Source organism: Plectrocnemia conspersa, unplaced genomic scaffold (genome assembly GCF_051122295.1).
Source record: "Plectrocnemia conspersa isolate PC_06_02 unplaced genomic scaffold, ASM5112229v1 ptg000006l, whole genome shotgun sequence".
NCBI lineage: Eukaryota > Metazoa > Arthropoda > Insecta > Trichoptera > Polycentropodidae > Plectrocnemia > Plectrocnemia conspersa.
The window spans coordinates 4,529,220-4,649,190 of NW_028277170.1; the positions used below are offsets into that span (position 1 = coordinate 4,529,220).

General features: G+C 30.8%; 2 protein-coding genes and 2 long non-coding RNA genes across 15 annotated transcripts; 2 read left to right on the forward strand and 2 right to left on the reverse strand.

The window, feature by feature from the left end:
* The first annotated feature begins 22,527 nt into the window (after positions 1 to 22,527).
* Fer2 (basic helix-loop-helix domain-containing Fer2) lies at positions 22,528 to 39,685 on the forward strand. 8 transcript variants are annotated; one of them, XM_088187480.1, is made up of 7 exons: positions 22,566 to 22,631; positions 22,706 to 22,822; positions 28,845 to 28,954; positions 31,856 to 32,018; positions 33,419 to 33,539; positions 39,184 to 39,274; positions 39,373 to 39,685. In XM_088187480.1, exons 2-7 carry the CDS (start codon positions 22,770 to 22,772, stop codon positions 39,489 to 39,491), a joined length of 657 nt encoding a protein of 218 aa, XP_088043606.1. In that variant the 5' UTR covers positions 22,566 to 22,631; positions 22,706 to 22,769; the 3' UTR covers positions 39,492 to 39,685. The 8 variants fall into 8 exon arrangements, with proteins under 8 accessions (XP_088043599.1, XP_088043601.1, XP_088043602.1 ...); XM_088187474.1 differs by having other exon boundaries at positions 22,576 to 22,631; positions 31,820 to 32,033; XM_088187473.1 differs by having other exon boundaries at positions 22,528 to 22,822; positions 31,820 to 32,033.
* LOC148234072 (uncharacterized) lies at positions 32,881 to 50,639 on the reverse strand. Its single transcript, XR_015809887.1, has 4 exons — positions 50,541 to 50,639; positions 36,646 to 36,793; positions 35,890 to 36,087; positions 32,881 to 35,173 (listed from the first exon to the last, which is right to left on the reverse strand). It is a non-coding gene; the product is annotated as an uncharacterized LOC148234072 (long non-coding RNA).
* Positions 50,640 to 59,474: 8,835 nt separating this feature from the next.
* LOC148234073 (uncharacterized) lies at positions 59,475 to 73,658 on the forward strand. 3 transcript variants are annotated; one of them, XR_015810085.1, is made up of 5 exons: positions 59,490 to 59,576; positions 68,636 to 68,766; positions 71,321 to 71,524; positions 72,580 to 72,684; positions 72,780 to 73,481. It is a non-coding gene; the product is annotated as an uncharacterized LOC148234073 (long non-coding RNA). The 3 variants fall into 3 exon arrangements; XR_015810083.1 differs by lacking the exon at positions 72,580 to 72,684 and having other exon boundaries at positions 59,475 to 59,576; positions 72,780 to 73,658; XR_015810084.1 differs by lacking the exons at positions 68,636 to 68,766; positions 72,580 to 72,684 and having other exon boundaries at positions 59,492 to 59,576.
* A 5,000-nt stretch (positions 73,659 to 78,658) lies between these two features.
* On the reverse strand, positions 78,659 to 106,779 carry Unr (cold shock domain-containing Unr). Of its 3 annotated transcripts, none has more exons than XM_088187870.1 (18): positions 106,689 to 106,779; positions 88,582 to 89,293; positions 87,784 to 87,962; positions 87,532 to 87,711; positions 87,262 to 87,455; positions 86,990 to 87,197; positions 86,733 to 86,918; positions 86,388 to 86,672; positions 86,024 to 86,329; positions 85,165 to 85,340; positions 84,719 to 84,936; positions 84,433 to 84,609; positions 84,185 to 84,356; positions 83,948 to 84,111; positions 81,586 to 81,687; positions 81,347 to 81,518; positions 80,344 to 80,504; positions 78,659 to 80,118 (listed from the first exon to the last, which is right to left on the reverse strand). In XM_088187870.1, coding segments are annotated over exons 2-18 (2,970 nt in total). In that variant the 5' UTR covers positions 88,670 to 89,293; positions 106,689 to 106,779; the 3' UTR covers positions 78,659 to 80,116. The 3 variants fall into 3 exon arrangements, with proteins under 3 accessions (XP_088043996.1, XP_088043997.1, XP_088043998.1); XM_088187871.1 differs by having other exon boundaries at positions 88,582 to 89,296; positions 106,689 to 106,777; XM_088187872.1 differs by lacking the exons at positions 88,582 to 89,293; positions 106,689 to 106,779 and adding an exon at positions 88,130 to 88,363 and having other exon boundaries at positions 87,784 to 88,091.
* Between the last annotated feature and the right edge of the window lie 13,192 nt (positions 106,780 to 119,971).

The following is a 119,971-nucleotide window of genomic DNA, read 5'->3' on the forward strand; positions in this document are numbered from 1 at the left end:
AGTACAGATAATTTTTTTGATCATGAAAGTAATAATACGACAGAAGAAGCAGTGAGCAAAGAAAGTAAACAACGATCTTCTCGGCAATCGTCTACGTCAAATAGCGACGAATATAGCATACACATCTTTTTAGAACATGAAAGTAATGGTACGACAGAAGAAGTAGAAAACAAAGAAAGAGAGCAACGATCTTCTCAGCAATCGTCTACGTCAAATAGCGACGAAAACAGTATACACATATATTTAGATCATGAAAGTAATTGTATGACAGAAGAAGCAGTAAGCAATGAAAGTAAACAAAGATCTTCATGGAAATCGTCTACGTCAAATAACTATGAAAACAGTACAGATAATTATTTTGATCATGAAAGTAATAATACGACAGAAGAAGCAGTGAGCAAAGGAAGTAAACAACTATCTTCTCGGCAATCGTCTACGTCAAATAGCGTCGAATATAGCATACACATATTTTTAGAACATGAAAGTAATGGTACGACAGAAGTAGTAGAAAACAAAGAAAGTGAGCAACGATCTTCTTGGCAATCGTTTATGTCAAATAATGATGAAAACAGTGTACACAAATTTTTAGATCCTGAAAGTAATGGTACGCCAGAAAAAGAAGCAAGCAAAGAAAATAAACGATGATCTTCTTGCCAATCGTTTACATCAAATTACGTTTTACAAATTTCGTCTTCGTATGAAGATATCGATTCGACAGAAAAATCTTCAAACGACAAAGATAATTAACTCTTGATGTGCAACATCTATTTTTGGATCTTACTTTAATATCTGACGATGGAAAAAAATTACGGCACTATAAGCTTTGAGCTACTCGAGTCAAGATTTAAGTTCGTCCTCGATAAAAAAATATTATTACGTTTGAAGAAGCTTCAACGATTTTTCAGGCTGTGATATTTTATGGAAAAATACATATTTACTTGTTTAACAATAAAAATGCATTTAAAGTAAATGTTTAGGTTAATTACTATAAGTATTTCTTTCTAATTGCGACTACATAATTTTTATAATTTATGTTTGTACATAATTTATGTTTGTATATAATTTAAATATGTAAAAAATTTTAACTGTGTTATTACATTTATTTATATTGTACAAAATAAAAACTAAAGTTATTTACAATTTTTTTATGAAATTTTATTTAAAGCATGATACTTATACCCTATTTTATTTATAAGTATAGTCATAATAAATTATTTCAATTTTACAATAATAATTAAGCCTTTTACTGAATACTACAAATAAATAATTATTCCTTTTACTGAATGTTAATTTATATAATAATATTTCTAGGACAATTCGCAAAAATAAAACTATAACGGTTTTCCCATATGTAATAAAAAACACCTTCGTGCATTAATTATAAACCTTTTTTTATATTTTCTGTTTATGTTATATATTATATATGTATATGCTTAGTTAAAATGTGTTGATGTGAAAATTACCTATAAAGTAATTAAATTAATAAAATTAAAATAACACTTTTCGATATTTCCATCGATGAGTCACCATTTATCTATTTTAATCTAGTAGCGGTTTTGTGTGGAGCACGTGATTCTTGCAAAAATATTACATTCAATATGTTCAAACATTCCTTACGCTCATATTTCTTAAAAATATCCTTTACATTTCCATAAAATAATTTAAAAAATAAAATACTTGCTAATTTATTATATCAATTAACTATTAAATTATTTAAAACAAACTAATTTTAATAGTGTTTTACATCTCTTCGTACTATTATTTTTTTCTTGATTTTATTAACCATAAATCATAAAATTAATTATTACTTGAAAAATATTGAATTATTGCATTCTTTCAGTTTATCTATCACGCCTAATGTGTTTATAACAAGTTTGGGGGAAATGGGTATATAGCTACAACATAGGGTGCTTATTAACCTAGGATCAGCCCTGTTTATGTCTTTCTTTAAGCTTTATTTAAATGGTAATTATTAGTAATATTACGATTTTCGCGATAAATAAATATTCGCATCGATCCATACTATATAAAACACAATTCCCATAAAATAAATATAAAAACATATTAAAATAATAAAAATATATTTTTTAATAATTGCCGATGTTAACCTTAATAAAGTTGTTTTGTCAAACTGAAGAGTTCGTTCAAATAAAAATTCAATGCGTATTTGCATTATAATAATCACTTTTATTAAAACATTAGTAAAAATTAATTATAAATACATATTTAATAATCACTAAATTCGATCACCAAGACATTAAAATTGGTAGAAATAGTCTTAGCATGAACGTGTCTAAATCTGACGTTGAACGTTCGTTCAGGTCGTTGAATCGCATTAAACACATATGAGAAATTTGATTTCCTATGATGTACTAAATGCCCTTGCTGCACTATCAATCCACAAAGTGTATAAAATAAATCAAATTAAAAATGAAAATTATATTAAAAAAATATTCAATTGTAAATTTTTATATAAAACGATTAATACAACATAATAATTAATTTTGCAAAAATACTTTTATGTACATTGAATTATAATTATTAAAAATATTACGATTTTCGCGATAAATAAATATTCGCATCAATCCATACTATATAAAACATAATTCCCATTATAAAAATAAAAACATATTAAAATAATAAAAATACATTTTTTAATAATTGCTAATGTTACCCTAAATAAAGTTGTTTTGTCAAACTGAAGAGTTCGTTCAAATCAAAATTTAATGCCTATTTATATTATAATAATCACTAATATTAAAACATTAGTAAAAATGAATGATAAATATTTAATAATCACTAAATTCGATCACCAAGACATAAAATAAATTAAAAAACAATTGTGTATATATGGGATTAGAGCCCAGGGTATACGTGCACCACTCGTCAGGTGCTCGGGAGCAAAATTACTATAACGCAATATATGATTCTCTTATTTGGTAAGAACGTCGGGTCGGTACGGTGGAAAAGTGGACTGAGACGTCGAGCCATATGAATTGCAGACGTCCAGACGCTCGTAATGAATTCTCGATGTAGGATGATCTCCGATCCTGCTCGGCCGACCTTTTTTTTTTAATAGTTATTTTTTTTTTATATAAAACGATTAATGCAACATAATAATTAATTTTGCAAAAATACTTTAATGTACATTGAATGGTAATTATTACGATTTTCGCAATAAATAAATATTCGCATCGATCCATACTATCTAAAACATAATTCCCATTATAAAAATAAAAACATATTAAAATAATAAAAATATATTTTTTAATAATTGCCATACCTTAATAAAGTTGTTTAGTCAAACTGAAGAGTTCGTTCAAATGAAAATTCAATGCGTATTTGCATTATAATAATCACTATTTTTAAAACATTAGTAAAAATTAATGATACATATTTAATAATCACTAAATTCGATCACCAAGACGTAAAAGAAATTAAAAAACAGTTTTGTATGTATGGGATTAGAACCCAAGTTATACGCGCATCAATAGTCAGGTGTTCGGGAGCAAAATTGCTATAACGCTATATATGAATTTCTTATTTTGCATGAACCTCAGGTCGGCGTGGTGGCGTAGTGGCTAGTGCATCTTATGAATTCCCGGTGCTTAGTCACTCGTTATGAATTCTCGATGTAGGATGATCCCGATCCTGCTCGGCCGACCTTTTTTTTTAATTGTTATTTTTTTTATATAAAACGATTAATGCAACATGATAATTAATTTTTCAAAAATACTTTTATATTCAATACATATTACTGGTTTATAACGATTGTGTTTTATTTATTAATTATCGGCTAGACGGGACTTGGCTATACTCTTAAAATCCTTTTTATAAACACAATAACAGTGAAAGACGATCTCGGGGATAATCTCGAACTCTCCACCCAGTGTAAAAATACAGGAAGGTATTTTTAATTTAAACATTGGTTCGAAACTATGCTATTTTTCTCGTCCTTAATAAATTTTAATTAGAGAAATAAATAACGTAAAAAAGTAAGGAGGTCAAAAACATTATGTAATATGAATAATAATTAAAAAAAATAAAAAAATAAAAATAAAATATAGTCATTTACATTTTATATAGGTCTTATTTGGTACGTCATGCAAGGCTAGTACGGTTGCCTATATGGCTAATGCGGCGCATGAATTTCGCTGTAACGCTTATCGAGTCATCGATCATGAATCACGACTTGAAGGGGTAGGACTTAGTGAGAGGGTTCTACTCTTGCTGGCCTTTTTTTATTTTAAATAAGTTTTTTTTAATAAAATACAATATTCTGTACAAGCAATATGTACCAAAATTATCTTTTTAAATTTTAAAGGATGGTTCTTAATATATATGCTGTAACCCTAAAGCGGTTTAAAGATTATTAGTGACACTTAAATTATTAAAATTACTTTGAATACCCTTGCCTGTAAGATGGATTATTCTATCCTTTTATGAATCTAGAAACATATTTATACTTACAATTTTCTAAATCAAATTTAGAAAAAAACTAAATGTTTTATTTTAGCACCTGTTTAGGTAATAATTATATTTTGAATTCTTAAACAATGAATCATATGTTTTGCAACAGAACACGGCGTAAATATTTGGCTGCAATTGAAAAAAAGAATGTTTCCATTAGCTTTTTAAATTCCCGTTACTATACACACTGAAGAGAAAATTTCCAGCAGTTATTCAGTCACATTCATATTTTGTGTTGCTTTTTCATTGCAAGATTTTCACCCATGTTAGCTGCAATTTCATTGATTCTCCCTGAAACATAATTGCTTGGCAGTGACATATTTAAAATTGTCTTCTTGAAAATGTGTATCTGTATATAGATACATTAAAAGTTTATTTATATGTTCCGAGGTAACGAAACTGGCTTTTATGTCTTTAATGTTTTTTTAATATAGATTCTTGTTTCTAAAAAATCAGATTTCAAATCTATAAATTTGTCTTTATGAAAAATGGAAGTCACCTATCATTCCGCACTGTACTTATAAACATCAAATGTTATTATAAAAGCATGTTTTAAGTTAAAGGGAAACACTTCCGTTTTAACATGACTAGTAACTACTGAGTGCATTTCCTATATGTATGTATAGGCACGTTTTTGCTTATCTAAACATTTGTTTAATTAGTTGCAGCTTTGCTTTCAGATATTGCGGTAGTTTTATTCAATAAATTGCGCAGAAGTTCACTTTGAAGCTATTTCATTTATGTATTTATCGAGTCTAGCTTCTGTTTATTTATTATATGATTCCATATTTCGCAATTATATCCAATCCTCTCTTTTGCATAAACACTTGCATTCAGTTTAACTTTAGTGATAATCGTAAGTGGTTGTGATATTATTTCAAAGATTCGCAAAACCAACGATAACGATAAAATCCATAAAAAAATCATAAACATGTAAGTACAAACATCGATAATATATACCTATGTATATATTAGGCTTTCTTTATAATAGTCAAAGTTGATTCGTAAATATGGAACTCTTGAAATATTAGTCAAAGTAAAACGTGGAAGTAAAGCTTATTGCGAAATTATTATAATCAGCAAAACGTTTGCTATTTACGGCGAAATGCATGATTTGTTTGGTTGCTCCTATTGTGACACAATGTGATTTTTTTGTATGATAGTGAGAAAATTTGTGTGCTGACTATTGTCACTGTATTGAATAGATATAAATGCTGTTAAATCATAAATTTTGTTCATTGTTTAAACTGTATTGCAAAATTGTTTTAAACACTACAACAAATTCCTCAATTTCACTTTCAGTCTATACTTTTATTTGTGTAGTATATACTAAACAGAGTTGTAATAAAATACATCTACAGGCAATTTATGTAAGTAATAAATTATATTAGTAACTTAAAACATGTTTAATAATTAATTCAATGATTTTTAAAATAGTGTATTATTTACCAGCGTTAAAAAACCGCTCTTACAAACAAAGCGATTTAGCGTTGACTTGTTTTCTTCGCTTGATTCGAGCGGAACCCGTACAACTTGTTTCCAAGCCTTCCCAATATTTTGTGTGTGTTTATGCACTGTTGAATCGAGCTGGTTGAGTTTCTCGGTAGTTTGAGTAGGATTTGCTTCCATTTCTGCAGCCAAGACAGCATCGTATATTTTTGCTGTTCTCCCACATCCATTACCATTCTTGATATAGTATTTTTTCAAACATCTAATGAATATTTAATAAATATCTAACTTTTCACCTACCACTTCACAAATGCTTTAGTGGCCGAAAATTCTGCTATCGTAAATTATATTATTAACCCAAATATAAATTAATACATACTACTGTAAAATCTTTCATTAAAAAATAATTGGAATTACCTAATATATAATAATATTATCTTACTTTATTAAAAGTAATAATTTTGAAAAATAATTGTCTTAAATAAATATTATGAGTAGTCAAAAACTTGTTTATATTAATATTATTATTATTATTAAATACTAATATTGTCTCTATGTATTTACAGTTTTACTCCTCTTAATGCGCTTATCAGAAAGTTAGGCAAGTAAGTGTCTAAAGTGCCATTAAGATGTCTCAATTTAAGAACCTCTCAAATCAAGATCAGACCCCAACATCAGAAGATGAAGACAGTATGCAACGGGCATGTCAAAAATATCATGCATTTGGATCGTCGATTAAGCAGTTGGCCATGCAGCCTATAAATCAAAATCACTATGCTGCAAACATTCTCGTTTCAAGCATAAGTGAAGAAGAACTAACAGATGTATCTACATTGGTTGCGGACGATGAATACTCAACATCGGATGAGTGCTATGAAGAAGCTACAACTTCCTTCTATTCATATCTTCCCACGGATGTTCCATTGATGATTAAAATAGAACCGTATATAGATGATTGTTTGCAAAGTCAAAATTCAAACGACAATCTGTTGGTGAGCGACGAGGATTTACATCTTGGAGCAAGTACTGTTTTTAAAGCTAACGTAAAAATCACCATTGGAATCGTTTTGCCCTCTGGCCAAATGTCGATTATGTGCATCACTTTGAACAAAGAAGCATCCGTCCGAAATGTATTGAAGAAATTGCGCATTCCTGGATCTGAGAGTAAGAATGTTATTTTTGTTACTGTCAAACAAGACGGTTTGGACTATCTTCTGTTTGTTGGATCGATTTTGGAATGCCAACATTTGATGCAAAATAACAATCGTATTGTTTAAAATGAGTCAAGTAACAGACAAATTGTGATAACATTAACCATAACTTAGAATTTTTCTACTTGTTATTGTAATACAAATATATAAATAAAATTAAGTATAAACAGATATATTTTGGTTAATAACTTTTTGGACTGATTAAGTTTTTCATTAAAATATAAATAAAAATTGTTATTAAGGATATCAAAAATATATTGAAATAAAACTAGTATAAATACAAAAATTGTGGTAGTAAATAATAATTATTATTTGTATTTATTACTTATTTTTACTATATAAATTTTATTTTATTGCGTTTTTCTATTATGTAAATATTAAAAAAAAATTATAAATTAATGCAAATATATTTTTCTCAGTGTATAACACATATTTTAAAAATAAACTAAAAATTGTAATCAAATACGTGTTTTTCTTAAAACTCTAGTTTAACATTTTGATAGTTTAATGCAAGGTCGCCGCATAAGGATGGCATATAGAGGGGGCGCCGTGAAACAAAAAGTTTGATAAATATAATTGTCAGTCAGAGAAAGGTATGAAGTGGTCGGATGGAGATAACCAGGATTCAAACTGGACAGATGCCGGTGACGGCAATAGGTATATGGTTCATCCCAGGTATGACTCATATGAATTTCGTCATCTTATATATAATTGTTCTAAGGCGCTTCAGCTTCCGCTTCCGGACGAGCATTACTTAAAAAGAAACATTTTCCGTTCAGTTCTCTACTTTGTAAATCGTATCGCTTTGTATGTGTATAAAATAATACGCATAAACAAAGGAAATATATTTAATTGTAATAATAATTAAATAAAAATTTAATTTGCTCCGATTGATTTTCGAACAGCCGGTAATACATTCTGTTGTTTCGACCAATGAAAAATAAGCATTCAAATATAAAATAAGATGGCCGACAGTAACGTGGCAACAGTTTCAAATAATTATTATTTATTGATAAAATTTTGCTTCGCGACAATAATTTTCATTAATTCGTCATGTGCGTTGTTCGATTTGACTGAATATAAATAATCGGGTTGCAAATTAACTAGATGTGTTATAACTATGAATATTAAATTTATACAAATTGTGTTGAGGATTAGAAGAATTGATTAAAATAGATAAACAATCTTCGTAATGAAATCTTCAAATTTTGAATTCCCGTCAATGGGTTTCGAGGCCGAAAAGTGAGTTTTTCTTTTTATTATATAATACATAAACATTATCATTGCTTCCGATTTAATGCACATATACGTTAGATTACACATACACGTTTTAAACGTGAACATGTAATATATTCTTAGTATGTATGAAGATTGAGGTTAATGTCGATCAAACTGAGGTTAATGTCGGATGTTATCTCATAGACAATTTTTTCATTATTACTAGCATTGTATAACCCCAATGCTACATCACTTTAAAGCATTTTCAATTAACGCTTTATAAGAAAAATGCTGTGATTATTTTGTAATTGTTTACTGTCATCTGGCGAGCACTTGCCAGATGACAATAAACAATTTCCTCTTTCTTTATTTTTTTTTATTTTTCTTTTTCATATCTATATATGATTGTTAATTGATTAAAAACATAAATTTTAAGAAAATTTCTAATGATAATTTAGCTCTAACGGCACCCCGACAAAGCCGCGCAGGACAATCCCTCGCCGACTAAGCCGCACCGTCATAGCCGCGCAAAGTCAAAACAAAATTCATTTTATAACATGGTTTTTATTTATTAATAATTACAAATATATATATATAGGAAAAGGGAGGCGTCTCGCTACCGCTCGCGCCAACTTTCAATGTAGAACCAAACAACCTAACATTTTTTTAATGATATTGTATTGATTTATTTTCATTTCGGTATATTTTGTAACTGTCCAGTATCATCCAATCTATGACTAACTGTTCAAAAAGCGAATCACTAGTGATAGAGCTGCCCACAAAACAAAATAATTAGAATTAAAAAAATCATTTTCTTTAATTTTATTCAATTTTATAATTTTGATTTGCGCGGCAATGTCGGCGCGGCTTTATCGTCGGGGTTGTATTGCGCGGGATTGTTCGATACTTGTGACTTGTCATCACCGAATCTTTGGAAATTGAGTACAGTAAACATAATATTACTGTTCGCTTTCTATTTGAGAGATTCAAAGATAATAATTGGTTCATTTTTTTATCTGAAACATCTCTAGAAAGACCTCATTTATTTGATTGAATTGCTTCTCTGTTTTATGGTCAATAAACGGAGACACACACATGGATATTTTTTATTGAAATTTTTATAAGGATTAAATATTGCTTTTTTAATCTTTGTTAGGTCACTAGACACAGCATTTGATTATTGCGCATACGAAAATTCAGTTCATAAATGATCAATATACACATATGTATATCTATATTTAAGAATATATATATATATATTTATGTATATGTATGTGTATAAAAAATAATGTTGATATCTCAGATGTCAATATGATTTTAATTTAAAAATATCATGATTATTGTAAAGCAATAATTATGCTTTCGTATTTTTAGATAATTTTGAGAATTCTTAGTAATCTATTAGTCACCATGATTAAGGGGCAAAGATAGCTTCTAAGAAGTGGCATTTAATAGCTTTGAATATAATAGATCTAAATTTATTGAAAAAGCCGAAAATAATATTTTTAAGTCTAGTGGTCTGTATTTTGGAATATAATAAATAGGATTGCCAACAGTCCCAAATTGATCTGGATTGTCGTGAAATCGCCATCCATGATCCCGTTTGAGCGTCAAATTGTCCCGAAATTTAATAGAAAAAAAAAAGAAAATGTCCGAGTTGACATTTTTTATTTTTCAGCTGTCCCTATTTAGAGTTTCATAATTATGGTAGTCCCGGAATTGTCTCAAGAACAGTTAACAACCCTAATGGTACATAAGGCGGCTAGTTCTAAGAAGCGGCAATTTCATGGCTAAATACATATGTGTATATAGCATAGTATATAAACAAGCACGATAGATCAGTGGTACAGTCAGTGACTAATATTTGTAAGAGCTATGTGGACAACAAAATAACTAAGCTGTAATATTACTTTATTATAACTTACAGACTGATTTCAGTCTGGTGTACTCTTTGTAACGCATAATTATTATTTATTAAGAATAGACCAATGATCGAATCGTTGTGTTAAAAATCTTGCCGCACAGTGTACATGTTCTTGAAGTGTCAAAGCAGATTTTTTTGGGTGGCAATTTAATCGGGAGCAAAAGGGCGCATTATGTTAGCGCACCCCTCGATTTGTGCAGCTGTGCCGCGTGCCGCGGTCGCCAGGGCACGCGGCGCCTGCGCCCTCCAAGGGGGCGCCCTGCAGAGGCACGCTTTTCCTTTGTGCTCAAGACGCAAATCTGTTGCCCAACAATTAGATACCGACCGTAAAATGTGGACGCGCCACACACACACACACACGATAAATTATTTATTCTGCTTTCGACATGTTTAAACGACGTCAAAGCAATGCCGCGGACACTGTTATAGCCCCTAAGTTCAATCACACATGTGCGCACACTTCAGCAAAGAGTTCATAGTAGTATACATTGATTATAAACATTAAAAAAATTTGACGTTTCGATTACCGATGTTGGGGTCATCGTCTTGAGCGTAACTGGACCTTATCTCAGCCGCTGCAGACTTTTGAGCTGCGTCGTCTTTGATTCGATCTTGTGATTTGTTATTTTTCTTGTTTATTTGGTTGTTTATTTGTTACTAAGGGAACCAAAAGTGCATTCATTATCAAATTGATATGTTTAAATATATTTACATTTGTGTGAATTTTGTTAAAATCTAATTTAGTAATGGTATTTAAAATATTTTCGCGTCGTTTTTTTATTGAGTACTATTTTAATTTTAATTACTTCTCGATATTTTTCATAATTATGATTTTAATTTTGCATTAAGTTTTGTTTGTATCAAAATTTATGTGGTGATTTTTATTGAATGATGATTTTTCATCAAAGCATGTTTTATTTTTCTTTGTGAAATCCTACGGTTTATATAATTTTGTAACAATTCCAATGTAAATTTAATCACAATTCCACAATAAATTTGGTTTTCTCCTTTATCGATTCGTATTTAATTTAAGACCCTTATTGGAAATTATTTGCCCTATATTTAATGAAATCCCTAAAACATATTGTATATGTGAAATTCAATTAAATTTTTCTTTTATATCTACTTTATTATTATTATTTTTATTTTTTTTGCTAATATTAGTGAAGTCATTTAATTTTAACGGTTCTTTGACATTTTTAAATTCCTTAACTTTATGTTCTGTATCCGAAAATTTGTCTGCTCTATGAAATATGGAGGCTGGTATAGAGTTTAGTTGTGAAGGATGATGATGAGACTTAACGCGATTTGTATATGTTTTTTTCCTATAAATAGTCCAGTCAAATAAGGGTTTAACCTCGGAATGAAAGATAACAAGCTGAAATTTTGCACAGACCTTTTTTTGGCGTTCTAAATATATGGTGAAAAGTCTCAAAAGATATCGTGTCTGCTAATCAAGATATTAAAGGTCAAAAGTCATAAAAATCGTTTTTTTTGCAAATATCTCGCCTCTTTTGCGTCGCATGTCATTAAATGTTTAACAAAACTTATAGAAAATAAAATTTTCTACAAGTTTGTTTTAATTTATTTCTTCGTATGGTTAATGGTTTTCGAGATATAGCGCGGGGAGTGGGAAGCGCGCATCCGTTTATAGGATAACGCTATGTAAACTACGGAGCCAGAGTTACCTGTACATTCTTCCACAGTTTCGTAGAAAACATCGCAAATTGTTATCTGCTGAATGAACCCATCTAAAGCATTATAACTTTCAATCTCCATATCTTCAAAAATCATCATCGAAAATGCAAAAAGTAATACGTATGGCCTCTGATACTTCTTGCAAAAGCGGGACCATCCAACATTTTGTCGACAGAATTCGATGCATACATTGTACTGAGAGCTTCCTTGATTCCGCTTCCATTCATTATATACCCTATGCATCCAATAAAAGACATAAGCATATGAAAGCCTCCTAGTTTCACAACTACTCTGGACAAGTCTGAGCTAGCATCTGAAGCTGCTACGATTTCACGTGCTTTTATGTACAACGGATGATCAAAAGTTATTAAGCATGTTCTTTGTTCATGTTTCTTGGCAGTGTTTATAGCACACTGTAATGTAGTGTAAATTGTGTCCATATTACTCACAGGATGATGAATAAAAGTAAGAAACAGAAGTCGAGAAGTTACAAAGTTCTCATTGTTTTTTGTAAGTTGTTCAATAAATCCATTCCACCCTGGCAACGGTGAGATATTTTTCCACTTTCCGTACTTCCACAACAAATCAACTACATTAAATATTTGTTCGGTTAGTTCTTCTACATCATTAAAATTTTGAACTTGAATCTCTTGCTCAATCCGGGTACGACATGATTTTCATACACTAGAAGGGGTATATGTGATAGTGCTGCTAACTCCTTTGAATTTGGTTTTGTTGTAAATTTCTTTATGCGGTCATCAGATATAACTTCAGATTTTGGAATTATTATTTTTATCATTCCCATTATATGAACAGTATTATAGCCATCAGGAGTATAAATATTTTTCTGCATTATCTGCTGCATACTGTACTAAGGCACTTGACTATGATGGTTGATTACGAGGCTGTGGGTGATAAACAGCTGAAATTTAACATTTTACAGTATCACTATATGAAGCGAAAAAACCTAAACTTGACAAAACATCCAAAAGTCTTTTTGGATGTTTGGCCTATCTGTATTTTTTCTATGAAAAAATACAGATAGGCCTATTAATAACTGCGAAGAAAAGGACCGTTTTCGTATGGAAGTCATTATAGCTGTGTATTTCGTTTTAAAATGCCCCGTCTTTCCTTTTCTGTTCTTTATAATAACTTCTTGCAGAAAATGTAATAAAGTTTTCGGAATTTCTTCATTAATATTTTACTCGGGGGCGGATAGGACTTGGTCTCAACAACAGAAGATCGAATATCTTCTCTAATAATCGCCGCAGCAGCTTCCACTACGCGCAAGTGTTCTTCTTCCGAAGTGCCTTTTTTATTTTCATACCAAGCTATGGATAAAACTTAAGCTTGAGCATCGCGAAAAGAAAAAATAGGGAATGATCCAATCTTCGTTATAACTATAATATCAGTTAAATATTTTTCTCTTAATTTGGAAATGATCTTCTTATCATCCGGTACATACTCCGTAAGGACATCTCTCAACTCTTTCAATTTTTCACAAATTTCTTGTCGAGCAATATTTCATTTTTAATTCCTAATAAAACAATGAAGAAAGTAATAAAATTATGATTCAAACGACTTGCCGAGACCACTTTTTTCACGATTGTTTACTTTTTCAAAGCTTATACCAAGTTAAGCAGGTAGAAATACTCGCTGGATTCTATAAACGGATGTATGCCTTCCACTCTTCGCGCTATATCTCAAAAACGGTTAATGATACAAAACAAATATTGTAACTAAACTTGTAGATAATTTTATGCTTTACAAGTTTTGTAAAGCATCTAATGACGTGCAACGCATAAAACGCGAGATATTTGCAAAAAAAACAAATTTTGTGACCTTTGACCTTTGATATCTTGATTAGCAGACACGATATTTTATGAGACTTTTCACCCTGTCCTTAGAACATCAAAACGAAGGTCTGTGCAAAATTTCAGCTTGGTATCTTTCATTCCAAGGTTTAGCCTTTATTTCGCCTTATTATACTGGACTGGACTATAAACCGTGTGTCCAAAAGTATCAATAGGTCTAAAAATGGTAGAGATTTATTTTGTTCAATTTCCATAGAAAATTCTAGTTTTTCATGTTGCTTATTTAAAAGATTTACGAAAACGTTTAATTTATCATATCTATGTAACCATATTATAAATATGTTGTCTTCTTAAATTTATGATTATTTAATGCTCTGGTTTCGAAATCTTGACAATGGTGATATTATGAGTGCTTTTTCAATTTCTTTGTAAAATTGCTTAATGTAAATGAAATATGTTAAATTAAAACAGTAGTTGTTAATAAGATCTAACATATGCTTAGGAAGTTTCTTTTATCAAAAAAACTGTTTCTGGTATTTGAATATTTGTAAATAGTGAAGTTATGTCAAAACTGACGCAAAGAACTTTATCTGATATTCTGTTATTTTTTAAGAATTTTACCATATGATTTCATTTCTTTGTGTAAAAGTTTTTTGTATGTCTAATTTTTAGGTAGTCAACTCCGTCTACAATAGGTTCGTTAGTCTATGAATTATGCATATTTTGTCTATGAATATTCGGTAATCCATAGAATCTAGGGATTGTGAATAGTTTTTGACGTGGAATGATTTCGTATTTGACTTATTGAAACAAATAAGTTTTTTAGTTTTGATTTCTAGATATGGGTAAAGTAAAGTTTTTTTATAAACCTTGTCATTTAGAATCAAGATAGATGGAGTTACATTTATAATACTTTTCTAATTCTTTGATAATTTCTAATTGGAGATTTTGCAATTTTAATAATTTTGCTAACGTCTTGTCGAATAGTTTATTTTATGACGCTTAAGTTTGTATAGCTTCTACGTTACTAATCATAATATATGCTACATATCATAAGCGAGTCTTTTCCAAAGCTAGGCATTAATTTTAATTTTGTAAATATCTGCTAAAACCATTATGCCTACATGTTAAAATAAATAAATACGTAAACGCTTGTAGGAGTAGGATAATAATAAATATTTTAGAAAAAGAGATCGAAAAAATATGATATGGCAAAGCGGTAATTGGGGGGAAATTATTTTTATTGATTAAAAGGGTGGTTTCATATTGAGTTACAAACAGGTGAAAAAAATTGAATGAACTCAATCCTTTTGTATTAATTATAAAAGAGTAGTCACAATAGGACATGATAGAGTATAACATCAACGAATAAAATGGCGTGTCAAACGCATATTTTATTTGTTTATAATATAAATATATTTTGCATTTAGATTTATTTATTATGTTTGCTGAAATAAATAATCCAAATTAGCATACAAATCAATTAAGCGTGCTTGTCAACGGAACCAATTCAACAAGTCATAACGGTTAAATTTTAACGCCAATAGTTAAGCGCTAACCGATTGGGGTAAACTACGACCCTCGACGCTCGAGTTTCGCCTCGTGGGAATAAAGGCTTCCCTTTTTTGCTCGGCGGGCACGTGGCCAGTGTGTGTATTAGCCCTTTTATTAGCGACAAATTGTTTACAAAGATCACAAGCCACTTTAAAAAATCACACACTACACACAATCTATCGATTTGCGAAAGGGGAGCAGTAACATATTACCTAGAAACAAATTAATTTAAAGTGCAAAATTAATTATTTATTTGTTGTAAATTTCACCAATAAATTATCATTTATTTTTGAACAAAATTATGCCGTTGCAGTTGGAACTCTTTATTATTTTTGACGTGAATTTTTGTCTTCTGAGAAGTGATAATTATTTTTGACCAAAATTCGGTTTAAAAATTCTTTGATAAGCCCCTTCATATTAGAAGTGCATAGTAATATCGGTAAGGATAGCTATCATATTTTTAAAACATAGTGTAATATCGAAATACAGACAAACTGTGAGATGCTATGTCTGTCTGTACTTATGATGAGAGATGAGTTGGCTTAGTTTGTATTTTAGACTTTTTGGTAAGGTTTGGGTATGAACAGTAAATGGACGTTTCGCAACTGTCAAATTAAATTTTATAGCCATTTTAAATTCAATTAAATTATATTTTCACTAGAAATATTGGTGAAAATTTATTTGAACTTAATTAGTGAAAATATAACTTTATCAAAAAATACACATTCACTCTAAAATATATTCATCGGATATAAATAAAAAATGATACTTATGTAAAAATATAAATATATTACTGCATATTGCAAAGTTGAAATCATATAATTTTACTAGCACCTATCAGATAATTTATATTTTCACTGGTAAAAATATTTTCCGATATGATTTTACTGAAATGACATATTTTAAAAAATATTTGCGGTCCAGGTTCGAGACTGATTTTTTTAGGAATTATTTATTTATTTTGCTGCATTAAATCTAGTTTTCAAATTACTGATGAAACAATTTATAAACACATTAAATTTGTATAAATCAGCTGGTGCTGTTGCTGATTTTTTGTTATTTCTCTACTTATTCCTTAGGTATTCGATCTGAGTTTTCAGATCAAATATCTAAATTTACTGCTACTAATTCACATTCGTTAAAAAAATTCTCTCATGTCTAATATTTTTTAAGCGTTTAAAAATCAATAAAGGCAATTATAATTTGCAAACAAATTTTAACACTAACCGAGTCGTGGCAAAAAAACTATAATCTGTCCCTTTGAATAATAATATTTATTGTGAAGTGGGTGCTTTTGAAGGCAATGTTCCGCTCCTTTTATTTCTTGTATAATATGTATAAAAAAGGGCTAAAGGAACTCGAAATACATCAATATTTCGTTGACGCGCACGCTTAATTGCTTTGTTTGCTTATTTGGATTATTAATTTATTAAAGAAACATAATAAATAAATATAAATGCGTTTGATACACCATTTTAATCGTCGAGTTTAAACTTTATGATGTACTATAGTGACTACTCTTTTATAATTAATACAACTGAAGTATAGTTCAGATTCATTATTTGAGGTCCGTTTTTAATTTTTTTATAAATATATTCTTGCTATGATATTTTACAGAGTTGGATTTTTTATTTCTGCAACCAGGACAGACATCATTGTTCATCTTAGATAGCTAATCCATTTTTTGTGATTTACGTTTGAAAAGGATTAAATCATCTACCACTTCACAAACGTTTTTAGTGGCCGTAACTGTCGATTTTTTTAGTATAAATTCATATAATATGCAATTTGAATAAATCGTTTACTTTGTAAAAATTCTGCCATTTTAAATTTTGGGGTTCAATTTTTTTTAAACATCTTACATCGGAGTATGTGAGTTCAGATGATTAATATATACAATTATCTAATATACAATATATACAATCTCGGGATTGCGTTTTATAGTTAACATTGTATCAATCATTAGGTTTTTAGTTAATATTTTATTACTAAATTAGTTTGATTTGATGGCTAGTTTTTTAAGTAACGTACGGTTTCGGAAATTAAATTCAAAATATGTAAAAAATAATAATGTGTCTGCAAATTGTATAAGCTGCGTTAATCTCGAATGTTCGATATTGATGTTTAATTCACCTTTACAGTTGGATTGCAAATTTATATTTATTTTGTTATCATTGCTATTGATGCGTCAGAATATTCCAAGCATGAGTCATCTAAAAGTTTCTTCCTGACACAGTAAAAAATCGTATTTGATTGTCTAGTCAGTTATTTTTAAGCGAAATTTTTTTTTATATAATATAACATACTGTATGATTAAAAAAAATATAGGCCTAAAAATCATATCATATGTGAATGGTTTTTTGCTTTACCACATCCATTGCATAATTTGTTCCTTCAACATCTTTCTCCATTTTACTTTGTTTGCGAGAGGTAAAATAAAAAATATATTATCATTTCGTGTGACAAAGCATAATGACTTTGGCCGTGTCTGCTAGCTATCGACCAGTTCGAGGCTGTCAGTAGCAGATTTCACAAAGTACCATCCGGACCAATGAGCGACGCCTTGACGCCATTGGTCGTACGTATGCGATGTCTAAAGGGCGTAAGTCACAACTCGTTATTGTGACACAAAAAATAAATGCGATGCGGTTTTACAAAGACGCGTAGAAAGAGTATTATCGTTTCCGCAAACTCGACAGTAACGTTAAAACTTTGCATATTGAAAAATAAAATTTAAAATTTACGATAGTTGTATGTTTTGAATGTGATAACGATTTTTTTAATGTGAAACTATATATTATAAATAATATGACGTGCTATTTTTATTATATTTTATTCTCTTAGTAAATTATAGACATGATTACATAATGGTTGTGTATGTTTATATATTATCACGCTGCGAAATATAAACTTTTATTCTGCAGTCTCAACTGGACTAGTGTGGTTTAACTTACAAGTGAGGTTTGACCAGACTAAATAATCTATATATATTATAAGTTCAACTTATCACTATGTCTACTGCAAATTATGATTCAATCATTTAATTTTGTTCAGTTGTAGATTCCGTCGCTTTTTTCATGTTTATTTTACACAATAATTAATTTTAAAAACAAAATTGCATGTTTACATTTTTTTTATTAACTTCAATATAACAAAAATAAAACAGTTTAAAGGTAAAAAAATTAAATAGCCCGCCGGATTTGTCCGAGATGGAGTCCGACGGACAAATCCGGACCATAATTAAATACTAATTTAAGTATATTTACTAAAGGATCTGAAACCTTTGAAATATAATTCAATTAGCCGAATCTAAAACTTTTTTTATAAAACATTTTTTAACAAAATTTATTTAGTCAATCTTATAAGAGGTTATTTTGATGCTATTGTAATATGGTAATTAAAAATAAAATAAAAATATATCATATTCCTTACATTCAATATAACGAAAATTTTTCCTTGGTCCCGTGAGCGTCGCTATGCTGAGATTTCACTGTATATGAATATATTTCATTGGAATAAATTGGCGGTTGCTGCTCTGGCCCCTGGAATAAAAATTAACTATGCATACAAAATTGTCGATCAATGACAATGATTTTCTAGACTTATTATTAAAAAAAAATCCTGCCAACATAGTAAATAAATAAATGGGACCAAACGGTTGTTGTACATGGGATAAAAATGTTTGTGTACATTTAATTTTATTAGCAATCGTTTTTGACCTGAATGTAAGTAAGATTGTTTGAAAGCTTATTAGTGCTTGAACAGCTTGTTTAATATATTTCCAAAAATAAATAATGTGAAGAAAATAATTGCCTTGAAAAATTTTGACTAAAAGGTATATTGGGAATTAAAATATATTTTAAGTAAGGTACCAGTTACAGCATGCTGTAACTGATATCATCTATTGCATTTCGTCAAGTCCACTTGTTGACGTGACGAAAATATTTGTTTGAAAGTTAACGAATAATTGCAAAAAATCTTGAAAAATCAATGTTTGGAAATCTGTGCTATGGTTTTGTGATATAATAACTAATTTATTGCTTATTAATCGTTATCCGAGGAATGTATGTATGTACATATATCAAAAGAATATACTCGAACTCGGTTATATAATTCCTACCAACTGCCAGCTTTATTTGTATGCTAATGGCACAGCTTTCTATAGGTACTTGGTACGATCAGAGTTTATTTTATTATAAATTATTTATTGTAAATACATTAGAGCGAAGTAGGCACTTGCTTATTTACTGATGGTTCGATTCAATTAATAGTTCATATCCTAGTAAGTTTAAAAATAATCATAATAATTTTTATTTTTTGGACAGGTTCTTTCGGGATACAATTTTTTTGCGGGTACTGATTATTCCGGACAAAGAAATATTTTTAATATTATATTAAAAAAACATTTGGATTGTTGAATTTTTAACTACCGAGTTCACTTTTTCAAAATAACCGTAGTTTGTATTTTTATTGTTTTTATAACATTTTTAATTAGTTTAAGTCTACAATAAAGGACAATTAAATGTGCAATAAAGATTGATTAGGACTTTTCGGTGACAACCTTTATGAAAATAAATGGCAAATTTTGGATATGATCAACAAATAAAAATTGCCGATTTGTGCACTGTTATTCACTGACAGTCATTCGTAAATATGTGCTCAAAGCTTACCTTACTTAATTAATATTTTAATATTTCATGGTAATTATCATAAGTTCAATAATAAGCAACGTGTAGAATTATAAAATAAATAGTAAAATCGGATTATGATGTATTTCAATATAACAATGAAAATGTGAAATTATTATGAAGCAAATTACTACATCAATAATAAAATTATACATATGATTTTTATCGATATTCGATTTGGAACGCAATCTATATTTTTACTTTTTAAAAGCAATATATGTTTTAAGAATCGTTGTATTATTGTGAAAAAAATCATAAGGGAGAATAATATTAAAATAACACATTATTTAATTAATTTACTAATTTATTAGCAGTAAAAATGCACATACGAGAAAATTAAAAAACAAGAATAAATATGGTATTTAATTTCCGCGTTTGACACAAATATTTGTTTCAAGTCAACAGTGCTAATCTTTCGAATAATACTTTGAGTCAAATAAAAATAACACCCTTTCATCTCTGCATGTGGGAAGACGATCTGAATTGACGCCTTTTTAATATCTAGCAAAATCTTTTAAGGTGTGCAATTAGCGTCTTCATAATTGCGAACATTTTGTTTTTCTTTTCTGCAACAAAAAAATAATAGGTAAAAATTCAACAATCCAAACGTTTATCTTAATTTTTTTAAATGTAATATAAAACATATTTTTAGTCAGAATTAATCAGAGTCGGTAAAAATCCTGTCAGATATGGACATATAATTCCTTTATTTTGTTTATGTATTTTGCAGAAGAGTACACCTACCTCTTTTTAAAATCTCAACAGAGAGGTCATCTGTATATTATACCTGGTGAATTATTATTTTTAAGATGCATTAACGCTTTGTTTACTTTCACCAGAGAGGGTTTATCAATACTTATCAATATTTATTTGTTTCTTTGTAGTAGTAATTTTATTGTTCTGAATTCATCTCTCTGTCGTTTAACAGGTTATCAAAATGCTACATTCATCTATCTAAAAAAAATATTTTTTAGTTATGATCGCTTCTTCTTTATTCTTACACATGGAATTCCTTTTTAACTTTACGATAAAATAACTGTTTTTCGCTTTGTTGTTTTTTCTCCCAGTTGATTATTTTTCACTCTTTGCACAGTAATTTGTAGTTTCTAACAGATGCTCTTGTATTATTTCTTTGGTTGCTTCATGAAAGTTAAATCGAAACATTACTTGTTTCTATTTCTTGGTACCGCTGTCATAACAACATTTTCACAGAAATACCAATATGTTTTAGGATTATCATGCTGCATTGCTTTTGTAGTTATGTAATATAAATGCGATCAAATATTGAATAAATGGATATCGCATGAACTGACTGAAAGGCAAAAACAGCAGTAATTTAAAGTATGTTATTTAATATTATAATATTGTAAGGAAATTTAAATCATGCATAGAAAACAATAAAACATACTCGAAGCAATATTGCTGTATTACAATGTGAGACCTCAAATTTTACTAACTACTGTTGTAAAAATTAAGCGAATTAGGATTATAAATGGGCTTGTATTTTTCGTGTTAGAATTTATATTAGACTAATCAGAATTATTTTTTTAGTTAACAATAGTGTTATCCTGTAGTGTTGTTATTGCTGTAACGTTGAAAATTAGTACAACTGGTCCATCTATCATTTTCATCTCGGAAGTTCATTATCATTTAGGGCCAATTTGTTTGGTTGGGCTCGCAACATTGTCAAATGTCAACACAAAAAACCAAGCGTGCCCTCCGCCGCCGCTCTGTCGTTATTCCCGCTTCGTTCGTCGCTCGGAATATCTTCGCAACATACATACAGTTGAGAGTTATTTATGGGGTGTTCAATGTTCTGAGCAATGCTCGCACGCACCTAATCTGTCTAACAGTTTTGATGCAAGCGAGATATTTTATAAGATATTTCTAAAATAAATAATTTATTGCTTATTATAATATTTTTTTTAATTAACATGATCGTTTTATATTTTAATTTTGATATATGCTATATTTTTATTCTAAACATTTGATATTTACTCTTAATATTATTATTTATTTTTGTATTAATACAAATCTGACCATTTAATTTGTTGCGTTAAAAATGTTGCCTCATATTTTCCTGACCATTCTCGTAGAGATTTTATATTTTTAAAACATTTATTTATTTTAAATACAGAAGCCTTTGACGAATTAAAAAAATCATTGTTAAATCGCTGATATTGGAGCATTTTTGTAAATATAGCATATTAGAGTTACAAAATTATATAGTTTACATCTGAAAAAAATCAGTTACTTCATATAAAATAATATAATATTAGTTATTTTAAGCAATGCAGATAATTTTAAGGTATCTCTGCAATTATTACAAATTTATTATTATAAAAATAGTGGTGCAAATCCGGTGTAATACCAGCGCCTGAAAGTTTTTGTTTCAACTTTTTAATTATATAAAGTATGAAACGGCGTCAAACATGTGACCTTTCGGTTTCGAGCTCTCGTTAAGAAGCTCCACCCAAATTTTATGGATTCGTATGAGGGTTGGGGTTGGAGATGTTCTGCAAACCGCCTAGCCACCCTCGGTTCTATTGTGGTATATAAAAGTAATGCAAGTTCGCCGTGACGGTCATTCGTGTGTAATCTGGCAGTTGAGTTAGATTGACAAAGTCTGCTCCCGATTTATATTCAGATTAATTAAATATATTTTTAAATAAAAAATAGTCAAGCTTGAGAATCGTCATGGACGTGTACTAACACTGAAGAGACAGCCAAAATTCAGCTGAAAATGTCGAGCAGCCGCGGCCCCCTACCAGATTCATCTTCTTCGCCTCCGCTAGGGTAAGTTTGAATTATAATATATTTTTCTCTTGCAATAAATACCTGGTATATTTCATCCATTGGTGTATAATTTCGGAGATATAATCTTTTACATGTACTTTTAAGCTCCCTGTAAGAAATTGTTGAAATTCTTTGTCTAGTATTTTTTTTATTATATATTATGATATAGATTTCACGAAATGCTTTGGGGCTTCATTTTTGTCAAAGCATTATTTCAGAACCCTCAATGTATTTAGTAAAGCATCCTCTTTACACATTACAATACATTTTTTGCATAAAAGAAGCGCAGAAAAAAACATCGTAATAGAAATATAACTGATTATTCTATTTTAATTTTCCTAGCTGTTTTAAGTTTCCTCAAATTTGTATTGGACTAATGCTTTCAATTGCTATTTATCAACTGAAAAAAGCCCAATACTTGTTCTATACGTTTTTTAACATATCCTAAATTAAAAGCATTGTTTATTTTATGAAGAGTTACTGATCCTTTAATTCAAAAAATTGTTTTCATTTGCTCATTTTCCATAAAAAAAATCAATAATAAAACCAAAATACTGACCGAAATATGCAATTATGATCATAGCAACTTAATAATACAATGCCGCATATTAACACAATTATTACTTACAAAGTTTTACATTCAATAAAAGTTGAATTCACACAGTGTGAAAATTGAAAAAGGTAACTTTTATAAATTGCTGTTCCGGGAAATAAAATGCCAAGCTTTAATTGGTAGCTCAACTTTTTTCTCGTACACTATTTTTTATTGCGGAAAATAGCGAGTGTAAATTGATAGCGAATATGTTTTGATAAAGCATGATATATAGTTGTATTTGACCGGTGATTTGATATGTGAGTTGGGAAATATATTTAACAGGTCTATCTGTATTTTTTATTAAATAAATAAAGGCCCTCGACTTTCGCACATAATTGGTTCCTGAAAATGTGTGCGAATGTTGAATGTTCAAAAATAGAGGGAATTAAAAAAAATTGAAATTATGTGTATTTTAAAATATTTATTTATCAAGTAAATATAAAATGTTTAAGAGGCGTTTAAGTGATATGTTTAAGTGGGGTTTGCGGGTGTTTCATTTGAAAAGTTATCAAGAGTTAACTGTTTTCCACTATTCTTTTTCTTTTCTTCATATAGTATTTTATAACATGCTATGTCTTTATTGATCGCCCTAAGCACTTGAGATATGCGTCCTCCGTTGGGATCACAATCTTCCATAATATTGAAAAATTTGTCAAGATGCGTGAAGGCTTCATGCATATTTTTCATTGTTAAAGATTTTTCCAAAATAAACCTGTCTCATCTACATTAAATATTTGGCTAGAGGAATATTCTCCATCTTCAATAATTTTGGATTATTAGGAAATTATTCTTTTGCAACATCTGTATCCACATCAGTCGATTCTCCAGTAAATTTAATATTATGAAAAAAATACATCATTTTAAAATTGTAAAACCAACCGTTACTTCCTTGAAAAACGGTGTTAAAATATTTTTGAAGCAAAAGATTCACCGCTATCAGAACGTTTTTAAAAAAAAAAATTTTTTTAAATTGTTTTTTTTTTAAATGTGGAAATAGCGAATTGTGCGAAAGTCGAGGGCCGCCTGTATAATATAAGATAGATAGAGAACAAAACAATTGTGTTAAAAAAGAGAACATGTTCTCTTAAAAAGAGACCTGTTGGCAACCCTATTTATGGGTAGCTATTATCTCTATCTAGAAAAAACTTTTTATGTCGTCTAATAACTCTAAAAATCCCACGAGGAATTGTCTTCTGCTAAGCCTGCAAACATTAGTATGCAACAAAAGTTTTTTATTATAATCTAAATAAGATAGTTTCCATAAAATTATATGTATTTCATCTCTTTAAACATACTTCTAGAGACAAAGATATTTTTAAGAATGTCTACGAGCTTTTAATAAAATTATTTATTTCATGATCAAATCTTATGTGTGTAGCAACATATGGAGCAAAATCAATGACCAATGTGTTTCTAGATAAATGTTTAGTTAAGCATAATGAAGTTTATTTCAAAAGTAAAATTTATCCTATTCACCGTGCTTATCAGACAGTCATAAAAATAGCATATGTGCCAGATTTTATAAAGAAAGCGATAATTTTTTTACGTTCCTGAGGATAAAACCAACGACAGTTTTTTTATCACTCTCGGAAATGAAAAAAATATATAAGGGTTTACTTTATTATATTATATACATAGATGTACATTGTCTCTCCTGTCATAAAACTATATATCATTTTGGAACTTTGCAATAACAACAAAATGTTTTTTAGACATGAAAGGAGAGTCTGTGGAACAACAAAAATATTACTCGGCACTTATATAGATAATTGATAATCGAAATAAAGTTGCACATTTATGTGGGACTTCATTAAAATATTTTAGTTAAAATTTGGAATGTGAAAAGTTCAACTGCAAAATTGTAATTTCATTTATTTATTTACATGCAAAAAATATCAAGTATTATATTACAGTTGTAATTTGAACAAATATGCCTTTTATTATCTAATGCTCGATTTTATTTTAGCACCAATGTGATATTTAAATGGATTGATCGGAATGTAGCGTAACACTGTGCTAAAATAAAAGTATAGTTAAGTTAGTATTCCTGATTTTTATTTATATTTGCCAGACGATTTATTTTCAACAAAAACATTGGTAATGTTCTTTTAAAGACTAATAAGACAGGTTGAGAATAATAAATGAGCATTTAACCCTTTAAATGCTAGTGTTTTTAATTTTTTTCCTGTACATTATTATAAATAAATTTATTTAAAAACTGTTTCGTGCCATTGTCACACTAACGGGGTAATAAATTCACAAATTAATTTACTTTTATGAGCATCTGACGTTTATTTTATATAATGAACAACGATTGTATTAACAAATTACACTCGATATTTGTCAAAATAATTCTGACTAAAGAATAATATTTTTTACATATTTCTTTGGTTTTCATGTAACCTTGTAGTGTAATATAAATATTAATTTAAATTTTTTCAGAAAATCTAAAATACTTATTTTCGATTAGGGGTAAAATATATATTTTTGCTCGTTGGAATTTTTCCCGCAGATTCTTTTAAAATAAATTTGATGACCCCTCTGCGAATATGAGTTTAATAACATTGACTTACATAATTTAAACGTCTTAAATTAGACGCACTGTTTTAACCTTGAACTTATACCCTTGATTTTAATGTCCTTCGTCAAATTCTCACTTCTCGAAAGTCATTAAACCGCGCCGTCTCCGTCGCATTCCAAATGCTTGCTAATAGTTTTTTTCATGGTTGGATAAACGTAATGACCCATGTTAGTGAAGGCGAACCTTTTGAGCTCGATGTGGTACAATTCTTAAAAAAATAGTTTAACTCGGGTGCGGCGTCACTCTAGAAATATCCATAAATTTGTGGTGTATTCAGTAGTAGTAAAAATATATTTTTTATATACTAATTTATTTAAAAATAGCAAAAACAAATAATTATTTACATTAGTGACTTTTTCGTTGCTGAAATTCGTTTACTAAATCTTCAGTTGGTATTTAATAACAAATAAAAGGAGCGGAACATTGCTTCATAAGCACCCACTTTATAAGGTAGTACTTTCACAATAAATATTGTTATTCAAAGGGCAGATTGTAGTTTTTGACGCGAATCCGTTTATGTTAAAGTTTGTTTGCAAATTAACGTTGATTTTATTGCTTTTTGAACGATTAAAAAATATTCAACGAATGTAAATTAGTAGCGGTAAATTTTGTAATTCGATCTGAAAATTCAGATCAAATACCTAAAGAAGAAGCAAAGAAACAACGAAAAATCAAAAACAGCAGAAGCTGAATTATGTAAATTTAATTTTTATAAATTGTATTATCAGTAATTTGACAACTATTTTTAATGCAGCAAAATAAATAATACATTCAGTTTCATGTACTTATTCCTAAAAAAATCTAGAATAAACAGTCTCGAATTTATCCCGAAAATAAGTGTGAGTGACTATATTTTATATTATTTTTTTATTTTTCTTAATTATTATTCTTATTATATAATTTTTTTGACCTTTTTACTTTTTTAAACTGGGTGGAAAGTTCGAGATTATCCCCGAGATCGTCTTTTACTATTATTGTGTTTATAAAAAGGATTTTAAGAGTATAGCCAAGTCCCGTCTAGCCGATAATTAATAAATAAAACACAATCGTTATAAACCAGTAATATGTATTGAATATAAAAGTATTTTTGCAAAATTAATTATCATGTTGCATTAATCGTTTTATATAAAAAAAATAACAATTAAAAAAAAAAAAGGTCGGCCGAGCAGGATCGGGATGATCCTACATCGAGAATATTTTACGAGCGTCTGGACGTCTGCAATTCATATGGCTCGATGCCCCAGTCCGCTACCCCACCGTACCGACCTGAGAATCTCGCCAAATAAGAAAATCATATATTGCGTTATAGTAATTTTGCTCCCGAGCACCTGACGAGTGGTGCACGTATAGCCTGGGTTCTAATCCCATATATACACAATTGTTTTTTAATTTATTTTATGTCTTGGTGATCGAATTTAGTGATTATTAAATATTTATCATTCATTTTTACTAATTTTTTAATAATAGTGATTATTATAATGCAAATACGCATTGAATTTTCATTTGAACGAACTCTTCAGTTTGACTAAACAACTTTATTAAGGTATGGCAATTATTAAAAATATATTTTTATTATTTTAATATGTTTTTATTTTTGTGATGGGAATTATGTTTTATATAGTATAGATCGATGCGAATATTTATTTATTGCGAAAATCGTAATAATTACAATTCAATGTACATTAAAGTATTTTTGCAAAATTATTTTTTATGTTGCATTAATCGTTTTATATAAAAAAAATAACAATTAAAAAAAAAAAAGGTCGGCCGAGCAGGATCGGAGATCATCCTACATCGAGAATTCATTACGAGCATCTGGACGTCTGCAATTCATATGGCTCGACGTCTCAGTCCACTTTTCCACCGTACCGACCCAACATTCTTACCAAATAAGAGAATCATATATTGCGTTATAGTAATTTTGCTCCCGAGCACCTGACGAGTGGTGCACGTATAACCTGGGTTCTAATCCCATACATACACAACTGTTTTTTAATTTATTTTATGTCTTGGTGATCGAATTTAGTGATTATTAAATATTTATCATTAATTTTTACTAATGTTTTAATAATAGTGATTATTATAATGCAAATACGCATTGAATTTTCATTTGAACGAACTCATCAGTTTGACAAAACAACTTTATTAAGGTATGGCAATTATTAAAAAATATATTTTTATTATTTTAATATGTTTTTATTTTTATAATGGGAATTGTGTTTTATATAGTATGGATCGATGCGAATATTTATTTATCGCGAAAATCGTAATATTCGTAATAATTATAATTCAATGTACATAAAAGTATTTTTGCAAAATTAATTATTATGTTGTATTAATCGTTTTATATAAAAGTGTACAATTTAATATAATTTTCAATTTGATTTATTTTATACACTTTGTGGATTGATAGTGCAGCAAGGGCATTTAGTACATCATAGGAAATCAAATTTCTCATATGTGTTTAATGCGATTCAACGACCTGAACGAATGTTCAACATCAGATTTAGACACGTTCATGCTAAGACTATTTCTACCAATTTTAAATCTTGTACTAGTATTTAAAGTTTTAAGTTTTAGGATAACATTTTAATGTAATGAATTTTATGATAAATTTAATTATTTTTTAAAAATTGTTTTAATAAATCCCTAAATATTTTAGGATGTCCAAATATGGTTTTAATTTCAAATATCATTAGGAGATAACAGTTTTTTCATATTTCCAAGTCTTTTTATAATTGCGACATAATTAGATTAAATATATTTTATATAAGATTGCAATACGTTTTTATCAATTACATGCTAATCCTAATACTATTGTTAATCTTATTATTATTTTATTATAGGGTCGCAGGCTTCAGATGTGACGAACTGTCGGCTGAAGAGCTAGGTGCCTTACCTTCTTGCGCCTACGCTCGTCCACCGCCTAATTGCCGACCACTGTTGACCAGAAATGGTGAGATTCTTAATATATGTTATGCCGCTTATTCATATCGATTTTGAGTAAATCACTAGTAAGTACAGAAACATGTTTTAATGTACTTGATAGATGTAAAACTAGCAAGCGATACTTTTGATCATAATTTACAAATATGTATATAGCCTAGAATAAAATACTATAAGATTATCGAAATGGTTTTTGTTTTTTTTGCGACTTCAATTCCTATAGATGAATTATAAATAAACATAGTTGCAAATTAATAAGCTGTGTTGATATTGTGACTCATTTAATCGCGCAGATTGATATTTATAGATATTTTACTTATTTTAATAATCAATAATATGATTAGATGTATGCAATAATAATTCCTTGGATTTAACTGTAATTTTCTTTTTTTCTGACACAATATATACATATATACGTATGCATATATGTAAGTAAAAACATGAAAACAAGATAAAAGAACAGACACAAATCATCTCAACTGGTGTGTATTGTCCCACTCGAATTGAACCAAAACCCCATATGTGCACGAGGAAATGTCAATATCGCTATGAACAGTATTGAACAGACGAACAGCCTTTGCCAGAGAAGAGTTGGCGAGTGCTCCAGTTCTAGACTTTACAGGCAAGAACAGTGAACGCGATCGGAACCCACATTTGGAGATGTTCAAGCACCGAAGGATTGTCTACGATACCTTTGAGTAATTTCCAGAAGTGTTTAATTATGTAGACACTTCTGCCAGTTGACAAAGAAACGTATCTTAGCACTCCCAAAAGAATAACGGATAATACCTGTATTCCTTCAAGTATAAATTTCGAAGGAATTTACGCTGTATTTTTTCCAGTTTCAATTCATTACATTGACTCATTACGCTTGAACCCAAATATCTAGTATGCTGCGGACTAAAGCATCATAAAGAGTGCGCAATACTAACGTATTCCTGAAGTAGCGCGCATTTCTTAGGCTCTGCAATGTGCTGGGTAAATTTGATTTGTACCAGAACAATTACAATCAGAGTTCCAAGTCCAAACATGGCATCAAAATCGCTAGGGTTAACTTTTTTGGTTAGGTTTTTTGTACTGATTAATTTGTAGCTCCAATTCGCCAATTACAATTGCTGCATTATTTATAATCTTGCCTATTATATAAATTATTAAAAGAATATTGTTTACACATTTATATTGCACTAGAGTATTTTGTAAATTTATGTGTATTAACCCTTTGCCGCGGATGACACATATAAAGTCATTAAGAAAATGTATTGAGCACCTAAAGGTGTCATGAAACTTTGAGTCTTGTAATATTTTTTTATACACTTTAATTTATTGAAATAATATTTACATAACATATGGCATAAATAGGTGCTCCCTCACATATTAACAAATTTCAAAATAGCGCGCAAAAATATCAGCCATAGTGAAAGGGTTAATATAATTTAGACCATAGGTAATGCTTATATTAGGTAATCCCGGAATTAATGTCGTTTTTTATTAAAACTCAAACTTATTTATTTTTTCAATTATTTAATATTTTTTTAATACAAAGTAATTTCTAGTGTTATCTACGACTCTTTGCCATCTTGTTACTAGATCTAAACTTCCTTATTCATAAAAGGCTTTTGGTTTAGATTCGAAGAACTCCGAAAGACCCGATTTCAGTTTTTGTCGAATTGTCGAATTTTTTGTTCCCTAATTGCGTTTCTAAAAAGCGAAATAAGTGAAAGTTGCTCTGTACCAAGTCCAGAGAATAGGGTGGATGCAATAAAACATCCCAGCTAAGGTCCTGGATTTTTTTACGGGTAATATCGGCAACATGCGGCTCGGCGTTATCATGTTGAAGAATGACATTACTTTTATTCACAAGAGCAGGTCTAATTTTTTGTAACGTCGTTTTTAATTTGTCCATCTGTTCACAATAGAGGGCTGCAGTAACAGTTTGCCCTTGTTTTAAAACATCATAATAAATTACACCTTTCGAATCCCACCACACACACAATAATGCTTTCCGAGGATGTAGTCCTGGTTTTGGTGTTGGAATTGGGGTTTGACCTCGATTTAACCATTGTTTCTATTTTTTTATATCATGATAAAGAACCCATTTTTCGTCTCTGGTGATAAAGTCATGGAGAAACGGGGTAAAATGTTGCTTTTCTTGCAGTATTTTGCATGTGTTGAGGCGTTGAGCTTTGTTGCGTCGGTGAGCGCGTGAGGAACCGAGATACCTTATTTTTTAACTTTTCGCAGTTTCTCAAGATAACGATGGGTGTTCGACCGTGATGTGCCGACTTTCTTCGATAATTCATCAATGGTCATAATCGGATTTGCCTCGATTTCCGCCTTTAGAGCTGGACTATCCACTAGACTGGGCCGTCCACTTCGAAGCTCGTCCTTCAAATCGAGATTGCCTGTTGGAAATTTTTTGAACCCACTTTGGCACTTTCTTTTGTCCAGTATATCATCGTAAATGTCATAAATGCATTCTGTTGCTTCTGTCGCAGTTTTTTTTTAATGAAACGAAAACAGCATACAGTTTCTTAAATGTGTTTCCGAAGGACACGTCTCTGCCATTGTTTGTAAATGGGGTAGAAAAGTTTTTTTTTGTTTAAAAGAAAGGCAAAGGATCACAGAGAAGAAAAAAATTACAACGCACGTCTTCACTGCTCATCGGACCCAAAAATACTAAGCCAAAGTTGCCTATTAAAAAAACGACATTAATTCCGGGATTACCTAATATATACTTGTAGTGGATCAAGCGTTAATCTTTTTATTTATAAATATTTTTAAATAAATATGCATACGTTTTGAAAGACTTTATCTTATAAATAATATATTTCTCTATAACATTACATAATATTATTGTATAATTTCATAATTTAAGATATCAAACCTCAACGATCGTTTCCGCATTTCGCAGACATAGATGCGTTAAAAGGTGGAGGTGGTGGTGGTGGTGGAGGCCAAGTTGGTGGTGGAATTGGCAGCAATGGCGGTGGTGGTGGTTGCGACTATTACGGCGGAGGACCCTACAGGGTCCAGAGGGCTGCTGCGAACATCCGTGAGCGGAAACGGATGCTGAGGTCCGCCCCTAATGGGTATCTCTTCAATTTTTATTACAATTAAAAAAAAAACAAGCAAAAAACGATTCATTAATAAACCATACATCATTTTCATATGTTGGGAAGAATCGTGAAAAAAAATTGACGTCATACTCCATTATGTTTTATGTTATATTTTATTTTATTTTAGTTTATAACAGGGATGTTCAACTAGCGGAGGAATCATTCTTATTTATAACGGCCTTTTAAATCATGGGTCACTTTTGATTATGACCTGGAACATATGGTTTGCGGATGATATGTGTTATGTTGGGTTTTTCTTATTCTGATATAAATGGCTTATAGCAACGATTAGCATATTATAATCGTGGAACACTTTTAAGCTAGTTGAAATCTGATTTATAACTGCTGTATAAGTTAAAATAAATTCAACAAAGCAAAAAGTGAAACATAATTTTTGATAAATATAAAAAAGAAACAGATTTCTAACTGAAACGATTAGGATTTACTATATTTTTTCAAAATTTGATTTGATTATTAAATGTGAAGCAAATTATTATTTTTCATATTTCTTTTAAATTAACACAATTTTGCTAGATATTTTCTCTTAATAAAGTTAAATTAATATGTTTCAAACACCATTTCCTGTTTTTGCAGAATAATTTATGAATCAACAGAAACTTTTTAAATACAATAATTAACTGTGTCTGAAAAATATATATATTTATCATTATAATATTCTTGAAAAAAAATTAAACTATAAATAAATTAATTTTCTCTTAATAAATCAATGGTGTTCTTTAAATCGTTAATATCTTTTTCGATGTGCTTTTTAAAATTTAAATTATTATGAATCAACATCAGAAAATGAAATAAAATATAATTTCGTAAAACTACCTAATTTTTATTTCACAAAAATATAGTTATACAGCAATAATATAGAGAATCTTATAATCTATAAAATGTTTCCTTTATTGAATAACATACATAACACGTTTCTTCTGTAAACTTTTAAATACGTATATATCCCATGTATTTATACACAGAAAAAAAACATTCAATACAAATCTTTTTATAGACATAAAATACATATTTCAAGAACTAATAAAGCCAAGTGCTACACGCATCAAAATTAAGGGAAAATATTTAAAGTAAGGCTCTTGAAATTAGATTTCATTTAATGTACATATATTATTATTTTAAGTAGGATTTATGGTAGTTCTTGAAATATTTTAGAAAACACTGCTGTATAAACTACAATATCATTACAACTAACAATATAAAATATTTTTTTAAATTCACTTAAATTTTATTTTATCAATAACATTAAGGGTTCACTTAAATATTAGTTTAAATGCCACTCTATATAATATCTAGCAAAAGAAACACTTGCAAGTGAAAATGGTAATTTGTGTTTTTAGCAGTATAAACTCGGCCTTCGACGAACTGAGAATACATGTTCCAACATTCCCATATGAGAAACGTCTGAGCAAAATTGACACCCTTCGGTTGGCCATCGCTTATATTGCTTTATTGCGAGAGGTGAGTATTTTTTATTATATTGAAAAAAATTTATTTGTACATGTTTATTATAGCTGTATTGACACTAGTATTTTTTATAGATTTTGCTTCTTGTAAGATACACTTTTATTTAAGCATTTTATGTTAACATAAGTATAACACATACTTTTGCAAGGCTCTAATTAATCAATGGGAATGTAATACAGTGTCATAAATAAAACTGTTATAGTTTTATTACACCTGTATTGACACGAGTATTTTTTAAAGATTTTTGCTTGTTATATTGTACAAGTATGAGTAGAAATAGTTTTACAAAATAAACTAAAAACATTTTATGTTAACATAAGTATAACACATAATTTTGCAAAGCTCTAATTAATCAAAAGGAATTTATTACAGTGCCATAAATGAAATTGTCAGAGTTTTATTATAGCTGTATTAACACAAGTAATTTTTAAAGATTTTTTTCTTGTCTTATGGTACAAGTTTGAGAATAAATAATTTTACAGATTTTTAAAATAATTTAAAATGAACTAAAAACATTTTATGTTAACATAAGTAGCTTCAAAGCTCTAATTAATCAAAAATGTTTTATTACACCTGTATTTTTTTTGCTGTATGGTACAAATATGAGTATAAATAGTTTTACAGATTTTTTAAATAATTTAAAATTATGTATAAATATTTTATGTTAACATAAGTAAAACACACAATTTTGCAAAGCTCTTATTAAGCAATAGGAATTATTACAGTGCCATAAATGAAACTGTCAGAACATAATTATTGCTTAAAAAATAAATTACAAAATCAAATATTTATTATTTCCAGTTTACCAATACTTTATAAAATATAATTTTATAATAAAGCCACATGTTACACACAGAAAAATCAAGGGAAAATATGTAATGTATAGCTCTTTACATTAGCTTTTTTTAAATTAGGATTTATAGTTCTTGAAATAATTTTGAAAACACTGCTGTATAAATTACAATTTCATTACAACTAATAACATCAAATATTTTTTAAATTTGGTTTAATTTTCTCAATAACATTAAGGGTTTACTTAAATATTAGTTTTAATGCGACACAGTAAAATGGTAATTTGGTTTTATGTTAACATAAGTAAAATACAAAATTTTGCAAAGCTCTAAAAAATCAAAAGGAATGTATTTCAGTGCCATAAATAAAACTGTAAAAGTATAATTATTGCTTAAAAAATAAATTACAAAATATAATATTTATTATTTGCGGTTGACAAATATTTTATAAAATATGATTTTATAATTTATCTACCAACCGCATTAAAAAGCGTTTTATAAAATCATATTTTATAAAAATATTGATATAGTGGCGATTAACGGCAAATTTGTTATTACAACTTGAAAGAAAAATAAGCTAATAATGATTATATTTTAGTTATTCATTAAACAGTCAATGTAATTATAATTGTTTATATTTATCATTATTCCTATCCTGTTAGTATTATTTTAGCAAAACAGATAATCTAAACTTCTATATAAAATTAGAAGGTGATAATAGATAAATATTGTTATTAATATAAATAAATTATCAATATTCATAATAAGTTGGCATAGAAGATCCATTTTCAAAGATGACTTGACTGTACAGATGGATATGTAGAGCGTAGACTTTTTCTGAAAAATAAAAAGATCCAAGATTATAATTGTGCAATTAAAAAAAGATACTCTACAAGTAATTACAAGTACCACCCTATTAATAATAATGTTCTAAAATATAATAATAAAAAATAGAACAACTAAAATAACTGACTACATAAATTATTTATTGTTAATTTTATTATAAAAAATATATAACCACTATTTTACAATCTGATTTTTGGTGAAGGTGTTTTTATTTATAAAGCAAATATAATTAATCAACAATAAAATTCAATTGGTGCTTAATTAATAAAATTATTCTTAATATTGATCAATGGCAAATAATTATAATTATGAAAAAAAATTCATACATACATTATTAAATCAATTGATTAAATAATTTACATTATTACAAATGACTTTATTTAGTAATAAGTTAATAATAATATATGTATATTGATTTAATTGAACAAGCTTAACATATAATAATTATGAACTGAACATTTATAATTATTTACTTTTTAAGCATCGAATTTGCATCTTGCTTTATCGAATTTTATGTAACACAATTTATTTGATGATTGCCTTTTGCTTATATTGTATTATAGATCTTTATAATCAATATGCTTATATGTATATATTGTGAGATATTTTTAGTTAAATGTAGCAGATTTTTCTTAAACTATATTGAAAATAATTAATTATGTATGTATTATATATATACACTACAAATAAATAATAAATAAATATACCTTTTTGACTGATAAGGATCAGGACTTGGCTAGATTTATTGCAGCTTAGCAGGATTTTTTATATTAAATTACAGATATTCTTCGTCCAATTTAAAAGCATCGCCAAATTACGCAAAATGTAGTCGGCAATAATGCTTAAAAATCCCAAGACAAAGTTGGTCAACAGATCGGAGGGTCCTAATGGGTCGTAGCCATTAGCTGAAAAATTATAAAAAAATAGATATTAAACAATATATTAATACCTTAAGTAAAAATCATTTTTGTCCACAACATCAAGTCTCAAATTGATTATTCTATGGAAATCAAATGATAAATTACATAATAAACTATGAAGTGTGTCAAATTACATAGTAATCAATGTTTATTTTTAGCAGGACAAAAATGTTATATTTTAAGACACAAATACAATAAGCAAACCATTTCATATAATCATTTAGTTTTAAAATCAACTATTTATCATGTTTATAATCATCTTTCATACTTTAAAAGTTAATGATTCTATGTAAATTTTACAATTCATATTAAAATCTGTGACATTGTGCCTATAATTACAAAATACTGATTTTTAAGAGAAACATTTGTTACACAGATCTTAAGATTTATTATTTATTCTTGGCTAATTAAAACTTTTTGTTATAAATTATTAAAACACATAACAATCTGTAAGAGTTTAGACGTTAAACATGAAAAAGTTTAGTTTTTAATGCTTTTTTCAGTCTGTCATTAAGAAATTTAGTTGAAATAAAATATATTTACATATTATTAGAATCGTTTCATCATCAAGGTGTAGATATTCGTAGCTAATCACCAAAACTATTATAATAATAACCGCAAATATTATTAAAACACACATTTTAGAAGTGCATTAGCAATTACTGATTCTTTCTTTGTGTTGATGGATCACCTGAAAAATAAAATAACACTTTAATTATTATAGTATAATAAAATAACACAGTAATGTCACAAATTTTTGAGGTTAAATTGTTTGCACTTTTTTATTTTTAAAGCCTGCGTAAAAAATTAAACGATCAGTGTTGGCAATTCGAATCAAACCTCAAAACTTACTTTGTCAGTAGCGCCAACTTAAGTTGAATAGCGACACGTAGGAAAATGTCATCACGGAGAAACGCAAAGTTACGCTGTTAGATGGCAACACAGAAAAGTTAAGCAGTCCTTGAGAATGACAGTCATCCTGTCGTATGGCAACACAGAACAATGACAGTCATGCTATCGAGTGATACATTGGCAACACTTTCGCCAGATTTTGCTATGTTGGCAGCAATGTAAATCAGACAGCTGTCAATAATCACGCATGTTCATTTATCGCACAGAAATAATAATTCTGTTTGAACTGTGTATCGAAATATATGGTAAAACGAAGATCATTATAAATGTTTATCGTACTACTGAGCAAACAATTCACAACGCAGTGATGCAATTTGAAGAGACTGGAAGTGTTGGAGATAGGGTAAGACCTGTGCATCATTGTGGCGCCTATTCAGTCGAGAATATTGATTATTATATTACAAGAAGAGATTCGTTTACATTCGCAGCTTTTATAGCTCCCTTTGGCGACTCAACTTCCACATACACAAAACATGAACAAGAATAGCTCATGGATAGCCAAGAATTTAAGCAGATTGTGTGTTAGGGCAGCAGGAAGTTAATTCTTCTCTACTGAGGCACATTTACATATCTCTGAGTAAATTCAGAAAGTTGTATCACCCTTTGTGTTGAGTGACGGAACAGTTTTATACTAAAGCGTTGCTAAAAGAGCAAGAAAACGATTTTTTTGTGTGCTGCATAAAAATAATGAGTTGGATGTATTTCTATTTCCTCATATGGAGAATATCTATACATTTTTTTTAACTATACTGAAGCTCAGAAATTGTAAAACTATCGATCTCAAATATAATTTAAAAAACTAGAGAAATACAAGAAACTAAATTATTTAGGAAATAAAGCACTCTTTGAAGGAGAAATATCTGGTAATTTGAAGACTGTTACTATTACACTTGTACCTAGCACCTAGGTTGAGGAAATGAGATAAATTTACACGTTGCCTTGTATAGAAAAGTTGCTGGAAAACATAGTAATCAAACAATTAAAGGATTTCATTATTTCTCAAAACATTATATGTGAACAAGTAGTATAAATAATTGGTTTTTAGCTAAAGATACAAACAAATTCACTGGAGCAGTTTTCTTTGATTTAAAGAAATAGAACGAAATAATAGACAGAATAATAATGTTGAATAAATTAGAGAATATCGGTATAAGTGAAATAGTTTTAAAATGACTAAATAATTATTTAAAAAATATAAATCAAAAAGTTAATATGAATTATGCGTATTCCAAAGAGAAAATAATATCTCAGGGTACACCACAGGCGACTAAATTGGGGCCACTGCTGTTTATATTATATATTGATAATATAATTTATAATAAAAAAAATGTAAAATACATCTGTTTGAGGACAATACATTTATCGACACATATGTGATAAAGTTGTAAATTATTTAAATAATGAATTAAGTATAATATAAATATGGTTAAAAAATAATGTATGTTTATTAATAATTTTATTTATTATAAGTTTATCAATTATAGAAAAAGTTAATGATGAAATTTTAAGGAACATTGTAATTACATATAAAAAAAATAGTAGAAAAATAGGAAATAAATTATAATATGGAGTATATTTTTATTTTCTGTTTATGTTTCTATGATGTGTTATATGTATGTGTGTTTAGTCAAAATTTGTCTAGTGTAAAATTTATACAAATAAATAAATTCATTCGGATTTATTCTATCAAATCTGTGTTTCGTTGTTCGTGTCGAATTGACAAAGCTCTAAAAAGTTTGCCGAAAAACGAGTAGTAAAGGTCTAAATTGGTTTTCTGCTAAAACCTATAGTATAATTTCTATATAATGTCATTTTTGATATGGCTCGTTTTTGACAATTCTATGCTCTGACACAAAACAATGTTCGTAGTATTCATAAATATATGTAGAATAATCATTAACATAAACACAAATAACGCAAGACTTGCAGATGGGGAGTTATAATTTGTATTTTATCGTAGTTTGAGGGATCAACTTAATTCTCTATGAATAGTTTTATGTTCTCTTCTAAACCCTTAACGCCTCAGTAAACATATACAATAGGCGATTCTTCAACGCCATTCCCCTTTTAAATGTCTTTAAAGCAAAAAACATTATATTTTATGACTTCATATTAAATCACTGCATACAAATAATAATAATTATTAACCTAACTGCGTTTTATTTTTAGGTCTTGGACACAGATTACGATCCATTAACTTACGTGGAAAAGTGTCTTCGGGGCGAAATCAAACCAGAGCGAGCACATTGGAATACCAGTGGTAAGAAAATGTGATATAAGTAAAGAAGATGGGCATTACAAATATGTACTTGAATAATGCTTATAATGTGTAACGAATACGTTTTTAATTGTTTACAGACTTAACTGCCAGGTTATCTTGGATCAATTGGGAAAACTTAGGCGTGAATCCAAACAGGAGAAGCGTTTTGACGACACTGGCACTATCAGCTGATTCGATGCACATTGGTCACCATTGAGTCCTATTTGTTATATTTATTTGTTATACATATATATGTTATTGTATATTATTTTGTTTTAAATTTATACGTTAAATTAAACATGCAAAAAACACAATTTTTCATCGAAAAACTTTTCTTGTTGATTGATAAGGATTTTGTTTAGTAGTGGTATTAAAAATGCAACATTTAATATTATAGCTTATAAAAAAAAATATGCGTAGTTATTTATTTATTTATTAGAAATCGAACCATTATGATTTATCCCCTATATTAATTCACTGATACATATTCACGAAATGGAAACTTTTTGAGAAGGTCCATAAAATCGATTTTTTAATTGATGATGATTTTGAAATGAATATGTGCCTAAAATAATGTAGTCAGTCAATCTCAGCGAATATGATACCATCTCGAAATATATATGCTAGATAAATATATATTTACTACCATAATGAATTTCAAAGTTACGCTGTACCAAAGAAATCCATTATTTTGAGGATAAACATTTTATTTTAATGAAAATCTGCTATAAAAAATAGATTCTTATAAATGTTCTCAATAGGAGATCATAGTGTGTAAATTATAAATACATCTGATAGTACCATTCTTTCATACAATTCTACATTAAACTTTGAGCATTATTTTCTTCCAATTTTTCACACACGGCGTAGTTTTTGATCGTCTACTTACTTTTTCTCAAAAATATAATTCCGCCTAAATATAAATCAGGCCCATAAGATATAATTCAGCATTGTAGCAATAATTTGCTACAATGCTGAATTATATCTTGAATTGCTTGAATCCAAAACATATTAATTTTGCTTTTATAAATTGTTTAAGAAAATGATGGCTATAATACCGAATCATTTGCTCATCGATACTGTCTGTTCATCTTATCAAATAATGGACTAATTTAAAAAAATTTGTTCATAGATTTTCAATAGTATTGTCATTGAAGAGAAAATTTCTTTTTACCTCCAAATATTAAAAAAGGAACTAGTACTGATGAACTAGATATAAATATAATTAAAGAAACATGGGAAATAATAGGAACTAAATTAAATTATTTAATAAATAAAGCACTCTCCTTAGGAGAAATGCCTGAAAATTTAAAGATTGCTACTATTGTACCTATACCTAAAATAAAAAATAGTAAAAAAGTTGAAGAAATAAGACCAATCAACATGCTACCGTGTATAGAAAAAATAATAGAAGAAGTAGTAATCAAACAATTAAAGGAATTTATTACTTCTCAAAACATAATATGTGAACAACAATCGGGATTCAGAGAAAAGCATTCCACTGAAACTGCATTACAAGTAGTGATAAATGATTGGCTGTTGGCTAAGGATACAAACAAAATCATTGGAGCAGTTTTCTTGGATTTCAAGAGAGCCTTCGAAACAATAGACAGAGAAATAATGTTGAAGAAATTGGAGAGTATAGGTATAAGTGATATAGTTTTGAGATGGTTTAATAATTACTTATATAAAAGAAAACAAAAAGTTAAGATAAATAATGTATGTTCTGAAGAGAGGTTAGTGTATTATGGAGTACCACAAGGGTCTAAATTGGGACCATTGTTGTTTGTTTTATATATAAATGATATAGTTAATAACGTAAGAAAATGTAAAGTTCATCTATTTGCGGATGACACATTGATCTATTGCATGGGTGATAACATTGAAGAAGTTGTGAGTAATTTGAATGATGAATTAGGTGTGTTAGAGATATGGTTAAAGAATAATGTACTTAAATTAAATGAGAATAAAACTAAATGTATGTTTATTAATTATAAAAATGTGTTAGATGATAGTACCAAAATAGTAATAAATAACTCTAATATAGAAATAGTGGATAATATAAAATATTTAGGAGTAATTGTTGATACAAAATTAAACTTTAAAGAACATTGTAATTACATATTAAAAAAAATTAGTAGAAAAATAGGTTTATTATCTAGATTAAGAAATATATTAAGTATAAATACAAAAAAAAAAAATTATAATAGTATAATATTGCCCCATTTAAATTATTGTGCAACACTATTAAATATGTTAAATAAATTAGATAAACAAATGTTGCAAAAATTACAAAATAGGGCAATGAGAGTAATCTTAAATAAAAATAGATTAACTAATTGTAAAAGTATGATTGATAGATTAGAATGGTTGAATGTTCAAGAAATATTGAGTATGAATGTTTTAGTATTTATATATAAGTTAGAAAATAATATATTACCAAAATATTTTAATAAGTATTTAATAAGAAATAAAGATGTACATAAATATAATACTAGAAATAGAGAAAATTTAAAGAAAATTAAGTATAAGAAAACGAGTACGGCTAGGGGAATTATGTACGGAGGTTTTGATTTATATAATAGTCTTCCAAGAGAAATCCGAAACAGCAAAAATATAACGGGTTTCATAAATGGAATAAAAAAACACCTTCGTACATATAGAAATAAATTATAATATTAAGACTTTATTATTGTATATATTCATTTTTTCTTTCTGTTATGTATTTTTTATATATTTTTATATATGTTTACTAAATTTGTTAGATGTAAAGATTAGCTATTAAGCTAAATAACTTAATAAAATAAAAATAATAAATAAATAAATATCAGCAATAAAATCACTAAAAGCTTCTTTAGACAGTCGAATTAATTAACATTATAAAATTATTAATTAAAATAAAAAAGCAGACACAATATTGACTAATATAAAAAAAGCATATTTTTTTAATATTTAAATTTTGCTATTTATACAGTGCTACTTATAAAATAATAAATGCTGTTTTAAAATATCGCTTTGAGCCTAAATCTGTAAAAAACAGTACAGCGCCCATTTTCAAAAGATCCTAAAGCACATCATATTTTATGCAAAATATATTTACTATAAAATGCTTAAAAAATTTTCACACGAGATTTTTTGAATATTAACTTTTTTCCTAATTCTCTGTCGCCCTTCATGGCTCTTCCATCGCCCATCAAATTACCCCAAAGCCAGCGTTGCCCACCGAGATTCGTCCATCGCCCACGGGTGAGCGATATTGCTCAATTTATAATATTTTCTTAACTCAAAAACTTTTGACAATTCTTTACCGTTCAAAATTTATCGTACATCGCATTTTTTGTCCAGCTTCTTTCACATCATATGATGCACGTTTTTAATAATATTATTAACAACTTTCACATCTTAGCTGAGCGCCTTATTCAGTTATATTGACATTACTTGGTAACAGTCTGAGGTAAAAAAAATAGGGTACATCAATCTTATCTCCTTCAAAATACTTTCCATTTTTAAAACATCACTGAAAGTCCTCAGAAGTCGGCTCTTCAGCTTCCTTGACGTTTCACGTCGTCTCAGTTGCATATATAAATTCGCGAATCAATTATAAATACATAGGTGAAAGTAAATATTAAGGAAACATAATGAGAGAGGGTCGACAGTTTTCAGCGATCAGGTAGTGGGAGTGCTACGTGATTCTGCCTAGCAACGTTTGTATTAAGAGAACAGATCGAGCAGAGGATAGATAACTGGGTTCCACAACAAATGCACCCCTGCACCATAGTATATCCATACATACAGCAAACGCATCGGGGATGAGGAGCGAGACTGTATACTATGTTCAGCTATAAATGGCTGTCTCAGTGTATTCCATTAAGGGTTCGCATCGCATCCGTTGTACTGAATAGACTATACGCAAATATACATCATGTAGAAAAATAGCAAGGTATGCATTTACCATAGCGATCAATACATCACGGTTGGTCCCGGGAAAATGAAACGATGTATTAAGGGAACAGTTCGAGCTTGGGGTAGATGACCCAGTTTTACCATAAATGCATGTATGCACGGATAGATGCAGATGTGTACGTGAACGTATTGAAACATAAACAGTTTAAGCAACAAGTATCTGAACTTTGTATATACAAATCCCTTTATTTAAACATACCCCTGTATATACACCTATTTATATCGAAAATAAATATAACGGCGTATAATTACAGCTTCTTGTGTATATCGCAGAAATCATTTCCAGGTGCGAAGCTGGATGGTTTGTATTGGTGATTTTTGTTACGATTCACAATGGGGTAGCCAGAAGTCGATTATAAATACTTTAATGCAAATAGAAAAAAATATTGATTAATATAGGAATATTAGTGCCATACAAGCAGCGAGGTGACACGATTAAACTAAAGCAGATGATAGCAACATAAGAATTAATAAATAAAAAAAATATTTTAAAGTTGTAGATCCCTGCATTATCATAAGCAGAGTAAAGGATAAATGTTTTTTATTTTGTTAATAATAGTGCTTGAAGAAAACGTGACACATATGTTGTACTATCGGCTTGTATAGTGTTAAAAAATGACAAACAACACTTTCTTCGCTCCTGTACAACGTTAGCGAGTCTGAAGTTGTATTTTCCGTCGTTTCCCGGCTTTGATTTTGAATTTAACAAAAAGCTCAGAACTTATATTTTGATATAAATGTAAAACATTGCAATTCAGACTCTTTGAAACTAAGTATATCTTTTTTAACCGGCGGGACTAAGGTTGCCAACAGTTGTCACGGATTGGATGTCAATATCCATCATATAGACATCCAATCCGTGTCCTGGAATTTTAGAGAAAGTCATAAAGCAATGCCACTCACTATTTAAAATCGTTTTGTATAATTAAATTGTACATAAAAAAGTTTCTCCAGAATAGGTATGTTTTTCAGTTGAGATTATTATGAAATTATATATATATTTCTTTTTTGGACACATGTCCCGGAATTGTCTCCATAAGCACGATATACCAAAACCTGAAAGACATGGGTTGCATAAAAATCAGAAAAAATTATCGCCCACAATTCACTGCCAGCAATTAATCGCTAGCAATTTTTCCCCGTGTCAATTGATCACATAAACAGTTTATAGCCTAAAAACGCTAACATATTTAATCGCCAAGTAATACATATAATAAATATAAAATTATCAGTAATTTTAAATTAAAAATAAGGTTTTTCTATAGTTGTTATTTTAGAATTAAGTGCAGCTAAAAATATAAATTATATGCTAGATATACATTTTCTAAAAATACATAGCCGATAGCTTAAGAATTTATGGTCTATTATTACCACAGATCGAAAATTTGGAGCTCGATTTTAAGATTCACGATGGCTCTGTTTAATTTAAATCATCCCAATGTGACTCTAAAAAATACATAAACATAACTTTTGTTATAATTAGTCTAATTTAAAACTAACCTATGTTTATTATATTGTATTATTTAATATCTACTTAATGTTTAAATAAAGAATTTTAATACTATTTTTGTGATAGATGTATCTATTAAAATATGTAATCTACCTATTAAATTACATATTTCCATACATTTATATTTTATTTCAGTACTATTTTCTCATAGTTCTTTCACTAGACTTTCAAAAATGTGCTAATTGTAGCTTAAGGCAGAAACTTGAAACTCAATTGACGCGGCGGTAAAGTGCTAGTGATTAATTGTTGGCGGTGAATCGCAGGCGATTAATTTTCCTAGACTATGCACCTGCTTGTTAATCTATTTTTATTTTCCTAGTCATTTAATTGCTTCAAAGCTGTCAAATTACTAACCTCAAACAGTTGTGCTAGCTCTCAAATTAATGTACGTAATTCTGATTTAATTACCGTTCTCAATTATCTCGTTATCATAAACTTTTTCATCCTTCGTCCCTTGCACTATCAATTTTGAAACTACCAATGTATGTAAGTTTCTTAAAAATACCAAAACCAAAAACTCTGTTTAAGATGCTTTACAACCCGTTTAAATCTCATTATTTTTTTATCCATCTTTAATGCAATTGCTTAATTTTAAGCAAAATTATTTAAAAAGCTGATAATAAAATATAAACCGAAAAATGCACTTTAAAATGGCGCGCGTTCCGCATTCCCTTATATCTCACTCACTCTCGTCATTTAATTCGCGAGCGAGCGAAACGGAAAGTGTCTAACCATACGCGCTTGATATAGACCAGTAACTTTGAAAGAGGGGTAGGGTCAGTACTCGATTTACGAATAATTATTACACCTATTTGCTTCAACGCGCTTCAAGAAGATACGAGTACAAATAAAGTCTTTAGAAACTACCTTTTAATTAAACAGTATAATAAATAGTTACATTATGCCTTTATTAAATTTACCATACATCATATTAAATATACTAATTATTAAAATAACAAAAAAGATTGCTCTATTATACAATGAGAAATGGTGTACATTATTTTTCCAAAATTTTAAATTTAATTTACAAATTATATATTTTAAATTATTTTTATGGATAAAAAGAACATGTATAAATTTTGCTTACTTTACTTTATCGCTGTCGTTAATTTCGTGATTAATATTTATTTCAAATTAAAAAATAATACTGAAAATATTTACTTTAACTTGTGCTACATTTTAAGATATTGCTTTTGTAAACCAATTACTGATATAAAAAATGATATTATAAATATTACAATTTAAAAAAAATAAAATTAAAATTGGATTAAATAAATTACATGTTTTAATTTTTTTGGAATAGGTTAGAATTCTAAATATATAAAATCGAGCTACAGAAGTAAATGTGAAATTGATGAATTATAAAATATTTTTTTTTACAATTTAAGAGAATCATTACAAAACACCTTTTTAATATAATAATAAGCATAATTTTGAATTTAAAACTCAATATAAATGATAGAAATTATTATGACGCCAAATTATATTGTAGATAGTATAATGAGCCACAATATACACGCACAGTAAGTAGTCTGTAATTCTGATGAAGCGAACTGAAAAAATATATATATCTTTATTATAAAATATAATGTAAGATACATTCCGATACATATTTTCAATAGATAAAAAAATATATTTTTCGAATAAGAATGACTGCTAATGAAAATATTTTAATAAGTTAAAAAATATTTACGTATTTCAATGCTTGTTGCTTCATTCATGACTGGATGTTTGATCATAAGCACTATCAGTACCAAGATTTTAACAGTCAAAACAAAACATATTAGGAAACGCATTTTGAATTGGTATTCAGATGTTTTTTTGAGGTTTGCGTCGCTGTGTAGATTTCTCTGAAAAATAAGACGATGTTCTTATTAACATTATACAAATAAAAGAGAAATCTTCATTAATACTTTAACCACTCAGATATAAAATTGAATATCAGCAGTCAATCTCCACAGGATAACCAGATAAGACAGCTGAGTTTAAGTAATCAGCATATAACAAAAAGTTTCTAATGGCTACATCGCTTATGTTTTATCAAAAAAGCAGTGGTCTCAAGTTGGAATCCTGTGAAACTCCAGAATAGGGTAAATACTCATTTGACTAATCAGAAAATTTGATGTTCTAGAGTTTTTGCTGAAAAATGCCGTGACAAACATTATCAAATTTTCTTAGTCATATATACAGTATATTATCAACTCAAAATTCCTGTATCAAGGGATTTAGTCATTATTGGCAAAAAAGTTTGCTGACAGAAACCTCGATATAACAGACAAATGCGGGTGTCCGTAAGGTTTTCCAAACGCGTTTTTTAGTAAGCACAATAAAATATAATATGATTTTAAATAATGATAAAGTAGATCTAAAACTTTATTTCACAGAAAAAAATATATTTAATTAAATTAAAAAACCACTGAAAGTGTAACGCGACTTTCACACATTATCCTTAAAATTTTATTCTCTTTGGTTAAACAGTGAAATCCTTATTATGGGTATTATTCAGGATGCGTCATAAGATTCCCCATCAAGCTCGACGTTTTACCGTTACATTTTAATTATAATCCATTACTATTTGTCTCTCAGCCATACACCGTTTGGGGTGTTACCCTGCGCTTCTAAAGAAATATTCACCATTTCATTTTTATTATATAATAATGCTCTTTTTATATAATAAATACAAATATTGTATTGCTGTTGTAAACAGTAATTAGTAAGAGAACCTTTAATAATGACTATAATAATCATATTTATTTAAAAGATCGTTGAAATTCTACGCAAAATTAAAAAAATCAGATACATATGTAGCAAAGTTATGGAATCAAGTAAATAGTATTGTAGGTTAATAACATTTATTCATTTAACAATCCAGGACTGACGCCGATCCCTTAGAGAGAGAAGTGGGAGGGGTGTCGCATGCATATAAAGCATGCTATTTCGTGTAACGGTACTTCGTCCAGACAACATGGGAATCTTATGAAGCACTCGGGATCCCTACTGATCTAGTGCAAAAGTTTAGCGTTCCAATTCAGGCACAACACAACCTAAGTTGCCATAATATGCATCCAGTACCTTTGTAAACCGGTAAACATCACTCACTACGTTTACCGCTCCAGAAAGATCTCTGATACCACCCAATTACAACAGTTCCTAACCCAGACGCAATGCCTACTTCTGATTTGAGATGCTGTTAATGCTCCAGAAGATTCGCTTTAAAGCCGGCAAGTGCGCTAGAAAAGTGAATATTGCTCTGATGCTAGTGGAATACTTCTTTTAAAAATAATATAAATACACACTAAAGTGGATTCCCGTGGAATCTAAAACAAAACTCTTAACTAAAAAAAAATTTAAAAACTAAATTTAAAAACTAAAAAAAAATTAAAATGCACGCAAGGTTTAACACTAATATTATTTACTTAAAAACAGTCGCAATGCAAATAATACATAATAATAAAATCGTAAAAATAATCGCTTAGTATAATTTTCTGAGAGACAAACGGATTTTGATGTCGTGTTTGGACTTGAACTGGACACTAATTCCAGACACCAGCATTGAAATTGTTTTAGTACGAATTAATCCAGTAAAAAGCTGTTTGTTTATTTGCGTGACACAGACACGACTATACAGCTAAAATCACTAACGCATTCCTTTACTAATAACATGACACAGTTAATCTTAGAAATATTTTTAATTTAGGGTAACTTTCAGGTCTCACGGATGCAATGTATCTAGACTCCCTCAGTTCTCAGTGTTTTTACACTAGAATATAACATAGATGTCACCCCTAAGATATTATAAGATTGCGAGATTTCATCTGATTAAAAAAACACGCGAAATAAGACAGTTTTTCAATAAATTATTGCTTCATTAGCTAATGTTCCTTGATTTGTAAAATATTAAAAAAAATTATAGCAACTAAAAGAATCTCTTATTAGGGAAAATATAAACGAACAATTTGATTTGACTCAAAAAAGTACAGGATTATTAATGTTAGACATAGAAAAAGCATTCGACATCGTTTGACAAGACGGCTTTATAAAAAAATTATCTAAATATAAAACTCCTGGTAATATTATACATATAATACGCTCGTAACTGGAAAGTTGAAGCTATATTGTTTCGCTAAATCATATATTTTCGATACCGCGCTAAATTGCAGCTGGAGTCCTGCATGGTATTTTTTCGGACCGTTTCTCTTTTATATATTATCGATGTTAGCTGACGACACAGTCGTCATACTCAATTTTATGTTACCAAACTTTATACAATTTAATTGAAAGGAAAATTAAAATGACCAAAGCCATAATTTTTAATACATGCAGACATCCTTTGCTTAAAAATGAATAAGAAAACTGCATTAAATGGAGAGCGAGCGCCAAATACATGGGAATACAGCGGTACTCAGGTCTAAAGCGCTTGCTATCATTGCGGCTTTGAAACCAATATTTAACAGAAAAAGCGCATCAATATTTTTTTACTATATAAACAGATACTTAGACCAGTAATAACATACGCTTGCTTAGAATAGAGAAACATTAATAATTGAATTGTCTACAAGCTCCAAATCATGCGAAATAAAGTAATTAAATTTAACACACATTAACCTTAAATAACTTCATAGATGTATATTACATACAATTAAAAAACATTGCCAAATATTAAAAAATACATTTAAAAATTTGTTAAAAATAAATTCGCGGGTCGTCAGTTGGACAGCGCTGCTTCTGTTTATACAAATTTCCAACACCGTGTTGAATAGGATTAAATCGCGCCCCGCTTCGGAGTAGTTAACGCCCCGGGCGACTTATTGATAACGTAACTTATTGTTTTAAATTTTAAAGGGCCTCAAAAATTTCGCATATCTGTGAAAGGCCCTGCTCGTATGTACAAATTTATTATTCGTTGGAGCCTCAATGACTCGGAGCCCGGGCGCTTTGAACTCGGTGTAGCTCTATTTCCCCTTACCGGCCAAGGACATACTATATATATGTGAGCAATAGTTTGTGTACTAATTTGTTTATATACATAAAAAAAATAATCGCGCACAGTTTGGAATGTCCTGGAAACTATTTATAGACGTGCGCATTCGTTGCAACCAAAGCCGGTCAAGTACATTACTCATTTGCCCCCTCCCTTTTTTATAAATTAATTGCTTTTTATTTACGTAAATAATAGTTTTTACGAGATTCTATTAAGTTGAAGTAAATTATAGTGGGTTGTATTTGATCAGCGTCTGTTGGCAAGGGGTGGTAATACGGTTAAGCTTTGACGGCCGAAAGAGGTTGATTCAGCGGCGTAACGACGTCGGTATTTACGAATGCTTAACGTTTAACCGCCTCTTGCATTTACAACAACGATGTCTCTGATAGCAGCATCATTAATATGTTTATAATAACGATAACTGAGTAGTAGTGTTCCTTTATGCCGAGACGCAAAATTCCGCGATTAGCGGAAATCAAACTAGCATTACACTGTCTGGGCTCGCATCATTGTTTATAATCACGAGGCCACCGATAACTGGGGGGGGGGGGGCTGTATGACTTTCAGACAGTTAAATAAAGATGTATTGTATTCGTCATATATGGCAATAAAATATATATGAGATGCTCCAGAATCTATTTATAAATAAGTATGTTGTTACTATTCCGATATCAAATATTGTACAGATGGGTCATTGAGAAATAATAATTCCCTGATTCGGTTGAAATGCGTGACTCGTGCCGAAAAAGTCATACGTAATAAAAATATAATGTGCAAAACATAAAACGGCATATTAATATATAAAAGCTCACCTTTGAACGTTACGCCGATCTAGAGAATTGGTCCAATCTGATACAAAGTTTGCGCCGTAAAATTGCGCCTACACACCGAACGGCGTCTCTCTAGAAACTGACGAGTACTTTGGACTTGCGTAAAGTACCCCGCATGCCCTACGTAGAGCGAAAAATATTGTTAACCATGTTGCCATATACGTTAGCAACACTGCTTAAAAAATAAATTTAAAATTATATAAATTATATTTGTATTCAATGTAATAAATAAATAAAACTTGAACAAAATATGAAAGCACATATAAATGAGTATGAATTATTAGAAAAAAATATAACGTAAAAATGGATAGACAGAATAATGAGGATGTCATACCTGCACTATAATATAAAAATAGTAATTTAATTTAATCATGTTTGCGATGATGAGTCGAGGATGCTCGGCTTCGTTATACGGAGCGCGTGTCACTTTAACAATTTATTGCCGATTAACATATGTATTATATTTAAAAAAATTTCATTGCATTCTCAGCGTAGCGTCTACTCAATGGAGCACGGTTTGAAGTTGCTAAGGGGTGGTGTCAACAATCCTTCGGGGCCCGGATCAATTTTTACAAGGTAAAAAAAATGCGAAATTATTCTAAATTTGGACGATCGATCGAAATAAAATAAATATTCAATTGTTTATGTAAATTTATTTTGGGAAAATAATAATTCTAGGTCTCATTTTATATATTTTTTAACATCGTAATATAATTTATTGAATATATAATATTGGGTACGAGTTGACCCTTTCTATGCTACAAATAAATATAAAAATTAGCCACCTTTGCGACATATTAACTGAAATCATATATAATGAGAATTAGGCATTATTAAAAATATCAACTTTTAATATTTATTTGTTTATTATTTTTTGCTGCTCAGTGTTGCCATATAGTGAATTTCTAGTCCAAGTCAAAAGCAATAAAATCGTGCCATTAAACGCTTACATTATGACTTTTAATAACAATATTATTGGTGAGAATCGAATAAAGCACATCTAAACCAAATTTTGATCAATAGGAGAGCGCAAAAAATAATTATCGTTTCTCAGAAGTCAAAATCCCACGTCAAAAGCAATAAAACCGTGGCGACGTGTCTTTTGACGTGAATTTTTGCCTTCTGAGAAGCGATATTTATTTTTGCGCTCTCTTTTTGTCCAAAATTCGTTTTAAATATACTTTGATCAGCCCTCTTACATTAGAAGTTCATAGTAATATCGGTAAGGATCATATTTTTAAAACATAGTGTAATATCGAAATGAAGACAAATTGTGGAGCAATATATGAGATGCGACGTCTTTTTTACTTATTCTTCCGCTTATTTTCCCCTGAGAGATAAGTTGGCTTGGTTTGTATTTTGGACTTGAAAAGTTCTAAAACTATAATTAGTTTTCGAACAGCAAATGGACATTTCGCGACTATCAAATTGAGTTTCATATACATTTTAGAGCAGCATATTAGCGCCTATCAGTTAAACTACATTTTCGCTATTAGAAATATATATCTACTGGTGAAAATGTATTTTGACTTTACTAGTGAAACTATTACTTTACCAAAAAATACACATTCGCTGTAATATTTATTCATCGGATGTAAGTAAATAATTTATATTTTCACTGATAAAAGTATTTATCTACTGGTGAAAATGTAGTCCGTTATGATTTTACTAAAATGACATATTTAAAAAAATATTTTCGGGATAGATTCAAGACTGTTTTATCTAGATTTTTTGAAGGAATAAATACATAAATATGAATTTATTATTTATTTTGCTGCATTAAATATAATTGCCAAATTACTGAAAATACAGTCTATAAAAAAACATTAAATTTATTTAATTCAGCTGGTGCTGTTGTTGATATTTCGTTGTTTCTTTGCTTCTTCTTTAGGTATTCGATCTAAAAATTCAGATCGAATACCTAAATATACCGCTACTACTTTACATTCGTTGAATAGTTATTCTCATGTCTAATATTTCTTAAAGTTTAAAAGCAATAGAGTCAACAAAAATTTGCATACAAATTTTTTAACTCAAATGGAGCCGCGTCAAAAAACTACAATCTGTCCCTTTGAATCATAATGCTTATTATGAAAGTACTACCTAAAAATTGGGCGCTTTTGAAGGCAATGTTCCGCTTCTTTTATATATATATATATATATATATATATATATATATATATATATATATATATATATATATATATATATATATATATATATATATATATATATATATATATATATATATATATATATATATATATATATATATATATATATATATATATATATATATATATATATACAAATGTATAAATTATGTATGTATACAAAGGGCTGACTGTCGAAACTTATATATAATTGTGAAATTACTACCTAGAAAGAGGGCGCTATTGAAGACAACGGCGGCCGTGAACGACGTCCGCACGGCAGCTGCTGTCACGTACAGCTGGCATATTTACGCGCGATCGAAAAATGTGCCAAATAATCGCAATTTTTAAATTGTCATATTATTAAAATTACGCTACTGATAATTATAAAAGTTTGTGTGGGCACTCACCAACACAATATCAGTGAAAACTTTTCGGTCGTAAATAATCAATTTACGCAAAATCTTTGTCGGCTTTTGCAAAATGCCATAAGGCATAAAAATGATACTTCAGAATACGAACACCATATTTGTGACTATCCTAGAATTTGTCGCCATCGATTCTAAATAAGAATTCGTTGTGGTTTGACATTTATTTAAACCGATCTAGGAAAATACATAAGGATATTCGAAACGTTATTTTTTTAACAAAATCAAGTACCACTAATTATTTTTTAATTATTTGATTTTATATGAAAAAAAAAATATAATAACGATATCTGTTAGAAGAATATACTATCAAAAATTTAATTAATCCCTTTTGGTGCCCTAAAATATTCAAAGATGTCAGTAAGAGCATGTGGTATTATAACTTGACCACGTGCCCACGATGCAGCGCTCGTCATGCGTGCTAACCATATCATATGGACGCCTATGCGCATACTGAAATTGAGCCGAGTTACACGTTCTATCTCAGTTTGCGAAAAACCATATCATTATCTCTCTCACTCTCGTCACTTAACACGCGAGAGAGCGAAAGGGGAAGTATCTCACCACTCGCGCTCGAAAGAGCAGCTCCGACTTCGGATCCTTTGACTTCAGTCTGTTTGCCGACAGAAGCTGGCCAAGTCTACTGAATTACCCCCACTTTACCTTCCGTTCTCGGTAGCCTCGGACAACTTCCGAGAGATTTTAGAACTCGACCGAAGTAACCCCCTATATTCTCCGTTCTGGCTAACCTTGGCCAACTTACAGAGAGTGTAGTACAGGCATTATACAAGCCATCCAGTTTCTTAATAAGCTTGCAATACAATGATATAGCAACGAGGATGTTTTCGGGTATTTATATTCGTATATATTGTTATAATTTAACGTTTTGTATTAATAAAATTATGTGTATATGTATATGAGTACATGTTTGAGTTGATGTATGCTACGCATTGGGTAAACTTATCAGTTTTTTAAGATGGTTAGATTTGTAAAAAATAAATAAATAAATATTACACGGGTTAATACCTACATGGATTTCTTCATATTTCCAACTTCAACTTGAACTTAGGAATATCTTCGGATTTATTATGGTCTGTTTTTTAACAAAAAAAAAAAAAAAAACATCAAGTCTAATTATTTTACATTAATTTTTTTTTATATAATTTTAAAAGAGAAATAGTTGAAAATAAAACACATAAATAATAAAAAAATCCAAAAAAACAGACTGCTATATTTTTTCGTTGAATAGCGCATTTTTATAAATATAAATTCGAGTTTGCTGCCGTGGCTCGAACCCGAAGCGTCTGGGATACCATTCTGAGACTTTACGAATTACGCTATTGCAACCTTAAACGTTTTATCTCTTACATAAAAATACAATACAATAACGCAGTTAGTCAACTTTTTTTTGATATATCGCTGTAGAATATATTGCTCATTGTGTGTTTATTTTTGTTATGAAAAATGTATCTTCTTATTTTTATGTTAAGCTAAAATCCCATAAAAAAACAGTTGCGTACAAAATAATAAGAGAAAAAGCACTGTAATTGCGGAAATTCTATAAATGAATCATATTCTTAAGTTATTGAATGTAGCTGTGGACCTTTTCAATTCATTTTAATATTGTCTAAAGCTTATCAGGTAATCATTTTTTTAGCATTTCGAGTGCAAGTTGCTGCAACGTATTGTAGATAATAAAACGCATACCAACAGAAATTAAATGAGTCTTTTCGACAGAAAGAATAATTAAACTTCTTATTTATTTATAGTATGGGCCTGTATTTATTATTTAATAACGAATCTACTATCTACTATCAGTTTTTCTCTCATTCAGACTCATTGGCATTAAAAACACGGGCAAAACTATATCAATTATCTTCAATTATCTCATTTACTTTTATTAGATTCCATCACTATAAATGATGCAAAAGAAAGCATTCGGTTTTAGATTACGAAACCATCCTTTGTTAGTGCAAAAATTCTGAATGACGTAATTCGAATTTGTTTTTCAAGGTTGTTATATAATTTTTAAATCGATTTAGTTGTGGACTCGTTCATTTGCTTGTACTTGTTTATTAAAGATATTTTTATCCTTTCTATGAATATAAAATTGATTTTCGTGTCTAGACGAACATAATGTTTCTTGAATTTATTTGTTGGTAATTGGCTCGACATTGTAAGGCTTTAAAATTTAATGAAATAATATTTTACATTGTTACGTATATTTGTATTGTTTACTGTAGCTTATTTAATTTTAGAAAAACTGTCGTTTTTAAACCCCAGAAATTAAGCAACGAAAATATTTTGTTTCGCAATTTCATTATGAATAAAAAATAATTGTTACTTTGAAACTTATGTAATAGCGGAAAAAAATATTAAAAAAAATTACGGGACACTCGTATATCATTTAAAATTTATTCGTCGCGCTTTTATGGGGTTGAGTTAAACGTTCTTGACTTTTTATCGCAATGTCGATGTTTGTTTAACGATGATGTTCGTTTGTATTTTGCATAACATAGCTCTCGAATTACTTACACGCTACACGATACGCAGTGGACTACATTAAGATTGCTCGTTTTGTTTTCTTTGTTTAAGATTGTTGCAGACAAAAATAATGCAACAAAACACCTAATGACAATATTTGAATGGTCAATTTATTGTGATAATGTAATCGATTGGTAAAAGCACACAAAGAAGAAATGTTGCGTTTGTTGTTTTTAAAAAATAACGTAGGATTATCATTTAGAGACAATATGGACAAAATAAACCACGTCTTAAAGGTGACACTACACTTTGTCGTAATTCATAAACTTAATAGCTCCCCGACATTATTTATTGCAAATCTGACCCTTGATGTGTCATGATTAGAGATTCCAATCCCGGGCCAAAATTTTGATCCCGGGATTTCGGTATTGCATTTAGTCGATCCCGGGATCCCGGGACCAGTCCCGGGATAATTTTCATGTTATTTTATCGATAAAAATAATTTAAAATGAATAATACAATATATTTTTACATCTGTTTTTTATAACGTACAATGTATAAAGTACGTATAATTTTAGTCTTGGACTTAAAATAGAAAATAATATAATAAAAATAAAAAAGGGAAGGTCTTATATATTTATTTGAGAAGAAAAAAATGAACTTTTGACAATGTATGCACATAGGTATGTACATTCATAGACACAATTAATTGAAAACATTATTTTGAATAAAACTCACGAAGTAGCATCAAAGCATCAAGTGTTTTATCATTTAGCCTTGATCTGATTTTGGTTCCTAAGCAGCCTGCTGCTGAAAAAGCACGTTCAGACTCACAGCCTCAAAGATTCACAGATGACACGTGCAACTCGCGCAAGTTTGTACACGAAATATAACGATGTTGTCAATAATAATTCGATTGTGCTTGATAAATCAACCAATCCGAAAAATTCGGGATTATGTTTTATAATCCCGGGACTCATCGGGTATTGAAAATCGTTCGGGATCCCGGGATCCCGGGATTCGGGATCCCGGGAATGGAATCCCTATTCATGATGTCTATTATACAAACGTGTTTTATTTTAATAAATCACATACATATATTCACAGGACCACCGAAAATGAACGCTTAATGACAAAAATAGAATTTTATATATTTTTTAACGTCGTAATATAGTTTCTTGAATAAATAATAATAGATACGAGCTAACCGTTTCTATGCTACAAATAAATATAAAAATTACCCCTCCCCCCCACATAATTTTTGAAATCAAATTTAATGCGAAATATTTTAATTAAGCAGTAAAAATTATTAAATATTTACCTAATAATAAGTCGTGCTTTCTTTGCTGCTCAGTGTTGCCATATAGTGAATTTTTAGTCTAGCCAATAAAATCGTGCCATCGCGCTAAATAAACAAAAACTGAAAAAATGAAATCATCTAAACTGAATTTTGATCAATAGGAAAGCTCAAAAAACAATAATCTCTTCTCAGAAGTCAAAAACAATAAATTCGTGTCGTAGACGTGGCATTGGAAACACTAACGTTGATATTAAGACATTCTATAACTATATTACAAGTTATAATAAGTGAGGACCGAATGAAGCATAACTAAACCAAATTTTGACCAATAGGAGAGCGCAAAAAACAATTATCCCTTCTCAGAAGTCAAAAATCCACGTCAAAAGCAATAAAATCATGTCGGCCCGTCGCAGTGGGAACGCTCGTTACCGAGCGTTCCCACTGCAACGGCCCCGACACGATTTTATTGCTTTTGACGTGAATTTTTGCCTTCTGAGAAGCGATAATTGTTTTTTGCGCTCTCCTATTGACCAAAATTTGGTTTGAATATACTTTGATCAGCCTTCTTATATTAGAAGTCCATAAGAGAGCTATCATATTTTTAAAACACAGTGTAATATCGAAATGCAGACTATGGAACAATATGTGAGATGCGATTTCTGTGTGTACTTATTCTTCAGCTTATTTTCTCATAAAAGATTAGTTGGCTTAGTTTGTATATTTGAGCTAATAAAACTTCTAAAACAATAATTGCTTTTAGAACTTTCTTTAAGCAAGATTTGGGTTTGAACAGCAAATGAACGTTTCGCAACTGTCAAATTGAATTGACATTTTAGAGCAGCATATTAGCGCCTCTCAGTTAAATTATATTTTCGCTAGCAGAAATATATATCTACTGGTGAAAATGTATTTGGACTTAACTAATGAAAATATAACTTTACAAAAAAATACACATTCACTGTATCATCTATACATATGCTATAAATAAATAATGATAAGTATATAAGTATACGTATATATATTACTATATATAGAAAAAATTAAATTAATCATATTATTATACTAGCAGCTGCCAGATAATTTATATGTTCACTGGTAAGAATATATATCTACTGGTGAAAATGTATTCCGGTATGATTTTACTAAAATGACAAATTATAAAAAATATTTTTGGGATGGATTCGAGACTGTTTTTTTCTAGATTTTATTTTAGGAATAATCACATTAAACTTAATGTGGTATTTATTTATTTTGTTGTTGAATTAAATAAAAAACTATATTTATTTAATTCAGCTGGGCCCCTCAAAAATTTGTCACATTTTTCCCTCGCTCTAGACAGGCCTGTATATACATTGAAGATCGTAATAGTGTAGTCCGTAAGGTCTAGATTGCTAACCCAGAGGCCGCAGGTTCAAGTCACGACAACAGACTAGACTTCTTATTTATAAAAATGCGCTAATATTAAAAACTGGAAATTGCTCAAAGGCATAATAGAGAACCCTTCGGTGCACTGAAAAATGAGTTTTACTCCACGTCAGATCAGGTCCAGCTAAAAAAAAGTCACGAGTTTAATCCGATTAAAGCTTTGAAGACTACGTAATGCATACAGATTGTTCATAAATTTACAAATTTAATAATTAATAATTGTTATAAAATTCGGCGACTATATAAAAAACATGGTTTCGTGTCTCATGTTTTTAAATTTCTATAGTATAAGTGAGATCGAATTTAGTGTTTGTTATGTAACTATAATTCCTACTAATTATTACAGATGGTTTTATAATATTTTCCGAATCACACGAAGGAATATCATGACATTCATGGTAAGTTGAAATATTAGTATAAATTATAAAATAAATTAATAAAATTTATATCACTGATTTCAGTTTGCTGTTTCACTACTAACTTAGTAATTGTTGACTGTGTTTTAACATAATCAATAATATTTTATTGAAATAAAAATAAAAAATATTTTTTTTAAATATTTTAAATAATAATTACAGATTTATTTTATGGCATGGTTTAGTGTCGACCGATTTTTTTAATTTAAAGTGAAGATGTATAATATAATTTCATACTTTGAAAATACAGTAAAAAAATATTATTTACACATTTAATAAATTTAATATATTTTAGAGACAATTACTTACTAATTTAATTTTTTTGAAATTATGATACATTAAATAATTTCATCATAAGGTTAAATTAAAATAAACTACATATAAGTTAATCACATTCCACTGAGATACCATTTTGTTTATTGTTAAGAAGCACTAGTAAAAAAATGAATGTTTATTTTTTTAAATATGATATGTAAAATAAAATACATTAATAAAGTATGACGCATTTTATAATTGCGACCCTCTCGGTTAGCTACGAAAAATTAAAAAATATTTTTAAATTATTCAAAATTCAAATTTTTTGCAGCAATATATATAAATATTATTTAGTTTAATTAACAGTAATTAATAAATGTAAAATTGATTTATTATTCAGTGTTGCTAGCATAAACAATAGTACTGCTTAACCGTACGTTCGTCATTCACATATCGTCAGTTTCTGAATAGCCGTCGACCGGATGCGTCGGTGCACTTTATTGCGCAAACTTCGCACACGACGGCCCATTTCTCCGAATCTACACATACATTCCAAGGTGAGCTTTTGAATATCAACAGACCGTCGCGTGTATTGGCCGTTGTTTTTATCACAGGTAGACTTCGAGAACAAAATAAGTTGCCCTCAAAAATCGCGTATTTCAACCGAATCGCGGAATTTTGCGTTTTGCCGCCTGAAAGGCATACGACCCTCTCCGCTCAAATATCGAGGGGAGAGGATCGTATGCCTTTCAGTACATAAATATAAACGTTTTCTGAGACGTGATTGTGAGGTGTAGGCATTAGGTAGTTCAACATAGAGTCATCGTAATATCAACGTCGCTACGCCGTCAAAGCTAAACCGCATTACTACCCCTTGCCAATTGACGCTGATCCGGCTGATCAAATACAACTCAAACAAAAGTAAAAACTATTATTTGCAAAAGCAATAGTTAACATTCAAACGTTATTTATAAAAATGGAGGGGGCAAATGAGTCATGTACTTGACTGCGTGTATACGTGAGATCAACGCGCACGTGTATAAATAGCATCCAGAGCTTTTTAGAGTGTGCGCTTTTAATTAATTTTATTTATATTAACCACTTGACAGTTTTGCCCGAGCGTGACTCGGACGCGGAGTTTGATCGTGTATTGACTAGCCCGAGCGACGCTCGGGCTAAACTTGTTTTGACTTGTTTTATAGGGATTTCCCCGAATGACGTTCGGGCTCATCATGTTTTGACTTGTTTTAGTGGTGGGGACAGGGCCGGCCCGAGGGGCAGGCAGTACAGGCGATCGCCTGGGGCGCTAGATCTTGTGGGGCGCCGCGATATCAAATAAAGGCGCAATATTCACTTAAAATTATCAAATAATATTGTTAAAGAATATTATCTGATGTTATTTTTTTATATACACTACTGTGCACTCTTTAGATTATTTCACGCGTAAAAAAATCGCGACGAAAATAAAACTACAAATTCTTAAATACCCACAATCGCCAAAAAGAGTATGGTGTCAAATATAATATGAAATTACTTTAATTTGAATTATATTTTTGCGCTCATGTAATGAGTTATTAAAGTATTAATAGGGGGGGGGAGGGCGCAAATTTAGTTTTCTGCCTGGGGCGCCAAATAGCCTAGGGCCGGCCCTGGGTGGGGATGTCCCTGAGCGGAAAAATATGTGCATACCAGAGAGGGAAAGTTTGTATAATGAAGTGGAAGGATAAAAAGGACGTAAAATTATTATCAACAGTACACAATCCAAAAATGGTAGAAATCGGGAGAAGGGGAGATTCGAAAAGAATTCCGAAACTTGTTGGGGACTACAATTTCATGGGTGGTGTTTACAGAATTGATCAATTTAAAAAGTAGATATTATTACCCGGATTGTGATGTAGGGTTGTGTATTGAATGTTTTAAAATTTATCATACAAAAAAAAATATTGAATAAATTGTAGCTTTTTGGATTTTTTTTTTTGAGATCTTAGAAACATATCACTTGGTAATTATTTATATTGCTCGGTAATTATTTTCCCTAAAAAAAATTTTTTTTTAAAAAAAAAACCAGACAATTTATGGGGACTCTTTTTTACCAAAAACCAACTGTTTAGTGGTTAAAAAAAAATTGACTATTCCGACACACTTTATATATGTTCAAAGGGTTCACCGGATTCAAACCGTCCGGGCTCCGAGTCATTGGAGCTCCAGTACATTTGTACATAGGTACGAGCAGGGCCTTTTATAGAGATGCGAAATTTTTGAGGCCCTTTAAAATTTAAAGTAATAATTCTTATTATTCCTTTTTGTTAAATAAAATTTAAAGGGAATTCTTTAAGTACCTCTATAAGAGGCATTTGAGAAATTCCGCCCTCAGGGCCGGCCCGAGTGGCGGGCAGCACGGGCCGTCGCCCGGGGTGCCAACTACTCCAATGGGGGCGCCATTTGATCCTATTCAACACGGTTTTGGAAGTTTGTATAAGCACAACTGGCGGCCACGAATTTTTTTAAATTTATTTTTAAGCAATGTATGTTTTTAAAATTAAATTTAAAAAAAACATGTGCTAGATTGAATGCGGGACACTAGTGGGTGCTAAAAAAGGGCAAATTCGGATATTTTAATTTGTTTATGGATGCTGTTGGAAGCTAATAAAGTTCTCACCAGTATCCTCAATTAAATTTTTTTGTTTGGGGCGCTGAAATTTTCGGGCCGGCTCTGGATACCCTATATATTTTCCTTTCTTTGCCATGAAACATTTTATAAAATTGCTTTTGATCCAGTTCGTGTGAGTAAATCTTCGCATGAATCACAATCGCGTTCCTAATTTAAGCATATACATAATAAGACCGCGGAATCTTCTCTGGCTCGTACCATCCAGATCCTTAACACGCTCGCTAAGCACAAATATGTGCTTAGCAACCCCTATGATGAGCTGGTGCAGTTCATGTAATTTGTTTTCATATAAATGCTTTTTACAAGATTAAAAATAAATACAATGAAATACAATTTAGTTGTGCTTAGGCATTTTATATTTCCACTTAAATTTAAATTTGCTATTGTATTATCACCAATTTTGGAAATGAATGGGTTAATATGGTCTCGCTTATATTTTTTATTGTATTTTTCAATATTTGGCAATGTTCTTAAATTGTATGTAATATAAATTAATGAAGTTATTTAAGCAGTGGCGGAGCTAGTGTGTGTGTGTGCCCCCATATATTTTTTGCAGGGTCATAAAATCAGCATTTCTTAAAATAATAAATTGGTTATTATTAAGCTCTTGTTATTCGTGGATTTATACATGTTTTAGTGCATTCAAGGGTAAGAACCACACTAGATGATCCCATCGCGAATATGCCGCCCCCAAGTAAGTGTCGCCTGGGGCGGCCCGCCCCCTCCGCCACCCAATAGCTACGCCACTGTATTTAAGGTTAATATACAAATATGTGTTAGATTTAATCGCTGTATTTTGCATGATTTGGAGTTTGTAGACAATTGAATTACTAATGTTTCTATATACTAGGCAAGCGTATGTTATTACTGGTCTAATTATCTGTTCATATAGTAAAAAAATATTGATGTGCTTTTTCTGTTAAATATCAATTTCAAAGCCGCAATGGTAGCAAGCCCTTTAGACCTGATTTCTGAATATGTTTAGTGAATTTAAGCACAGAGTCCAGATGTATTCCCATGTATTTGGCGCTCGCTCTCCATTTAATGCAGTTTCCTTATTCATTTTTAAGCAAAGGATGTCTGCGCGTATTAAAAATTATGGCTTCAGTTTATTTAAATTTTCCATTCAATAAAATTATGTAAATTTGATAACATAAAATTAGTTAAGGACCGTAAAGACTAACTATGACGACTGTGTCGACAGTTAACATCAATAAGTCAGTTGTTTTTTTTTTAAATCATTAGTATATAGAAGAGAAACGGTCTCCAGCTGCATTTTAGCGCTGTATCGAAAATACATTATTTAGCGTAACAATATAGCTTTCAGTTACGAGCTTTTTCTATGTCTAACATTAATAATCCTGTACTTTTTTGAGTCGTTAAATGCTTATATTTTTACTATTGAGAGATTCTCTTAGTTGCGATAATTTTTTTTTAATATTTTACAAATCAAGGAACATTAGCTAATGAAGCAATAATTTATTGGAATACTATCTTATTTCGCTTGTTTTTTAATCAGATGAATTCTCGCAATCTTATAATATCTTAGGGGTGACATCTATGTTATATTCTAGTGCAAAAAACACTGGGAAATGAGGGAGTCTAGATACATTAGTTACCCTAAATTAAAAATCATTCTAAGATTAACTGTGTCATGTTATTAGTACAGAAATGCGCTAGTGATTTTAGATGTATTTTTAGTTTTAGATGTAATTTGCACCAAAACAATTTTAATTAGTGTCTTGCATCCAGTTTAAATAACAGAGGTGCCAAGTCCAAACCGTTCGTAGCAAGCTTTCTCTCGGATTATTATACCCAACGACAATTGTTAAGATATAATTATTTTTTTGTGAATTACAACGGTTTTTAAGTTAGCAGTGTTAGGGTTAAACATTTTAAAATAAATATCGCGATTTCTTTCCGTCCCTTCGGAGGCTAAAAATGTTCGGAATAAACACATACATATGGTAACGTAGGCATTGTAGTTTCATGTATCAAGTTTTGTTTTGGATTCCACAAGAGGACATCAAGTATTCCACTATCATCAGAGCAATGTCCATTTTTCTAGCGGATTTGCCGGAACATTAACAGCATCTGAAATCAGAAGTAAGCATTGCGTCTGGTAGTCCAGTCAAATAAGGGTTTAACCTCGGAATGAAAGATAACAAGCTGAAATTTTGCACAGACCTTTGTTTTGGCGTTCTAAATATATGGTAAAAAGTCTCAAAAGATATCGTGTCTGCTAATCAAGATATTAAAGGTCAAAGGTCATAAAAATCGTTTTTTTGCAAATATTTCGCCTCTTTTGCGTCGCATGTCATTAAATGTTTAACAAAACTTATAGAAAATAAAATTTTCTACAAGTTTGTTTTAATTTATTTCTTCGTATGGTTAATGGTTTTCGAGATATAGCGCGGGGAGTGGGAAGCGCGCATCCGTTTATAGGATAACGCTATGTAAACTACGGAGCCAGAGTTACCTGTACATTCTTCCACAGTTTCGTAGAGAACATCGCAAATTGTTATCTGCTGAATGAACCCATCTAAAGCACTATAACTTTCAATCTCCATATCTTCAAAAATCATCATCGATAATGCAAAAAGTAATACGTATGTCTCTGATACTTCTTGCAAAAGCGGGACCATCCAACATTTTGTCGACAGAATTCGATGCATAAATTGTACTGAGAGCTTCCTTGATTCCGCTTCCATTCATTATATACCCTATGCATCCAATAAAAGACATAAGCATATGAAAGCCTCCTAGTTTCACAACTACTCTGGACAAGTCTGAGCTAGCATCTGAAGCTGCTACGATTTCACGTGCTTTTATGTACAACGGCTGATCAAAAGTTATTAAGCATGTTCTATGTTCATGTTTCTTGGCAGTGTTTATAGCACACTGTAATGTAGTGTAAATTGTGTCCATATTACTCACAGGATGATGAATAAAAGTAAGAAACAGAATCCGAGAAGTTACAAAGTTCTCATTGTTTTTTGTAAGTTGTTCAATAAATCCATTCCACCCTGGCAACGGTGAGATATTTTTCCACTTTCCGTACTTCCACAACAAATCAACTACATTAAATATTTGTTCGGTTAGTTCTTCTACATCATTAAAATTTTGAACTTGAATCTCTTGCTCAATCCGGGTACGACATGATTTTCATACACTAGAAGGGGTATATGTGATAGTGCTGCTAACTCCTTTGCACTTGGTTTTGTTGTAAATTTCTTTATGCGGTCATCAGATATATCTTTGGAGTTATTATTTTTATCATTCCCATTATATGAACAGTATTATAGCCATCAAGAGTATAAATATTTTTCTGCATTTTCTGCTGCATACTGTACTAAGGCACTTGACTATGATGGTTGATTACGAGGCTGTGGGTGATAAACAGCTGAAATTTAACATTTTACAGTATCACTATATGAAGCGAAAAAACCTAAACTTGACAAAACATCCAAAAGTCTTTTTGGATGTTTGGCCTATCTGTATTTTTTCTATGAAGAAATACAGATAGGCCTATTAATAACTGCGAAGAAAAGGACCGTTTTCGTATGGAAGTCTTATAGCTGTGTATTTCGTTTTAAAATGCCCCGTCTTTCCTTTTCTGTTCTTTATAATAACTTCTTGCAGAAAATGTAATAAAGTTTTCGGAATTTCTTCATTAATATTTTACTCGGGGGCGGATAAGACTTGGTCTCAACAACAGAAGATCGAATATCTTCTCTAATAATCGCCGCAGCAGCTTCCACTACGCGCAAGTGTTCTTCTTCCGAAGTGCCTTTTTTATTTTCATACCAAGCTATGGATAAAACTTAAGCTTGAGCATCGCGAAAAGAAAAAAAGGGAATGATCCAATCTTTGTTATAACTATAATATCAGTTAAATATTTTTCTCTTAATTTGGAAATGATCTTCTTATCATCTGGTACATACTCCGTAAGTACATCTCTCAACTCTTTCAATTTTTTCGCACAAATTTCTTGTCGAGCAATATTTCATTTTTAATTCTTAATAATACAATGAAGAAAGTAATAAAATTATGGTTCAAACGACTTGCCGAGACCACTTTTTTCACGATTGTTTACTTTTTCAAAGCTTATACCAAGTTAAGCAGGTAGAAATACTCGCTGGATTCTATAAACGGATGTACGCCTCTCACTCTTCGCGCTATATCTCAAAAACGGTTAATGATACAAAACAAATATTGTAACTAAACTTGTAGATAATTTTATGCTTTACAAGTTTTGTGAAGCATCTAATGACGTGCAACGCATAAAATGCGAGATATTTGCAAAAAAACAAATTTTGTGACCTTTGACCTTTGATATCTTGATTAGCAGACACGATATTTTATGAGACTTTTCACCCTGTCCTTAGAACATCAAAACGAAGGTCTGTGCAAAATTTCAGTTTGGTATCTTTCATTCCGAGGTTTAGCCTTTATTTCGCCTTATTTGACTGGACTATTTCAGGTTCACGCCGTTGTTATTGGGTGGTATCAGAGATCTTTTCCGGAGCGGCAAACGTGGTGGGTGGCATTTTCTCCATCGCCGGTTGCGTGGATCGGAGTGCAGGAAGCTGCTTCTGTTTTAGGTTGAATGACTTAGGCTTGAATTTGGCTGTAAAATATGGGCTCTGTTGCCTCTTGTTTAATCAGCTGGGTGTACTATTTACAGTGCAGCTAATCTTTGTAATTAGTTGGGTGATTTGTTTCGCATTCGGTACAGCTTGCGCGTATATTTGCGGTTCTTTTTGGAGCAGTCTATTATGGCGTGGCTGCCGGTGCATTTGACGCATCTGGGGGCGCACTACCCTTTTTGTCGTGGGGCTGAATTGGAATCGCCGTCACTTTAGAAACCCTAAACTTTGATGGAACTGTTTCACCAAAGAAAATAATCTTTTAAGGATAATGTGTGAAAGGCGCGAATTTTTTGTGATATAATGTTTTATACCTATTTTATTTTTATTTAAAATCACATAATATTTTCAATCCATTTATGGAAACTTAACTGACAAAACTAAAGCAACAAGTTCGGAAAACCTACTTTTATATAACGGACAGTGGTGCAGTACGGTGACATAACCTTGGTCAGATTAAAGAAATTGCAAAAAAATACAATAAATTAAAAATAACATATTTGTTCTTTGTTTATTATGTATTCAAAACATATCACTTTTAAAAGAGCAGACAAATGTGAGATAAGTCGCTCACAGATTATCTTTTTCCTTGAACAAATATATGTTCAACTATTGACGCCTCCGCAAATACTGTAGTCATCAAAGCGTGAAACAACTTTTGCAAACTTTTTGTTGTTTCCTGCGCTATCTTTTATTTGCATTCAATGTCTTTGTCGGATGATTTCTTAAGAAGCTTGACGGCATAACAAAAAATTACAAACTTGATGATGGCAAATCTTCTGTAGAAGCAGATTGCAAATCCGGTGTTTGGAGAAATTTTATTTAAGACACAAGATCTTGTTTTTCTCGTTTGATAATGGGGAATTTCAAACATTCCAGCAATTGTCTGTCAGCAATTATTTGTATTTTTACGTTAATAATCAAATAAAAACTATAAAACTACATCGGCCGTAATTATAAATATTCGCTAATATTTTAACATTATCGTTGTTCGAATATTTAATGGCTCTTAAACAAAAATTGTCAAAGATTATAATTTTTGATTCCGCAACGAAGTATTGTGTGGATGTTATTATTTTTCCAAAATTTATTTTATTTTTCCCCGTAAGTGAAAATTATTATATTAATCAACTATTGACAACCAATTACATTTCAGTGTTGAAAAGTGTCATGGGTGAAACGATTTGTGGGGACAATGAATTATTAACGACTTCTACTGTTTTATTTGTATCATGTTAATTGTATATTTACCATCTCGGCGGATATATTCCAGACAGGTCTTCCTTTACTAAGGATGTTGATGTTACTTTCGAAGAACGTTGGAAATTTAACCAGCACAGAGCATTAAAAATGCTCGGTTTTAATTTAAAAAATGCGCGCTACTTCAGGAATACTTTAGTAATGCGCACTCTTTATGATGCTCTAGTCCGCAGCATACTCGAAACTAGCTGTATTATTTGGATTACAGGCGTAATGAATTGAAGCTGGAAAAAGTACAGCGTAAATTCCTTCGATATTTATACTTGAAGGAATACAGGTATTATCCGTTCTTATTTCCCAGTGCTTTTATTCTGGGAGCGCTGGGATACGTTTCTTTGTCAACTCGAAGAAGTGTTTATATAATTTAACACGATTCGAGCAGCTCCAAATGTGGGCTCCAGAAAGTTCTCGGTCGCGTCCACTGTTCTTGCCTGTAAAGTCTAGAACTGGAGCACTTGTCAACTCTTCTCTGGCAAAGGTCGTTCGTCTGCTCAATATTGTGCATAGAGATATTAACATTTTCTAGTCCACATATGGGGTTTTGGTTCAATTCGCATGGGACAATGCACACCTGTTCAGGTGATTTGTGTCTGATCTTTTATCTTGTTTTCGTGTTTTTATTTATATGTATAAATATATATATATGTGTGTGTGTGTGTGTGTGTGTGTGTGTGTGTGTGTGTGTGTGTGTGTGTGTGTGTGTGTGTGTGTGTGTGTGTGTGTGTGTGTGTGTGTGTGTGTGTGTGTGTGTGTGTGTGTGTGTGTGTGTGTGTGTGTGTGTGTGTGTGTGTGTGTGTGTGTGTGTGTGTGTGTGTGTGTGTGTGTGTGTGTGTGTGTGTGTGTGTGTGTGTGTGTGTGTGTGTGTGTGTGTGTGTGTGTGCGTATATGAATTCGTATGTATGCATGTGTATATTTGTATGTATTTTAAAATTGTAAAACATTTTATATCGTGACGCATTAGGTTAACCTGTCAGGTCACGTACTTCATAATTTTAATAAATAAAATAAATAAATAAATATTACATATTTTTTTCAGATAAATCGACAAAGCGACGCTAGTTTCGATGATATCGACGAACCATTCCAAAATGCGTCTTTTACTATTTTTTATTTTCTTAATATTGTTCAATTTTCGCGAAATCACCGATGGACCAGTCTCTAAAAAGCGTAAATATGTTTTACCTTATTTTTTCATACTAATTTAAACGTATGTTACACCTCACTTCACCCCATTGACAATCTTCATAACGTGCGTGTTACGTTATATTTAATTTAATTTTCTAAATTTATATTTAATTTTAAATTACATTTAATATTTTATAATTTAATAAAAATGTAATTTGTTATAATTTTGAATGTTTAATTGTAAAAAAACCGAAAAGTTCGCATCTTATAATAATCACCACACTTTGCAAATCTAAGTACTTTTTAAAGAATAATAATTATATCTTTCTTGGAATAAAATGTAAAACGCTGAGTGCTTTTGTTATTGTATTATTGAATATTGCAGCTGTGACAGCTTGTGTCGTGTTGGGGCTCCGCTGTCTCAGCTTTTTTTTCATTACGTCATTAAAAACGGATAAGAATAGTTCCATCTAATTTATATTCATATTTAATTCGACATTTGATATGTTTTGTCTAATAGTCGAATTAAATATGCATATATCATATAAATACAGATAGAAAATAAATATATACGCTCTCACATGTGACCGCTCATAACCTGAACGGCGGTTTTCCCCGCTGAGTCATTGACCTTCAAGACCCGATCTGCCTTGACTGGGACTATTATCGTTTATGCAAGAAGCTCACTCAAATAAGTGAGAATGGCTCTAAATTAATCTGCCTCAAAGATAAAATAAATATTACGGTGCTCTTGAAAGACAAAAATATAAATAAAAAACGACTTCCATCAATTGTATATTGCAACATTAAAAACATAATTTAAATTATAATGGACATGCAACAACACTACCAAATTCTTATAACTAGAATATGAATGTGTACCATATCGGCTTAAATTTTTTTTGCTTGGAATGCTAACGGTCTTCGTGAGAGACTGCACGAAATTATTCTATTTTAAATTATTTATTTATTTTGTAAATTTAATTAGCTCAATAGCTTATTTTTAAATCAAACAAATTCCAACTAAACATACATATGATATATAATATTAACATAAAATAAAAAAATATTTGATATTATAATTTATTTCTTAATGCAGGAAGATGTTTCTTTATTGCAATTAGGAAACCCGTTACAGTTTTATTTTTGCGGATTGTCCTACGAATATTATTATACAAATTCACACCTCCATAAATAATTCCCCTAGTCGTACTTGTTTTCTTATACCTAACTATCCTTAAATTGTCTCTATTTCTAGTATTAAATCTATGTACATCTTTATTTATTATTAAATACTCTGGTAACATATTATTTTCTAACTTATGTACAAATACTAAAACATTCATCTTTAATATTTCTTGAACACTTAACCATTCCAATCTATCAATCATACATCTCATCATTTCTAAACCTAACTTTACATAAGCTTTTAAATTATAACTGGCTGAGGTTCATGGCAGGTGAACCGCGATTAGAACTGTAGACTGACAAATATGATAGAACTTTACGCTAATTTAAAATAAGAGAATATAAACTTAGAAGCTCCAAATTCACCTATGCAATATTCTATACACGGTGCATCAAATATATTAGATATTGCTACTTCAAAAAATTGCAATTTATGCAAACTTCTCGTCCGATCATAACTCTCATTCGTCATAAACCACTCTAATCAAATTAAATAATATACATTTAAAATACTATGGGACTAATTTTCTTATTATGTTGAGAAACCCCTTTCGGAACAATGAAATATGTATCAACGGTGAAATTAGTTTATTTACAAATAATATCAAACGTTGCGCAATTAAAAAAGAACCCTTACCGATCGAAATAAAAATCAAACAAAACGCCTGTGGAAAAATATGCGCGACAAATTAGTTAAAAAACGACGCAATAAATTACAAAACGAAATTAAAATAGCTTTTGCTCAGCATAATTATCAACCTTGAAAAAATAAGCTTAACGATTTAAATCCAGAAGACAATTCTCTGTTGAACTTATCAAAAAAACACGGTCTCATCGAATAAATGCCTGCTTCTTCTTTACTAATCATTTCTTCAAATCGAAATTTAATATCGATCGCAAAATTAAAAGCTTTGTGTAAAACTTTTTGTACTGTTACCTAATCATAAATTTTAAATTCTAGATTGATTGCATGTGTATGTGTGATCAGTATATTCGCACTTAAATACTATTTTTGAGATAGACGAAGTGCTTGGCTTTATCATACTCTCGACTGTTTGACCAATGCGACGAAAAGGGGTGAAAACAGAATATGTTTTTGTTTGTTACTTTTTTCAAAAGAATCTTTGCATGACGACTATATTTCAAACGCTTGGAAATTTGGCTGTTACGAAGCACTTATTACCAAAATTTCACTGACCTGCCAGCACTTGAATTGGTCCCTTTGAATTTTTATAGACACCGACTGTCATCTATAAAGGTGCATTTGCAAGCGTCTCTTACCCCTCACCAACGCATGTATAACAAACATTTTCGCAAATACTTATAACAATTACTTTTTATTGCGCTTTTAACAAGTAATTGCGTCAAATTTAATACCATATTAATTGGAGCTTTTTTGGTTTTTCAGAAGCATCTAAAATGTTTTTATTATGGTCATGGATGGTATGGATAATTATACTACTATTTGTATTACTACTAAAGATGCCATTTGCTCGCGATTATTATGATGGTCAAGAAGTCGTCCAAAATAATCATATGGATGATAGACATGATACGGAAGCTAATGATGTGGAAGAAAATAACGACAATTCGAACGATGACGACGTACCAGGTAAATATTGTTTAGTTTTAATATAAATGCTTGGAAAAAAATGATACAGAATAAAGATTTGAATATATGATTCATTAAAAATGTTTTTTCAAATGATGATAATGATCATGGATCAAGTCAGTAAAGAGACACCAATAAGCTTCTAATGAAAGAGCCGTTGCTTTCCTCGGTCTTTTCATAGTCAAATCGGTCGATTCGGCATAGCTCCGCTTGGTACAGGTTCGGTTGAACTTTTGTTTATTCCATATCGGAAGCGAATTAGTAGTTCTAGTTGAAGTAGACGAAGAAAATTTCTGGAGAAAATAATTCAGTACGAGTGTTCTAATTTATATATTATTGACAGATGGGGGCAAGACCAATGTCTCATTAAGTCTTTGGTTCTCTAACTAATGTTGATGATTTGGAATGGAACTTGAAGTCTTGTGACTAAAGTATCTTTTTCACTTGTATTCTCACTGTTACTTCCTTCCTCTACTGTTTGAGTGACAACTTAAGCATATATTCATTGAAAACCTGGATCATTTAAATTGCAATTAATATTTCACAAATCGGTCTCTGCAGAATCCAATACAGATATTTCGAATCATTAGATCCAACAAGTGTTACTGGCTTTACTTTTGACCAAGATTTGCTATTACATGTATATCATCCAATGTCGTCTGTGTGTTTTAAGAAGACCAGCACGGTAAAACTGTTTCATTGATGATGTAACACATTGAACTATGGGTTGAATTAAACTTGTAGCACTAGGCGGTAAAAAAATTGTAACCATAAGACCATCGTTAGTTTTCAATATGCTTTGATTCGGATGAGAAGGAGTATTATCTATTAACAATACTGCTTCCTGTAGCAACTCCTTACTTATTAAAAAATCAATCATTCCATGAACTCCTGTATTTTGAACAAATCTTTATTTATCCATACTCCTTTTTGGTTATAGTAATCAACAGAAAGATTTTTTATTTCATTTCCACGCCGTTTCATACATGTCATAACAGACGCTCATTCTCATTAAAAAATTAAAATCAATATTAAAAAGTAAAATTTATTTCAAGCATTGATATTCCGCACCCGAATAATCGAAAGTACACCGTAGAGGACTTGACGGACGGCTGCATAAACTTTAGAAGTTTGGAGACCTCTGCGTCTATATTTATGATGTATATGTATCTATATTATTCACAATATTGACGTAGGACAGAAAAAAATGATCAGAACAAAATGTAAATGCAAATAAATGTAATTTTTTTTGCAGATGAAAACGATGATGATTTTGGATTGGACTTATTGTACATGGACTTCATTATTGCTGTATTCGTCGTTACTTTTTTTATAATGCATTTGATGATAGTAGCTTGGAGATTTATTCGTTCGCTGTTTTCTTTCATACGATTCACAAAATAAGAATTTGTAATTTTTCGTCAAATTGGTTCCTATTATTCGAATAATATATGTTCTACAGTGAGTCTAAAGCAATATTTACAAAATAATATATAGTTTTAAATTCCAAGTAATTAAAAAAGTAAAAAATAAGTAAGTGAGACATTTTTCATTATAAATAACAAATATTTTGATTTAACACCTCTAATGTAATAAAATCACATAAAAAAAATTGTAGCTGAAAAATTAAAAAAAACTATTTGGATAAATATTTTTTAAGGTTTATTTATAAAATTTTAGTACCCGTTACTATGGGCATACACTCACTGTAAAATGATATCTCAAATTCACTTTTTTAAATTTAATTTGTTTTAAAGTTACGTCCATTAGAGTAATATTTCTTGCCTTCAATATACATTTTGTCAAAAATGTATTTGTTTTAAGGCAGGATTTTTCAATGTAAGATATTGTTAAAATTTGGTTTTCTTTGAATTAATAATATGTAACCAATGCGAAAAACTATTTTTATTTTTTATATTATGAATAAGCAACTGATTTTTATAAGTTATTACCTATATGTTCACCTCTGTGGTTGTTAATTAACATATAGTGTACATTTTAGTAATGTTTTCTGAAATTGGAATTCTAATCCATTTAAAAAAATATTCGAGTTTCATTTATTATGAAAACTTAAAATAAAATTTTATTTTGTAAGCTGTGTGTAAAATCTAATAAAGATTTTAATAAATAAAAACGATTTTTTTATTTATATCTTTAAAGCTCGTTTTATGCGGTGGACAAGTTCTACTATAAACTGCGTTAAAAAAAGCGATTGTTCAAAAAGGTTGACAGAGTAGCTCTCACAACTTTAATAAGCGTTCAAGAGCTAAAAGTTGTAATAGCCATCTACTTCTGAAATGAGACAGTATGTTTCTATATGTGATCTCAGTCTTTGAGTCGTTCCACTCTCAATTTTAAAATCGAAAAATACTTAAATATTCTAAGAACCGTTGATTTGACATCAATCGAGATAAGATCGGCGGTCGTGGAAGCTGTATTATGATTAATATGAGCAGGGAAACTGACAACTTCTATACCTTCATATTTCTTTGAGCAAAATCTCAAATTTTAATTTAAAAAACGTTATTAACTCCACGCCTTTATTTTCCTATAAAATTAGCATTTGTATTATCAGCACTGAAAGCAACATGATTTTGTAGTGATATATTCAGATTCTGCAATGATTTAATACAAAACGTCGTAATGGTGTCAGATATTTCATTTGGCAATATATCTAGTTATAATCATTTTACTTTTAAACCATCTGACTCGGTAAAATATTTATAAAATATTGTAAAGCAATAAAAACATCTTTCGGGCATCTGAACCCAGTAGGGGGTGTGTGACTTTGCAGCTATTACATATTACCACAGACGATGGAGAAGATGGCGGAGGGATGATGTTGGTGGAAGATCGGTGGAGTCTCTCTCAGGTTCTGACTGTTCATGACCGTATGTTTTTCGTGGACGGGTGGACGTCTGCTAGTCTCTTCGAGTGTCTGCCAGGTGTCTGTCGGAGTCTTTAAGGCTCTGCTGTAGTCTGCCAAGTCACTGCCTGGTGACCAGCCTTATGTATCCAGGCCTGCAAAGCTTGCTGACCGATCATCCAGGCAATCGTTGCACTCGCTTCTTAGAACAACAAAATAAGTATAAGTGACATTTGCTTCATTGATATCTCCGAGGGCGAATTGCGTAACGTGAATGTTGGGCCATACGGTGATATTTGTCTTCCGGTGACATATCCGTGCCACCATCTCGGATTGATCTCCTTCATTTCTTACAGGATCTGTGAGATCCAGTCCAACATACAGTACCAAAATAATGTACAACATTCAAAATGACTTCACTAAATAAATGCACATACGTAATACAAAAATATATGGCAAAATTAAAAAATCCAAGTAATTGAGAAAATTGACTTATTTGGTGGTAAGGATCCATCGGCCTAAAATTAACCTATGACGCACCATGCAGAGATAACTAATACAGTGGCATGTAGCGCTCTTCCAAGTAGGAAGATAGAAGAGGGGAGGACTCCACCAAACATAAACTCGTGGAGTGATCATAACAAAATTGGAGCGTTGATCTCTCAGATCCAGCGCCACTAACGGAATGTTAACTTTTGAACTTCATTCGGTAGAATTAGTTATAAAATACTCTGTGAAAAGCTTTTCGATGTACTTTTCAAGAAATAATTGATAATTGAAAACTTATATTTGCATTTAATTTTTTTTCATATTTTTTGGAACACTCTTTATATAATTATGTGCTAATTGATAAACGTGTGTCTTAGTAGTGTGTTTGGTAATTTATTCATAAATCAATACATATCTTCTAATCATCATTGTATCGTTTAATTCAGGGTGAGTTCAATATTGACAAGAGATTGATGTTATAAGCCGGGTTTCATCCAATATGTATAGTATCTATTTAAGAATTTGTAATAATAACTAAAACTACATGATTTAAAATTGTATTGACCATAAAAAAATATAATTTGTCCCCTCCACTTCTTCAGAGTTCTTGTTTTAGGTAAAAAATAGTGTGTAGCTACGTAATTTGTTTGTTAAATTCGTGTATATCCTCAGATCTCAAGGGGTACAAGGCAAAATTAGACTCTTAGTACTATCAGGTGAAGGGAAGATATATATAAATTGATATTTTACTATCAATGTAATAAAACACATCTACCATGTAATGGCATTTTATTAAAACTAAAAAGAATCAATGTTGTACAAATACGACGATGATTCGGTAGAAACATAAATGATCACATCTTTTAGTTTGAAGTATTACACACACATCATTTTAAAGTTATATTTTAAATAAACATCGATCAGATCACCATTTCGTAAAATACGATCCAAAGTATATATATAAACATAAACATATGTGTGTATATTAGTACACAGTCAGAGATCGGTGCACGTTTTCATAGATATACTCACAAACATTTACATACTTATATGAATATTACTCGTTAATTGTATTTTATACGATTCGTCGCCGATAATCTTGATGACAATGATGATGAAGCATAACGATGACATGACATGTCGATACCGTTTTTGGGTTCTGGTATATCTTGAGCCATGCGACTATATAACATATATCTATTATATTAAACACTATTACTTCAATTATTTTATAGCCGATACAACAATGGACATCAATGATTAAAAAACACTTATATTTTTTTGTATATTATTAACCCTGTTGCGGTTGAATTACATAATTGAGGTACAGGGTGGCCTGAAACATTCATATTATTTTTATTAAATATATTTTTTTGGATTTTATATATTGTAACACAAAGACATTTATGTATATATTATGAGGTGAAAAAATCACCATAGAATGAAGCACAACATATATACTGTTTCTCACTACGTATGATTATTTTATGTAATTTTGGGAATGGGGTTCACAATGGGATGATTTTTTTGGTTTTTTGAATTTTTTATATTTTTTTGATACACTCATTTTATTTACAGTGGCGTACCAAAGCGCTTTTGATCTATAGGACGGACGACACTTGGGGTAGTCGGTGGAGATATTTGGTGTTGAAAGGTTCAGAAGTAGAAAAAAATAGGACGGACAAGTCGTCGATATGTATAATGATATAAACATGGATACTTATATCTTGATATAAGATTTGGATGAGGTCTTCCGTCTTTTATGGTGTCACGCTTTGGTAGTCTATGAATAGGAACAAAATTTCAAGTCGTAAGAAAGTAATGACTGACTTTCAGGCTTGAATATATTAAATTCAGGAAGAACAGATTTTCTGATAGAGTAGCAATTATATTGGAACCTTTTCTAACAGAACGCATTTAACTCTTTAAAGTTTAGGTGTGACTACAGCTATTTTAAAGAATTCGGAAGGTGTGTTTTGTTCGGAGGACAGAGATTCTCCAATCTGCGATTTGTAGATGATATCAAGTTAATTGCAAACTAATCTAAAAGAGCTACTCCATAAATCGAAATAAAAAATAAACTATGTTCAAATATGAACAACAAAAAATGTGAAGAATATTATTCAAAAAAATATAAAAGGATCTAGATATTGTTGACTTTTATATTTACAGAAATCAGCGTTTCTCAAATTAAATTTTGTGAGATATTAATATTCCATATCCTGAAATATTGTGAAAAATTATTTTTATAAAGTCTATGACTAAATTATAATAAATTGGAAAACGCTGATCTACTCATTAAACATGAATCGATAATATTTGAGTACAGAAAAATAATTTTTTTTTCAATATTCATATATGGTTCAGAATCCTGGACTATAAGAGTTCGAGAGCGAGGATAGACGTTTGAATTAAAGTTAAACGCAAATATTTGAAATGTAGTGATAAAGAAGTAAATAATATTCAGCTCATCTATAATGTCTCCATAATAAAAGAAGTTAGTTATCATCGAGAAGAATCATAAATGAATTAGTAGCAATTGAAGAACACAATCCTCAATAAGGATAATGTTCGGCTCTACGATTAAATTTTAGTGCTCACCATTCGGGATTAGATCTCATTCCAAAATGGTGAAGCAATACATTAATTTATAAAATCGGTCATTGCTATCGCTAAAATGTATATAATCGCCGCAACTTCGATTCGATCTGAACCTATACGATGTGTGTGTAAATATATACGTATATTCATTTATATAAACACATAATATTGATACATAACATCAAACATCCACTAACATGTTAACACATATTCAATACACGTATAATGAAGTAAAACCAATAAAGTTACATATGTATGAATGTATAATATATAAATATTGTTACGACACACAAATGCGAATGGTACATGTAAAACGTATTGTCGGTTTCTCTCTCTATTTTTCAACGACATTGAGAAGCTGATCGTTTTATATTATGTCAATAATATAAAACTTCAAACCGGACTATTAATTTTATTTATTTATATATATATATATAATTACAAGTTGAGAATGCCACCGTCGTCATTACTCATCAATCTGCAACAAAGCGATTAAACGACGCTAATTCGGTGTATATTTTATAATTTCAATAATAATAATGCACGACGACGATCATAATAATAATAATAATAATAATTCAACCATGTAAGAATACCATCACTTAGTGATATGGGTGTTTTTTTAGTATTTAATATTTTTTAAATAGTTTATATTTCATATTAATAATAATAATAAAAAACAGAGAAGTTTTTCTGTAAAATAATAATCAGTTAATAATAATATTAAATTGCATTTTTTTCATTAATATTGGTCTTATCAGTCCTAGCTATCACAGAATGGACATTCATCAGTAACGCTACATCTATGTTAATCATATCATAGTAATGTAAGTCAGTTTAAATTTTTAATCATACATTTCTTATAATGATAATCGATGAAAATATTGATACGACGCTGATAACCGAAACGAAACAGTGCAATTTTTATACAGAGCTCGCTAGAAAAACGATATAAAGTAAGGTGTAATTCATTGTAACTCTGTACGTACAACGTGAAAAGAAAATTTTGGCATCTCAGATTTATTTCTGTAACGGTGCTATTTGGATTTTCGAAAGTTGGCAGTGTTACGAGGAATAATTGATAATATGGAAGACAGAGTTCGTTCAAAGTTGGCTAACGGAGATAATGCTTATAAAACTTATAATACAGAAAGAAAGGAAAATAAAAATATAAAAAATAAAATAAATTAACTTTATTATCCAATCATCAAACAAACATCAGTGTGATAAAAATAGCATTCCAACATTTGCAGTTAATAAATACATACACAACTTATCATAATAAATATGTACATACTTCGAGCGCATCACACTGCAAGATGGATATTACAAAAAAATAAAACAAATAATAAAATAAAAAGTATTTTTTTCAGAATATAATGTAAATAGTATTTTATATCAAATAACAGTCAAAAGTATTGTTTATTAATACTAATAGGTTTTAATGTATTCTTTACTTTTAAAATACGTATATTAACCACATAACAATTAAATTCCAGTTCTGTTTACAGAAAATAATACAAAAGAAATAAATAATGGTTTATGCATTATTAAAAAAAATAATACTATTTATATAATCAATATTGAACAAAGCAGCATTTTGGTCCTAGTCGACAGAGTTGTCTTCAAAAAATAATTATAAACGAATGACTAGATTTATAAAAAAATCTAAATAAAAGTGAAGAAGTTATCACACTCATAAAAACCATGATGAGTTGAATTTATTCGTTCCAAAAGTATATAACCAAAAAGCTTGCTCGTATTCTTTAAAAAAGTACTCCACCTGAAGCCACTTAGCAACTTAAAAATTACAAAAAACGAAGAGGTAAAAAGCATAATAATTAAAATATTTATCTGTGCATATAAAATATCGGATTTTTATATAAAGGAAATGTATAATTGCAATGTTTTTTATCTGGTTCGAGCGAATAATCATTCACTTGAAGTTAGTATACATATGAGTTTTAAAATGTTTCCAATGAACCAAGTCATTACGGCAAAAAAAATGCGATTTCAATCGCCAAACTTACTACTTACAAAACGGTAACACAAAAATGATAAACCGACAGTATGACACGTCGTCCACATCAAGAGTTAACTGCTTTGACTTCTGTGTAGGAACAATAATATCACAGTCTTACACTTTGAAAAAAAAATACTAATCAAAACAAATTAAAAAAAAAATTAGTGTCGGTCGGTCACCGATGCGTCCTCAAATGCTTTTAAAAATCTGTCGACTGATTGTAATTAAGATTAATTATAGAAAGTCACGATTTTGAATAGTTTAAAAACGGCATAATCATGACTGTGTCAAGAAAACGTTGATAATCTGATGAAGAATAAGCATATAAGTGTCTGCATACAATAAAGTCTCCAGATCACAGACATAAGATGAATCAACGGATATAAATATTTATAATATAAATATGTTTTAAAGAGTTTATATAATTTTTTTTAAAGACAAATCCTAAAATCGGTCTTGAAAAATACAACATAAAGTATCACGAATTTGGTTATACGAGTTTATATAAACGAGGATATATGAAGTAAAATGTCAAATATTGATAGTCGGCAGTAGTACAACGTAAAGTATAGTCTTCTTTCGAGAAATTGTCTTCGACATTAGCTACAGCAATTTCTGAAATATTAAATAACAACAGCTCACGTTTTTGATCCATAATATATAATCATGATAGTGTATCTGAGAAAAAAGTCGCAAAAGGCAAAGAGCAGCTGCAAAAATTAGAGCTTAAAAGCAAAGTCGTCTATATTCATAATAAATCAGTCACAAGCAATACAATTTTCATTGTGATTGCGAATTTTTCTCAAATGTACAATGATAATAAAAAATACATATACTAACACAATTCCGGTTTGACTGGTGCCCTTGGACGGAATCCTCGTGTACCATCGGGACCTTTGGGTTCACGGATGACAACAAGACGAGGACCGGCATATTCGTCTAATGACGTAGTTCTGAGCCGACTGATAAGACGTTCCGGCCTGGCCGTCGAAACTGGTTCGCTAGAATGTTACATACAAGGCGATGAGCATAATTTGAGAAAAACACATAAACAGATCAAAATCACTGAATAAAAAATTGCATTTTTATTATTATTATTAGCCCATTTTTAACCTCTATAATGTGACATATTTAGAAAGCGTGGTGAACAAAAATTCTCTACGTTCCTTCTTAACCCATTTGCAGTGCTACCATATAGCTACTATTTTTTTACAATTCTAGCCAAATTTCGGCTATTTAATCACTCAAAATTGATTAACTTAATTAAAACAAAGAAAACTAAATCTTATTTATGTATTATAAGTAGCAATGTTTTAATTTTACATATTAATCATACTATACACGAAAATCTTTGTTTCACAACACTTATCGGTGAAAAACGGGACAACTGGACCAAGCTTTTATGTATAGTGAGTTTAGATTTTATTCATCTACTGTCATAAATATTTACTATTTAAACCAGGAATCTACTTTAACACTTCATCACAGTCAACCGATTATTTTTAATTATAAGAAGGTATTGAATTTATCCTTTTTTTACTATTAAGTCCAACAAGGCCACTTAAAGTAGATTAAAAAAAATCTTATAATTTTACGACAGAAAATAATTGAAAAAAGTATTTGTTCCCGAGGCAAATATAATAATTCACATCTGATTCTTTGTTAACAAGCTTTCTAATGACACAATATTTTACGTGAACAATAAAAAAGTTTTTTCTAAGAATGTATTCCTAGTCGCACAGTGACTGTAATCGGTGGAATGAAATATTTTTGTGACAAGCGATTTTGATATTACATAGTGTATAGATTTTTCATGTAAAATAATAAACACAGAGCAACTAACATTAGTTTGACGACGTTAATGACTGAGGTCTTTCCGGTGCGCTGGTTAGTTACGAGTGTGTATTCGACGGCGTCGCCCGGTTGGATCGACCCGGGTAATCCGCGCACTTCAGTCATGTGAAATGGCATTTTCTTATTGTCTTCAATTTCAACATTCAAAAATCCAAAAGCACCTAAAAAATGAAATGATATTATTAATTTTTCTTCTAAATATGTGATAAGATAAAAGTTATAGTATGCCTTTTATGGATTCAATAGTTGATCTTCGCTTCTTGCGGGTTACAAGTTGACCGGTGCGGTCATTGTAACCAGAGTCGCTTCTTTTATAATCACTACTGTAATCTAAAAAAAAATATATCTATTTATTAATATTGTTCTTCACATAAGGGACTTATGATTATTCAAAATAAGCTTAAACTAAAATTAGTTTTATTAATTATTTACATAACCCAGATTTAACAATTTTTGTAATTTTACAGTACACAAACTAACCCTAAATGGAGTTTGAGCATTTCAAAGTAAGTCAAGAAGATATTTTGCAGTTAGAGGAAATCAAAGCACATATTACAACATATGTAGGTGATCATCAATTGAGAGTGAGGATTAATTTATTCATCAAGTACGAAATAAGAAATGTCGTATTTTCCATCATCAGAAAAATTATTGCAATCAGCAGAATATTATTCCATATACTGAAATACCAGGTTTTAAACTTTATAGTTTAACCACTTAAGTCAGTGACTTATCGGTGAGTAACTTATTCATTATTTTTTTTAATTATTAAAGACCAGCTTCATTTATCAGTAAACCGAGTATTTTATATTTATTTTTAGAAAGAGATACTCATGCGTGAAGAGAAATAAATGGTGACTCACTAAAAAGTCGCTGGCATTTATAGGGTTAAAACATTCAATGTAGGATTCAAATCCTGAAAAATTTTATAAGCTGTTTGTGTCGGATGATCTCTTTGATCGCATAGCGCTTTTTACGAATTCGAATGTTTAATAACTACTTTGAGATAATGCACTCAAAAGAAATTCTCACGTGCATGACAGATGAAATCATTTTTGTGGTTTCATTTTATATATGGGTCTAGCGAAATTACCTAGATTGAGTGACAGTTGGTCAAATGACTACGTTCGGTCAGCCAATCGCTAAAAGCATAATGAGCAAGACTAGGTTTGAATATTGTTGCATATGCTTCATTTTATGAACAATGAAGAGGACAATCTAATCGATTGTCTTTTTTACATTCCCAATGAGTTTATCTGTGTTGACGAGAGCATGGTGCCTTTTCGAGGACGAATTATATTCAGGCAATACAACAAACAAAAAATACACAAATAAAGAATAAAAGGGACGTTTTATTATTATACACCAAGGATTAGAAAAAAATTGTAAAGACTACTAATAAGAGGTTGAGAAAAGTAAAAACCAAAAATTGTGGTTGGTTACAATAAAACATAGGGCACTATTGATTTGTCCAGTCAAGTGACCGCTTATTCTATGCCTTTGAGAAAGAGTATAAAAAGCCAATGGCGGTTCTTCCATATAGGCTACGGGGCTGCAACCCTCCCAGTATAAAATAAATGTTCCTGTTTTAAATATTTTTATGTATGTAACTTAGTTAACTATTTTTGTCTAGTGTAATATCTTATATAGTACATATATTAGTTTTATTAAGGATATTTTGTTCAATTCAACTTTTATTGATGCAGTCCCTCCACTGCAAATTGTTTCGGGCGGCTACTGAAGCTAGGTATTGAATTATTATTATTTAAATTTTATATATCAATAGAAATACATTTATGAATTATTAAATGTAAGAATTTTTTATTCAAATTCTTCACATTTATGAACTTAACTAGTGCTACTTTGAGGGAATATTCTCGGGCCATGTTGTAGTATTGTATAGTAGAACCGTGTCGAGCAATCTGAATAGGAAATTACACAGTATACGTGCTCGACCGCGCTGAATAACTTACTTGTTGATCACCGGTGAGGTCACGGCACTATTGGGATAACTCAGCGTCGGTCACTGATGACCGCCATAGCGATCAATATGTGTTTTTACCAGGGCTGAGGAATCGGAGTCATAAAAAAATCGTTTTAAATTCGGTGTCTGTCAGGAAAAATTTCCAACGACTCCACAGCCCTGGTTTTTACAAAATGTGGTATTAAGTACTTCACGAATTTTGGTCTAGATAATTATCTTGAATTATTTGAAATTATGAATAAATTATATTTTTCATGGTTAATTTAATTTACGTTTATATATATATAATTTGATTATCACCGAAATAAAACATGTAGTATTAAAAAACATAAAGAATGTAGGGAATGATTTGAATATCTTGGACAGTAGATCTGTACAAAAAATACTCCGTTGAAAATGTACCCAATGAGTATATTTTAACCTTTGCATAATAACAGAGAGAAGAGGGCAATTTTGATAGAGAAAGAACTAAAATATTAGCTCAAATCATAATTGGAAATCTCCATTTAGCGTAGTGGAGTTATGACAATATTTTTTTCCTATTTGAGGCTCACACAATCAAATCATTTCTTAATTTACTACGTTAAGACAAACAAATTTACTCACCAGTACTGAATGGATATTCGTAATTTTTGAAAGATTTTCCCTGATAATTATTGTATTCGTACGATCTTTGTCCATAATTGGATGAACTGTACGATTCTGAATCGTTGAATTTACCGAAGTAATCGTCTTTGCCATTTTCAACGTCAGTGCCAGTGTCAAAAGCGCTGAAAATAAAATGAACGTAAACCATAAGCTGAACATTATCAATGAACATTGTTTATTGATTCATCAATGTACCTGACTTTCGTAACGTTACAAGCAGAAGATTTTCCAGTGCGTGGATTTGTAACCAAAACGAATTCGACGGTGTCGCCTTGGGACAAGCTGTTGGGTGGACTTCTCACCTCCGACATGTAGAAAATGAGCTTCTTTCCATCTTCCACTTCAAATGAGAGAAATCCAAAGGTACCTTGAAAAATTAGATGCACACATGAAACATGCACATAAAAAATATACGAATGAAGATACTGAACGTATATGAATACCATGAATGAAATCAATTGTCGCGCGTATCTTTTTGCGGTTAGCTACAATGTTGGTGGCGCGGTTTTCGGTGTCGACTTGGAAGGAGACGGGATCACCAACGCGTAATACTTCACGTTTGTAAGCTAAGCCTGTGATGCCATATTCGTAGCGTAGTCCGCTGCAAGTCTCGATCATGCCTAAAAATTAATCGGCCGTCATTTTTATTAGGTTACGGCATAAGTCATATCTTTCAGTTACAAAAAAGGAAATTTTGTATTTTAAAGGTATTGTTTAATTATTCAATACCGCAATATTGCTGCTGATCGGGGTTCAGAGCTCGTATGGCACGTGCCACATAGCCGTCCAAGACTTGATCAGTTGCTTGCGGAATCGGGATGGTGCCTTTCGGCAGAAGACGGACCAGCTCTGCGCTGCAACAGCCGCCCGAGGAGCTCGCTTGCCGACCCTTGACATACTCAACCTCTTTGCCAAGCTCTAGTGAATCCTTACTTCCTTGAAAGTTACTATAAAATCAAAAGTGCATTGGTGACTTTTCATAATCAATATATTTATTATTTATTTATTTATTTATTTATTAGAAATCATGACTAGTAGGTTTCACCATCAAGTCATAATAGCATATATGGATTAATACGCAAAATTACATACTACAAACAGAGTAATTCGCAAATAAATGATTTCGCAGCTCGAGAGCTATTTGCAATTGCATCATCGCAATCAGATTATATTACCTGAAATGGAAGAAAATCTCTCTGTCGTGTTCGAGCGTTTCAATAAAACCAAATCCGTCTTTAAGTGCAGCGATGAACCCTTGGAGCAAAGGTCTTGTAGCTCCATTGATGTCGCTGTATATGGAAGCGAGTTCAATTTGTACGTTCAAGGCGACCATTTGTTTGGTTCTCTTCACCTTTTATCGGCAATGGCAAATTTAATTATCTTTATATATGTATATATAGCGTAATATACGCAGTCGATCCCACAATGAATTGACCTCAAATTTAACTTGGAGTCAAGTAGCAAAGAAGAAAACCATTCCGTGACATGAGCATATACAAATTAAATAATATAAGAAAGTAATTGTATAACAAAAAAATGAAAAAAAAAAAAAAAGACCTAGGCTCAAATCATAAATGGATTCTAGTGTTTTTCAATTTTGATCGTGTTTGAGATCTGATTTAGTGATTATATATAGTTATAATTTCCAATCGTCACAAATTATGTTTTCCTAATCACAAAGATGAATATCGCTATGATTAAGCCAAATAGAACTAGGTCATACATAGTAGGCGTTAAAAATTTCTAACAATGAACTACTTCTTCAGCTTATAGAGTTAAGAATACTGTAAGAACGATAATGGAATTGCACATAGCTTTGCTATGCAATATGAATTTATTATTGTCCGTTATCTCCGTGAATAAAAAATTAAAAATGATTATCTGGCGTTTTTACCCTATTCAAATATTTTAATGAATAAAAGAAATTAATTATTAGCTCGTAAAAGTGTAAATATTACAATAAAAAGAGACTGTATTAATTCTAATACAGTTTTGGGTCAATTCAATATGGGATCGTTTCATTAAAGTACGTACTTGAGCCAAGCTGAAAATAACTTTGTCTCCTTCACGAGGTAAAACCTTTCCATTGACATCTTTGGCATTAAAAACCACAGTCTTTCTAGTACCGGTGTTTCCCGTGTATACAATCAGTCCGCTGGTATCTTGCGATTGAAAGTTAGACGGCACTATAGCTTCTTTGGTAACAACGCCGTGCAAACCCTTCTCCAGAATGACTTCGAAAGTCACAGTTCCCGTCGGCAGATGCTTGATCCTGATGGCGGATGGTCGCGAGTTGGACTCCCTGGCGAATCCTGATGGTGATTCGATGGTGTATTCGACCTAAAAAAATTAGAATTTAATATACACCGTAAAGAGGTTATAGATCACTTTTATTTACTTCATCATTGGTGCTGAGCGACTGCCCAAACGATAAGATTTCAGTGAAATGGAAATACAGGAGTGAATCTCGTTCAGCAGCTTCGATAAAACCGTATCCGTCCTTCAAGGTTGTTATGATACCGCGTTCGCGCCTCTCGCCGGATACATTGAAAGACTCGTCCAGCAGAGAAATGTTAGTGGCCCTCTTTAGTTGATCGCGGCGATCAGTAGCCACTTGAAACTGCACCCAATCGCCGTGACGCAGAGTAAATTCGCCAGTCTGATCTTTATCTCCAAATGGCACCTAATAACATAAGCGAGGGAAGTCATATATATTTAATTTTAATAAACAACAGTTTCTTACATCAGTTTCTGCATGGTCTTGGGCCCTGTATCGTATGCGGCCTGGCAGAGGGTCATTTTGATGACGAACGGAGTTACCGCGATCGATAGGCTTCAGCACTTGCCCTTTGGTTATATCGGTACAAACATCTTCAAACACGACTGTTCCACTTGGGAGTCTAGTAATATTGCAAGCCACTTCTTTCCCCTAAAAGTATCATATAATTATCAAATATGGACCTTGTTTTAATATCTTCAATTTACTTTCAAGATACGTACGTTTCTGGTTTGGATTATAAACTCGACGTCATCTCCGAGATTCAAATTGTTCTTAGTTTTGGCTTCCGAGAAATGGAAGAAAATCTCCTTGACGACATCAGCCCTCTCAATAAAACCGAACGACTCCTTCATTGAACATACTACGCCTTGATACTTAACCGGATGCGCTAGATTCTCGAGCCTGATGTGACATGCTCCTAAGTTGCCGCTGAAATAATAACGAGATTTAGAATACTTATCGTATGATATATAATCAATTTGTATATACTAACCGTTGATTGGTAGCGATTTGAAAGCTGACGGAGTCGCCGGAGCAGAGAATGACGTTGCCCTCGACGTCGTCTTTGGTGTACGGCAAAAAGAAACATTCTCCTCTGTTCTCATACGATATGCGACCGGTGGTGTCCAGACTATCTGAACGCAATTCTGTGGTAACAGTTCCCGTAACTCTGGCTTCACTCAATACCTAGAAAAAATATAACATGAAATACTGGAAGTGCGAAGTAGATATTATAATTACATATCTTTTAAAAAATATATACCACTTCAGGCGCGATCTTAGTGACAGTGGAAGCGATTGGTTTCCCAGTTCGTCTGTCATATGTCATCTCGAACTCGACAGGATCGCCGATTTTCAAATGCTCGATAGTGCCACTGAATTGAGAAAAGTGGAAGAAGAGTCTCGCCTGCCGCTCGCAACATTGTATAAATCCGTACGAATGCTGCAATACAAGACGCTCGGTACAATTTGTAACCTAACATATTAGTACAATAAAGAATGGATAAATAATCACCAGCAGCTTTTCTATGATCCCTGTTTCCCTGTTGGGATGGGTGGGCGTGTCATAGTGCGAGGAAGAGCTTCCATAATTGCTAATTGAATCGCAACAATCTGGTCCAAAGTTAGCCATCTGAATACGGGCCACGCCTCCACCAGAACCAATGTTCGGAAATTCTTTGATATAATCGTTACCTATAGGTTTATTGTTAATTTTTATTATGTATTATACCGATTCAAATAAATTACAATAAAATAACATACATGTCGTACTAAATTAACACAAAAATATAATGTATAAGAAGTATAAAGACAAAGGTAGCACTGTTAAAAATATATATATTATAAAAAAACACAAAAACATCAATAATTTTAATATACTATAATCTGTTCCTTTGAACAGTCACGATCTTATTTTTACTCCTTATTTAGAAGCAAATTTAGAGAAATTAGAATTGTTACTATATTTTTTTTATGTTGAAATAGTGAAAGTTATAAGCTATCAAAATCAATAATATATCAATCGTTATCATTTATGTATGTATAGTGATGACAATTTGAAGACGTCCGTGCACTGCGAGTGTCGGAATAACAATGAAGTAGTTGGAACGTATATGACAACTTTGCTTGGTGCAAGCGGACCAATAAAATACCATTGTGAAATAACAGATAAGCTTCAAAGTGACTCTGTTAAATGAAACGAAGTATAGATGAATGTTGCCTTTAATTTTATACTCCTCATATGTAAGATATGTTAGCTATGCCTTTAGTTTTATACTCCTCATATGTAATATAAGATTAAGATATCATTTACCATTTCTCATTGACGACTTTGATTCCATAATGTCCTGACTAGAGGACGTCCTTGATGGAAAGTTCTTCCACTGAAGATTAGTAGACATAATCTACTGTGTATTTAAATTTTTTCACTTTTAATTATTTTTTATATTTTTTTATTTAAATTTTAATTAAAAAAGTCATAAGTGCAGTAGCATATATCACAGAATGGTTACACATTTTTTTACGTTTTTTTTAATTATTTTTTTTCTTTTATAATTTATTATAAAACGAAGTTTCTACAACACCATCAACTCGAAATTTTCAAGGATGATACAAAACCAAAATAATAAATAGAGTTCAGTCGTTACAGCATGTCAAGGTAGAATGCGTTTTATCAAGTTGTGTACTTTGTTGTCTTCAAGTTAGTGTAGTTTCATATAACAACCACAACACAACATTCACTGAATCCTTACATTTATAGTATAATTTTGGTGTTTCGATACGAGTCGTCGGTGTTTTACAGTTTCATTTTCATCTCGTTACCATTGCGTTCGATCTTCTTTCTTCAATTTATTTATATTTTATTAATTTAAATATTGTAAAATTAAAAAAAATATAATTTCAAGCAGTTCTTTGTCCAAGTTTTTATATTTTTATCAACAGTTTTCGATGGTAGACGTTTGATGATGGTAAAAGATATTGTCTTTTATGTTCTGGTGTTTTCTATTTTGTATTACCAATAAAGACTGCTGAAACAAAAAAAACATACAAACTATAGTAAATATATATTAATTTTTATAAATTTAACATCAAATAAATAAAATAAATCAACGATAATAATTTTTTTCTAAATAATTATAACTGAGAGAGCAATCGAGTAATATTAAAGGTAGAAAAATATTATATAATTTTATTATTGATGTTTCTTTATTAACATTTGGTAACATTGATAAAAATATTATTCAAAAATAAAACACGATATGTCATTTTCTAGCGCGTTCAAGAAAATAGCAGTGGTGTTGAGCTTTGTATTTATCACTTATTGATTTTTCAATAAATGTCTGTATGTCCAATATTATTTTGAGAACAGATTGTCCGATTTTTATTGTATAATTACATAAAATATCAATTTACATGTATGACGCAATCAATAACGCATAAATTCATGTCAAACATAATATATTACATTGAGTTTGATCAACGCAATAAATTTTAACAAACAATTGACGTTTTATGTTGGCTATGGGCGAAGCTTGGTAAACATACATATATGGATTCTAATACAAATACTACGACTCAATAGTAGCAGAAAAATATTATGAAAAAAATAAGGAAATTGTTATGTAATTTCAATTTAGGTTAATTATTTTCCCGGAATAACTGGATAATGGCCTTTGACGTATTTTTCTTACTTTTCACATATTACATCAACCTTAAAACAAAAATCAATAACAAGTGTTTACAACATTAATATACAGCCTTGGCCTGTAATGGGTCACCCCTTAAAATGATGTGTAACTCTTTACAAGTGCAGTCTGACCGAAATATTTTAGCAGGTAGTTTTAACCGTAATTCTGAGAACTATACAAAGGAATTTGGCTTTTTAATTGCGCACTTGAGTTTTAAAAAAGGATTGCAGGTCTAATTATTCAGTCTCGCTTAAGTGACCGTTATGTTTAGTTGCTTGATTTCGGGCTTCATTTGTCGTTATAATTTTTAATTTAATTATTTATTTTGAATATTATATAAACATTTAAAAAATGCCATAAAATGGCGAATTAGGTGAAGCTAAAAGAGCGAATATAATTTTATTGCATATTACTGAATATATCGGAAATTAGAAAACACATTAATTGTTCACAACACGCTGTCCAAAATGCTTAACGGTTCAATGAATTTGGTTCTTACAAATCAAAGAAAAGAACTGGAAGAAAACGAAAGAACGAATGTTGGTTCGCGAGTTCCTTAAAAATCGCCGAAAAAGGCCTTCAAAGCTGGCTGCTGAAGTCTGCGAGTTGAGAGCTATCCATTCTTTCGCGGACGGTGAGAAGAATGCTCAACGATGTGGGACTCAAAGGTTGTGCCTGACACAAGCGTGACAATAAAAACTCGAAGGTTTGAGCGGGTCCAAAAATACCGAAATTGAATATTTGAAGATTGAGCGAGTCATTTTACTTTAAACTTGAAGGTAATTTTAAACTAAAATTGATTAATATAAAAAAATATTTTTTAAAACATTAATTTATTCAAAAAATTCTAAAGCAATAATATTTTAAAATAATTATACATTTTTGGGACCCCTGGTGTAGTACACGTGCGCAGAAGAGTCAAGAGATCAAGTGCCACACGAACCACCCGCTAATAAAGTGTTTATGTTTATAACATAGCAGTCTATTTTGGTGAAATACCAGTAGCCTATGCGGCAAACAAACATTTACTTGAGACTAGCTTACTAATTCCCTGAATACGCGAAACATCGATTTAATATATTTTTTTAAATCCATATATCCTGATTGTCGTTAGAGTTCTAACACGCTAATTTAGTTTGAAATTAATACTCCTGATTACCATGCAACAAATTAAAAAAAAATGAGAGTAATGTTCCGTGAGAGCAATCTTCGTAAGAGCAATGTTCGTGAAAGCAGTAGTCACCGAACTGCTAAAAAGTAGGGTTTGACGCGCTTAGAATGGTCTACACCAGGGGTAGGGAACCTGCGGCCTTTTGACTGAGGCCAGAATTTATTTATTTGTTTTTTTCTTATAAATAAAAATATATTTCAATATATTTCCATTGATCAAAGAATTATACGCAAGCTTTTGGAAAAAAGAGCGTAATTAACCCATGATATGTTCTCAAAATTTCAGGTACTGATTTTTAAGTCATCAATTGAAATTTCTTGAATGCGGCCCTTTTTGTTTGGAACTAACTTAATGCGGCTTTCTAACGTGAAAAGGTTCCCTACTCCTGGTCTATACAGTCACCATACCTAAATCTTATAGAGTAGCGGTTTCCAGCCTGGAAGGAGCGGACTATTGTCAGGGGAGGCGGCAAAACTTTTAATAAAAAAAATTTTCATACCATAAAATCTACAAATAAATAAAATTTTATATCGTAGCGTAACAGTAAATATTCAGTGAAATAATGTTTATTTTTCTTACATTTTATACAACAGTGCGTCCACGTGCTATCTGGACGCACGTGTGTGAATAATATGAGCGAGGAACTGAGCTTTACAAAAGTTATAAGAATTATAAGCTATATTAAGAACAGTCCTTCGAGAGCTAGGCTGTTTGCAAAGCTGTGTTGATATATACCTCACTTCTGTATTATTGCGAAGTTCGTTGGCTCGCGTAAAAGTGTTTCAAATAGTGTTTGAGCTCAAAAAATAAATTGCAACATTTCTTGAAGAAAACTACCATGAAGAGGAACATTTATGAACGAACGATAATTTTATTGTTAAGCTTGCCTATTTGGTTAAAATTTTTGGAAAAATGAGCGTATTAAATAAACAATGCAGGGATCACAAACGCATCCACTTGTTAAAAAAGACAAAATAAAGGCTTTCATTAAAAAGCCGAAGTTATGGAAATCAAATTTAAATCTTTTCATTGAACACTTGGATGGTTTAGTACTGCATTTTTATTATTAATTATTTCAAAGACCTTGATTTCTCAAAGTTTTTTTGGATACAGAATCCATTTATCGACAACGAAAAAGACGAATTTCAGCTGACAAACAATGAAAAAGAAAAATTGATAGAATTATCATGCAATAGCATACTAACACAAAAGTTTCAAAATGAAAACATAATTCAATTTTGGATGAATCTTAGTGGAGAGTATGAATCATTGTATTGCAAAGGAATGCAAGTGCTTCTACCGTTTGTAATGTCTTATTTGTGCGAAATGAGCTTTTCGGCACTGGCTGCAATGAAAACCAAATATCGAGCCAGTTACGAGTGGCACTCTCCACATTGCCCCCAAGATTTGATAAACTTTGTGTCAATCAACAACAGCCTTCCCATTACATTTTGATGAGATAGACGTAGTTGGTTTAACTGATTAATAAGACTTTAATATAAAAATAAATATACATGTGCGTATATGTTATTATTTTGTAAATTGTAGTTTGCAGTTTTTTTTGTAATCATGTGTTTATTATTTAAAACGTGTCTATATTATTATATTTATTAAGAAAATAAAAGGTAGGGAGGCGCGGAAAAATAAATTTGGAAGCCGCTGCTTTAGAGCATTTATGGCTACAATTAAAAAGAAAGGTTGCCCAACACAATTGCAATTCAAAAATTGAGTTGCGAGAAAAAATGCAGATAGAATGGAGAAAATTGTCTCCGTCCACCTGCAAGTCAATAGTAGACGGTACGCCAAAAAGGGTTGCAGCTGTTATTAAAGTTAAGGGTGGGCCTACTAAATATTAAAAATAAGCTTAAAATAAACACTTAAATCGGTTTTTTATTTATATTTTCACGATTTTTTAAGATGTAACACATTTATTGGGGTGCTCCATAATTATAGCCAAACCAATATACTTCTAGTCACCAGGTGTGTAACTTATATAAATAAAATGTGATTTTACAATCGAAAATCTAATTAGCATTTGTAATATGATACTTGAGAGATAATGCACCTGTATAAAAAATTATATTTTCGTAAATTTATACGTTTTATAAAGAATCGTGTTTATATATAATATATAGTATTACCCCGACAAAGCTTCTTCCAGACAATATTCAATGTTTTTTTTTTGAAATTTTAAAAACCGCATAACTTCGAGTTCGCGTAAGTCGGGGGATTACCGTAAAGCATGGTTTCCCAAACTATGTTCCGCGGAACACAAGTGTTCCGCGGATCCAAAATAGGTGTTCCGCGGAGTCTAAATAGATATTTCACAAAAATTTGGAGCAAGTTAAAAAAAATGCTATCTTGCTAAAACATAAAAAATGTTCATAAATCTGATAAAAAAGCTTGAAAATATGTGTTAAATATTCAACATTGATGTGTCTAAATTCTGGAGGGAAAAGTTTCATAAGTCGGTGTTGTTTTTTTTTAACTTTAAAATTTGATCGAATTTAAACAATATTTTTTTTATTATTTATTCACACGATATTAGCGCTTGTTATGCGAATTTTATTTATGTGATTTCACTTTTACGCAATTTTTTTGGTGCCACGAATGTCACTTTTTAAACAATTAATTCAAGCTAATTCACTTGTACGTGATTTTTATACAAGATTTTTCAATCTTGGGATCCAATCTGTCAAATTTACAAAATGTTATTACGGATAATTTTTCACGCGTTTTTATTATACGTGTTAATTCCTGAAACTAATTTATTGTGGTGGGGTTTGGATGTATACTTTTGGATATGTAAATGATTTAAATAAAATTTGAATAAAAATGAATTTATTCTGATTGCTTACAATAGACTTTTTTGCATTTTGACGAAAAAAAAATTATTACAGAATTTACATATTATTCAAAAACTACTCATGGATCTTTGGTTGAAAACAGGAAATTTGACGACAGAAATTCCAAATACTTCTACTGATACGTCTATCATCGAAGAAGAAAATAATACAAAAACTGTGATTTCTTCAAAATCGAATATTAAAGAACAAGTGTCACCTATGAACAGACCAAAACGGAAGTACGATGAAAGTTATTTAAATTTTGGATTTACGTATATTGGCAATTCAGATGCTCCTGATGCAATGTGTGTTTTGTATCAAAAAATACTCGCAAACAGTTCTTTGGCTCCAGCTAAACTTCGCAGGCACTTCAAAGCGACACACTCTGATTACAAAGGAAAAGACATACAATTCCAAATTTCAAATGATTACAATGGCTAAAACTGGAAATGAAAATGCAACAGAAGCTTCTATTCGGGAGAGTTATCGTATTTCACTTAATAGTGAAGCTCATAAAATTGGAGACACTCATTAAGCAATGTGTGAAAGACATGGTGTCATGTGTTCTTAATGAGCAGGCTACTAAAAAAAATAATGCAATACAATTATCAAATCATACTGTTTCACGACGCATTAAAGATATTTCTACTAGCATAGAGAAAGAGTTAATTTGTCGACTTGGACTTTGCAGTGAATATGCATTGCAAATGGATGAATCTACAGATGTCGCAGGACTAGCTGTGCTATTGGCATTTGTTCATTACACATATGATAAAAGTATTGAAGAAGATTTACTCACGTGTACATATCTACATGGAAAAACTACAGGAGAAGATATATTCAACTGTATTAATGATTACATTACAAAACAAGAGATAGGCTGAGAAAAGTGTATTGATATTTGTACAGATGGTGCTCGTGCAATGGTAGGAAAAATGAAAGGTGTTGTATCACGTATCCTGAAAGTAACTACAAGAGCTACTAGCAGTTACTGTATTTTGCATATACATGCACTGTTGACTAAGCAAATTTCCACAAATTTAAATAATGTTATGGATGAAGCCGTGAAAATGATAAACTATGTAAAATCTAGACCACTTCAATCCAGATTATTTAAAATTTTGTGCGATGAAATGAGTAGTAAACATAAAGCACTTTTATTACATACTGAAGTGAGATGGATATCCAGAGGACAAGCACTATTAAGACTTTATGAACTTCGAAATGAATTATTAGTCTTCTTGAAGGCACAAAATAATTTGCAACATCATTTTATCAAATTTTTAACAAATCCTTCCTGGTTGATACATCTTGCATATCTGGCGGATATTTTTACAAAGTAAGATGATGTTAACTTATCATTACAAGGAAAAAGTATAACAATTTTTAATATGAGAGATAAAATTGAATCTTTTGATAAAAAAATACAATTTTGGATTTTATCAGTTGAATCTAATAATTTTGATTGTTTTCCTGTCATAGATGAATGTTTACATGAATTGAATTTTCAAGTTGATAAAGAAGTTTCACAAGTATTTTTAGAACACCTATATAACCTGAAAACAACTCTTTCGGAATATTTTCCGAAAACTAGGTAGTAAGGACGATTCCTTTTTCCGTGGCAGTTAAACCAGTGGGCTTAAACGCAAGGGATTGTGAAAATTTAATTGATTTAATTAATGACTGATTTGAAACAAAAATATAAAGATCAGCCATTAATTGATTTCTTGGTGAGTCTGACTGAAGAGTAGAGTCTCCAATTCGAGTAATCGAGTACTCGATACTCGAGTATTTTTGTCTATTTTTCAAGTACTTGATAATCGAGTATTTTGAAAATTACTCGATTAATACTCGAAATTAAAAAATTTTGAAATATTTCAGAAACAAAAATAACTTTAACTCGGTCCGGTAAAGGTTAACGTCTTGCTTTTATTTGGCGTTTATGCCCGAAGTCCCGAGTTAGAGCGGTTACTATCAGGTATAATTTTTTCATAGTTCCATAGTTGCATAGTTCCGGTCGTCGGCTATGTTAGTGGGTACGACGGAGAAATTTCTTTTGTGTTTTCTGTTCGACAGTCCCGACTTATCTAATTTATGGCAATGAACAATATGAAATATCAACAAAAATTTTTTTAGGTTTTATGACTATGCAGTTGTAGCTTGAAGTGTTGTAAATTGTTTATACTGATCCCTCAGCTTAAAATATAAATCAAAACAATTGTGTGTTTTAAAGGCATTTAAAGTAAAGTCAGTTCTTTGCGAACCGTTTAGCTCTAGAGTGAAAGGGATTCACCCAAATACATCTTCGAAGGATATAGATTTAAATTCTTCGTATTAATCAGAAAAAGTAGAATATTGTATATTGTTAAGAAAAAAAATATATTCAAGAAGAATTACAAAATGCTATTTTGTCAATAGTCGAAGGAAATAAGAGAAAAGCAGAGAAGGGAATGAAAGAAGAGAACATAAAAAGAGAGTTTAAAAAATTTTATATCTATAAAAAGCGAACAGATATAAATTAGAAGCCTTATCCAACGCGTTAATGACAATAAGACCAACATCAACAGCAACGGAAAGGGTTTTTTCCATAACGGGAATAATAAAACCAAAGGTTAGCAGTAATATTAAATTCGAGACACTTTTTGCATTATTGTTTTTAAAAAGTATGTTCGTGAAGTTAAAATAATTGTAAAAATTAACATACTAAGTATTTTAAAATTTTAATATTCGATACTCGAGTAGTTGATGGTTCGAGTAATTGGAGACTCTACTGAAGAGTTCCAGACATGGCAGATATGATAATAAAAATGACCAATATTGTAATTTAAGAACTCAAAATCATCAGAGTCATTGGGAGTTTTATTTATTTGTATTTTTATGTTTATTAATAAATGATAACATTTTTAATTTTTATTTATACTATTATGAATTACCCAAATTAAAAAATAAGCTAAGTGTTCCGTCGCTGAAAAAGTTTGGGAAGCCCTGCTGTATAGTATTCAAGTCATGTTATTTTTGCAATAACAAAAGTGTTGCAGTGATTAATGACGATAAGATTGCAAACCTTACTAATATGAATATTTATAAATAATTGGATTCTTATTTATGTATGCCATAATTCGGATAAAATAGGTAAAAATAAATAATTAATTCAATTTAGAATGTTAATATATTTAATATATTATACATTTACATAGTTTTCAGTATGTTAGTTTTGAACGCCTATAACTGTTTAATAACGTATCGTAATCACCTCTACAAAACACTATCTTTATAATATTTACTAGGTTAAGTATAATATTAAAAGCCGATAATAGCAACAGGCATTAGATGGTTTTATTGTGTGAACAAATTATAGTCAATAAAAAAAATCAAGGATAGTGTAATATTTCTAAGCAAAATTTACTGACAACAATCAGTGAATTTTGAGTGCAAAGAATAAAAAAATTAAATTTATCATCTCGAAAATTTTACACGACAAAACTTAGATATTTGATTTGTTAGATTTTTAAGCTAGTATGATTCAGATTTCATTGTAATTCAACGTTAATTAGGTCATAGTTTCTTAACCGGTGGTCCGCGAAGATTTTTATGATCGAATTTTATGCTGTATTTTATGGATTTTTAAATTATATTTTTTGTTACTTACTAGTTTAATTTACTTAAATATGGTTATATCAGCATACTGTGTTGCAAAATTAATTGTTTTGAATAAAAAAATCAATTATATAAATATTTATTATTTTATTTTAATGTTGATGGTCCGCAAAACATTTTTTGATTTTTTTGGTGGTCCGTAGATGTAAAAAGGTTAAGAAACTATGAATTAGGTGATCTTTTAGTTAACATATTAATAAACGAATTCAGATCAATGCAATATATTAATAAAATCTGGCGGGTGGTCTTTGATATAACATTTTGTGATAAACACACTTCACTGTAATGATGAAGTTATACTTGCTGTAAACTGCTACTTTTTCAGAGAATATCCGTAAACAAAAAGTTTGACGATCATCTTAAGGAATGTCTACAGCAGAGCACATATAAAATTATATATCCCCATATTAGATTTAGATACACTAGACATTTTTTTAGAGTGAAAAATTGAATCATTATGAGTTATTATTATTGTGTTTACTATTATTTTTATATGTAAACATAGATAATATAATAATAGTGATACTAAACGTACATTGTAAAGAATTTTGCGGACCGGAAAAAAATTCAAGGCGGGCCGCGGGTTGGCCACCCCTGGTCTACAGTATGAATTAAGTTTATACCCAACATCACTATTTGACAATGCTGGCATGCGAAATACTACAAAAGAAAAATTGTATAATAACATGGAGCCTGTCACTATTAAACTGGATCAGGATAATGTAACATGGTGGATTTCTTCTGCGTCGCGTCGTATGGAGCAAAGATGGTACTTTCTCCATCGTTCTCAATAGGAACGTTAATTAATGTTAATTTGCAAACGCATTTCGGTTCAAATATTGCTGTTGTATTCGACGCTCAGACTACAGTAAAAACAAAAAAGCAATAGAGGAGCATCTGAACAACAAAAGACTACCTAATTACGTCAGCAAGAAATTTTCAGAAAGAATTTTGGAGACACGCATGAATTCGTCTAAAAACTTCGACAAATATCTTCGTTCTAAAGAACGTATCATATTTTGACACATCTGCGGTGTTAAGAAAGGAAAACTGCAGATTATGAAAATGTTTGAGAAGCACCCCGATTTGTACCAATCAGCTGAATTATTTCAACTGGAAAACTGCCCTTTAAATATATTATTGAAAATGTAATACGTGTTCTTTTAGCAATGTCAGCTCCAAAATCAGAACATAGTATTGAAAATTTGAGGTACACAAAATTCATCAAATCAACAAGACCCAACAGACCGGTGCAATTAGCATCTCTTCCACCTACAAGTGAAGCAGCTCGACAGCATATCAATCGGATTTACTTCTAGATCCAAACTTGGTTAGGAAAGGATTTACAACCTGAGAAATGGAGATGTGTTTTACAGAAAAAGGTCTCTATTTCTCAGGTTGTAGTTTCAAAGAAATTTTAACTTGTAGTCGGCAAATTTCGTTTTTTGAAAAAAAACGCTCATGATGAAAAATGTAGTGTATGAATTTAAAAAATGGTGACAACGAAATCGTAAAATAATATAAAAAAGCATGATAATTTTAAAATCCTTATATTTCCAACGCATATTTGCAGATTCTGCGTTTTCACAATGAGCGATACGTATAGTAAGATACGGCGCTCAAATTTTACCGGACACGACTTTCCGGACATAGATTATTACATGGATAACAAAAAAATATGTCATTACTATAATAAAAAAAATAATTCAATATAAATATTTGGATTGTTGAATTTTTAAATCTCGAGTTCAATATATGCAATCAAATTTAATTCAATCCAATGAGTCATTTATTTTTTAGTTCATCAAGGAAACGCAAAATACAGTTTCATCAGTTTTTCAAAATAACAAAAACGGACAAATAGAGATTACATATCTTTTTTAGCGGCGATCTTTATTAAAATAAATGGCAAATTTCAGATGTGATCAACAAAATCTGTCCGCAAAAATCATCAATCCTGTAAATACACAATTAAATAACACAAACGTATTAATTCTAACTGTGCATAATTCGATCAATAAAGTTGTATTATTTAAGAAAAATGTATTTCAATATGAAGGCTATAAACCGCAATTTTCCCAGCAACCTAATAGTTTATTAATATAGGAATTATGCGGCGAAGGTGAAAGAATACGATCTATAGTCTATTTATTTTCAAGAGTCAGTGCGCAAGAACTTTGTTTAACGCGTAATCATAACATGCTTTTAAATTTCTGCCCCGTGATTGGTCGTTCGCCGTAAGATCAATCGTTTCATTGAGAACGACCAAGCACAAGGCAGAAATTTAAGAGCACATTTTGATTACGCGTTAAACAATGTTCTTGCGCACTGACTCTTGAAAATAAATAGACTATAGTATGTATGATACATATAGACAACATAGTTTGTATGGTAAAGTTTCAACAGCCAGGTTGCTGCTGAGATTGCATTTCGAGACCAACTTTGAAATATGAATCACCGAAATAAACAACTAAGAAAAATGAATTCATATACAATAGTATGCATATATAAAATAAATATGTGATAAACCGATTTTTCTAGCCAAGGAGATGACATTTATAATAAAATTTGTATGCAAGTTCAGATTTTTTCTGGATGAATCACTTAGTCAATTATTTTTAAATTAAAAAGCTAAATATTGCATGATATTTTAAGAGCTGTGTTATGTTAACAAACGGAAACATTCATAATCCATAAATGTAAAAAGGAAAATCGTTTTACGACGTACCTCGAATATTTATATAAGAAAAGCAGGTTATATTTTTACATAACAATTATAAAAATATTACGTTATTTAATAAATTATTTTTAGGATATTACGCTTTAACAGAAGTCCAATAGGAGTAACAATAAAAAAATATAAAAAGAGACGAGAATATGTACATGAAAGCTAAAAAATATATCTAAATGACATGCTACTGGAGACGAATTGTGCATTAAGACGAAATACCACCCACGGCTAAATTCAATTACAAATAGACGTGGAAACAAAAAATAAAGCCCATTGAAATTGTGGAATACAATAAACGTGTGTCTGGTGTTGACAGGGCGGATCAACGTCTTTTATATAATATTTCCCCTAAAAAATATTATTATATTCGACTTGTTAGACATGGCAGTTATATCGGATTAAAGGGGGGAAATATTTTATTTTTTATACATACACTAAAAAAAATCATTGGATGACAGAGAACTAGCGTTCTTCAATAAATAATAATGTAGTTTAATAGGATCACATTTTAACGAGCAACCAATTAAAACAAAATTCAAAAACTAAAGTGCTTTGAATGTGTGCTGTATTTTGATACTTTTACTACCAGTGGCGATCAAAATAACCCCTAATATTATTATGATATTAAAACCATGTTTAAAAGCGAGAGTATGCGACGAATTATCAGAATATATTTCAACTAAGGATTTAGGAGTGACTTTCGAAGAACGTTGGAAATTTAGCCAGCACATTGCAGAGACTCATAGCAAATCCTTAAAAATGCTCGGTTTTATCTTGAGAAATGCGCGTTACTTTAGGAATACTTTAGTATTGCGCACTCTTTATGATACTCTAGTCCGCAGCATACTAGAAACTAGCTCCATCATTTGGATCCCAGGCGTAATGAGTCAATGTAATGAATTGAAGCTGGAAAAAGTACAACGTAAATTTCTTCGATATTTATACTTGAAGGAATACGGGTATTATCCGTTCTTGTTTCCCAGTGCTTTTATTTTGGGAGCCCTGGGATACGTTTCTTTGTCGACTCGCAGAAGTGTTTATGTAATTAAACACTTCTGGAAATTGCTCAAGGGCATCGTAGACAATCCTTCAGTGCTCGAGCAGCTTCAAATGTGGGCTCCTGAAGGTGGATATAGTTCTCGGTCGCGTCCACTATTCTTGCCTGTTAAGTGTAGAACTGGAGCACTTGCCAACTCTTCTCTGGCCAAGGCCATTTATCTGCTCAATTCTGTCCATAGTAATATTGACATTTTCTCTTGCACTTATGGAGTTTTGGTTCAATTCGTATGGGACAATGCACACCTGTTGAGGTGATTTGTGTCTGTTGTTTTGTCTTGTTTATATTTGTATGTATTATTATGTATTAGTACTTTTGACTATCGTGACTTATTAGGTTTGCCTGTCAGGTCACGATGGTTATAATTTTAATAAATAAATAAATAAATAAATACAGTTGTGAGTTGACAAAGTTGTATTTTATCCCATATGATTTTTAATGGACGAAGGGATACAAATAAGCGGTGTCTCACTCGATAACATGAACACCAGAATTCTTCGTGAGTTTTTAATTGAACTAACTATATAGTAAGTAGTTTATGTGTACATCATATGTTAGATCAGCATCATCAATACAGTACAAATTGATCCTTGATTTCATCACAATCAAAACTTTTAATTAAGTTCCCTAATGCTTCAGATCTCTATTTAAAATCCTGATCGCGGACCCATGTTGTTAACAACCCCTTCTCTAGAGTATAGACAGGTATCACACACTAGAGATAAAAGCAAGTACAACATTCATCCGAATGAAGGTTTTTACGGACAATACATGAATTCGCTTTTAATAATGATAATTGTGAAGTGTTGTAATTTTTGACCTTCTATACGGAATAGAAGCATAAACACACAAGAGAAGGCGTATAGAAGCCTTTGAAATGTAGATCTGCAGATGAATGCTCCGTAACAATTTGAAGGGCAAAGTCAAAAATCTTAAAATGGTGACGCGGATGAAAAAACACAGGAGAAGGCGTCTAGAAGCCTTTGAAATGTAGATCTACAGATAAATGCTCCGTAACAATATGAAGGGCAAAGTCAAAAATGTTAAAGTGGTGACGCGGATGAACAAAGAAATCGAGCATTAATACGGACAATAAATAAAGGAAAACTCTCGCTTGTAGTTTACTAACATACGGCAATGGTTTGGGAACAGCACCACCTCCTTACTTACGACTAGTAAGTAAACAAGATAAATATAGTTAGAATAATTGCAAAGTCTGATAGCGAATAAGGAACTAAAAGAAAAACAATAAATCTGTATCATGATACAAATATATTCTCTAAATTCTAAATTAAGAAATTATCAGTTGTAATATATAATGTTGCTAGAAAAATAATTAATATTTTTATTTTTGTGAATTATAAATTGAGCTAATAATTATTTTGTAGTGGATACTAAATGTGTTTTTTTAGAGGTTTCTTCTTCGAATTGCAATCGGAATACGCTATTGTAAAAAAATGCTGAACAGCGTGGCCTTATTTCAGTTAATAACGATCAACACTAGAGCTTGCACGAAAGTTATGCATTAGTAAGTCTTATTTCTGGAAAATGGGTCCCGCTCGAACTTAATAACAATAAAATCGACGTTTATTCTGGGCTACCTTTGCGATACATAAGTGATCCATTTCGTGTTTATAACGTGCAACTATAAGCAGTTTTCACAGAGGTTGGATAAAATAAAGAAGTTCCAAAACATTAGGAGAAACCGTTTGGTAGTTTTCGCCCGATATAACCCACTACAAGTTTAAGCTGAGAAATTTTGTTGAAAAATTGACAGAATGCATTTAGAACTGCGAAGCCTGTTTACCGCACTGAGCAATAGAAAATTTTCATTTCTCTTGCATGACGATGCGCAGGATTGAGCACTTGAATACAATATTGCTTCACTATTGTAGGACTGGAATGGAAGTGTTTTTAGTCTGTGTATCTTATGATACTTTTCTATGTAGTAAAGGTTAGATCTTTATCCGTGTAAGTCTGACGTCGTTTATTCAAAAGAATTACACCTGGAGGACAATAGCCATACGCGTGACATTTCATGCTACTATTTTTGTCATATTATTTTATATGATAAAAGTGAATGTTTTAACGGCATTTGAAAAGAAAAGTATCGATCCGTTATGTTTCTTTGTTTATACTCTTATTTTAGATTTCGCTAATATTTTTTAGAAATATGAGTGAACATAGTAATAACTATTGAGTTTAACATGCATGGATTCAGGAAATGCAATCTGATGATGAGCCCGACGACACTTACTCGGACATAAGGGACATTTCAGACAACAAAAATGCGATTACTCTTACGAAAACTGAGGATTGAAAAGCTCTTTTTTAGGGGAAAAGACGCAGCTACATTTTGGAGAAAGATAAAATCACGCCAGTTGTAACATCATCATAATCTATAAGCCATACTCAGCACATATTGCGAGAAAAACACAAAGTAACTATTAGCTTTGACTAAGCACAATGATGATGCCTTACATACATAGATCGTTAGCAGAAAATAAACAGCCGGAAATTGTTACACTCAATAATCGGACTAACGTTAGGGTCGAAATGAAGAACCAACATTGTTTGCACTACAATGTTTTACGAACAACCCGGAGATGACCAGCAGATGTTTTTTTTCTATATTAAATATTTCTGTCAATTATGATATGGCAAAAGTATGAGAGATTGTAGTATATTTTCAATTACTGAAATTAACCAGTTAATAACGTTAGCGCTAATCCGAGTGAATTACAAATTTCATATTAAAAAAATAAATAAAACGCACGGATAGATAATTACATAAACCGTTTTTACCGATATTAATTTATTTAACCTATTAGTGGAAAAAATCAATTAATTGCCAGTAGCATATTATTTACTTAAAAAAAATTATTTATTAATTAATTATGCATAAAACAATGCTGTGGGAATTATTGATCAATGATAGCGTCGAACAGAAAATCCTTAATTTATTATCACATACTTTTTGATCAGGGAAGTCATTTCAGCTTTATTAAATCAGTAGAATTAAGATCAGCTGCGAATCAATTAATTCAGCAAAATTGACGGAACATTTTAAATCCATAATTTAATAACTGATTGAAGTAAAATCTTTGCGCCTTAAAACAAAAAATACGAAAACGTAACACGAACTTCACAAAAATATGCGACGCAATTCTGTTTCTGGGATAAGGGTTACAGGGTGGGGCCTTTCAAATATTTTGTTTCTTTCAACGAACGAATTCTGTAAATTTCGGTTATAGTAGAAATGGCTGATAAACATTCTATTCACAAATGTTTTTCGAATGCGTAAAAGCACATTTTTGTTGAGAAAAGGCTTCTCATTGTGTTTCATTTTGAAATAAAATAAAGGCACATGGATATTTTGAAAGAAAAAAACGACAACATGTGTTGTGTTGCAAAAATAATCAAATATACAAATTGTTTCATTCTTAGATTTTTCAAATTTCATTCGAGACAGTATAAACAAATATTCGATCAATTATCCGAATATCCATATAGTTGAAAATCGGGAGAATAATCGAATATTCGATTGAGAACCCAAATAATGATTTAGAAAAGAAAATCGATTTCATAACTTATGAGAGTTAGCCACTGCGAATTAGACCACGAACTCGTCGAATCCATGTTTTAACAATATTGAAGGCTAAAGGGGGGCAACAATAGTATACAATTTTACGTAATTACTGTTTATAAATGGTGATATAAAGTGGCGTAGCGAAAGGGGGTGTTCAATGGTTCAGCCCCCCCCCCCCCTGCGGACGTCAAAATATAATTTAATACGCGAAGATTAAATTTGTATTTTTTGCTTACTTTATAAATATTAATAAAATATATTTGTTCATTTGGTGAAAATATATTTAAATTTAATTAAATAAGGAATATTTTTTTCAATTTTTCGTTATTTTTATTAACACCCCTCTCCCCCTTGGCAAAATCCTGGCTACGCCACTGGTGATATACAATTTTAAAATAATTTATCACCACATGATTGTTCAGAATTTATTAATTTATTTTAATTTCTTTGTTTATTATTGGTTATATGTAATTAAATTAACATTAAATTTAAAAAAATATAGGTTATATACAAAATATGTTTTCGAAAGTCTGAGCTTGGTATAATTCATTACATTTTTCAATCCTGGAGAAAGCATTACAGCTGACAGTTAAGAGTCCCGGAAACGGCCAATCGAAAAGGTCTATTATCTTGCACAACACAATGCAATACGATCGAACCTTTAAATGAAACATTATTGCATCTACCAAACTCATCAGACATCCTGATTTCAGATTATCACTTGTTGATGCATTTTCGATAAATTTGTATAGGGTTAAGTCTAACAGCCAAGCTGCTTCCGAAAGTACATTTTGAGATTTCAACAACTTTAGAAGGTAACATCAACGGAATAAATATAATACTAACAAAAAATAAGTAGAAAAGATAAAAAATTTGAGTCTCCGTATTTGATATAAACAATTAATCATAACATGTTTAATTGTTCATATTTATTTTTATTGTTCAAGTATTAAAAGGGTTAATACCACTGACAATAAATTATGAAATCTAATCATATAACTGACACGTTGGTTAGAGGTAAGCTATATTATATACGAACAAGATGATTGACATAAAAGGTGAACTATCAATAAGAACAGCCGGATAGTTTTATATTAATTGCGACTTTAATCTGACGGTTGTTTAAAATCTTTAATGCAAAACATATCGAAATGTGATACTTGACAAGTTTTCATTGAATCTAATATCTCTTGTGTGGACTCATCAGTTATTCTTTCGACCGTAAAGGGTTAATCCGTGCGCCCGAATTCAAATCAACCGAAACAAAAAACGCGCGTTGTGGCCGACCATTTTCGTTATTAGTGTATAGATAAAATTTAAAACATGGCTACCGTTTCTGTTGTTAAGACTCGCAGATGTTCGAAAACACAGGAGCGAATCGATCGATCGGCGAGTGTTGCACGGCGACCGGCGCACTGAGCAAAGACTGAAGTGCATTTGTGCAAGTCCGGCCGGCGTCGAGAAAGGGTGGGGGATCGATCGAGCCGCTAGACCGGAGGGCGTAGCAACGCGCGCGGGGCCCCGGGATTGTCTGGTTCTTTTTTTTTCTTCGCAGGAGAATCGGGGGGGGCGAGGCTCGGCGCAAGACACCGGCGCCCCAGCCGAGGGGCTCGGAAGGGTTGCCGCCGTCGATGAGTCGCGCCCGAGAGGAACTGAGCGCTCAGAAGGGATGAAAACTCACCGCGACACGACGACGCACCCGCGACGTGCCGCCATGTTGAGTATTAATTTTGCCGGTGTGCCCACACGCTCGAACAGCAACGACCGTCCGCAGTGTTGCCCGTGGGAAAAATGCGATCTATTTATTTACCTATACGCTACACGCTACATAAAAAAACAGTTTACTAAAAATATAGTTGTGGTCAGAATTTATATTAAAAAGTCAGAATATAAGCGGCCAGAATTTATATTAAGCGGTTAAAATTTTAATTGGAATGGTCAGAATTTATATTAAGCGGTAAGAATTATTTTGACAGATGATCAGAATATTTTTTTTCGAATAGCATTACTGTTATTGTTTTACCATCAAGATTGGTACAACTGGTCGATTCGTATGTCAGCAGTTTATTATCATTATTGATGTGTTTTAGGGACAACTTGTTTGGTTGGGCTCACAACATTATCAGATCTCAACACAAGCCAAGCGTGCTCTCCGCCACCACTATATCGTTATTCCCGTTTTGTTCGCCGCTCTAAATACATATTAAATAGATTCGTTGAGAGTTATTCATGGGGTGTTCATTATTCTAATCGACGCTCACTCGTTCGAATAATATAATTATTACCATTTATTATTTTTTCTTTTGATTATCACCACGTCACACACCACTCCATACATTATTGAATAAAATTGTTGAAATATTTTTTAAATGAGCATTCAAACGATACAAACAGCATAATATAATCAGAATAACTTAATATAATAATAATAGCAATCAATCTAAGAACGGCTACCATTCTCAAAATTACTAATTAATTAATTATTAATCGATGTGTTACATGAAAAACCTCATAAAATAGACATAAAGACTCATATCAAATGTATACTAAAAAAGTGATGAAAAATGTATTTATATGCGCACACATACAACATATTTTTTATTAACGAAGTAATCAAAAGAAACTGTTTTTTTCTTCTTCCCAGCTGTTGGTTCAAAATCGCTATTATTATCAGTTCAGATATTTAAAAGTTCTCAATTATTTTAAAAATAACACTCTAAATTAATGAGCATATTTCGGTTTTGCGAGATTTTTAATTTTCGGTCATGTTTATTTCCAACAATTGTGCGAACCGACTTCAAAATATATCGTTTCCGGTGACTTTTTGTTTTTATTCAGTTTGTGCGGAACCCATTTGTCGTTATTTTGTTTTAAGGACAAATTCAATAAAATTAATTGTTTGTGCATTACTGTTGGACAGATTAAATGCCAGCGAACGGTAGCGAGCAAGCATTGGTCAGAACAGTGAACACCTTATGAATACCTCTCAACAACGAATCATTTTCCGAATAAAAATCCCGAAGATTTACCTTACACAGATGCACGAAAAAATTTTTGTATTTATTTAAATGTGTATATCTCTAAATATAATTCCCTGTTAAATCGCACATTTTTGTTTTCCTATATATTTTGAGAGGTCCAACTATTGAATTACTAACGCTTAACTTTTGTTCAGGCTCTCGGATTGTTATGGATCGTAATTGGTTTTGGAATCATCATTACACTACAATTATTAACATTACACACACGAAAAATACTTAAATTTATTAGCAGTTTCTGCTGCTTTATCGCTCGTTTGAAACTAATACAAATGTATTGTATTTGCTTCTTTCACATATTCAATGCAATACCCAATCAAACCGAATTTGATGTTACAAATATTCAAACTGAAAAATGAAAGTAAAAAATCGAAATATATTCGATTAAGTGAATTTTCAATATATTTTTGACATAAGGAATAACGTCTCAAACTAGTCCCTCTGAAGTTGCGGGTTCGAGCCCCGGCAGAGGCACTCGAACTTTTATTTATAAAAAAATGCGTTATCATTAAAAAAACTGGCTCTATCTGCAGTGACATATATTGGTAATAAATTATATAATATTATACGTAATAATATATAATTAGTAATATTGAGGTCACCGATTCCCAGACTTCCAGCCATTATTAATACACTTGTAGGTATTCATTATATTTGATCGACTTACTCAGTTGGTAAAAATTTACCACGTTGTACCGCATTAGGCGTACGCATGTCTGGTTACAACGGAAGATTTAATAAAAAAAAAATATTTGATGTTGATGTATTCCATGAAGTTTAACGTTAAGGTTATTTAAATGCATTATTATATCACAATATAAAGAGGTCATGATTCTAGGATGCAACTTAAAATTCATGGAATTCCTGAAGAACCCTTACTAGACAACAATCTCACTTATGTATAGTAGTATGACTCAAAAGTAGGCATTTATCTTTTCAAGAAAAGGCTGGAAAGATTGAATTATTTAGATTTTACCAAGAACCGATTTTACATGTTCTAATTAAAACAAATGTCTGTAGATATATAATTTGTTATTGGCAACACTTATGTTGAAAATAAGTTAAAATTTAAGTGGTATCTTTACAATATATGCCTTAATCTTTGTTTGAATATATTTATCGCGAAGATTGGCGGAAATTTCAGTTAATCATTTTTGTACCGTCATTTATCATAAATTGAAATTCTGTGTTATTTTTCTGAGCTTTTTCTGGAAACTATTCAGACATAGCAATCAACGTGTACTTCTTTACAAACTCGCCTTCGGTAAAGGATTTATATACAGGAGCAATTTCGAGAGAAGGCTATAAGGGTGGGAAGCGGGCGTAGAATGAGAGAGAGAGCGCGCAGTAGGAGTAACAGAGTAAGATACATACGCCCAAAGTATAGTACGCGGAGAAAAATATTTTATCAAATGGAAAATAAATAAGTGATTATTTAAAAACAATTGTATACATTTCTTGTATATAATATATTACATTCGGCATTAATAATGGAATAAATAACAGTGAAGTAGCGTAAAAGGGTTTAATTTTAGCAAGGATGCTTTTTCCAAGTGAACCCCTTTATAAGTAAAAATTACTTACACATACGTTTTATGAATAAAAAGTACTTACACACATACAGAAAAAACAATTTCGAGTAAAACTTGCGCGCAAAATAGGTTTTTTAATTAAAATTGACCTACATTTGCAGCCCATGAGTAACTAGCTTATGTGTGTATATGCATGGTAGTGATTATATTTATATCTATGTATTTTATGCTATAGAAGTTTGCATTTCACATATACAAATATATATATATATTTTTTTTTAAATATATTTTTAAGAAAGTGGCTGATTATTATGGTAGGCGAAAGAGCAAATTTACAAGTGCAAGCACTGGTGCAACGAATGCGTTGAATGGCCTTGTCTGTAGCTAAGGATAATAACAGATTGCACAACTCTACAGTGTAAATCGAGTCCTAGTTGATCATCCGGAAAAACTTTTTCTTAATGTTCAAGTGCCATAAGCTCGGATTTTTAATATTTTATTTATGGTGCGTTTGGCGTTCGCATTTTATTTTTTATAAATTGCTAGGCACTTTGTACAAATTCGAAAATCCCCTTAATATCCGTTAAATACAAAATCCCAACTACTAATGCGACTCTGCGGTGTACTGTCTTAAATAAAACTTAAATAGCTTATAGGTTAATCCTTATTCACTTGATTGTTTTCAATAAAAATGTTTACGCGTTAAAATTCGTCCGAAAAAAAATCGCGAAAATTAGGTAGATTTCAATATATAAAACGTTTAAAAATAATAATTAATTATAATATCTATTATATAAAACAATTTTTACTACTTTTTGCTTTTTTCTATTATTTTTCTTATATGGAGTTTATTTATAAGATTTTTTAATAGCCGTCATTTTAAAACAAGTTGGCAGATTAGTCGGGCTTATGAACCTAGCCAAGATATTTACAACATATATTTTTAAAACAAGATTTATGTCGATAAGTTATCGTGTTCTCAAAAACCGTAAAAATTACATTGTTTTAAACAAAATACTTTTGGTTATTAAACGTTTTTGACCTCAATATTTTTTTAGCATATTTACGTTTTTTAAATTTTAAAACAAAATCTACCATGAAAAACTTCAAAACACATTTTTACGCAATCCCTCACCCCACCCTAGCAAAACATGTAACAAAAAACTAAAGACTACATATATTATATATCATTGTACATATACATATGTATATATGTATAAAAACTGATTAAATTAAGTAAATTTATTTATTAGGCAATTATGTTTATCTACAGTAGCAAGCAAACGGATTTTTAAAAGCTATATTTCATATTAACAAATCATAAGGTCACCGTTTAAAAATAAAATTAGACCTAGAAAGAAACGAAATCAATAAACATAAGGTTAACTACTTAATTGGTGTCAATAATAAATGTATAACAAGACGTGGCAGTTACTTTCTTTGAGTAAAAAATATAAAAGCTGTCACGATACGATAAGTGTCTTAATTTACACAAAGACTACACAAAAACTAGTATAGTGTATGCAAGTACCTAGTAATTAGTATGTAACAAAGTTTTTTTATATCTAACCGGTTTTTACTTTCTAGGTACCCTTTGTATTAAAGTTTCTGCAAATACTGAACATGTATTTTTAGCAAAGTAATATAAAATAACGTGACAAAAGTGTGACTGGTCTATTTAAAGCTTCAATAGCTTTCATTGGGCGAGCAAATAAATTAGTTATATAAATTTAACTACCCCTGGGCAAGCAAAAAGTTAAATTATTATACTGTACCACATTGTACTGTAAACATAATTAAACTATGTCTATATTATTATGTAGTTATACATATTTCTATTATATAATAATATATTTATTCGATATTTTTTATATTTTACTCAGAAAATACTTATTATCACATACTGGCTTAACAGAGAAAACATTTTGTTTAAATGAAAACACAAGTAATTTACTAATAGTCTTTTCAATAATAAAATATTCAAACTTATTTTTAATTACTTTCTATAATGTGTTAAATCATATTGATAATTTTGTTAAAATCGATTCATTACTGCATGTTATTCTAACGAGCAACATTCAAATGATAAATATGTACAGATATTATAAATTATCATTAAAAACAAATAATTTTTTGTGTACTCCTGATTTTGTTTTCAACTATAAATTTAAATATATAACCGGAATTAAATTATTGATTGTACATTATTGTATATTAATGCTAATAAACATAGTTAGAATAATAGTAAATAAACATAACATACTAAAATATAAAGAAAAAATACGCTACACATAACTAGCTCAAAATAAATTTGTGCTGTAATTTTAATATTACAAAATTACAGCACAAATTTATTAATGTTTTATATGTGGCATAGTCATACTGTGTATTTGTGGTGAGGCGAAAAAGGTTGCACACGAATGGGGCTGCGCTCGGGAGAGCAACGCCACGGATGACATTAGCCGACCGCCATCGATAATTTAATCAATTTATCGATTCATAAATTAAGATCCTTTTATAAGAAAAAATAATTACAAATAACCACAATATTAAATGATTAAATACTAATATCATCTCAAAATCGCATAAAATCGCATATTGCTATAATTTTGTCAAGCTGTCAAAACTATAGCAATATGCGCTAATGTGTCAATCTGTGAAAAAAATTATGCTTATGAAAATATCGATTAACGAATACATTGCTATAAGAACACACAAAAATCTAAAAGAGCTAATAATATAACATTAATACCTATATCTATATCACATTTTTATATACTCTTTTGAATCTGAAAGTATATTCATAAATTCAATTACTTTTATAAAGACATATTGTACACTGAATCATATTATGCTAATCTGTAAGCATGAACTAATATTTTCAGAATTATCTTCTATCAATGGGCGATATCAGAAATTTAATAATTAATTGATATAGCGAATCATTAAGAAAAATCGATAATCGCACATTTCATTTTAAAACAATCAGTAATTCGACAGGTTGTATTTTAATAAGTTTCATGGTTAATTATTTGTGTACCATATGGATAGACTTACTACACATCCTAGTTTGACCGGGACTGTCCTGGTTTCAAGGTATGATCCCAGCGTCCCGGCCAGTTTGTTATTTGATCCAGTTATCTAATAAAAATTAAAAGGTGCTGAATATACACGGTGAACAAAAAGTGTCGACTCACCGCTTCAGCGACGCTTTTCAAAGCCTAGTGACACAAAATATACACATATTCAGAGGCAAGCGTTGATAAATTTTTACGATTTCGAAATTCGACAGTTTACTTGACACTGGCTTGTACGTCGCGTCGTACGTCATTGTTGCACATGCAAAATCTTAGTTAAGGTTGAGTTCAGATTGAAAGTTGGTATTTGTTTTCGGCGTATTCTTTGGCGTACATTAAATTGTACATTAAATTATTTTACCCCTTCCCCCCCCCCCAAAATGAAAAGAAGAAACTGCATGTTTACAGATGAATTATAAAAATTTTATCTATTTTTGAAAAAGTTTTAAGTCATATTGACGAAGTGAAATGTGAACAGTGCTCTTCTGAATTTTCGACGGCTCATGATGGGCACCCGGACATCAAAATCACTTGAAATGTGCAAAATATAAAGCTAGTCTAGAAGTGGATTACAACTACCTCAAGGATATCGTTATGTTTTAAAGGTGCCGAAACAAGTAACAAATAATTTTTAAAAGCTGCTAAAGAAGTAAGTTTTGCATTTCACAATCTCAACTCTAAGTTTGCTAATTGTTCATCTAAATCGAACCAAAGCTTAGACTGGATGAATATGTCATTGTTAATGTGATTAAGACTGTTGTTTCAGCTACTTGTGAAGATTTAAGTAAAATAAATTTTGTGACAGTATCAATTGGTACTTCCAACAAGAATTAAAACCGTGCCATGTGTTGTACGGTATTTTGCACCAGATTGTGAAGTAAAAGTAAAACTGACTTTCAATTTTGAATTTAGACTTCGATTTTAAAGAAAGTATTAATATTAAAAAAAACCTACAAGAATTTACAAAATTTTATACCCTATGTATAAATTATATCGAGCTATAGGAAAACAGTTTTGATGGAGCAGAATATTTTACTTGGATAAGCAACAATGAGTTAATTCGGTCTGAAATTGAAGCTGAGTTTACCTGAGTGAACAAAATTAATGAAACCATTTCAAATAATGCGATAAATATGTATGAACTATTTGATAAAGTTGTTATTCCAAATACTTTTGGTCGACATCATATGACACTTTGTAAAATATAAGTTGCAAAAGAAAATAAATACAACTCTTTAGTTATTTCAAAGAAAAGAACATTTCATTGTATAATCTTATACAAATTTTGAATATGTTTTCAGCCTGTCAGGCACATCTGCACCTGTTGAAAGGATATTCTCAATAATGAATAACATACGGTCTGAAGAAAGGGGTAGCATAGGCGAATTAACAGTAGGAACTTAATTGCGCTGCAAACATTCTGCACTTAATTGTAATGAATTTTTCGAAGCGATTAAATGTAACATTTTTTTTGTATGTTAAACTTATTGTTAATAAGTTATGATCAGTTAAGAGTAATTAACAATTAGCACTACGTAATTATTGTTTTTTGTTAATTACTCTATTATTAAGTCTCTTCAATCATACGTACTTATACTAGGAAACGTTACTTTCTGTTTTGAACAAATTCCCAAAATTGTTCCGGTTTGAGAAAAAAATATTAGTATGTCTAGATATGGAATACATGAATTTGTAACAAAAACCGAACAATACTAATATTGATTATGTATAAATACACTATTTTGATGATATTTTAATTCAATATAGCTATCGGTTTACGCGAAGATCGCGTTAATCGAGAGATTGTTAGCTCGGTTTTTCTCGATTTGTATTGAAGTATTTCTTGCGCAAAAACGAAATAGGGTTCGAACACAACTATAGTAGACGATCAAATTATGTTTAAATGTGCTCACCGTTAGTTTTGCAGTGTAAAAGTCGTCCCATCGTTTCGATTTCGGTTACTACGCTCATCACTTTGACATTAATTTAATTTTATGTGAGCTTTTTAAACTTTGCTTTGGTCTTAACAAAAATTTTCTGCGCCATCACTAGACATACTATAATCAATACATTAGCTAGTTTTTATTTATTTCATTAATATTTGTAATCATTATAAACAATTGTTAAAACACACAAAAAAAAAAAATAAACAAAAGCAGCAGTGCAGCTTCTAGAAAGTAAATTACTAACGAGAAAATATGTATTGCTACCCCCTTTCACATATATTAAATTATACAAAATGAAAATATGGAAAAATAATTATTTACTATGAGAAAATTCTAAAAAAATATTTTAATATTGACATCCCTTTATTTATTTTTTATACATATACCTCAATGCGCAGGTTACTTGATTTTTATTATTTTTTACTCTCGTTCTTCTCTCTTCGCATTTTTGACTCCTCTCGATTTTTTTCGAAGAGATCATTAGTTATTTATTTTATATTTTCAGCTAGGAAAAGGCGTGAATTAGAATTCCGCAGCAGGCTCAAATTTATTTATTAAAAATGTGCTATTAATTATCTAATGATTGTTAGCTGTAATTAGAGTTTATGAATAATAAAATAGTCACTGATTTACACACGTTGATTTTAGTCTGGTGGCAAAAATGGGACAAGGGCAAATATTTTATTACAAAATGTTACGTTGGGAAGAGAAGAAAAGAGAAAAAAGATAAAAAATAATAATCGTGTGACGTAATTTATTTAAACCACTCGCATATTAAATAAATATGTTGGTTCAGACAATATATCTAAAAAAGTAGGCTGCAAATCAAAACTGAAAAAAATGTTCTTACAGCAAAAAGCAGTAAAATGCAGTATCAGTGTATATTATTATTTTATAGCTAGACTGTATATTTAATGGGATGCACTAATGTTAGTGTAAAAGTCTTGGATTTTCAGAACAATAAATTCTACAGTTCTATCTATTGATGACACCGTTTAGGTCAAAAGGGCTTCAACTGACATAATTCGTCTGTGGACAAGCTTATTTCCGTTGTTGCTAATTGCTGAAAACGGAAAGCAAAATTAATTTATATACTAAACAACGTGTAAACGTAAATATATTTCAATAAAATACTATTGCAGCAGCTCAATCTGTGATTTAATTGCCACCCGTTACCACCCGTTGCTAAATTGGTTGACTGCTGACAAGATACATGGGAGCACATAGAGTCAGACAAAATGACTGACGCAAATGCCGTTGCAGTACCATAAATCAGAGTTACTGCAGAACCGTTTGCCACAATCTCGTCGGAGCTTTCCTGGATCCAAACTCGAGCTGGCGGACCCCATGAGACGACAGGGCTGTGCCTCTCTACCACGCGTCTCCAGCAAGAAGCCGCCAATGCCCCGCCACAAACCAAACCTAGCAGGACCGCGTGTGACCCAACGTGCATCCATGGGGCTGCGATCAAGCGACTCGGAGCCCCTAGCGCATGTTAGGCGCGCCCGTGAAGCTGCATCGACGTACCTCGGAGCCGCCAACGCGCTCCCGGACGCAAGTCTCCTGGACATGCGCGTTCCACTCGCGCCTCTTGGAGTCCTACGTGCTGCCTTGGACTACACTGGGTGCACGCTGCTAGAAGCGAAGCACGCCACGCACTGCTGAAAACAGCGCCTTGTGGAGCCCTACACGCGCTCCTGGAGCCCTAGAAGTAGAGCCTGCGCCGCACCGACAAACACCGCACGTGCCATCTGTCATCGGATAGTTGCGCCCGCACGCGCCACCTATCGATACTTTTCGCCGCAGCATACGTCACAACTTTGTCACCTTTAAAAACCAGCTCTACCTACCTCACCGTGTGTAGAACAGAAACGCCAAGGTACCCATTCCCTCTTCCTAGTTGAATTTCGTAATTATAAATTGCTATGGGAGGGTACTGTGGGGGTCCATTTATGTATTTATTATGGCCAAAACTTGGCGGCACTCTGGTAGCACTGACGTGACGTAGGCAGATTCTGTAGACAAGCTTGACGAATGAGCAACGGACGGTTCAATAAAATACTACTACAGCGGCTCAATATGTGTATAATTGCCACCTATCTCCAAAATGTTTTTGATCAATATATATGTATCTACATCATATATACATAAAAAATACATATACATACTGTGTATAGCAGGGGTCGTCAACCTTTTTATGCCTAATGCCCACTTTTCTTTACTTTTTATGGTTAAAATTTTCTTATCGCCCAGCAACATCGCTATATTTCAATCCAATATATAGGTGAAAAAAATTTAGAAGGTATTTAGGAGATTTGAAAAACCAAGTTTTTATAACCAACATTTTATTGCACCAAAAAAAATTGTGAAGCAAGATTTTGGGGTAAAAGCAAAAATCGCCCACTGCACACCACGGAAGCCTTTAACTACCACTAGCAGGCGGTATGGACTAGGTTGAAGACTCGTGGTGTATATGTATCTATACAAATAAAAGGCAATGGGAGGTACCGTAGCTTACAAGCACGAATTATGGAGATAAGTAAGTATGCAGAATACATACTCTGCTTTGAACATTCATTAAATTTGGTTGCCAAGTGTGCTGCGGAATGTTTTATAGAAGCATCCATTTTATTCGATTTTGTTAAAAGCCTCTATACATTTACATATATAATACATTTTTCACTTCTACCTATCGATGGGGTCTTCTTACAGAAGCACTGAAAGATACAGGTTCAGAACTCTCAATTTTGAAAAGACTATCAGGCTGTAGTCTGCACGAGTTTATACGACGAAAGCGCTTTTACCACTATCAAACAGGTTTTGGATGTCATCTCTAATAACATATAACAAAAGGTAGTGTCGTAATCAGGCATACGGACCAGTTTTGAAGATCAATAAGTTGGAAACGATAATAATGACAATTTCGTTAATTAGAATGCTTGCAAGCGACTAGCGCTTCGTTACAATCACCCGATCAAGACCTTAGCACAGGATATGTATTTTATGAATCGTTACATGGGTACGTTCAAGCAATGCGGCTACATTTTCAGTTATTGATTATACTGGCTGTAAAGAATATTAGCAACAAACTTCAAGACGATGCAAGCGAAATACTAAGTACGAATATTTTAGCAGCTTTACCATGCTTGATGAAATTGTAGAAAATCAAATGCCTAAAGAAAAATTTGAGTCAGGTGTTTATTGTCATAATTGATAATATACTGTCTATCTTAGCTAAACGCATAGAAGCGTACTACCAAGTGACTAATGTATTTGGAATACATCGGCAGTTAAAATCTCTTAGGCTGCGTTTAGATTGCGCGCAACTCTTTCGTGAGTTAAAACTCGCAATTAGTTTAGGGGTGAAGGCCATGTCTACACTAGGCGAGTTTAAACTCGCGAAAGAGTTGCGCGAGTAGTTATTAACAGCAAAAGAGATCTTGAAAATAATTATAATATTGTCAAGTGCTTACCGAGACGATTTGGAAAAAAGTCTAGTGCAGTTCGTCAAACTACTTAAAACAGATGTGGCTGCTGCTATTGACAACAAAAAGCATGAGGCTCTGGAACTGCAAGTTTATGCTTGCAATATAATATTCATGATGTGCTTCTCAAATGTGGAAATAATCTTACAGATTTACTTGTCTTTAATGATTACTAAATGCAGCGGAGAATGTTATTTTTCGGTATTAAATCATGTGAAAAATGAGTTAAGGAAACTGATGGGACGAGGTCGTCTAAATAAACTCACCTTAATGAACGTTAAATGTAATTTACTTAGAGAAATTGATTTGACTAGTGATGTATCTAATTTTGCTCACATTAAATCAAGAAAAGTGTTTTTTGTACTAGTTGTTTTATTTTATATTCTAAATCAAACTAAGGGCCTTTTGATAACATTTGGTACAGGCCCTGCGCTAGCTTCACCTAGCACTGATTAGATACTATAAAATAAAATAAAATATTGAAGTTCTTGGATTAGGCAAATTATAAAATAAAATGCAATTATAATTGTAAAAAATAAATGTAGTAATCAATACTTTTAATTAAAGTACACAAAAGAAGAAAGAAAAATTTAAATCACACACGCTAAAGATCAACAGTAGAAAAAGAATAAAATTTTCACTTGGTTTCCTCATTAATATGAAGAAACTGAAAATTCTTATGATAAAATTTGTACTTTGTAAATAATTTTCGATTAGACTAGCTTATAAATATTTATTCATCCATGAAAGGACAATGTGTAGTTCTTCGTCACCACACGTTTTATAGAATTCTTACACGTTTTTTACGTAAAAAAAAACGTTTTGTGGGTAAACATTCTGTTGTTGAACGTTTTGTTAATGAACATTTTGTCTGTGAGCGTTTTGTCGTGTGAAAATTTTGTAAGTGAACGTTCTGCCGGGTGAACCTTCTGTCTTGTACATTATTTCGGTGAGTATTTTGTCCCTGAACGTTTTGTCGTGAAACCATATTGTTTTGCCGAGCAATGTAGAAATAAGTTGTTAAGTGCATGTTTAGCTCAGTTTAAATTTTAATTGTTTGTGTATTTATATGATTTGCTACTTTTATTTTTGAATAATATTTTTTAATACCAACTATTTTATTTCTAATGTTCATGTATCAACTTTATGTTCGTATTCCTTAGTGTTGTCATTAGGATTTAGGTTATGCGTCTGTCATTGTTATATATAAGCCAATAATTTCTTACTCTCGTTCGTAAAATTTCTACATAAATTGTTACGCCTTAGTGATCGTTGTAAATAGTGTATGTTAGACATATCGTCGAATTTTTGTAACCAAAGTTCTGGCATAAGAGTGTATGACAGACGTCAAATAGCGTAAATGGATCTTTCAGTGCTGCCAGTATAAATAATTTAAGAGTATGTACGGTTTTAATTTTTAAATTCATTTATCGGAATTCGATTCGCGAAACCATCCGACATGCACGTTCTCATTCAACACATGTTTCACAGTATTATAAATAGCTAATAATATTTTTATGAAAGGCATGCAAGACATATCTTCAAATGTTCTTGCCATATTTCCCCTTTAACCTTTTCGTTATTGAATATTTAGCATCAGGCCTAGCAGCATCAGTAGCATTGTTATCATCAGCTCTAGCAGAATCAGCATCAGCAACAGCTTTTAATCTGTTTACAATCTGACGCGGCCAGAGACATCCTCGGTCGGTCAGTCTAAGCCGGTTGCCACAAAGATACCGTGCATTACGTATCTCATCGTATCAATCTGCATCGCACAGCTCCAACAATAGCAACAACTGCAGCAAATTCAGTAACATTTTGTCCAACTACAAGAATTCCATCTCACTTCCTAGTTTATTTCACAATTGTAAATTGCTAGGGAAAGT

Excerpts from the sequence above, each read along its gene's own strand:
- Unr (XM_088187870.1), bottom strand. The coding sequence starts at position 88,669 with ATGTCTACTAATCTTCAGTGGAAGAACTTTCCATCAAGGACGTCCTCT. Across the intron at positions 87,963-88,581 it reads AAAGTCGTCAATGAGAAATG|GTAACGATTATATCAAAGAA; the intron begins GTAAATGATATC and ends ATAAACCTATAG. Across the intron at positions 86,330-86,387 it reads CGCTCAGCACCAATGATGAA|GTCGAATACACCATCGAATC; the intron begins GTAAATAAAAGT and ends TAATTTTTTTAG.
- Fer2 (XM_088187473.1), top strand. The coding sequence starts at position 22,770 with ATGTCGAGCAGCCGCGGCCCCCTACCAGATTCATCTTCTTCGCCTCCG. Across the intron at positions 28,955-31,819 it reads ACCACTGTTGACCAGAAATG|ATATCAAACCTCAACGATCG; the intron begins GTGAGATTCTTA and ends TCATAATTTAAG. Across the intron at positions 33,540-39,183 it reads ATATTGCTTTATTGCGAGAG|GTCTTGGACACAGATTACGA; the intron begins GTGAGTATTTTT and ends TTTTATTTTTAG.